Source organism: Schistocerca americana, chromosome 3, assembly GCF_021461395.2.
Source record: "Schistocerca americana isolate TAMUIC-IGC-003095 chromosome 3, iqSchAmer2.1, whole genome shotgun sequence".
Classification (NCBI taxonomy): domain Eukaryota; kingdom Metazoa; phylum Arthropoda; class Insecta; order Orthoptera; family Acrididae; genus Schistocerca; species Schistocerca americana.
Window position 1 is genome coordinate 690,860,451 of NC_060121.1, and position 144,179 is coordinate 691,004,629.

Sequence of the window (144,179 nt, forward strand, 5' to 3'; positions counted from 1 at the left end):
CTAATTTGTCATGGTAAAAAAAGAAATGTATTTGTTACAACTTTGAATTTGAGGAAGGGCTCTATGGACCACATTGACAGAAAATATACCAAATAAGATGTCTAAAAGGAAGCTAAAAATAGAATCTGAGTACTGCAAACGAAATTACAATATTTTGAGCACGTAAGAGGTACCTAAAGCATTATTGATTTATTTACACTTCACGTTCCATAGGACTAAATTGAGGAGCAAATCTCCAAGGTCATGGAACGTGTCAGTACATGAAATTACAACATAAAAGTAATAACAGATAAAAATAAAATGTTTATGAACCCGAAACACTCAGTCCATAGGTTTAAGCAAACGCAATCAACAATACATTTAATTTTTCAGCTATCTCCTCGACAGAAGAGAAGGAGCAATTGTCCGAACCGCCTGTTTCTGAGCCAAAAATATCCTTTTAGAATGGGAAGAGTTAACCCAGAATATAATACCATACGACATAAGCGAATGAAAATAATCAAAGTAGACTAATTTTCATGTTGAATGATCACTCACTTCAGATACCATTCGAATAGTAGAAATGGCAGCATTGATTCTGTGAACAGGATCCTAATGTGGGATTTCCATGACAGTTTACTATCTATCTGAACACCTAGAAATTTGAACTGGTCAGTTTCACTAATCATATGCCCATTCACTGAAAGTAAAATGTCAGGTTTTGTTGAATTGTGTGTTAGAAACTGTCAAAATTGAGTCTGATTGTGATTTAGCGTTAGTTTATTTTCTGCAAGCCATGAACTTAGGTCATGAACTGCACCGTTTGAAACGGAGCCAAAGTTACACACAACATCCTTTACTACCACGCTTGTGTCATCAGCAAAGAGAAATATTTTAGAGTTATCCGTAACACTAGAGGGCACATCATTCAAATAAATACGGAACAGAAGTGGCCCCAACACTGATCCCTGGAGCAACCCCCACTTGACCGTACGCCACTCAGACCCCAGATCACAGCCATTCTCAACATTGTGATTAATGACCTTTTTATGTCTGATGCTAATGTAAGAGGTGAACCAATTGTGAGCTAATCCACGTATTACGTAATGGCCCAACTTCTGGAGCAATATTTTGTGATTAAGACAATCAAATGCCTTAGTTAAATCAAAAAATATGCCAAACGGTCGAAATCTTTTGTTTAACCCAACCAGTTCTTCACAGAGAAAAGAGAATGTTGCATTTTCAGTTGTTGAACGACTTCTAAGGCCGAACTGTATATTTGATAGCAAATCGTGTGATATAAAATGATCAATTATCCTTACATACACAGTCTTTTCAATAACTTTTGCAAACACTGATGGCATACAAATAGGTCTAAAATTGTCTGCGTTATCGCTTTCTCCCTTTTTATAAAGCGGCTTTAATACTGAGTACTTTAATCGTTCAGGAAACTGACCATTCCTAAAGGAAAAATTACAAATGTAGCTAAATACAGCGTTAACATATGCAGCACTGTTCTCTAATATTCTGATAGGCACTATATCATAACCATGACAGTCCTTTGTTTTCAGTGACTTAATTATTGACTCAGTCTCCCTCTTGCCTGTATCACAGAGTATTTCAGACATCAATCTCGGAAAAGCATTTGTCATGAAAGTTATTCGCTGTAGAAACTAAAATTTTATTTAATTCACCAGCAATGTTCAGCAAATGATTGTTAAATACTGTACATATAACTGATTTATCAGTAACAGAAATGTTTTTACTGCAAACTAATTTTATATTGTCGACCTCGTGCTCCTGACCAGACACTTCCTTCACAACTTAACATATGGTTTTAATTTTATCCTGTGAATTATGTACTGTTTCTACTGGGTGGACTTGGTTTAAAAAATGCGAACTAAATATTACTACAAATTTTATAAAAAATCGCAAATTTTATAAAAAATCGACAAGTATGTCAAAGAAGAAGAGTTAGAACTACAATGGCCATCTCATTCCATCGACTCTTGTGCTGATATGCATGAACTATCTTTCCTTTGTCTTTCACTTATCTGCTTGGATTCGGACCTAAGAGGATGTTTTTGTGTAAAGTTCATCTTGCTGTACCAGCTGATAATGTAAGTTGTACGTAAAACCCAAAAAATATAATGGTTATTTTGTCAAATTGGTAGTCTGATACCAGGATTGTCTTAAGTAGATATGAGCCTTAGCAAAGAATTTTCATTGTTTGGCGCCATCTCAGAAAAATCTTTAACATTTTTCTTTTAGCTCATCTACGGGACGTGCCGTCAGTTGGGACAATTAACCTTATTGCAGATCCCACGAGACCGGAGGCAGCTACTAATAATTTAACAATTTTACTTACAGATTATCTTTATATAACGAGATAACATACCAGGCAGAAAAGGTCTGGTCACAGGATTCCAGTTCCATTATAGGATTCCATTTGTGGATGCTACTCTTGTTACCTTATATTGGGGAATCGAGACGAAACCACGCTGTTAAGTTACGTATTGCAGTAGTGTACATCACACAGACTTGGAAAATATCCTCTAGTGCAATAAGCACACGACTTCTCACGAGCCTGGAATAATACCTGCAGTGTTGGGTAAATAAGAAAAGGACATTTAATTATCGACGATTATGTAACTACCCTGAGAACTGAGCTAGTTTACTGAGTGCCTATACACGTCGGGCTGAATTAAACAACATACTACACTGTTAATATTCCTACATTAGTTATTTCTCTTTTAAGCTGAGCCATTGCATTAATGTGTGTTTCTTTTTTATGTAAGTCACGGCTCATATTCATTCTATTACATTACACTGATAGCAAAGAAAAAGAGTCACAAAATAATTATTATTTTATTACATTAAACTTGGCGCCGGTAGTAAGTGTTCTGCAGCATGTATAATTGAACATCTAAAGAATTCTTATCAGTACATTTTTGTGTTTAAACAGCCCGGTGCATATCCACCAATAACTGAATTCACAGAACAGTTACTAGTGGGACCAAAATCGAAACAAGAATCCTACGACCTATCTCCATTGTTGTAATTGATTTCCTGTATTTATACCAGAAATAGTGAATTGTAATTAATGCATAAAACGTTTCCGTTTCATGTACCATACGCACGGGAACTACGGCAAGCTGATAGAAAACTGAATGAGGGATTGCAGACCGACGCTGTTTCTTACATCTGACGTAGACCCTAATGCACTCGACCAGATTTCTAATTATAACTAGTCAGTAGCACCTGGGCGCATGCAATTAAAACAATCTGTGCACATAGCTTTCATCTCGTTTTTCAATTGTGACTATTCGTGTAGGGAGTGTTGGGTATTTCCAGTCTGAATTTTTGTGTGAACTGATTAGTATCAGCTAGCAACATGGGTAGGCCAAAAACTAGACGTAACCGTGTGGAGGTTGAGAATTATGAAAGTGATGACCAATTAGAGAATACTCCTAGATCACTGGCAGTAAGGTCGAGAGCTAATGAAAATGAGCAAGCTGCGATCCCACATGATAGTGTAGTATCGCAGATTGATATCTCTCAACCGAGTATACAATCGCTGGGTGGACAAGAGAATGTCGAGACCGCGAGAGAAATCAACTGCGAGAAAGCGGACGAAAGTGTACGCGCGCAGATCGACTTTGTAAATTCAAGTGATATGCTTGCACAGCTATTCCGGAAATTAGAATTAATGGAACAGCAAAGAAAGAAAGAACAGGAATTAATGGAACTGTAGAGGAAAAGAGCGCGAGGATATTCAACGCCAGAATGGGGTTTTCGAAAATGTTGAGACTAGCCTAATCGCCACAGTGGACGAGCGGTTAGTCAAACGCGAACAAGCGTTGATGCAAAAACTGAATCGTGCTCTTAACGATAGGGATCAACGCATATTAGAACATGTTAACAGCGCGATAGAAAAGGTTGAGTCTGAGGTATCGGAAGTGAAGAAAAATTTACAGGAATTACCCGATAAAGTAAATACTTAGGCCGGAGAGGTATCAGAGGTCAAAGAGGTGCAGGAATCCCTCGATGCCAAAGTTAAGCAATTAACCAAAGGCATCGAGGAAATCTCTCTATTGAGCGAAAGGTAGAAACTGAAGTGAAGCTTGTAATGCTTGACCAGGTTCAATACATGAGTCAGAAAGGTACCTCCATGAACCACGAAGCCGTAAGACCCGAGATTACAGAAAAGCCAGTGAATGACTGTGATAATAGAATCATGAACTGTGCCGCATCTAGTTCCTGTTGCAGTCGTTCATGTAATGAACAGCAGGGCGAAAATTACGCTTCAAATCGAGGTGCGCGCGGAAACCCACTAGCAAACAGTGTAACTGTCAGTCCATATGCATCGAATACAGGTAAAAATAACCCGATAATTGTCCGCAATGAAGCACACACTCTGATCACAATGAAACAGGAAGAGTCAATACTGAAACATACACAATTTAAGGTATTTTCTGAAGACAAAAAATCCTGTTAGCCAGTAATATTCATAAAAAGTTATAAGAATGTGTTACCTGCATCGTGGCAGGAAAGGCAAAAGATACAGTTTGTTATATCATATTACCGGAGATGCCGCACTATGGGCATCTGAAGTTGCAGAGAACTGTCATTCTTTTTGTGAGTTCCAGCAACAATTTTTGGCCAAATTTTGGTCGGCTAGTATACAAGAGAGATTGCGGAAACAGGTATACAATCCGGAGATGTACAATTTCAAGCAAGGGACACTTAGAAAATACTTTAAAAGTATATTAACAAAACAAGGTACTGGTCGGAGCCGATCGCTCCACCCCACGTGCTTAGGATATTGAAATCTAAGTTGCCGATCTCAATAAGGAGAGCATTGGTACACGTACCTGATATCGATTTAGAGACATTCATGTCGGCTGTGGATTCTCTACATTTGATACAAGAGGATGCACGACAACAAATCAATAACGGTGAGGGGGTGAATAATAACCATAAACCTAGAAATAACGGTTATGGAAATCAAAACAGAAATAATAATTGGGGACATGAATGTGGCGGCAGTAGTTATGAGAGAGCGAATGGGCAAAAAGGAGGTAATGGGATTAGAGGAAGCGATATGTCGAGCGGTAACTGCTCGCCTAATAAGGACAGAAATGACACGATGAATCGAAAAAGGAGAAACGATGAGAATTACGAAAGTAATTTTCAACCTGAGAATATGATACAAGGTGGCCAGTGGCGTCAGAATGTGACTGCTAACTGGTTGGCGCAGTCAAATAGACCGGAGCAGGGAGTCCCGATTAATAGTGTCGTGGCTATTCCCAAGCCGGGGAATACTGCGACGCCAACATGGGTTAATAAACCAAGTACTTCACAAAATAGTGCGAATAGACAGCACAATGTGCAAGTAGTAGAAGTTACCGAGGAGAACCAGCCAACAAACCACAGGCGGTCGATGTAAGCCTTCGGCACTCGATCACCAGGAATAGAAGCGAAGGCACACTCAAAAATAACAATAATCGGATTGTTATGCTGCGCTATAATGACGGCCAGGATTTGCGCGAGGAGTTAATCACCGAACGGCATAAATGTTCTGAGCAGCAAACAGAGGTTGTGCACGCGCAGTACACGTTAAAGTCAACGGTGTACTTGCTAAGGTTTTGACTGACACAGAAGCGGCTCTGTCAGCATGTCTAAAGATTTATTTAAAGTTATTAACGACAATAAAAGACTGCCTACGTTACCGGTTCAACATTGTAAAATTACGGGGGCGCTAAGGGGAAAGGCAGAAAGTGTCAAGGCCCTGGTGCAGACAGATATAGAAATAGGAAATGATGCGATATTATGCACATTCCTCATTGTTAAAAATTTAAGTGCAACTTGCATCCTGGGATGGGACTCCTGAGGATAAGGAGTGCTATAATCGGCATCCCTCAGGACTTCTGCTTCCTGCGAACGCCTACCAAGGATTTGCAATTACCATTGATTAAAACAATAGCAAGGCACAATAGGTATCGTCGGTGGTTCGAAGAGATAGAAGTAGAACCCTTCATACTCAATATTCAGGATAATGTACCACTAAAGGCGTATCCTGAAACAAATGAGAAGTCATTCAGATACGACAGGAGATTCAATCCAAGGTTAAGGAGTCAGGATACTTAACCGATTAGCAGCAGCATTACCGCTCTAAATTATTGAGTGATAATTCAAGGCTATGTATATGATATGCAGGTGTATCAGCATCAGACGTTTTGTCATGCTTCTTATTCCGTGCCGTGGAGTAAACGTGAAGCTGTGTGGAAGGAAATAAAGAAAATGTTGGATTGGGGAATCATCGAACCGTCCATTTCTCCCTATAGTAGTGACTTACTAGCTGTGGGAAAAGCGGATGGGAGTATCAGATTGGTACTTGATGCTAGAGACATCAACAAAATTATAATACCAGTAAGGACAAGGCCAGAAAACCTGGACGAACAAATACAGAAATCTCATGGAGTAAAGTTTCTATCAAGTATCGATTTGAAAATGTCGTATTGGCAGCTCCCTTTAACAGAACAATGCAGGAAATATACTGCCTTTATTTTTGGTGGGAGGACGTACCAATTTCGCGTGCGTGCATTCGGCATGAATGTCAGCGCATGTATATTTATTTCTGCTTTAGACACTGTGCTAGGACCAGAATTGTTGGATCTAGTAACACTCTATGTGGACGATTTTTTGATCGCCACAACTACGTGGGAGGAGCACGTGGAACTCATAAAGCGAATGTTAGGTAAATTCTCACGGGATTGTGTTACAGTTAATTTAAAGAAATCGAAATTTGGGTGGCACCAGTTGAAGTACCTGGGAAACATTATATAAAACAAAATGGTTCAAATGGCTCTGAGCACTATGGGACTTAACTGCTGTGGTCATCAGTCCCCTAGAACTTAGAACTACTTAAACCTAACTAACCTAAGGACATCACACACATCCATGCCCGAGGCAGGATTCGAACCTGGGACCGTAGCGGTCGCGCGGTTCCAGACTGTAGCGCCTAGAACCGCTCGGCCACTCCGGCCGGCACATAATATCACTCTAGGGTATTTCTCCAGAACCAGGAAAACTAGTAGCAATAAAGAATATGCCGTACCCTATTAATCGTAAACAACTAAAAGCATATCTGGGGTTAGCTTCCTAACTGAGACGGTTCATACCAGCACAGTTGTTGAACAGAACAGCGTTATTGTCACTATTAAAAAATAATAGTCAGTGGATGTTTACTGATCAATGCAAGCACGACTTTGATCAAATTAGAAAGGCCTTGTTAAATTCTATAGTACTTCACCATCCTGATATGTCGAGGGATTTTAGTATTGCGACGGATGCTTCCACTACAAGCCTGGGGGCGTGCTTTTTCCAAGTCGATGATACCTCAGGGACCACCGAGATTGAGATTATTGGTTTCGCTCATCGTGATTTGTCACCCTGTGAACGAGCCTACTCCGCCACGGGGCTAGAAGCTATAGCTGTGGTCTGGGCTTTCCGTAAGTACAACTACTATATATACGCAAATGAGATAATAGTGTTTTGTGATCACCAAGCACTTAGTTTCTTACTATCATGTAAGTTACTACTTGCTCGATTAGCTCGGTGGATTTTGACCGTATAGGAATATTTATTTGAAATAAGACTTGTAAAGGGAAGTCAAAATGTGGTGGCGGATGCATTAGCGCGTTTACCACAGGGCTTAGGCGAATTCGCTGAATTAGTACAACAATCATCCGAGTATAAAGCACTGGTGTTGCAGGATGGAGCTCGACGACAGAAATATTTGTCTATGTTTAAGAACATACCGAATTTGCAAGAGGCAGATCCGCTGTGGCGAACTGTGCGGGAAACAATTAACAGTGGGGAGGATAATGAATTACAGAGGCACTATAAAATCAAGGACAATGTTTTGTTCTACGGAAAGCAATCTAATTGTGAACACGGTAAATGATGACAGCCAATGTGGTGTCACCGCCAGACGCCACACTTGCTAGGTGGTAGTTTTAAATCGGCCGCGGTCCATTAGTACATGTCGGACCCGCGTGTCGCCACTGTGTGATCGCAGACCGAGCGCCACCACAAGGCAGGTCTCGAGATACGGACTACCACTCGCCCCAGTTGTACGGACGACGTAGCTAGCGATGCACACTGTCGAAGCCTCGCTCATTAGCCGAGCCAATTGTTAGAATAGCCTTCAGCTAAGTCAATGGCTACGACCTAGCAAGGCTCCATTATTAACATTGCATGTATCTAAAGAGTCTCACTTGTATCGCCACAATCTCCAGATGTACCAAAAGGATAGATTAAAGTTAAGTATTTCAGAAGCTACGTACTTTTCTTTATAGCATTCATTACGTATCCTGTTTCAGACCTCACGCCCGTCTGCGTGAGCGTAGCGCGTGCCTTTCGGCTTCCTCTCATTGTGTCTAGGCTGTCTTGTCTAGACACAACAGCCAAAACAGTTGCAGGATAAAGATTTATTAAAATCCATGACGACGGTCTCGGTATATCTATATATACCTTCACCAGAAGTAAAATACACCTGAACAGGAAGACACCATTAGCAAAAACTTAGCATTGGAACTGAGAAAGAACAAAAAAAAAAAAAAAAAAAAAAAAAAACACTATAGCTTAGGTAATTGTAAAATTACCAGAGTATTACCGGCACAAAAATTTTAGTCACTTACTAAAATCACATCCTGCAATGGAGATTCATAAAATGATTGTGCCAAAGGCGTCGTCAGTAGTCAAAACATCATCTCCATTTACACACCATGATTACGGACACAGGGTCGATGCGCACACAGCTTAGCATTAGTATTTCGTCTATGAACTATCGTGAAGAGGGTATGAAAGCCCTAGGGCAGACAGTTTCACCGAGAGAGGGCACTTGGGGCATGCGCGAGACACTCGCGCACATTAAAATGCTTGGATACATACGCAAGCGCATCAAAATTATTAAAAGTTGTGCTGATTCAACCCTTCTGTCTTAATAATGAAAACATATCAGAACCAATTAAACACATCTACGTAAAATAGAAAATATGAAACCAATTTACCTGCGTCCTAGCTTGCGCTAAGGAACACATCTAACGAGAGATGGCACTAGTCTTATGTGCGAGAATCTCGCGTAACTTAAACGGTGAAATACATACTAGCAAAAACAACCAAAATGTTAAAATAAAACGAAACCATCTGTCGTTGTGAATAAAAACATAGCAGTCAATTAAGCACACATACACATAATAAACCACAAACAGCAAACATAAAAAATACGTAAAATCCCAACAAGACAGGAAAAGGGCAACTCACCGGCATCAACAGGCAAGAAACTAACTTCTAGTCAGCCAGACTATGTTACATTAAAGCATGGAGGGGTCTGAAACTGTCTAAAAAAATTTTGTTTCTATGTTACATCTGTTCATTAAGAATAAAACCATCTTTTTGAGACAGACGCTTGAAAATCTCTAATTCTTCGAGCAGGTCCAGTTTATAACCCTTAGTCGCTTCGTGAAGCAATTCTACGTCATCCAATTTACGTGGCGTATCCTGTAAGAGCCATAGATGTTCGGCAAACGTGGAATTACATACGTTTTCCCCATTTTTACCTAGCATGTGTTCTGTATACCTTACTTTAATGGGTCTACCTGTCTGTCCAATGTAGTAGTTTGGACAATCGTTACAAGTATTTTTGTAAACACCGGATTTAGTGCCAAGATGTTCCCGTGCTCCAATAGTATGAATCACTCTTTGTTTCAGGCTGTTATTTGCGGAAAAGGTAACTCTGTAACCGTATTGATTCTGTAGGCGTCTTCTTATCTTATATGATATGTTCCCCAAAAATTAGAAAGAAATAAAGATCTTTTTTTCTTTTTTTTCTTTCTCAGTTACGGTGCTAAGTTTTTGCTAATGGTGTCTTCCTGTTCAGGTGTGGTTTACTTCTGATGAAGGTATATTCAGATATACCGAAACCGTGGTCAAGAATTTTAATAAGTCTTTATCCTGCAACTGTTTTGGCTGTCATCATTTACCGTGAAGAATTTCAACAGTTGCTGTTTCAGCCATGTTTAAAATCTTGAAATATATACCTGCCCAGGTTTCAGAGGCTGTTTCGAAATACATGGACATCTCATTTAAAATCCTGAAAACAGGTATGGCTATCGACTTCACTAAACAGTGTGAAAGACGCCATTTGACACCGAATTACGTGAAGGCTTTTATCAATGTGAAACAGTGTAACAGGGTTCTGTCTACTAAAGCAAAACTGGTGAAATAAATTATTAGTGACAGGATCAATGACCTTTATAAGAGGAAAGAGAAACTAAATGAGGAAGCTTACTCTTTGTATCTCTTGATTACTAGAACTTTTAAAGATTATTTTAACGTAGATCATTAAAGATTATTAAATTATTAAAGATTATTTCACGTAGATAGTTTTTGGCATGGTGTTAATGAGTGGTTGCAGAGTCGTAGAAGTGAAATTCAGCTTAGGCGCGATTTCAAACTTCAGAAGCTAGAAAATGCTATGCCTAAATCTAATGTTGTTCCTGCGCAAAGAACTGTTGATAGTGAACACAAATTTTTTGACAGTATACTAAATAAAACTTTCATAAGCTTTACTCCTCAAGAAAGCGCCATGCTAGCAAGAGGTTTTAAATACAATTTCATGCCTAGTTCTGATGACCCTGAAGTGGTAGATAATTTTATTGTTGACCTTTAAGTTGGTCTTCACTCTGTAAAAACCGAAAAATCCCAACAAACTAGGATTGCTTATGAATGCAGCGCAATTTTGGAAAGAGACTTCAGTTCTGTTAAAAAAACAATGACTTAAAAAAGAGAGAGGGGAACATTATCACTAGCATTAACCGTAAACTAAAAAATAATGAGCTCTTATCACTGAATCTGATAAAGGAAATTCGCTTGTTGTAGCCCATAAAAGCGAATATATTGCTAAAACTTTGGCTTTTTTTGAGGAAAATGGGATATTCGAAATTGAGCAGGATCCTAGCCTTATATTACAAAAGCAAATTAGGGATATTTTAGGCAAAACTAAACATCTTATGAAAGAGTTTCAAAAGAAAACATTAATTAACATGAACCCCAGAGCACCTACCCTTAGAAGTCAGTTTAAGGTACACAAAAGTCAACACACAATTCGTCCGATCGTTAACGGAATGGGGCTTAAAGAGTCCACATCATAAATTAGCGAGATTCTTACACACTAAAATTAAAGAAAACTTCGTTTTTGAAAAGAAATATTCTGTTAAAAATAGCGCTGAGGTACTAAACAAGCTAAAAGCGGTGGAATCACTTCCTCCTCTCGTCTAGTTTCTTTCGACGTTGTAAGTTTATACACTAATGTTCCCGTGGATATCACTCTTAAAATTATTGAAGATAACATTCGACAACATAGAACTTTAAGTGAGTTGCAATTGTCGGAACTAATGTCGCCATTGCAGGTTGTACTAGGTTATAATTACTTTCAGTTTAATGGCAAAATGTATGAGCAAGCGTTCGGCTTAGCCATGGGATGCCCGTTAGCTGGTATCTTGGCCGACGTCTTTATGAATGCGTTATAAGAAAATTTTTCAAAAATAATACTGTGTTGGGTAATATGATTTCTTTCTATGCTCTTTATGTTGATGATATACTCATAATAATTCAAGGGAGTGACCAAGATCTACAAAACATGTTTCATGTTTTTAACAGTTTTCACGAGAAAATGAATTTCACAAAAGAGATGCAAAACAATGAGAGAGAACTCCATTTTCTTGATTTGAAACTCAAGTTATTTGACAACACAATTAGCTTCGACATGTTTCGTAAAAAAACTTTTTCTGATAATATTATACCAGCAGATTCTTTTCATCCTCAACTCACAAAATCGCCTTCTTTCATTCTGCAGTTCATCGTGCTGTCAGCACACCTTTACAACAGAATTGTTTAGAAAAAGAAATATCTTTATTAAAATCAATAGCTACTAACAAAGGATATGACCCCGAGTTAATTGATCAAATTGGTAGGAAAAAAACAGCTGTAAAATGTTCAGCCTTAGGAGATAACAGGGCGAAAAAGAATGAAGGTAATAACTTTATTCCTATTCCATTTTTGGGGAACATATCACATAAGATAAGAAGACTTCTATACGGTTACAGAGTTACCTTTTTCGTAAATATTAGCCTGAAACAAAGAGTGATTCATACTGTTGGAGCACGAGAAGATCTTGGCACTAAATCCTGTGTTTACAAAATTACTTGTAACGATTTTCCTAACTATGACATTGGACAGACAGGTAGACCCATTAAAGTAAGGTATAAAGAACACATGATAGGTAAAAATGGGGAAAACGTATCTAATTCCACGTTTGCCGAACATCTATGGCTCTCACAGCATACGCCACGTAAACTGGATGACGTAGAATTGCTTCACGAAGCGACTAAGGGTTACAAACTGGACCTGCTCGAAGAACCAGAGATTTTCAAACATCTGTCTCAAAAAGATGGTTTTATTCTTAATGAACAGATGCAACTTAGAATCAAAAATTTTTTAGACTTTTTCAGACCTCTCCGTGCTTTAATGTAATATAGTCTGGCTGACTAGAAGTTAGTTTTCATGCCTGTTGATGCCGGTGAGTTGCGCTTTTCCTGTCTTGTTGGGATTTTACGTATTTTTGATGTTTGCTGTTTGTGGTTTATTATGTGCATGTGTGGTTAATTGACTTATGTTTTTATTCACAACGACAAATGGTTTCGTTTTATTTTAACATTTTGGTTGATTTTGCTAGTATGTATTTCACCGATTAAGTTACGCGAGATTCTCGCGCATAAGACTAGTGCCCTCTCTCGTTGGATGTGTTCCGTAGCGCAAGCTTCATCTGCTTGACACGGGGACACAGGTAAATTGGTTTCATATTTTCTATTTTACGTAGATGTATTTAATTGGTTCTGATATGTTTTGTTTATTAAGATAGAACGTGTGAATCAGCACAACTTCTAATAGTTTTGATGCGCATGTTTATGTATCCAAGCATTTTAATGCGCGCGAGTGTCTCGCGCATGCCACAAGTGCCCTCTCTCGGTGAAACTGTCTGCCCTAGGGCTTTCACACCCTCTTCACGATAGTTCATAGACGTAATACTGATGCTAAGCTGTGTGCGCATCGACCCTGTATCCATAATTGTGTTGTATAAATGGAGATGATGTTTTGACTACTGACGACGCCTTTGGCAGAACTGTTTTATGAATCTCCATTGCAGGATGTGATTTTAGTAAGAGACTAAAAGTTTTTGTGCCGGTAATACTCTCGTAATTTTACAGTTACTTAAGCTGTAGCGATTATTATTTTTTTTATTTTATTTTATTTTATTTTTTTCCTTCTTCCTCAGTTCCGATGCTACGTTTTTGCTAATGGTGTCTTCCTGTTCAGGTGTATTTTACTTCTGATGAAGGTATGTTTAGATATACCGAAACTGTGATCAAGAATAGTAATAAATCTTTATCCTGCAACTATTTTGGCTGTCATCATTTACCGTGAAGACTTTCAACAGTTGCTGTTTCAGCCATGTTTAAAATGTTGGTAATTGTGAAAAATGGGTTGTTTGCATTCCAGAAAATCTAATCTGGTATACACACCATTGCTGGGGACATTTCGGTATAAAAAAGTGTACAAGAACGATCTATTCATATTACTATTATCTAAACCTACAGAAACATGTACAGAGGTTAATAACAATCTGTACCACGTGTCAATTAATAAAACCACTAATATATGTACAAGAGGGGAATTGCACCCTATTAAACCGAATGGACCACTAAGCCTGGTATCAGTCGATATCGCAGGACTTTCACCCACTGCTCACAGAGGTGTAAAGTATATCTTGGCTATATATATGACTTGTTCACAAAGTAAGTGAAGTTACAAGCTATAGGACGTGCCAAATCTATCCCTATTATTAAGCAGATAGCAATGGAATTTGTTCCGCAAGTGGGCAAGCCTGTTACTATCTAGTCACATAATGCTTCATATTTTGAGAGTACGAAGTGGAAAGAATTCTTAAGTGATCAAGGATCAGGCACATATTGATATCCTGCTTTAACCTACAAGCAAGCCCTGAGGAAAGAATTTTTCGGGCGTACAATAGATTCATGAGGACATATGCTGCAACTAAGCATACGAAGTGGAGTGAGAACCTCAACATCTTTGAATAAATATATAACAACTTGCCTCATGATGCCACAGGTCTTACATCAGCGGAATTAATGTTTGACCATCCGGAGAGAAATGAATGGTTTGAACCTATACCTCAGCTACCCAGAATAGAAAGTCTCGAGGGAAAAATAAAAGAGGCGCTGCGGGCTTTGAGTCAGCAGGCGGCTCTAAGGAAACGACGATATGACCGATAGTTAAAAAAGATGCAACAATACTGTGAAGGAGACCTCGTATTGTTAAAGGCGCACACAAAAGCATCAGCAATAAGGAAAGTAAACCGAAAATGGCAAATAATTTACACAAGCCTGTACAAAATAATTAGAATTCCAAATGAAAGATGCTATATCCTGGGGTATCCCGACTAAGGAAAAATACACGGGTTACACCCACAACATACAGACAAAGATAGACACTAGAAAAGGAGAACACTTATTGTTGACTTGTAATGTACATAGTAAAATACTTTAGTAAATAAGAAATTTTATGTTCATGTGTCAATATCATTGATATTTTTGTATTTTTAGGATAAGATATGTTGGTAATAAGACCTTCAGTCTGAAGGATGAACTTGAAACAAAAAGAAGTAGCAAGGAATAATAAGGTTTTTAACACGGCTGTCAACCAGCGACTGTTGTATAATACAAAGTTTTGAAAAACAGGTCCCACAGTCACGAACACAATTAATTTGTACCCTAGGTTTCGGTGTCACAGGGGACACCTTCTTTGGACAAAATTAAAAGTAAATGTTACAGCATAACGTACCAGAAAATACGGATGCTGCGGTCGTACCTGACAGCGTCAGATAGTCGGAATTAAAATAAAGTGCAACAGTGGTGCAAGCCACTGCTGCTATGTGACCTCTGCTACAGTCAACACAAAACTGAAACATCATGTGATTTGTGCACCACGGCAACTTCAAGACAATACCGTCATCTAGTGGTTAACTGGTAAAACAAGCTATTTTGTACACGTCTCTCGTAATTGCAGAGAGGGAAATAAACACCTTAACGGTCTACATGAAGTAATTACAATAGAGGGATACTGCATGTTATAAAATACAACTAATGAATGACTGGCTGTAGAAGAAAAATTCCAGAATAATGCATAAAGAAGACATATACTAAATAATCCATTGAATGACATTACTGCTTGCTATAATAGATACTCTATAAAAACGAAAAAAGTTTTTTTTTAATTTATGAGTTGTTGTTGTTGTTGTGGTCTTCAGTCCTGAGACTGGTTTGATGCAGCTCTCCATGCTACTCTATCCTGTGCAAGCTTCTTCATCTCCCAGTACCTACTGCAACCTACATCCTTCTGAATCTGCTTAGTGTATTGATCACTTGGTCTCCCTCTACGATTTTTACCCTCTACGCTGCCCTCCAACGATAAATTGGTGATCCCTTGATGCCTCATAACATGTCCTACCAACCGATCCCTTCTTCTAGTCAAGTTGTGCCACAAACTCCTCTTCTCCCCAATTCTATTCAATACCTCCTCATTAGTTATGTGACCTACCCACCTAATGTTCAGCATTCATCTGTAGCACCACATTTTGAAAGCTTCTATTCTCTTCTTGTCTAAACTATTTATCGTCCATGGTTCACTTTCATACATGGCTACGCTCCATACAAATACTTTCAGAAACGACTTCCTCACACTTAAATCTATACTCGATGTTAACAAATTTCTCTTCTTCAGAAACGATTTCCTTGCCATTGCCAGTCTACATTTTATATCCTCTCTACTTCGACCATCATCAGTTATTTTACTCCCTAAATAGCAAAACTCCGTTACTACTTTAAGTGTCTCATTTCCTAATCTAATCCCCTCAGCATCACCCAATTTAATTTGACTACATTCCATTATCCTCGTTTTGCATTTGTTGACGTTCATCTTATATCCTCCTTTCAAGACACTGTCCATTCCGTTCAACTGCTCTTCCACGTCCTTTGCTGTCTCTGACAGAATTACAATGTCATCGGCGAACCTCAAAGTTTTTACTTCTTCTCCATGAATTTTAATACCTACTCCGAATTTTTCTTTTGTTTCCTTTACTGCTTGCTCAATATACAGATTGAATAACATCGGGGAGAGGCTACAACCCTGTCTCACTCCTTTCCCAACCACTGCTTCCCTTTCATGCCCCGCGACTCTTATAACTGCCATCTGCTTTCTGTACAAATTGTAAATAGCCTTTCGCTCCCTGTATTTTACCCCCGCCACCTTCAGCATTTGAGAGAGAGTATTCCAACCAACATTGTCAAAAGCTTTCTCTAAGTCTACAAATGCTAGGAACGTAGGTTTGCCTTTTCTTATTCTTTCTTCTAAGATAAGTCGTAAGGTTAGTATTGCCGCACGTGTTCCAACATTTCTACGGAATCCAAACTGATCTTCCCCGAGGTCCGCTTCTACCAGTTTTTCCATTCGTCTGTAAAGAATTCGCGTTAATATTTTGCAGCTGTGACTTATTAAACTGATAGTTCGGTAATTTTCACATCTGTCAACACCTGCTTTCTTTGGGATTGGAATTATTATATTCTTCTTGAAGTCTGTTGGTATTTCGCCTGTCTCATACATCTTGCTCACCAGATGGTAGAGTTTTGTCAGGACTGGCTCTCCCAAGGCCATCAATAGTTCTAATGGAATGTTGTCTACTCCCGGGGCCTTGTTTCGACTCAGGTCTTTCAGTGCTCTGTCAAACTCTTCACGCAGTATCTTATCTCCCATTTCATCTTCATCTACATCCTCTTCCATTTCCATAATATTGTCCTCAAGTACATCGCCCTTGTATAAACCCTCTATATACTCCTTCCACCTTTCTGCCTTCCCTTCCTTGCTTAGAACTGGGTTGCCAATTGAGCTCTTGATATTCATACAAGTGGTTCTCTTCTCTCCAAAGGTCTCTTTAATTTACCTGTAGACAGTATGTATCTTACTCCTAGTGAGACAAGCCTCTACATCCTTACATTTGTCCTCTAGCCATCCCTGCTTAGCCATTTTGCACTTCCTGTCGATCTCATTTTTGAGACGTTTGTATTCCTTTTTGCCTGCTTCATTTACTGCATTTTTATATTTTCTCCTTTCATCAATTAAATTCAATATTTCTGCTGATACCCAAGGATTTCTTTTAGCCCTCGTCTTTTTACCTACTTGATCCTCTGCTGCCTTCACTACTTCATCCCTCAGAGCTACCATTCTTCTTCTACTGTATTTCTTTCCCCCATTCCTGTCAATTGTTCCCTTATGCTCTCCCTGAAACTCTGTACAACCTCTGGTTCTTTCAGTTTATCCAGGTCCCATCTCCTTAAATTCCCGCCTTTTTGCAGTTTCTTCAGTTTCAATCTGCAGCTCATAACCAATAGATTGTCGTCAGAATCCACATCTGCCCCTGGAAATGTCTTACAATTTGAAACCTGGTTCCTAAATCTCTGTAATGATTTACGAGTATGAGCCGTAAAAATTAGAAAGAAAAGGTATCTCTGAGACTGCAAGAAGTAGTTGGGACATCAAAGTGTTAGATCTCGTCAAGCGGCGTCTTTAGACCATTGAAATAACTTCTTCTGCACAACTGCACCTGCTCGTTGAGAAAAAGTCCGTTGTTCGAAAGTAAATGGTTGAAAATTTCCAACTCTTCCAAAATATCAAGTCTACGACCGTTTTTATCAATATGAGAAATTTCCAACTTCTCAACCCCTTTAGGAGAGTGCCCTGTGATGAACAGGTGATCTGCAAAATAAGAATTTGGGGCACACGAACCGTTTTTCCTCAGAAAATGTTCTTTACAGCGAATTTTAAAGGCACGTACTGTTCGACCAGTGTAATAGGCACCGCAAGTGTCACATGAAATCTTGCAGACACCAGAATTCTGCAGAAGGCTAGTAATTGACTTTAAATTATGGATGACATTTTTTCTCAAGTTGTTATTTGTAGAAAAGGCAATATTACATTTGTATTTAATCCGAAGCAACCTTTGAATCTGGTATGACACTGGACCTAAAAATGGAATTGAGAAGAATTTTTTCTCCGATTCTTCTGGGACGCTCATGAAAGAGCGAAGTGTAGTACGCTTCTTGCCAATCTTCGTAACCATTATTGACCGCCACAGTTTTTATAAGATTAATCTAATTATTAAGGTTTTCTTTCGAGAGCGGAATGGAAGGTGCTCTATGAATAGCCGAGAAAAATAAAGCATTTTTATGAGAGGCTGGATGCGTAGAAGAAGCTGGAACGATTTGATCAGTTTGCGTCTCTTTACGGAAAATGTTGAAGGAAATTCTGTTTTCAATAAACGACAACGTAAGATCGAGGATTTTCAATTGACGATTTTCATTTTCTAGTTCACAAGTGAACTTAATATTATCATGAAGATCATTAAACAGATTGAAAATGTGGTTGATCCCATCAGGAGGACCTTTCTAGACTACTAATATACCGTCAACGTATCTACAGTAGAACAAAATGCCCAGATCTGCAATGAGTGAAGACAAAAGACTTTTTCAGCCGATCATGTAAAAATCTAGAAAGTTCATAATAAGCACTGTTCTGACTGTTCGAAATCGGATGAACGGGATGGCCAAGCCTTAGGGAACCCGACAGCCGGAAATCTAGCCGATATTTTTATCAATTCGTTAGAAGTGAAATTCTTTACGTTGTTTTCAGCTACAGATCTGGGCATTTTGTCCTACTTTACATACGTTGACGATATATTAGTAGTCTACGAAGGTCCTCCTGATGGGATCAACCACATTTTCAATCTGTTTAATGATTTTCATGATAATATTGACTTCACTTGTGAACCAGAAAATGAAAATCGTCAATTAAATTTCCTCGATCTTACGTTGTCGTTAAGTGAAAACAGAATTTCTTTCAACATTTTCCGTAAAGAGACACAAACTGATCAAATCGTTCCAACTTCTTCTACGCATCCAACCTCTCACAAAAATGCTTTCTTTTTCTCGGCTATTCACAGAGTGCTTTCCATTCCCCTCTCGAAAGAAAACCTTAATAATGAGATTAATCTTATTAAAACTGTGGCCGTCAATAATGGTTACGAGGCTCGGTTGGTAGAAGATATCCTCAGAAAGAAGATTGGCAAGAAGGTTACTACACTTGGTCCTTTCATCAGCGTCCCAGAAGAATCGGAGAAAAAATTCTTCTCAATTCCCTTTTTAGGTCCAGTGTCATACCAGGATCAAAGGTTGCTTCGGATTAAATACAAATGTAATATTGCCTTATCTACAAATAACAACTTGAGAAAAAATGTCATCAATAATTTAAAGTCAACTACTAGCCTTCTGCAGAATTCTGGTGTCTACAAGATTTCATGTGACACTTGCGGTGCCTATTACACTGGTCGAACAGGGCGTGCCTTTTCAATTCGCTGTAAAGAACATTTTCTGAGGAAAAAAGGTTCGTGTGCCCCAAATTCTTATTTTGGAGATCACCTGTTAATCATAGGGCACGCTCCTAAATGGGTAGAGAAATTAAAAATTTTTGATATTGAAAAAAATGGTCGTAAACTTGATATTTTGGAGGAGTTGGAAATTTTCAACCATTTACTTTCGAATGACGGACTTCTCTCTCTGCTGTTACGAGAGATGTGTACAAAATAGCTTGTTTTTCCAATTAACCACTAGATGGCGGTATTCTCTTGAAGTTGCCGTGGCGCACAAGTCACATGATGTTTCAGTTGTAGTGTTGACTGTAGCAGAGCACACATGGCAGCCCCTAGTGGCTTAGATTAGATAAGTTTTTCGTTCCTTAGATCCGTGTTGAGGAGATCCTCGTGGATGTGGAACATGTCACTATATATATATATATATATATATATATATATATATATATATATATATATATATATATACTATTAATCTGAAATAACAATACTAATAGTACGAATATATACAATACATCATTTGTTTCTATTAAAAAATTCGTCAATGGAATAGAAGGAGTTGGCCACTAGTAAGTCTTTCAGGCTCCTTTTAAACTGATCTTTATTTGTAACTAAATTTTTTTATGTTTGCTGGCAAATTATTGAAGATGAGTGTTCCTGAGTAGTGGACCCCTTTTTGAACTAAAGTAAGTGCTTTTAAGTCCTTGTGCAGATCGTTTTTGTTCCTGGTATTGTATGTATGAACTGAGCTGTTTGTTGGAAAAAGAGATATATTATTTAGGGCAAATTTCATTAAGGAGTAAATATACTGAGAGGCAGTGGTTAGTATACCCAGTTCTTTAAAGAGGTTTCTACAAGACATCCGTGAATTTAGTCCACAAATAATAAGTATTACACGCTTTTGGACTCTGAAAACTTTTTTTTTACTTGAAGAGCTACCCCAAAATATTATACCATATGACATTATGGAATGAAAGTAGGCAAAGTATGCAAGCTTCTTCACTTTTATGTCGCCTATGTCTGCTAACACTCGAATTGCAAATATAGACTTGTTTAGGCGTTTCTGCAGTTCTGTGGTGTGCTCCTCCCAACTGAATTTTTTATCAAGTTGTAATCCCAGGAATTTAAGACTGTCAACCTATCTGCTCTTCTTCGTACATTATGCATATGTTGGGTGGAAACCTCTGACAGGTTCTGAATTGCATATAGTGAGTCTTTTCGAAGTTTAATGTCAGTGAGTTGGCTTTAAACCATTTATTAATATCCATGAAAATGTCATTAGCAGATCTTTCTAGAACTACACTCGACATACTATTTACTGCAATACTTGTGTCATCTGCAAACAAAACGAACTCTGCTTCTGGCAGTCTAACTGATGAGAGATCATTAATGTACACAAGAAAAAGCAATGGCCATAAGATGGATCCTTGTGGGACACGACATGTAATTTCTTCCCATTCTGATGATGACTGATGACTTAATTCACTAGTCCCTTGCACTGACACCCTTTGTTTTCTGTTAGCGAGGTATGGCTTGAACCATTCTTCTTCAACTCTGTGGGTATTTCGCCTGTCTCATACATCTTGCTCACCAGATGGTAGAGTTTTGTCATGACTGGCTCTCCCAAGGCCATCAGTAGTTCTAATGGAATGTTGTCTACTCCCGGGGCCTTGTTTCGACTCAGGTCTTTCAGTGCTCTGTCAAACTCTTCACGCAGTATCTTATCTCCCATTTCATCTTCATCTACATCCTCTTCCATTTCCATAATATTGTCCTCAAGTACATCGCCCTTGTATAAACCCTCTATATACTCCTTCCACCTTTCTGCCTTCCCTTCCTTGCTTAGAACTGGGTTGCCAATTGAGCTCTTGATATTCATACAAGTGGTTCTCTTCTCTCCAAAGGTCTCTTTAATTTTCCTGTAGGCAGTATGTATCTTACCCCTAGTGGGACAAGCCTCTACATCCTTACATTTGTCCTCTAGCCATCCCTGCTTAGCCATTTTGCACTTCCTGTCGATCTCATTTTTGAGACGTTTGTATTCCTTTTTGCCTGCTTCATTTACTGCATTTTTATATTTTCTCCTTTCATCAATTAAATTCAATATTTCTGCTGATACCCAAGGATTTCTATTAGCCCTCGTCTTTTTACCTACTTGATCCTCTGCTGCCTTCACTACTTCATCCGTCAGAGCTACCCATTCTTCTTCTACTGTATTTCTTTCCCCCCCTTCCTGTCAATTGTTCTCTTATGCTCTCCCTGAAACTGTGTACAACCTCTGGTTCTTTCAGTTTATCCAGGTCCCCTCTCCATAAATTCCCGCCTTTTTGCAGTTTCTTCAGTTTCAATCTGCAGCTCATAACCAATAGATTGTCGTCAGAATCCACATCTGCCCCTGGAAATGTCTTACAATTTGAAACCTGGTTCCTAAATCTCTGTCTTACGATTATGTAATCTATCTGATACCTTTTAGTATCTCCAGGATTCTTTCAGGTATACAACCTTCTTTCATGATTCTTGAACCAAGTGTTAGCTATGATTAAGTTATGCTCTGTGCAAAATTCTACAAGGCGGCTTCCTCTTTCATTTCTTCCCCCCCAATCCATATTCACCTACTATGTTTCCTTCTCTCCCTTTTCCTACTGACGAATTCCAGTCACCCATGACTATTAAATTTCCGTCTCCCTTCACTACCTGAATAATTTCTTTTATCTCGTCATACATTTCATCAATTTCTTCATCATCTGCAGAGCTAGTTGGCATATAAACTTGTACTACTGTAGTAGGCATAGGCTTTGTGCCTATCTTGGCCACAATAATGCGTTCACTATGCTGTTTGTAGTAGCTAACCCGCACTCCTATTTTTTTATTCATTATTAAACCTACTCCTGCATTACTCCTATTTGATTTTGTATTTATAACCCTGTAATCACCTGACCAAAAGTCTTGTTCCTCCTGCCACCGAACTTCACTAATTCCCACTATATCTAACTTTAACCTATCCATTTCCCTTTTTAAATTTTCTAACCTACCTACCCGATTAAGGGATCTGACATTCCAAACTCCGATCCATAGAATGCCAGTTTTCTTTCTCCTGATAACGACGTCCTCTTGAGTAGTCCCCGCCCGGAGATCCGAATGGGGGACTATTTTACCTCCGGAATATTTTACCCAAGAGGACGCCATCATCATTTAATCATACAGTAAAGCTGCATGTCCTCGGGAGAAATTACGGCTGTAGTTTCCCCTTGCTTTCAGCCATTCGCAGTACCAGCACAGCAACGCCGTTTTGGTTAATGTTACAAGGCCAGATCAGTCAATCATCCAGACTGTTGCCCCTGCAACTACTGAAAAGGCTGCTGCCCCTCTTCAGGAACCACATGTTTGTCTGGCCTCTCAACAGATACCCCTCCATTGTGGTTGCACCTACGGTATGGCCATCTGTATCGCTGAGGCACGCAAGCCTCCCCACCAATGGCAAGGTCCATGGTTCATGGGGGGAAGATTTTATTATGGAAGTTATTTCTTTTGGTGAAGTGAGTGACATATTCATGTACCTGAAGCTATTTGTAAAGGCTACTTTCAGATATTCAAGGGCATTATTTACTGATCCTGACAATCCCATTCTATCAGTAATGGATATAAAGTACTTGTTAAATAGATTTGCCACACTATGCTCATCAGTTACTAATGTGTCATCTACCCTTAGTGCTATTTGCTCCTGTTCATTTCTGGTTCTACCAGTCTCCTCTTTCACTACATCCCATATTGTTTTTATTTTCTTCCTTGACATTGCTATCTTCTTCTCGTAGTGCATTTTTTTAGATATCTCAATTAATTTTTTAATATTTTACAGTATTCCTTGTATTTAGCTAAATCATCAGCATTGAAGCTATTCTTGGTCGACAGATACATTTTCCTTTTTGTCTTACAGGAAATCTTTATTCCTTGTGTGATCCATGGTTTTATTATAGACTTCTATTTAATTTGAGTAGCTTTTAGAGGAAAAGTTTTTAAACGTGGTACTGACATTGTTCATAAATGTGTTATATTTTTCATTCATGTCATGAGCACTATAAACATTTTTCCAGTTCATATCTTTGAGCAGTTTTCTAAAACACTCAATTTTTGGTTGATTGAATACTCTCCTGTACTCAGATTTAGCAGTCTTGTTAATCTGCTTAGAATTTACATCTAAAACAAGGAGCTGCATGTCATGATCTGATAGTCCATTTATTACAGGTTTTATGATATGATTGTGTTCCTTTGATTTGTCTACAAAAATGTTATCAGTGGCTGTCCTTGAGGATTTACTGATTCTAGTTGGAAAGTTTACAGTGTGAGTTAGATTGAAAGACAACATTACTAACTGCAGTAAATGTTTACTGGAAGATTGCATTAGAAAATCTGTATTAAAGTCACCAGCAATCAAAATTTCTTTCTTTCTTCCTGTTAAATAATCCAAAAGAGCTTCTAGATGATTTATGAATAGATTATAATTTCCTGCAGGTCCTCGGTAAATAGTTACTACTATATAGCATCTGTTATGGAACTCTACTTCTGTTGCACATGCTTCTAGATGCTGCTCTAAACAGAATTTATTAATGTCAATGTTCTTGTATTTATGGCAGTTTTTAATAAATGTAGCAACTCCTCCTTCATCCATATCTACTCTGCAGAAGTAGGAAGCTATCTTAAATCCTGAAATGTCTAACATATCTATACCAGTGGTCACTTGATGTTCAGAGAGGCAGATTATGTCAATTTGGTTAGATGAATTCATTTCATCGATACAAATGGGTAGTTCATCAACTTTATTTCTGGGTCCCGAAATGTTCTGGTGTAATAAAGATAACTGATATTGCATACTAATGGGATTATAACTGCTTTGGTGAAGATGAACTGGCAGTTTCTGATTGCTTTCTGTTAAACATTGTTTAAATGGAGGCTGTATGCTAAAACCTGACTCCTGTTCATCTGTTTTCTCAAACTGAGTGTGTTTGCCAATCTCTCTTAAAACTCGTTCTCTATCCCCCTTCCTTATCCTAAAAAAGGCATCCCTCTGACACCTGTGACCACTGGTATTTTACCACTTGTGACGGTGTCCCCCCTTAAGTTTTCTGCAATCAACCCAGACAGTTTTCCCTTCCCTTTCCTACTGAGGTGAAGGCCATGCCTAGTGTAGTCCCACCTATCAATAGCATCCACAGGAATCAAACCAATATGGGACCCTATATCCGTCCTAAGCAGCCACTCCAACTCCAAGTTCACCCTCCCTACAGAAGAGTTCAAATGAGGCCGATGATGGCGTCTCAACACAGACACAAATCCCATACTCGTATGCTTCGTTCCTGATGCTATCTTCACCAGGTCACTCTCTATTGGATATTCAGAGTCTCTGTCAATGCTATTTCCCGGACCACCCACTATAACCACGGCATCCTCCTTCGTGAAATCCTTGCATAAAGAACCTATATCCTCTGATACCTGACCCAGATCTGCACTAGGTTTGAAAAAGTTTTTGACCTGGTACTCTGGACCTAGATTTTCCTGCAGTAGTTGGCCAACACCTCTACCATGGAAACTACCTAACAAACGACCTTTCTTTCTGTTTACAAATTTCCCTACCTTTTTCAAGTCCTTGAAAGCTTGTTGTGCCCTTTCTACAGCTTCAGCTACATGAGGCTCATCCGATTTTGACTGAGGCAACAGGTCAAATCTATTTTCAAGATTTATCACAAAGCTGTCTGATGCTCTCCTTTTCCTGTTCCCCCTATTACCTGTTGCCACTTCCCACCTCTGTTCACCCTTTTCCCTCTTTAACCTGTCCAGATCCTCCCTTGCCTTGTCTAGGTCAGCTTGAAGAGCTGCAATTTTCCCTTCCTATTCCAGTATTTTCCTATCTCTACTGCAGATCCTACAATACCACTGGTGAGCCTCATTTATGTCCCTATTTCCCACGCCACTACATTCGCCCCAATGAAAAAACCTACAATAACCATCACACCATACCCCGGAACTAACGATCATACGGCATGTCACACACTTCTCACTCATGGCAAAAGCAGAAATCGTATAAACTGATTTAAGTACTGACTAATACGTAAACAAAGGACCCCAGAAACTATTCAGACAGATACAAATAAATTGAAAGAGTAATGAATAAAAAAAACTGGTGATTACATATAAGTTTAAGTCACTGTTTACTTACGATACGCGCGCGTGAAATTAAGCCGAAAATCTGTGCTGTAGGCGCGAGAAGGAAAATAAACTTCTTACCCTGTTTAATCTTATTTAACACTTCACTAACACTTCCACTAAAGTAACAACACTTATAATATATTTATACCACCTGGAAACGTTTACCTATAAGTTTAATTCACTGCTTACTTACGATTCGCGCGCGTGAAATTAGGCCTAGGATTCGTGCTACAAGCGCGAGAAGAAAAATACGCTCCTTACACCGTTTAATCTTATTTTATACTTCACTAACACTTCCACTAATTTAACAACACTTATATTATATTTATAACACCTGTAGACGTTTAAAAATAGATTAATAACAACGCTTTTTATAATTATTTAGTGCAGCAAATACTCGAGGAGTCGGCGTCGGCGCAGTGTTGAACCTCTGTTGCATTTTATTTTAATTCCGACTATCTGACACTGTCAGGTACGACCGTAGCTTTCCTATTTTCTGGTACGTTATGCTGTAACATTTAGTTCTAATTTTGTCCAAACAAGGTGTCCCTTGTGACTCCGAAACCTAGGTTACAAATCAATAGTGTTCGCGACTGGGAGCTGTGTTTTTCAAAATTTTGTGTTATACAACAGCCGCTGATTGACTGCTATGTTAAAAACCTTATTATTCCTTGCTACTTCTTTTTGTTTCAAGTTCATCCTTCAGACTGAAGGTCTTATTACCAACATATCTTATCCTAAAAATACAAAAATATCAATGACATTGACACACGAACATAAAATTTGTTAGGTAATAAAGTATTTTACTGTGTACATTACAAGTCAAGAACAAATGTTCTCCTTTTCTAGTGTCTATCTTTGTTGTATGTACTATTTTAAGTCATGTTGTGGGTATAACCCGTGTATTTTTCCTTAGTCGGGATACCCCAGGATATAGCAACTTTCCTTTGGAATTCTTAATATATTGTAAGGTCCTGTGTAAATGTTTTGCTATTTTCGGTTTACTTTCTTTACAGCTGATGCTTTTGGGTGAGCCAATAACAATAGGATGTCTCCTTCGCGGTATTGTTGCACGTTTTTTAATTGTCTATCGTATCGCCGTTTCCTGAGAGCCGCCTGCTGACTCAAAGCCCGCAGCGCCTCTTTTATTTTTTCCTCATGACCTTCTATTCTGGGTAGCTGAGGTATGGGTTCAAGCCACTCAATTCTCTCCGGATGGTCAAACATTAATTCCGCTGATGCAAGACCTCTGGCATCATGAGGCAAGTTGTTATATATTTATTCAAAGATGTTGAGGTACTCACTCTACTTCGTATGCTTAGTTGCAGCATATGTCCTCATGAATCTTTTGTACTCCCGAAAAATTCTTTCCTCAGGGCTTGCTTGTAGGATAAAGCAGGATATCAATATGTGCCTGATCGTTGATAACTTAAGAATCCTTTCCACATCGTACTATTAAAATACCAAGCATTATGTGACAAGATAGTAACAGGCTTGCCCACTTGCAGAACAAATTCCATTGCTATCCGCTTAATAGTAGGGATAGATGTGGCACGTTCTATAGCATGCAACTTCACATATTCTGTGAACAAGTCATTTATACCGCCAAGATATACTTTACACCTCTGCGAGCAGTGGGTAAGGGTCCTGCGATATCGTCTGATACCAGGCTTAGTGGTCTATTTCGTATAATAGTGTGCAATTCCCCTCTTTTACCTATATTAGTGGCTTTAACATTTGACACGTGATACAGCTTCTTATTAACCTCTGTACATGTTTCTGTAGGTTTGGATAGTATCAGTATGTATCGATCTTTCCTGTATGCTTTTTTATACTGAAATGTCCCCAACAATGGTATATATAACAGTTTAGATTTTCTAAACCACCTTCTGGAATGCAAACAACCCACTGTTCACAATTACCAAGATTTTAAACGCAGCTGAATCAGCAACTTTTGAAATTCTTCACGGTAAATGATGACAGCCAAAACAGTTGCAGGATAAAGATTTATTAAAATTCTTGACCACGGTTTCGGTATATCTGAATATACCTTCATCAGAAGTAAAATACACCTGAACAGGAAGACACCATTAGCAAAAACTTTGCATCGCAACTGAGAAAGAAAAAAAAAAAAAAAAGGAAAAAAAAATTTCTGTCCCATTTTTGGCGAACATATGGTATAATATAAGAAGACTTCTACAGAAACAATACTATTGCAGAGTTACCTTTCCCGGAAATTATAGCCTGAAATAAAGAGTGATTCATACTATTGGAGCACGGGAATAACTTGGCACTAAATCCGGAGTTTACAAAATTACTTCTAATGACTGCCCAAACAATTACATTGGACAGACAGGTAGAGCCATTAAAGTAAGATATAAAGAACACATGCTAGCTAAAAATTGGGAATACGTATATAATTCCACGCCTGCCGAACATCTATGGCTCTTACAGCATACGCCACGTAAACTGGATGACGTAGGATAGCTTCACGAAGCGAGTGAGGGTTTGAAACTGGGCCTGCCTCGAAGAATTAGAGATTTTCAGGCATCTGTCTCAAAAAGATGGTTATATTCTTAATGAACAAGTGCAGCTTAGAAACAAAATTTTTTAAGACAGTTTCCGACTCCTCCTTGCTTTAATGTAATATAGTCTGGCTCACTAGAAGTTAGTTTTCTTGCCTGTTGATGCCGGTGAGATGCGCTTTTCCTGTCTTGTTGGGATTTGACGTAGTTTTGATGTTTGCTGTTTGTGGTTTTGATGTGTATGTATGTTTAATTGTTATTATTTATTCACAACGACAAATGGTTTCGTTTTTTTAAAAAATTTTATTTGTTTTCGCTAGTATGTATTTTACCGTTTAAGTTACGCGAGATGCTCGCGCATAATACTAGTGCCCCCTCTCGTTAGATGTCTTCCGTAGCGCTAGCTTCAACTGCCTGACACAAGGACACAGGTAAACTGGTTTCATATTTTCTATTTTACGTAGATATTTTAAATTGTTCTGATACGTTGTATTTATTAAGACTGAAGGTTTGAATCAGTACAACTTTTGACGATATATTAGTAGTCTGCAAATGTCCTCCTAATCTGATCAACGACATTTTCAATCTGTTCAATGATCTTCATGATAATATTAAGTTCACTTGTGAGCCAGAAAATGAAAATCGTCAGTTACATTTCCTCTATCTTACGTTGTCGTTAATTGAAAACAGATTTTCCTTCAACATTTACCGTAAAGAGACGCTTCTTCTACGCATCCAGCCTCTCACAAAAATGCTTTCATTTCTCGGCTATTCTCAGAACACTTTCCATTCCCCTCTCGAAAGAAGACCTTAATGATGAGATTAATCTTATTAAAACTGTGGCGGTTAATAAGGGTTACGAAGCTCGGTTGGTAGATGATATCCTCAGAAAGAAGATTGGCAAGAAGCGTACTACACTACACAGCGTCCCAGAAGAATCGGAGAAAGAATTCTTCTCAATTCCATTTTTAGGTCCAGTGTCATATCAGATTCAAAGGTTGCTTCGGATTAAATACAAATGTAATATTGCCTTTTCTGCAGATAACAACTTGTGAAAAAGTCAACTATTGGTCCTCTGCAGAATTCTGGTGTCTACAAGATTTCATGTGACACTTGCGGTGGCTATTAAATTGGTCAAACTGGACGTGCCTTTTCAATTCGCTGTAAAGAACATTTTCAGTGAAAAAACGGTTCGTGTGCCCCAAATTCTTCTTTTGCAGATCTCCTGTTAAACACAGGGCACTCTCCTAAAGGGGTTGATAAGTTGGAAATTTTGCATATTGAAAAAAATAGCATAATATTGATATTTTGGAGGAGTTGGAATGTTTCAAGTATGTACTTTCGAAAGACAGACTTTTTCTCAACTAGCAGGTGCAGTTGCGCGGAAGATGTTATTTCAATGGAATAAAGCCACTGCTTGACGAGATCTAACACTTTGATGTACCAACTGCTTCTTGCAGATTGCGAGATACCTTTTCTTTCTACTTTTTACGGTTCAGACACCTAAATAAAAAAAAAAAACGTTTTTGGTTTTTATAGAGTATCTACTATAGCAAGAAGTAATGTCATGCAGTGGATTATTTCGTATATTTCTTCTTTATGCATTATTCTGGAATTTTTGTACCACAGCCAGTCATTCATTAGTTGTATTTTATATCATGCAGTATCCCGCTATTGTAATTACTTCATGTACATCGTTCAGGTGTTTGTTTATTTCCCTCTCAGCTGTTACGGGAGATGTGTACAAAATAGCTTGTTTTTCCAATTAACCACTACATGCCGGTATTGTCTTGAAGTTGCCGTGGCGCACAAATCACATGATGTTTCAGTTTTGTGTTAACTGTAGCAGAGGACACATGGCTGCCCCTTAGTGGCCTGCGCCACTGTTGCACTTTATTTTAATTCCGACTATCTGACGCTGTCAGGTGTGACCGCAGCTTCCGTATTTTCTGGTACGTTATGCTGTAACATTTAGTTTTAATTTTGTCCGAAGAACGTGTCCCTTGTGACACCGAAACCTAGGTTACAAATTAATTGTGTTCGCTACTGAGGGCTGTTTTTCAAAATTTTGAGCAAGGAATAAATTGAATTGAAGCTAGAATTAAAAGACAGTTGTCAATTATGTGTGTATATACTAAGATAAGAATTTATTGTGAATAGCCAATTTTAGTAAATAAAACGAGATTTAATATTATGTGATCGAGAAGTCGCCAGAGTACATGAGAAATAATAATATGGAATAGTGACTAATAATTGATTTCTCGATTTGTGAATATAAACAAGCATGTTATGATACTTAAGAACACTATTGAGACCACATGATAGTTTGTTTCTTCCAGAAGTGGCCTTCAGCCATGTAATTGCATGCGTCCGAGGGGCACTATTGAGAACTAAAGAGAGCGTTTCATGTAGAGAAAGTAACTTCATGACACCAAGTTTAAGGTTGAGGTCTATCAGGAAATGACGCGTACGAAAACATGGATTGTATCCATGAAGTTGAGACCTGGTCTTACGGCAAACGGTTCCTCAGTTAAAATTGAGAATATTTAAGGATGTGGATCTGTGATGAATGACTCATAACACACATGTAACTGCCTGAGGATCAGTAGTCCAGATGGCCCAAGGTCTACTTTTAGCACGAAAGGTTGAGGTCAGTTGGTGACAAAATGTTATAAATAACACCAAATCCTAATGTGGACAAACTGTTAATGTCATGGCTTGTCAAACTGAAAATTTAATGTCAGTCTTAACAGGATAAATAATGTTTCAGTAGGACTGTGTCAATGTGCATTTTGTTTATTAGTTAACAATTTGAGGAGAAAAAGACTCTAGAATTGGAGTTTGACGACTGACATAGTAATTTATTTTGTTCTGATACAAAATAGTTGGTTTAAATAGTTAATATTTGAAGACTATAGCTGTGCAGCAAAGATGATTTCACGGTATAATATGAATGGTAATATCGTGTGAAGCTATATGCTTTACACGGGGAACTCGGTAGTCGGTAGTAAGTATGAACCAAAGTGAATCTACCTTTGGACACCAACCACAGTGACAAGGTACAAAACTCAGTGTGTGTTATACAACTGTGTACGTGCGTGTTGCGGACGACGGTACAGAGTTGACGTTTATGTAAAGTGACTACAATAGTTCACAGGAGATTCTAAAAGTGCCAAACTTAGCTAGTCACGGAGTAATAAACTGTATAATTTTCTAACGAATTTGACAGAAGACACATCGTGTCCCGAAAACTGGACTAAAGGTTACTCGGAAACTTGAATACGTTACAGAACACTGAAACAAACACCCGTGAATGAATATTGAATGAATGAACTTCTAATAACTATCTTTTCCCCCTAGCCGGTAACATCTGTTACGGAATTAGTTAACACTAATGGTAGTATGGGTTATTTCATGTTCACGCGCATTCAGCTGACACGATGCTGAGACGGCTCGCAAGCAGAGGCGAAACAGCTGACCAGGGGGCCAACGGCCGCCGCTCAACACTGGCCTGTCCGCGCGCGCTGGGGGGCGCCTCGCAGCTTCGCCACGTGCAGCATCGCCGCGCCACCATCTTCGTTACACCGGCGCCGCCACTGCGGAGAATCGACTATCGTCGACGTGTATTGCGTGTGGTGAGTGCGTGTGTTGTGGTAGCAAGCTCCAATTATGTGAGTCAAAGTGTGTCTGCCACGAAAAGTAAACAGTGTGCTCCGATTATCACATGTGAGAAATTTATGTAATATATATTCAAATGTAACTACTGTCACTGTATTTTCTTTGATTGCACCTTTTCTCTGACGTAATTCACTTGATAAACATTCAATTAATATGTCCTTAAACAATAACAATATTCAGATTGTGATTTTATTTTTATTTATTTATTTTATTTATTTATTTATTTATTTATTTATTTTTTTGAGACACTGGATAAATGTTGTAATAGTCCGAAGACGCTGGGCTGGATTTTGACTCCCGGTTTTCCCATGCCCGTGAACCCGAAGGGGTGGGGGTGGGGGGGTTAACGTAAGTTGGTTTCTGGTGAGATTAGTCAACTTTTTCCGGACTGAAACTTCTGTCACAAAAATAAGGAGGTTATACTTGCTCTCCCTTACCATTTGAGAAAAGACGCATTTCAAATGATAATATGCGCAAACTAATTTTAGAAACTAACTGAATAAACATGCATGTACAATCGTGTGGAAGAACTGAACAGTACTGTGGTATGTCTGGTTCAAATACATCATTCTGTCCCAGCCATACCAGGGGGTCATTGTACTGTTTCTACTGGGTAGACTTAAGTTTAAAAAAAGTAAACTAAATATTACGATAAATTTTATAAATAATCGACAACTACGCCAAATAAGAAGCGAGATAACTACAATGGACATGTTATTCCATCGACTCTTGCGTTTATATGCATGAACTATCTTCCCTTTGTCTTTCACTTATTGTATATGCATGGATTCGGACCTAAGAGAACGTTCTTGTGTAAAGCTCATCTTGCTGTACCAGCTGATAATCTGAGTTGTACTTAAAACTCGAAAAATATAATGGTTATCTTTTCAAAAGAATTTTTGTATGTGGTCAATCAATTGGTAGTCTGATACCTGGATTGTCTTAAGTAGATATGGGCCTTAACAAGGAAATTTCATTGTTAGGCTCCATCTTAGAAAAATCTTTAACATTTTTCTTTTAGCTCATCTATGAGACGTGGCGTCGGTTGGGACAATTAACCTTATTGCAGATCCCACGAGACCGGAGGCAGCTACTAATAATTTAACAATTTTACTTACAGATTTTCTTTGTATAACGAGATAAAATCCCATGCAGAAAAGGTCTGGTCACAGGATTCCAGTTCCATAATAGGATTTCATTTGCAGATGCTACTCTCGTTGTCTTATATTGGGGAATCGAGACGATAACACGATGTTAAGTAACGTATTACAGTAGTGTACATCAAACGGACTTGGCAAATATTCTCTAGTGCAATAAGCACGCGACTTCTCACGAGCCTGGAATAATATCTGTAGCGTTGAGTAAATAAGAAAAGGACAGTTAATTATCGACGATTACGTAACTACCCTGAGAACTGAGCTAGTTTACTGAGTGCTTATACACGTCTGGCTAAATTAAACAACATATTACACTGTTCATAATATTCCTAAATTAGTTATTTCTCTTTTATGCTGAGCCATTGCATTACTCTCTGTTGCTATTGGATTAACTTTCCTTCATAGTTTGTAACTACATTTGACATTTGAGTACAAAAGCCTTTTAGGGTAAAAATTTCAGCATCATGATCTGAAAGGCCATTCACCCTTTTGCTAACAGAATGCTCATCTAGTAACGCAGAATGAATATAAATATTGTATATGGATGTGCTACTGTTACCCTGCACCCTAGCTGGAAAAAACACAGTCCGCATCTACCAAGATCCTTTTTCTTGCACCATCATGCAAAAAATTTATAATGAAGTCACCACATATAACTAATTTCTGGTACTTGCTACAAAGTGAATCAAGAGCCCTCTCTAGCTTGAGCAGAAATAATCTGAAGTCAGAGTTAGGGGACCTACAATCAACAATAATTGGAAGCTCCAGGTAAAGGAAGCCTCTGAATTGTCAAATTATTTAAGTGATGCTCAGACATACCAATAATTTCAGAGTCAACATCTATAAGCAGTTCACTATCTCTAATACCTCTTATATTTTGATGAAATATTCTAATTCCTTCTCTTGGAAGCCGGCCGGTGTGGCCGCGCAGGTTCGAATCCTGCCTCGGGCATGGATATGTGTGATGTCCTTAGGTTAGTTAGGTTTAAGTGCTTCTAAGTTCTAGGGGCCTGATGACTTCAGATGTTAAGTCCCATGGTGCTCAGAGCCATTTTTTTCCCTTGGAAACATGGCATGAAGGTGAGCCCTTAGTCAGAGGGACTTTCTTTAAGCAGGTATAGCTATTAGCTGACTTCAATCTAGAAAAGGTGCACCTCTAACACCAACTACTACAGGAATTTTTCCATGAGTGATCCCACCACCACCCACTACACTGTCACCTACAAGCTTTGCCAGCCTCCCCTTCCCACACCTTTTGAGGTGCAGGCCATGTCTAGTGAAACCTGATCTACTGATAGACCCAAATGGCATCACTGAAATGTGACCCATGCTCTCTGCCATCAACGCTCTCCCCAGCTCCATATTAAAGCGCCAAACAGCCGCTGCTAGAGGAAACTACAATGCTCGGAAGAAGCTAGGTCAATGAGCAACATTAGATGACACCAGAGGGAATGCTAGGCGGTTCTAGTGACGAATGACTGACAGCATCACCTAACATATGACCTGAATACAAAATCTGTAGACTTTGCTGTGGAAAGCGGAGAGGCATTAGGAGACCTGATAAAAGCAAGTAATTTCTTTACACCAGCAGACCATGACAGATTGCTGGTCGGTAAAAATCGATACTCTAAATATTTATTCGCAACTCATTTTCAGACAACGCTGAAGGCGTGGTTCATTTTCACCCTGTCTCCCCTGCGATATATTTATTTGAAGCAAAAGACGAATTCCTTTGCTCCTTTGCAATTTCCTTAATAGAGAAACCTCACTATTCGATGTATGAGGGTGGACGATTCAGTCAAGATGTATATACCGGAAGGCAATTTTCACTCTGTAGCGGAGTGTGTGCTGAAGGAAACTTCCTGGCACAGTAAAACTGTGTGCTGGACCGTGATTCTAACTCGCGATCTATGCCTTTCACGGGCAAGTGCGCTACCAACTGAGTTACCCAAGCACAATTCACGATCCGTCTCCACAACTTTACTACCCGAGTTGGAGTCTCGGTCCCGAACACAGTTTTAATCTGCCAGGAAGTTTCAAGATTATAAATTATCATTTAATCTCAATTTTATTTTATAAGCGTTGATTCTGACTGTTGGGAAGGAAGCTTCCAATCGATGGAAAGAAGATAACTGGCGGTGACTACCACTGAAGAAGAAAGCCTTATAGCCTCTGCATCACACTGGCGAGAGCGATTACAGAGATGTGTGTTCGGAGATGGTACACTGAATCGTGTACACGATTGCCTCAACGGAAAGCTGTTGCCGCATCGTCCAGTGTCAGACGCGTCCCAGCGGATGATGTTTATTGACCAGGACAGTCTCAGAACGGAACCGTATGGGGAAACAACTTTCAGTGGTCTCAGATGTATTAGCTTAGGAAGGAGTAGCGACTGTGATGAACCAAAAAATTAGAGAATTTTCATGATAACGGTAATAGTGCAGTAGTACAGACACCAGTAGTACTTGCTCAATGGAGGTCTACGTAAATCAGTAGCAGTACTGACTCGTTAATAGGTTAATGGGACATTAGTAGTTTCGAGGAAATGGTAAGTACTTTTTCCTTTTCTAGTTCTTTCCCTGTCGTTTTTTTTTCTTCTTGCGTTTGTAATTTTATTCTTCACTATCGTATTTTCTCCTAGTATGTGTATGTAGTGAGTACTAAGACTTACCTACATCAGAGATTATATGTACGAGGGTTGGTACTTAAACAGTGGCAACTATTCATTCGCGACCGATACAATGGAGTTACATGTTTGCACCTGTTACTGTCTTCAAAGTAGTCACCAGCGTTGTGTAGAACCCGTTTCCAGCGATGTGGAAGGAGTAGTATACCGTTAGAAGAGTCTGTTCTGTTGATGGTGCGAATGGAGCGGTCTAGTGCCCGTCTAATCTCTAGAACAGTTCTGAAGCGAATGCCACGAAGTGGTTCCTTCATCTTCAGATTGAACTCAAAGTCGCAAGGACTTATGTCCGGGGAGTATGGTGAATGGTACAGTACTTCCCAGTCTCATCGAGCGAACAGAGCAGCCACAGCTTGCGCTGTATTTGCCCGCGGATTGCCGTGCAAAATGATGGGTGGGTTGCGTAGAAAGTGTCGCCGCTTCTTTCGCAAGGCTGGTCGCAGGTGATACTCCAAAAACGAACAGTAATACTGTGCATCGACGGTATGAAGTGGAGGAACTAATGTGTTAGGATAACATCATCACAGTCGTAAACGACAATCACCATAACTTTCTCCATACTGGGGCTCTGACGCACTCCCGACTTTCGCGACGACCCATAATGACGCCATTCGATGGATTGGCGTTTCAGTCTTGGCTCGTACGATGTGGCCCATGTCTCATCCAGTGTTACCATACGGCATAATAAAGCCTCTCATTTCCCCTCATAGCGTTCCAAGTGCGTCTGACCAGCGTCGTGACGCATCCATTTTTTGCATATCCGTCAAGTCATGCGGAACCCATCGTGATGCAATTTTTCGTATGCGCAGGCGTTCCCTCAGGATGCGAAGCACAGTCGCATGGGCTAACCCGGTTTCGTGGGCGAGCTCACAAATCGTATGTCGTCGATCACTGTCCCGTAACGCGGCAACAGCATGCACTTCTTCTTCAGAGACTCTAGGACGACTTCCCCTATGCATGTCTGCCACAGTCTGCCGACCTTGTACCCAAACTGCCACTGTTCTGTACGGCAATGCCGATTCCCCGCACGCCTCTTGACGATCTTGGTGACACTGTCGCGCTGTACGACCTCTGGCACATTCAATCTTGATCCAACTCCGTTGTTCCTGTTTCGAAAACATATCGAAACACCGTTACGTTAGACCGCTCGCTCACAAGTGACTGTGTTTCTCTCTATTGTGCGCACGCCGGTGACGTGAGACGGGCGAGTCCATTTGCTCGGAGGTAAGGTACGTATGTCAAGAACGTGTGCTATCAGCGACAGTAGTAGATTCCATTGCATAGTGTTGCCACTATTTAAGTTCCAACCTACATACATTAAAATGTGGATAATATGGCGTATTTTAGGTATACATAAATACAAATAACCGGCCGGATTGGCCGTGTGGTTGTAGGCGCTACAGTCTGGAACCGAGCGACCGCTACGGTCTCAGGTTCGAATCCTGCCTCGGGCATGGATGTGTGTGATGGCCTTAGGTTAGTTAGGTTTAATTAGTTCTAAGTTCTAGGCGACTGATGACCTCAGAAGTTAAGTCGCATAGTGCTCAGGGCCATTTGAATCAAGCCAAATACAAATAAATAAAAATTAAATTTGGTTCCATACCTAGCAAAAACTTTTTTTACTCACAATTCTGCAAACATCATGGTGTCTTTCACATGCGTGATATGAGGATAAATCTTTATCCCAAAATATGAGCTTTCTATTTTATAAATAATAACAGATATAAATCAGCAAAACAAAATTTATTTGAGAATATGAAAAATATTTAAATACTTATACACTACTATTTACATGTTCTTAAAATGACAAAGTGGCACTGAACAGACATACAGACACACACAAGTGTAGCAAATAGTGTAATGTCAGTTAATCTGATGATGGAGTAATGCGAGAGTCACACCGCTTTGTACGTGCTTATTACGCTTATTACATAGGTATCTGACTAGACAAGAAAGTTTCATCACACGGAATTACCTTCATAATAAACAAGAAGCTACGAACATTTGTGCCCTGTGTCAATCTTATTTTAGAAAATAATAAAGTATACAGCAAGACAAAAGTTCTTTAGAGAGCCCATAGAACGGGCATTGTGTCCAACACGCTAAGATGAACGTGCCAAAATAAATAACAGTGTGAATATAAATTTCACACTAACTAATGACACGGTACTGACGTTCCGACGCACTTGTTAAGCACACAGTGTTCCGGAGACCCCGATATCACCGACAGTCTCCCGTCAGAACGCACATCACCGATGTAGTCACAGCTTGCACGTAGTGCCTTTCACTGAACAACTGGCGTTCTACCCCGAGTAGGTGCGGATGATCTCCAGTACCGCAACGTAGGAGCCGGTGACGAGTCCGAAGATAGAGAAGGCAGCGATGAAGATGTTCTTCCAGAGTCGCCAGTTGAGGCGCCCCATACCGTCTTCCCAGAAGACGACCGTCTCCAGCACAGCGGGGCAGAAGAGGCCCAGGGTCGACACGAACACCGAGCCCACAAGCGAAATAATCGGCTCCAGTTTGGGGATCGCTACTGCCACCGCAACTGCAACATCAAACAATTTGGATATCAGCTTCAGCAAAACAGTGAGATAAACTGTGGCATTACACTCACTTCACACTTGATTGCTACGCTACGTGTACATAACCGAAGTACGAAAAGCTGTACGGCGGCTTAAACTTCTGCTCCCCCCCCCCCCCCCCCCCCCCCACATGGATCGACACCGTCCAAATTGCGCACGGGAGCCGTGAAGCTGCCATGGACGGCTGCCGAGCCGTTAACACAGTGTCGCGTGCGATAGTACGAGCTTAGTAAATACTGGCGTCATTTCATTTTTCAGGTACGGAAAAGCAGTTTTTAACGAATATAAAAGATTGTGGCTTAACGTCACGTCGACGACGACGTGGTTATAGAAGGTACAAGCAGATATTGGGGTAAGTTAGGTACGTAAACTGACCTCTCACATTCTTTAAGGCACGCCGTGTAGCCGCGTGGTGTAGGGCGCCTTGCCACGGTTCGCGAGGCTCCCCTTCCACCCCCCCCCCCACCTCCACCACCTCGGCTGACGTTCGAGTCCTCCCTCGCGAATGGCTGTGTGTGTTATCTTTAGCGTACGTTAGTTTAAGTTAGATTAAGTAGTGTGTAAGCCTAGGCACCGATGACCCCAGCACTTTGGTCCCGTGGGAACGTACCACAAAATGGTTCAAATGGCTCTGAGCACTATGGGACTTAACATCTGTGGTCATCAATCCCCTAGAACTTAGAACTACTTAAACCTAACTAACCTAAGGACATCACACACATCCATGCCCGAGGCAGGATTCGAACCTGCGACCGTAGCAGTCGCGCGGTTCCGGACTGAGCGCCTAGAACCGCTAGACCACCGCGGCCGGCGAACGTACCACAAATTTCCACCACTTTCTATAACCGATTTAGAGAAACAATGGACAATCTAAATCTGGGTAGTAAGGTGGGGACTGCGAATGCGAGTCCATTGTCTCACTAGTGCCGCACCTCATTTGGTGACAGTCTTCGAGACAAACACAGCATGTAGTTCCGTAAGGGGACTGATGACCTCCGCTGTTAAGTCCCATAGTGCTCAGAGCCATTTTTGTAGTTCCGTATGATCCATTTATCTTTGTATTTCTTGAAGTGTTTTTAATTTCTTGTCATTGTTCTGCACATAGCTTGGGAATTTTATATTGAGCCATTCACTTCTTTATTAGAAGATTTGTGAGTTTTCTAGGAAAAACTCAAAACCCTTGAAACAGAAATAAAACGCCGCCCATTTGTTTCTTTTTAAGTTAAGTAAATCCATTCTATAGTATTTTATACTTTTCGTAAGGACGAAAAACTAAAACCCACGCCAGCGTTTGTACATGAGCCATTGCGCTATTACTGTGCCGAGTCACTGGCAAGGAATGTAATGTAGGCAACTATGGCATACTTTGCCTAACCAAGCACTCCAATAACTGATTATACGAGCGTGAATTCGCCGCAGCACTTTAGCGTGAACATATTATCGTTCCACATGTTTAATCAGCATCCTATTTCCTCATATAAATAAGCCACTTACCGTAAGTAAACGATATACCGCAGCAAGGATATTATGTTAATTTTTCCCTTGCTCCTCTTATGGAGAGTTTCTGAGGGGAGGTTCAATGTGAAATTACCGACGGTGGATTGCACTCCACTTCTAATTTTATTAGAAGTTGTTGTATGACTAATATGTCTAAACTATGGTGTGTAGCACCCTTTTGAACGAAATTTAGTAAAAATATGATATATAATTATGTGAACATGTGGAGGTCATAATACATAACGTAGTTTATTTGCTTTCGTGGGCTGGGGCGCTGTGCATCCGTGCATTATTATATACGTTCTCCGTGATCCATGTGAGTGGATGCCAGATGAAAATGAAAATAAGGAAAAAATTGAGTGGAAAAAATGTTGAGCTTAAAAAGCAGAACGGACAGGGGACGAAGTGAAAAATATATTAATTAATATTCAGTACAGAAAACGCTATGCCTACAGAAGACTGGAAGTGTTTTGTTCCTGTATGGATCGGACTGTTTAAGACACTTATACTGTTTTAATTATTATACACGCATTTTATTTTATTTCGCCACGAAAATATGAAGTTTTTGTTGTCACCTAATGTGTTATTTTAACTATTTGTGTTTAGTTGTTTGCTTGTATTTTTATTTGACAGTGACGCGCGACTTCCGAATGTTATTGACATTTCGACTGTTAATGCTGTGTGCGTGCGCGAGGGCGGGATGGGGAGCGAGAGTGAGATAAACAGGCTGACAGTGTGAGTAATAGAGATTGGAGGGAGATGATAACCTTACGATATTTGGGAACGGGGAATGGAGTTGTCTGAGAGTACAGTACGAATCGATGAGTTTATTTTGCGGTTAAGTTCATTTGTACAATGGTTTTGTTCAGACAAATTGTGTTATATTATAGAGTGATGAGTCGTAAAATAATGTGTTCCTTCCCCCGCCGATCAATTTTTGTGTGTAGTAAGACTCTTGTATTACTAATTTCTGCCTCCAGCTATTGCTCACTTAAGAATTTTGAAAACTATGTCTGTGTTTGTTGGGGGACGATTTTGTGCTGTTAGGTGTTCAGGAAATGTTGAGTTGGAGCTATTACCTTTAAATGCACTGAGACTTTCTGCATATATGGTCCTAAAAGCTCTTACATTCTTTGTCCAACATACTATTTGACGGCAGCTATAAATAAATTGGTAGAAATGGAACCGGCTAATTTAGCAGTGCTAGTTTTTTATCTTCCGCCTTGTAACTCCAGTAAGTTTAGTGTCTGCATGTAGCTTTGTTTTGTATGTGACTGTGCGCCATCTGTTGCTTATCATGTGTTGATCTGGTCTCTCCTGTGTTGAGAGTGTCTGGATTAGGGGGAGATAAAAAACACGCACATGCAAATGCACGCGCACGCACACGCACGCACGCGCGAGAGCACATTTTATAATATGTATGTGTTGTCTGTTGTTTATTTTATGAATTTTGTAAGTATCACGTCCATATTTCAGTGGTGTTCGCTTCGTTGTGTTCAGTTCTTCGATACAGTCATGTTTGTTCATAAGCAGAATGGTAAGAAAAATAACACTGAAGTTGACACAAAATGCTGAACGATGTCTGAATGATATAAAAATAAAGAAATTGCGCAAGGCAGCAATGCTATCTAATCTTATTTATCAAGTATGGATATCAAGATGGGCTGCAATATTTTGAACTTGGCTACACTACAGCAACAGTTACGGAACAGCAGGAATAGAAACCAGTTGCAAAAATGGTGGTTTTCAAATAACTTTGACCACGGTTTCGACGCATCTAAACCCGTCTTCTTCGGAAGGACAGACAAAGTTCACATTAGCAGTTCACTCAGTAAAAGCTCTCTTCACATGACACAAATCGGCAGCGGTCTGTACGTCCATAAGCAAAAATTAAGACCTCTAGAATCAAGGGCTTGTCGCATCAGTAAAAACAATCACTTAGGATGACGGACCTTGCTAGTAGCTACACGCCGGCATGTGGACATGCACAATGCTGCTGATTAATATCATGTGGAGACAGCTTTTACCAAGTGAATATCTAATGTGATGTTTTGTCTCTTCTACCGAAGAGGGGTTTAGATCCCTTGAAACCGGGGTCAAGGTTATTTCAAAACCATTTTTGCAACTGGTTTGCAGCCCAGCAGGAACAAAGGACAGCCATGTCCAGCATATGACTGTTACGCTAAAATACTGTTGAATGTGTAACTTTCAGGGATTCAGGTCCCCGTATTATGCGAATATTTTTTGTTTATAAACGCTCCGACATGTTTTAGCACCTTTGTGAGACTGTCAGCGGGTACTTCTATGCAGTTATTATTTTCTGCATTACTGAATAAGAGAAACACCTGATGGCGGCACAAAGATGCTGAAATATGTCTGGACGTTTATGAGCAACAATCGTATGCGTAATACAAACGCCGTGCGAACAGGCCTCTGAAGGTCCGACCGACCGCCGTGTCATCCTCATCCGATAAGCGTCACTGGATGCGGATATGGAGGGGCATGTGGTCAGCACACAGCTCTCCCGACCGTTGTCAGTGTACAAGACAGGAGGCGCTACTTCGCAGTCCAGGAGCTCCTCAATTGGCCTCACAAGGGCTGAGTGCATACCGCTCGCCAACAGCGTTCGGCAGACCTGGGCTGTCACCCATCCAACCGTTGTTACCTCTGCTGCAAGACCGTTGGTCTTGATAATGGGTCGCCTTCTGATTTGGTCTGCTAACATGACTGCTGCTGCTGCTACTACTACTACTACTACTATTACTACTACTACTACTATTATTATTATTATTATTATTAGAGCTTCAAAACCGAGATGAATGTGTGAGTCTTTGACCGAAAGGCTACAGCCTAAGTGAATTGGAATCCACGGTATTCTGAAACATTTAATTCCATAATGAAACAGTCACTGAGAGCCCAGGAGCTGCAGCTAGGCGCAGAAAGCGTCAACTCACCGGTAGCGAGGCAGGTCCCGACGCGGTAGCAGTACTGGACCGGCTCTGCGCGGTGTGGCGGCACCTTCTCCATGACCAGCGCCAGGCTGATGTCGTTAGGCACGAACATCTGCAGTCCGTACGTCAGCACAATGGCCAAGGCGATCAGGATGTTCACGGACTGCGCCAGTCTACAAGAACAAGTCGTGATCTTCAGGATCACATGAAAATATTTTGAAATACACATGTGGTCAATAGCAGCACTCTAGCAAGTTATAAAGGCCGAACATAGCTTATTTAAAAAAGAATAAAACGAATATACCACAGAGAGACCAAATAGTCTGTAGACATACGACAGCGCTGACTGCTAATCTTTCTGTTTAAAACCGGTTACCAGTGATCAAGGAGACCTTTCATTACTTTTCTAATCTATCTTGGTTGTACTTTGCGGGAAACTGTCTCTGTGGTGTCAATCATGATTAAATAATCACTTGTCTCATCAGGATAGCTTTATGTTATTATAAAATTCAGTAATCGTAACACACTTTTATATACACAGACTATACATAGTGCCTTTGGGAAGCACAATGACCGTATTAAAAAAAAATTATGTAAAGTGTAACAGGTATAAGTGCAGTATTTCTGTTGGTGATTGAGGACGGTGTACTGAACCACATTACATCACCGTTTAATTTATTTTCAGATTAATAATTATAGCTATTAGGATTATTATGTTTTTAGGTTGGTTAGTGGCTCTAAGTGCAAGAACAAGCCATTAATACTTAATTTCTCCTGGGCAGCAGGTCAGGTATAGAAATGTGACTTGCGGGCACAACACGGCTTGTCTGTACCAACAGGTGTAGTCCACTTAACGATGGATTACGAGCGTGCAGAAAACATCACAATAAATGATGTGATATGTTTGCGGGAACATTGTCAGAAGCAGAAAAAAACAACGAACGCTCTGACGTGCGTACAAACTAAGGTACTAGTCACAAATCTACCTGTGCTTACAGGATGTGGCACTTGGATCCGGACGAATTTCAATTTGAATTTCCCGACATGTCGTACTTCCGCCAGAGGTTACGATTGGCATTCTAGAAAACAGTTAGAACCTAAAATAGCCGAAATGTTTCGGATTAGTGAGTTGTACAACCGAACAGCCGCGATTATGTCTTCGCTCTGGGCGTTCGCCCACTGAAATAGTTCGATTCTTCGGGTACCCGATGTCAACTGTTAACGATGTCGGGGCTTCGGAGAAGTATAATGCTTCGGAGAAGTCTGGGGAAGATTCCGCTAACCCAGGGAGGAAATGTCATTCTAGGAAGCGCGTGTCACGAACTGCGACAGGTTCAGCTCTGATTTCGGAAAACCTGGGACAATTTCTGAGGAAATTGGCGTCAGTATTCAATGTCAGAGAGCGAACAATGCGTCGGATGACTGAGGAGGAACTACTACGAGCCATTTAGCCCAAAACTGGCTCTCAGATAATGTTGATATGTTCTGGTCAAAGGAGATCTGGCCCCCGAATAGCCCGGATTTGAACCACCGGCCATTATGTTTGGAGCGAAATCGAAAGAGTTACCAATAAGACGAGACACCCTAATGTTGCATCTCTACGCACCGCTATCGAAGAAGCGTTCGCGAATATGGACAGCGCTGTTTTAAAGAGTGCGTGCGATCACTTCAGGACAGCATTGGAGGCAGTCATTGCGGCTGAAGGGGTTACATCGAGTAACGTTACTCTTGAAAGATATCACTACTTATAGGTAACGGGATTTTCATTTTCATTTGTATTTCGTTTTAATAGATTTGCTTTTAAAAAAGATTTCATTTGTCCAGATTTAAGCGTCGCCTCCTGTATACCCGTTACACGCTGCATATTTTAGGTTCATGTCCAAGTAGCAGGTGTTTATAATCAAAGAGCAGCTGCTCACGGAGATCTAGTATGGGCTGTAATCATCATGTGGCAAAGAAACTTGATAAATATGTTAAAGCGCTAATGTGGAACCGATTTACGCTGGGAATCAGTTAGTTCCATTTTTGGCCACCAGGTGTAAATCTGGCGCTATACAGCATTTCGTCGGCGTCTCTAATACTTATATTGAACAAATTGTGTAAGTGGCGGTTACTAATAAAAACAAAATTATGCCTTTTTCGCTGGTTTCACCTTTTATGCCCACGTACCATTCCTAATCCATTACACGTGGAAACATTTCTATACATCTTTCTTACATTCACAGCGCCAGATTTACACCTGATTGCGAAAACAGGAAAAAAGGTTTTCTGGTCTAAATAGGTTCCAAACTAACGCATTAAAAAATCTATCACGTTTCGCTGCCGTACGATAAATATATCCCACTCTGGACCTCTTTGAGTAGCTGCACATTAATTATGTATTATCAAGTATTATCATTACTTTATTCCACTTTTTACGAAGACATCATTAGATCATCTATTTAAGAGTTTCTTAGAGAAGTTATTTTGATTTGTAATTTAATTTCCTACAAGTTTATAATCGCCATTCTTCTTTCTTTCTAAACAAATCGCCTGATGATAACATGACTATGTCGAAAACGGCAATAATACAACTGCTACCTACCATCTTCAGACTTTTCATGCAGTAGGATGTGTGGTAAAGAGTTCTTTCAGACAGGTAATTTTTTGCTCGGTGTCGCAGTCATGATAATTTGTTACGATCAGAGGCGACCGTATTTCATCATAAAACCTATAACACCGAGGAAAAAAGTAGCGCTACATAGTGCATACCACATAGCATAACGTACAAAAGAAATATGCCCTTACTTCTACATCTATACTCCGAGAGCAATCTTGCGGTGTTTGGGGGAGAGTACTTCTGAAATCACTATCGTTCCCTCCTTCCCTGTTCCATTCACGAATGGTGCCTGGAAACAATGATTTCGGTACAGCTCCCTGTACATATAATTTCTCTAATTTTCTCGTAGCGTCATTTTTCCAGGCATAGGTGGCAAGACACAGTATGTTGTCTCACTCTTGTTGGTACGTAAGCTGTCGAATTTTCAGCATTAAACTCTACGGTATGCACAATGCCTCTCCTGCAGCGTCTGACACTGTAGTTTGTAAAGCATTATCTGAGTAAACGATCCGCGACGAAACACGCCGTTCTTCGTTGGATCTTCCCCATCTCTTCTATTAATTCTGTGTGGTGGACATGTGCTACTGAATGGCTTCATGTTAATTTTTTTAAAATAAGAAGACACTGAAATGGAAAACCTTTTAGTTTATAAAATATGTAATTGGGACGAAGACTCTATGAAGTGGTCCTTCGGGGCCAGAAATGGAAGCGAAACGAGGCGGAGGGTGAGATGGACTTTGTTAAGGATTAGATCGTTATCTGTTAGTGGATGGGAAAGGATTCGCGTCCCGTTGGGTGCCTGTCAACGACAGGGAAACAGAGTTCTTAATTTTTTGTTTTTATTTTATTTTATTTAGTTATTTTTTTTTTTTTTTTTTTTTTTTTTTTTTTTTTTTTTTTTTTTTTTTTTTTGTGGGAGTGGGAACGATTGACAACCCAGACTTGGTTCTCGCAGCTCTCTGTAGGCACCGCCCAGATGGAAGAGGTAGTCGTACGTCTAGACTATACGCCCGCTTCCGCTTTTACTCCTTAGGCCTTCTTCCACATGACGCATTAAAAATCTACTTGCTTTTAATTTATTAAAATCAGTGTGAAATCTACGCCTAAACAAAAAACTCATATATTTACTCCAAACTGAGGCAGCTGCTGTTGGAGACTTCTTTGATTGACACAGGAAAATTCCAGTTCATTACATTTTAAGTAAGAGCTACAGTCCGAAATTTTTCTCTTGATGCAACAGCTAAATACTGTACCAGTTGCAGTACTCAGTGGATTTCGGACATTGCCATCAGCAGCCCGGTTTATTAAACTCGGGTAAACCAAAACACAAATGTAAGCCTTCTATCAGCTTTTAAAACACCTTTGTGTCACAAGACACTGACATAACCCATTCCAATTAGGTTCAGCAGGACCAGGGGCTAAATGTAATCTGAAGAGCTAGCGTGGCGGCAAACATTTTACTCTCGGTCTCGCTAGGGGAGAGCGACAGTTATGTTTCGGATTTTGATGTAAATCATGACATAGTCTACAATAAAAAACAAAGAGACCTACTTCTGTCACTAGGCCGACGGTCCCAATTTTTGAAAAATTCCGTAAATGTTTCCTTCGTAGCCTTACTCCTAGGGACTAGCGCTTATATGTCTACCCAGTGTGGCCGATATGTGATAAAAGACGGATTTGCGGACTTATGTTCTTGTCCGCATTCCGATTAAGAGGAACCTCATCATTCGTCTCGCACTCTGTCTTAACGAGTCACTTGAAATACTCAGACATCGTCGACGTCCAGTTTATCGGAAACTACGGATTATTCAGCAAAAAACCTATGTAGCTGTAGACTTTTTTTCCGAATGAGGAACATCTGAGCAACACCTCATCGAAATTCGGCTGTCCCTTGCTAGATGCATGGGACTGGCACTGTTAGTCAGTAGTCTTGAATGTTACTCGGGGAGAGTGGTTGAGACCCTGGCCTCGTGGCAGGAAGGACAAGTCTTCCGTTCGGTCATCGAGATTAGTGTTCAACGTGGGTTCCCTATACAGAATAACGCGAATGCTGGCATGGTTTCAGTAGAGGAAGACTGTGATCACAATAGGTGCTCAGGTGCATATCTGGTCATGTTTTCCCATACCATTCAACTACAGCAGGAATTCCTAATCTGTGTTCCTGATGGTCTCCCGGTGTAACACGTGCCCCGGCTGCTAGTGTCGACGTTCGATTCAAGGAGGATATTGTTCTTAACCACACGTCTGCTTTTGTTTATTCGCCCAAACGCAGAAGATAACAGAAAAGAAGAAGAGGAAGGCAGAAGCAATAGTAACTTTAAATGTGGGGTTAAGAAACACTGTTAGGAAACGAAATACAGATATACAGTATCTACATCTACATTTATACTCCGCAAGCCACCCAACGGTGTGTGGCGGAGGGCACTTTACGTGCCACTGTCATTACCTCCCTTTCCTGTTCCAGTCGCGTATGGTTCGCGGGAAGAACGACTGTCTGAAAGCCTCCGTGCGCGCTCGAATCTCTCTAATTTTACATTCGTGATCTCCTCTGGAGGTATAAGTAGGGGGAAGCAATATATTCGATACCTCATCCAGAAACGCACCCTCTCGAAACCTGGAGAGCAAGCTACACCGCGATGCAGAGCGCCTCTCTTGCAGAGTCTGCCACTTGAGTTTGTTAAACATCTCCGTAACGCTATCACGGTTACCAAATAACCTTGTGACGAAATGAAGAATATGGTTTCGATGTATGATTTCTTCATACGTCTTCTGTGACTTTTAAGAAGAAAAACATAGTTTATGTTCGTGATATGTAGTCTTACAAACTAATAAAAGAACATTAAATATCAACTTACGGCTCGTCGCTTGGCAGGTTGAGTGTCACGCTGCCTTCAGTGTCTGGTCCATACTTCAGGTAACCACAAAATCCAATGATGGCGTACAGGCCCACGACAATGGACATGGTGATGTTGAGCACACCTGGGCAGCCCAGAAAGCGCTGCGGGTTCTTCATGCTGTTCTCCACAGGCATCACCTGTAAATAAAGCCGTTGTCATAACAACGATCAACTGAGGCATCTCCCTAATACAAAGTAAACACGATGATCGCACATAAGAGCTAGATAGTAGAACTTCCTTCTGAAGTGCCTTCACAATAGTCCCGTAAACATTTTTTAGCTACTCTTGCTTCAGTGTTCGCTTTAATACACTGTAATACCCCAGTAAATTTTCTCATCAGTTCACAGGTAAGAGTGACTAATAGTCTACCGTCGATTATAGGGTTGTCGCTGTATACAGAATGCACCAGGAGATATGGTCAGTATTCAGCGATCTCACAGAAACTATCATTGTAGTCGAAAAAGTCCGGTAAATATGGGCTCTAAAGTGCGTACCTTAACAGCTAGGAGCACTTTTTCATCTCCGCTACAGTGAAAAACATCTCTTCTACTGAACAACTGCTCGTAACCAGTGAGATGTGCATTTTAGATGCCATATTTAGTGGAGAATTTTTCTTGTTTTGGTACTTACTACCTCCCCCCAAAATACAGAAAGCAAGGAGCTTGCAGTACACGAGATTTATTTCACAATATCGAAGATGAAGAAGCGCTCGTAACTCATCAGGTATGCATTTCAGATCCCAGATTTACTGGACATTTTTGCTTCGGAGGTTCGTTCATGCTATACTCCTGAATATTAATCATTCCTCCAGGGATACTCTGAATATGACAACAGATGTGCAAAAGGAAACGCTGCGTTGTACGTTACTCCAAAAGCACACACAGACTGGCCAGTGTCTTTCGGATTAGTGAAGCTAACTAAGGCAAGTAACTTACAGACCCCAGTTAGGAATAGGCGAAAGAATGAATCTGTTATTTGCCACGTTGCACTCCATATTTCAGCTAAGCAGAACGAACTGTTGATGAAGTTCGTCTTTGATTCACCCAGGGTCCTTTAAGTTAGAGGGAAAACATTAGGTCAGTGGTAGTCCCAGTTGCGAATATGTAGCAAAATATTTTCGCTTACTCTCTCTTCAAACTTACCAAATGTTTCTGACTGTAAAAGAAGATCTAATACATGATATGTACGTCGTGATCCAGTACCGTAACAGTTAGACAAAAGTGAATGTGTGTATCTGTGTGTAACGAAAAATAATTTCGATTTCTGTCCCGACAAATTCTGAGCTATATAAAGGTACATCTGTTTAAGCGAGATCAACGCTACAAGAAAAGGATAGAGTCCCCCAGATTCGTCTTCCAACGTCCAACTCCGACATGAAGGTCCACTTCGTCTCGTGAGATAAGACGAGAATGTGCATCAGTAAATATAATCAGGGCCACTAAGTTGTTGGTGTCAGAAGTGTCGTGAGATCCAAATGATTGGAGGATGTTGAGTGTTACGTGATGGTTTTTAGAATTTTGGTGTTCAACTTTGTAGCAAAGCGGTCAGCTTTTCTGACTGAAGCAGAGTACTTTGCTGAACTGCTTCCGATTTTTCTTGTTGCGATAACTGAAGCAAGTACAGCAGCCTAGTGTAGAGAATTGAGAAGAGGCACTTGGGAAAGTTGCGGCACCAGTTAATGGCTGGACAGTCCTGTATTAACCACGTGCCTCTCCATCCTGACGTCCTACATCGCCCTAGACAAAGTATACCACACCGATACTTTGGCACCACATGTCTGCTTCTGGTCGAAAGTTCCAGTCTCAGTTTCGTTTCACGTGAATGAGCAACGCACTTTTCTGGCTTGTGTGAGCTATTGCAACCAGACGATGTAAAACTGTGATAAAATTCGACAGTGTAAAGAAAATTTTCTGCATGATTTTTAGAAACAGGAAAGCGGGCTTATCATCACAGACCCACCGCTTATTTTTGAGATGTACCGTTTTTTCTTTCATGTTTGGGAGTGAAGGACAATGTGAATGACTAAGCATGAGTACGTCGTCAGAACAGAAACTAGCATTGCAATTTGTTTCACTATGAAATCCGTGAACCTGGTATTCACTACGTTGTACCATGTATCTGCGGCGAGGACCTGTCGATGAATCTGCAGACCCAATTGTACCGCTCTGGGTAGGAGTTGTGAAGCGATATTTAGCACAAATTATGTCTAAGAGGAAACAGTTGCAGTACTGTGGAGATAACTTCAAGTATTTCGGAAGATCAGTGGATTAGGCGTCATCAGAAACTATGGTGCTAACGAAATGATAATGGGAAAGATGAATGTTTCGATGAAGAAACTGAGGTTCGGTCAAGACTGTAATTAATAACAAATTAATCGAAAAGGTGTCAGTTCACATACGAGGGCTATTCGGAAAGTAAGGAAAGAGTTTTATTTACGACGATTAGCTACACCTTCCATCTACTTCTCTACACATCGCAGCTCTCAGACAACTGTCTTAGCGTTGTACTGCTGGTGACATTCCCGAAGGAAAGTGAGACTCAAGCAGACAAGATACCAAGGGTCATAGAGTAAACACTTTTAACTATTACAGGTTCGTAGGCTTGCAGAGTCGGTGTCATTTTAAATAAAGTAATTTTGGACATTAGACAGTTTCATCAAAAACTACTAAAACAATTAAACTGCCGACGTTTCGACCGACTTGCTGCGGTTCTCTTCAGGGCGGTTCACTGCTGGATACTGGTGAATCTCTTGTCTTATGTACTATCTGTTTAGGTTATCTGGTGGCTACCGGCATCACGTATCTGAGATGTCATTGGACAATATGAAGAGAGGTTGTTATGGAGGGGGTGGCAGTATGAGAGGCTATTGCGTGTGCTGCCCCAGTTCACTGACGGCCCTCTATAAGGGAAGACATTCATCAGTTTCCAGCAGTGAACCGCCCTGAAGACAACCGCACTAAGACTGTCGAAACGTTGGAAATTTAGTTGCTCAGTTTATACTGATACGGTCCAGTACCCAAAATTATTTCATTCAAAACCGTCCGCCCTGTTACATGGCTGTGAGTGGTACGCCAATCTTCGTAGGACGCGAGTCCTCGCTGATATACCAAAAATTGAGCAAATTCATGTGCAGTGTGATAATAGCCACGATAGCTCCTTCTGCCATCCTGTCACTTTTCCACATCGATCCATCCAACGGCGCCGATTCCAGACAACGGGCTGGCATACATACACTTCTTCATTGCCATGACTTAAATCACTTTTGGGTGCATATGACCTTCTGGTACTAGTTCTGCACCATGTAGAGCACTTCAAAGCACAACTACACTCTTTTAAGGGGTGTCTAATAAACTAAAAAAAAACGCACCACGAGGGAATTATATAAATTGGATGTATATACAGACAAAAAAATTATTACAGTTTCAGAGAGGTTAGATGATTTATTCAAGAGAAAGAGCTTCACAAATTGAGCTAGTCAATAATGCGTTAATCCACCTCTGTGCCTTACGTCCATAGTTATACGGCTTGGACGGAGGCGAGCAGCAGAGACTGTTGCTGAAATGTAACCACAGGATGGCTTGCCATGAAGGGCAACAAATCGGGGTGTACAGTATTGTCGATGTACCTCAGTGGTGTAAGTGTGCCGTAGATGACAACCAAAGAGGTCACGCTATGAAAGGAAATTGCACTGCAGACCATTAATCGTAGTTTTTGGGTCGTTTGGGGCTGACAGTCAGGTCTGGGCATTTTCAGAGACTTCTTCGGCCTGGAATCTCATTGAATGGAGTAGAACTGTCTTCAGTGAAGAGTCCTGTTTCGAACTGTGCCCCGACAACTGGCGTAGACGTATCTGGATACGCCCCAATCAGGATTAGCGTACCATCCTGACAATCGCCCATCATATGGCCCTTCAATCATGAGTGATGGTCTGGGGTACCATTTCTTTTCATAGCCAGACCAGTTTGGTTGTCCCTGCGGCACCTTTACAACACAACGGTAGGTTAACGATATTTTACGCCCCGTTTTGTTGCCCTTCATGGCATGGCGAGAGTTTCTATTGCTCGTCTTAGCCGAACTCTGCCTTGGCCAACAAGGTCACTGAATCTCTCCCCAACTGACAACGTTTGGGGCATTATGGGCAGGGCGCTCCAACCGGATTGGGATTTTGACCATCTAACGCGCCAATTGGGCAGAATTTGGCACGACATGCAGGAGGACATCCAACAGCTCCACCAATAAATTCCAAGCCGAATAACTGCTTACATAAGGGCCAGAGGTGGAACTACGGTTATTGACTTGCTCAATTTGTGAAACAGTTTATACTGAACGAACCATCCAATTCTTTCTGAAATTATAATAAGTTATTTGTCTGTACATGTACATCAGAGCTACCGATTTATTTCTCACTCGGACTATTCCTTCGTGGTGTGTCTTTTTTGTGGTGGTAGGAGGGGGGGAGGGGGTGTATTTTATCTGGTGAGCTTATAGTTACAATAACTCTGCGGAAGGGTGGCGGACATGTTAAAAGGCTATCACGGTCCAAGTAACAGTCAATTCCTACGTGGTATCGAGACTCACCACGCCGATGCCCTCCATGGCGAAGATGACGGTGCTGAAGAAGAGCGGCAGCTGAGAGACGGGCGCGATGAGGTCTCGCTCGCTGGCGCTGGGCACGCCGGACAGCGTGTAGTAGAGCGTGATCACCAGACTGACCAGCAGCGCCACGTCGGCCGCCACGGACACCGGCACCATGTGCTTCAGCTGGCGCACCAGCACCAGGCCCAGGAACACCGGCAGCATCACCACCATGTACACGCGCACGTCCAGGTCGTTCATCCACGGCACGTAGTAGCCGCACACCTGACAACCACATGTACAAAGTTACTCTCCACCAGCGGGTCCCGTGTGTAATAGTTACGTAACTGATGCTGCGTCCAGTGACCAAGTGACACCGGTAATCTGTGACGATGTATGAAGGAAAAAATATAGAAAGGTGTGACTCATTGTAGCCAAAAGATAAAACTGCAGCCTGTGGAAACTATCCTGCTACGAGTCAAGTACATTTCGCTTCCTCCAATGTTTTGGCTGTTCTGTTACTTCTTCAATTATCTATGAGATCTGCAACGCAATACAAGAACTGTTGCTTCTAAATACAGCACCCCTAGATAAATAAACTGCAAACTTGTGTATAGAACTCTTGTGTGTCTCAGGGACTAAGACGGTTAGTGTAGCACTGCAAAAGCTTGCAGTTCAATTCTCAATAGGCCCAATAACTTTTTTTGTATTACTGTGAATGTTTTGTATATGTGAGAAAATAAAATTTTCAGTATGGTTCGGAGTCCACATTAAACCTTACACTGAGGTGACAAAGGTCATGCGGTACCTCCTAACATCATGTCGGACCTCCTTTTCCAAAACGTAGTGCAGCACCTCGACGTGGCATGGACTCAACAATTCCTAGGATGTCACCTGCAGGAGTACTGAGCCCTGCTGCCTCTATGGTCACCAAAAATTGGGAAATTATTGCCAGTGCAGGTTTGGAGTCCAAGTTAAACTTTAGATCCCCATATAGCTAGTTAGCTATGCCACTTACTGATCAGCGAAGGGCAAGAACGTATGACATTTAATACAATCATGTTAGAACGCTTATGTGGTGTACAAAACAAATTTGGGTTAAAGATAGCTTCAGTTTTCGGTACTAATTACAGAGTACAAGAAAAGGTTAAGACTGACTATCAACTACACGCTGATGTGGAACGTTTCTAGTGGAATGAATGTATTGCAATGAACAGAAGCAGTCACTAAATGTGCCTGGTACTACCGAGCGACAACGTTTGTGCACATTAATAGCACAATATTTAATTGCAAAACATAGCATTTATTTATAAGAGTTATACATAGACGGTAACTGACCAATCAGATCACAGGTGAGAGAAGACACACACGCAGCGGAAGAGGCTCAATTTTTCGTCATGCAGGGTTTCTGTGTTTCCCCTTTTGTTACCCACAACATCGAGACTATCTATAGTTAGTTATCTGCTCGGAATCCTGAAAGTACTGATGTAGTGTTACAAAGAACGAATTTTATACGCCAAGTCCAGGACTCTATGACTTTCAGGAAGGAATAATAAGCACGGACGTTAGAGCTATTAATAAAGTGCAGTTCGGGGCTAAAATGTTTCCTGTGATCTTTGTACACTTTGCAGTTAACGTAATCAAGATCTGACTTTCGGTACGTGGCTATGCACTGGATCAAAACATCAAAGAATCACTTCCGCATACCAGATTAAATGTTCTTACCTTGTGAAGAGATTCCCCAATGAATACGACGTAGACACAGCATGATCCATAGTAAGTGGACAAGATGGCTAGCACGACAAAATTCCTGTAACAGAGGGCAAGAATATCGTAAGTCTTTGGACAATAAAAGTAATTTCATGATACGATTATTATGCAGTACAGTTATCATAGAGCGTCTTCTGGCTGAAGAACGTGTAAAAGTGAACGAGATGTTCTAAAATTTTGACTCATAATATTTGTGCCGTTCTCTGATAAAAATAAATTCAACGAAACGGCAAAGAAACCAGGAAAACAATCCAGCAAGAACTGAAGATGCATTGTCAGCTGTTAATTGTAACCCTTACGAACTCAAATTCTGGTCTCTCTTTTTGACACGTATGAAACTTTATATGAAATTTGAGAACCCAAGTAGACGAAAGGTAAACCCTTCTGTCACTCTCTGAATGCATGTTGATGAGTTATGGCAGTCTACGTTAAAAACTAGAAAATCAATTTTCTGTGACTTATTAAGGTCCGATCGCATAAAAAATGCTTTTCTAGGACATTTTAGTATATGTCAGAAAAAGATAAAATCATACAACGAAATGGTGAAGTAAGGCAAAAATTTGTAAATTTTCTGTTTTCAAGCCTGCATGTACATGTATTAATACACTTGTTATAAGACTAAAAAAAAACGATGACGAGGGTACAAATACATTGAAACATGTATGGGAAAACGAAAATGTTTTTTACTCTACGGGTAAACCTGAAATTATTTTCACTTTCTAACAAGTCCTTTTTACAGTTAGGTGTGCATCTCAATAAGTGAAGAAAAATGATAAGTGGAAAAAGTAGCTTGTGCATACAGACTGCAGGTAGGTGACTAATCTCCCATTCAGGAGATGTGGAGATGTGTGGTTCCTTTTGCAGAAGTTTCCAGTCTATGAGATATTGCACAGGTAGACATATTCTAACAGTACATTGCAGAAAGCCGTGCGGCTACTCCGAGCGAGTACCGTTTCCCGTTGCATCTCTTGCTCATTTCGTGCAAAACAGGCATCTATTTGTCAACGAGGACGTAACCGATATCTTCCCGCCATCCTTGTTCAATTCGAGCTGCAACTCCATCTGTAATGATATCGATGTCTATACCTGTGAAGTTTCTTTCCTATTGAAGTCCTCCTTTCTGACTATTTCGATATGTCAAGATGTACCAGGCATAGATTAATATCAATACATTAGCATACACGCCACTGAAGCAACTGATGGTTGTTGTGCGATTTTGTACACATGTGCAAATTCTAAGCTGGATTTTCTTTTACACCTCATATAGACAACAAACCAATTGGTTAAATAGAAAAATAGTGCTCATGTAATCCGCAAATTCGTGGTGCGCACGGTTTTTACCCCGACATACATTGGTGTATTGATGTGATAACCTGATGAGCCATAGGAATATACACCATTGCTGGACATAGTACGTGCCCTAGATTCAATGTTTTAACGACAGTTGTCTATATATTCAATTATTTTTAAAAAGAAAAAGAAGCGTGTCTGACATAATGAAAAAGGCAGAGAGATTGTACAAGAGGTGTTTGTTAACTGCATTTGACTAATCTGAAATCGTTCGACGCATGCGGTTAACTGATGACGTGAATCTCGGAATGTAAATCTTGTGATGTTTACCACGACGGGAAAACACGACGCATGAGTCACTTACGGAAGACTGAAGGACGGCAAGGCGTAGATCTCTTCTCGGAACTATGAGCGGAAATCTGTTCTTCAGAAATGGCACGTTGTGATGTTGTGGCCTGACTCACGGTAGTGCAAACGGAGGTGTGAGATCAGCTCACACTATTGGTCAATGTGAGCAAACGACGAGGGAGGAGGAACGAGGAGCCCAGTAAAATGGTTTAATAGTTTCTGTTTTATTTTGCCTAACAGGTTAGTGACATAATATTGTGCAATATATTTCAGCAAAGTCAGGACTCAGTTGGAAACGAAACCCTGAGAAATTAGAAATGAGGAAAGCAGTCCTACAATCTACATTAAATATTAGGAAATGAGCACTAGAGTCGTTGACAAGTATCTAGTGAAGGCCACTTTCCATTGTCTTACTCCAAACACACATGACATATCATTCGTATGTCTACACCACATGTATCACTGTGAGTGTTTATGTAGGGTGGTGTGTAATAATCGTCGAATTTAACTTCAGAATCCGTGATTATCATCAACGGTATCACATATCTCCTTGCGTAGTGGCTTGGCAATAGCCCAGGGTATGCGTTCACAGCCTGGCGAATATTAATTGTGAGTTTGTGAACTCTCTTCGAAATGTCGGTGAAATTTTCACGCCTGCTGTGAGTTCACCACAACAAGATTCCTTTACTCCCAAGAAAAGTAGAGGGCACAGTAAACTTAGCATTGTTCTTGCTGGTGTCATTGAAGTCGAAAATGTGTAGGTAATATCTCCAGATTCGAAGTAGTAGCTTAATAGAGATTTACGTAAGAGATTATATGAAATCACTCGAAGCAAATTGAGAAAGGCCGTCAGTTTCCGTAGCATTTATTTTTTATTTTTTGCGGGTTGAAATTGCAAACAAACCTCTTGCATAAGACACCTGACAAGCAACTCCTTTCTGAATCTTTCCGTACCAGACATGAGACACCATTCCAGAATCAACGCAATTTTTACTAATGGATTATTTTCCTTTATTAATACGCGATAGTATAAAATGAACATTATGTAATCTTATGAGAATAAATATCAAGGACAGTAATATCTACGGGTTGTATAAACGACATTTAAGTGTACAGAACAGCATTGTAGACATTTAAGTGTACAGAATAGTAGTGTAGTATCCCACACAAGACCTGTTTCGTTATAGTTACCACCAGCAGCCTTGTAAATAAAACTGTTGTGATGAAATTTTCTTCCTGCACCAAAAATGTAACGCCTATTAGCAGGTGCCAGATGTGTTATTGAAACTCACCTGGCGAACTTGGAGTAAGAGCGAAGCCGCTCGAAGCAGGAGGTCTTGAACGCAGCCTCGGCAGTCTCCCCAAAACCTAGGAAGGGCACTTTGGTCCTCCGGCACAGCTCCTGCGAGCACTTCACCTGCAAGCAGAGTGATGACGTAAGCCCCCATACACTGTGGTAGTTAAATAGTGTAGGTCAAAAATAGGAGACGTTAATGACTTCTAGATTCTGTAGAGGGGGCGATATTGTGCGTCTAAGTGATTCAGATGTCTCTGAGCACTATGGGACTTAGCATCTGAGTCATCTGTCCGCTAGAACTTAAAACTACTTAAACCTAACTAACCTAAGGACATCGCACACATCCATGCCCGAGGCAGAATTCGAACCTGCGACCGTAGCAGCCACGTGATTCCGGACTGAAGCGCCTAGAACCGCTCGGCCACCATGGCCGGCTATTGTGAGTCTCTCGAATCTGAAATAGTATCAACCTAGTAATCAGTTCGAGTAAGGAATCAGTGTCCAGCTGTGGAGGAAGAATTACCACCGTGCTATTTGGTTCGACACTATGCCAATCCTCAATCTTATTGTACATTATTTATATCTGTTACTGATGAAACGGTACTGATCATATTTGGCGAATATGACGGTATCTTCTCTGATATTTAATGCATGAAACATGTGATAGGAAGTGCCCCGAGTTGCAAATATACAGCCCAAATGAACGTAATAATTAATTTGTCTCACAATAAATACATAAAATAAATATTTAAAAACACGTACCTGTAATCGTTAGTGATTATAAGGAACACAAACATACCATGCCTCGGGCATGGATGTGTGTGATGTCCTTAGGTTAGTTAGGTTTAAGTAGTTCTAAGTTCTAGGTAATTGATGACCACAGCAGCTAAGTCCCATAGTGCTCAGAGCCATTTGAACCAACCCAGCGTAAGAGGCGTATCGCGACTTCCGCTGTTTCCCACCGAAGGGACTGCCCTTAATTATCACATTGCGAACGTTACAACAATAACTGGAGCATATTATGCAAGTCTTCTGGAACAACAGTACTAAATAATGCGCAAGAAGAGGCCTGGATAGTTAGAGGAAAAATATAAACCTATACAATTAAAGGTGCTTTCACAAGGGAAAGTGACGGATTTTAAGAACGAATTTTTGGCAAATACACCTCATTCAACAGATTTCGCCCTTTTTTACTTCCACCGACCAACCAATATGGCGGACCTTCTAGAATCGTACGCGAAAGATAGAAGCTTATTCTGGAGAAAGGAGAACTGAGGTCTACGTCGAAAATTAGATGTATTTACGCGAAAATGGTAAAGTCTTTTGCAGACAAGCTTAGAATCTTTTACCTACATGTACATCTACAAACATACTTCCCAGGCAATTGTGTTCTAAATTTATCCAACGGGATTCACTAGAACACATCGCCCTTTCTTCCAAGGAGGCCGTTTAAATTCGTTGGAGAAATCTTTTTACTTTCGAATGGGTCATATCGATCTCTTATGGTTCTACCAGTGCGCCTCTTTTGATGTCTGTTACCATGCACGTTCGGTAAGGACTCCAAACACTGCAACTACATTCGAGAATTGGTCGCACTGGTATCTTGTATACACTTTGGTTTACAGAAACCTTCCAAATAATCTAAGTCTTACTTTCGACTTTCCTAATACTAACTTCTCTTCGCTTTTCAGTATTACACCTAAGTACGAAGTGTCGAGCTTAAGATGTTCACTTGTAAGTTTGTAATTGCGATTCTTTTTCTTCCTTGTAGGCATTATACGATACTTTTTTTTTTATTATCGTGTCAGAAGTACAGAAACATAATCATCCAAAGGAAATCGATCGCTCGCATCATTTTATACATTGGTTGATGAGAAACTGGCCCCGTCGAGTGTATTCGTTATCGCCTTCATCTGGTCTCTCATGGTGCATACGGCTGTAGATGAAGAACACTGCAATATGTGGCGCGGGATTAGCCGAGCGGTCTTAGGCGCTGCAGTCATGGACCGTGCGGCTGGTCCCGGCGGAGGTTCGAGTCCTCCCTCGGGCATGGGTGTGTGTGTGTGTGTTTGTCCTTAGGATAATTTAGGTTAAGTAGTGTGTAGGCTTAGGGACTGATGACCTTAGCAGTTAAGTCCCATAAGATTTCACACACCTTTTTTTGCAATATATGGTTGTTAGTCTGCACAGCACCACACTTGCAAAAAACAAGAAAGACGCCATTTCTGCAGGTTGATCTCATGTTACTAGATAGTGGTCTGTTGAGGGCCTACCACGTTGCTGCACTGCTCTGAATGACCATCCAGTTCACCAAATGGTGTCATTTCCCCCGCCACTGTGAGATCTTTGTTCGTTGTGGTCTTTCTGTAAGAACTTCTGTAACTGCCAAGGAGCTTTTTCTTGATTTCGGCCAAGGACGTGCTGGCTGACGGCCATATAAAGGGTGGATTTCAGGAGGGGCTACACCAGCAAGACAGTGCAGTTTATCTACGGATGTAGGTGTTGAACAACCCACGATAATGCGACAGGTCTCATTAGGCATCATAGGCCTATGTATTTCTCTGGCATGCCGAACATGCTTATTCAGCACTGGAGTAACACAAAGCTAGCGATCAAGAAATCGTCAATTTGGTAACAGAAGAACTGCAGAGGGAGACGAAAAACTGACTACAGTAAGCAAGATTAAATGAATGTAAGCAGCAATAGTAATGTAGAGATGAAACGGTTTAGAAGGCGTGGAGAGCTGCATCAGATCAGTCTTCGGACTGAAGACCACAACAACCACCACCGTATTATCTTAAGTGTATCCTCTTTTATAGAGAGCTGCCATTCATTACACAAAGCGGAAATTTTATCCAAGCGTTTCTGCATTTATTTACTATCGTCCACAGACGGTACGCTCATAAGAGAAACACATATCAATTCTTTTGGCAATGCACTGTACCTCAAGTGACCTATGCACACTGCCCTACCGTTATACCGCTGCTGGTCATCCTTTTTCAATGAACCGTAACTTATGGCGTCATGGCAGGTAAGAGAACGTTAAGCGAAGATGGCGCAGGCAAGGACTAAATGCCAAGGCTGCGGCTCGCGAGCGGACGTCGAGGTGCATCCTTTGTCTGTGCTCAACGCGCAGAACGCCGTCACACACCTCGGCCTCGGGCCTCCAACCGCGTTCTTTTCCAGGAAATGTGGAGGATATCCTCAGCAACGTCAGTTCCTCCTTCTGGCAAAAGGCACTTCACGACCTACAAATCATTTTAAAACATTCATAGCAAACCGTCTGTCCATTTCCTTCGGGAACATTTCTTTTTTTTTCATTAACTTTCTCCGTACATTCATCTAAAAGTATCTTAAGATTACCTACTACTACCTGTACACGTGTCGTTAGACTACGACAACTGAATCATGACAGCAGATTCTTTGACAGCTGCTACATGAAAGTGGCACTAACGGAAAACTGCATTAAAAATGGATGAGACAATTTCGAAACTTTAAAGGATTGGATTGGAGTTCTTTTGCAGACGTCATCCTCACCTTCCTAACGTCGTCACCAAAAATATTCTAACCGAAACTAAAACACCACATACAGTAGCCACTAATATCTGACGGGCACTAACACTACCACGAAATTTTCATCGTCTGTTCTTGAATGTTTGCAGTGTAGCGAAAAGAACACGTCGTGCCCAGCGGTGCCTTAACGAATAATTATATCCTTAACTTTGTTGCCGAACTGTCTTTATTTTTATGCGGAGTGTGAGTCTGCTTCAAATATAAACGTCACTGTTGAGCTTGTCACATTCCACCTGGATCTAGATATTCAGCAACGGTGGTTCTACTTCGATATCGTCTTTGATCACTGCGCCCGACGCTGACTATAGTATTAGAGAGTGTGCTGCTGTCGATGACCATAATAGCAACAGTTTAAACATGAAATCTAAGGAATCAGCTTTTTACATCGATAAGAGGATACACAACGGTATCGGTACCGAAACAAACTGAATTCTTTCCTACTAGTGTGTAGCAAAGCCTTTTTGCATGACGATGGTAGAGACGTGTCATGCCACGAACCCCATTACACACTAAACAGACTGGTGATGAGCCATGATATTATGGCTCTTGCCCATAACTCGGATGTCTGAATCGCGTACAAAGTGTGTATGTATCCCCACATGGCGGCTCAGACGTATTGTGTGTGGTTAATGGTGTAAGGGGACATGGGGGCCACACAAAAATCATATTCCCCAAACCGATCTGACAAAACTGGGAAACAAAACGAAGTGTGAAACTTCCTGGCAGATTAAAACTGTGTGCCGGACCGAGACTCGAACTCGGGACCTTTGCCTTTCGCGGGCAAGTGCTCTACCGCTCTCGCAGGAGAGCTTCTGTGAAGTTTGGAAGGTAGGAGACGAGGTACTGGCGGAATTAAAGCTGTGAGGACGGGGCGTGAGTCGTGCTTGGGTAGCTCAGTCGGTAGAGCATTTGCCCGCGAAAAGCAAAGGTCCCGAGTTCGAGTCTCGGTCGGGCACACAGTTTTAATGTGCTAGGAAGTTTCATATCAGCGCACACTCCGCTGTAGAGTGAAAATTTCATTCTAAAAACGAAGTGTGTTGTCTTACCGAAGGTATAAGGTGCTTGTGGGCTTCATCCCATTTCCGTCCGATGTAAACATCCTCCAAATGAAAGTAGTTTTGCCATCTGCCGGAAAGATGCCACTTTAATCGGCGGGACATATCGCATTACGACGGTTTTCAGGTGTTCGTACCCTGCCATTGGTGTGCACCAACCAGTATTGCGACGCATCTCTATCGACAGTTCTTTTTTTCATGTTTCGGGCATGTACTGGTGCTGTTGCGCCCATGCTAAAATCTGTGCCGACTGAAGTGTAGTGAGTATAGGTTCAGGTGTGGGGCAGTGGATCTTGTAGAGTTATAGAAGTAGCTAAGACGTGTTTGTATGACAGATCATCTGATGCAGATGTGCAGCAGTGGCCTAATGACTGGTCTGCCGCACTGTAGCCTTCTTATTGGTTCTTACTATCCTCGAATATTCACTGCGACTCTGGCGTCATAGCGTTGCTGTACTCAGGATTTCACTCTTGTTCTGGCGGTGTTCCACGAACCGATGTAATCGCTCTACACACTTGACAGTGTGGTAGTGAGGAAACCAGTGCCTGCACTGTTTTGGAGATGAACTATTCCATGCATCGTTAATGACCAGTGTGACATCGATTAAATGGAAATATTCCATGCATATTGTCCATTTTTTGGTCAGCTGTCACAATGACAGCGAGTATATTGTCTGTCACGTGGCTCACCAAACTATTCCTCATGTCGTATCGAAAGGATCCCTCTTTCTTCATCACAGCTGCCATCTCTGATTCAACTGCTCATGAGTTTACACCTTTACTCCTAAGGACTGTTGCAGTATTCGTCTAATCTCCTCTCACTTTGCGTGGGGTGAGTACAAGACCAAATCCAGGGTTTTAACAGTGGGTGGCTCTGGATACTGCAGAGGCACGGAGAGACTTTAGATTTAGCGCAATACGGGAGAGGCTGCATTTCTGCATCTGTTTGCAGGCGTTTTAACTGAGCACCACACCTATTTGGCTGTGTTTACAGTTCGATGTAAATATGGATTGCTCTGTTATTTTCCCGTATCGTGTCGTCAAGATCCGAGTACCTCAAGACTTAACTATTTTCGCCATGGAATTATACGCAATCGTGTGGGCATCGGAACGGAAGTTGTGCGAGTGCTAAATTCCTCGTCTTTTCCGATTCAATAAGTGCCCATCTTCTCTCCAACGCTTGTGCCCAGCAGATAAATCCATAATATCCAGGAAGCCCTCCTCCATCTACAAAGGTAGGGGAAGGAGTTGTTCCTTCGCTGGAAGCCAGAGCACGTGGGCATTAAGGGGAACTGAATGCCGGATGCAGCAGCCTAGAAGGCATGCGTGATCCTCGGATACTGGAGTGTGCCATCCCCCTGCAAGCTATTGCTATTGAGGTTCAGGTTAATGTGCATATTGGAAGAGGAGTGGCGGAAGTGTCAGACAATAAGCTACGTGTAGTGAAGTCCACAACCTGGCCGTGGCGTATCTCCTAGCCACGCAGGGGGCAGGAGCTCCTTCTCACTCGCCTTCTCATAGTATGCCTTCTTGCTCCGTCTTCCTTGTAACTTGCAGATCACGGTACGCCGCATTGTAGTAGACTGTATTTTGTATTCAGGCAAGAAGGCATCAGCTCGTTTGTCCACCACTTTGTCCTCTATTTAAATGACAATGACATAAATGTGGTATGTATTTCAAATTTTTGTGCAATGCCCGACTTGTTTCCTAAAATTTAGGGCTACACTTTTAATGTGTTATCAGGATGGCTGGCTCAATCGTTTCTTTGTAATTGAACAGCCAGCCATATAATCTCGTGAATCCATTTTACTTTCCTCTTGTCCTATTTGATTTTAATTAACAGTTTTAGAAAATCTGACCATTTTTAATGTGAACTGGTGTGAGTGTTCGAGGGATCATAGGTGAGATTGAGAGGGAGTGCGATTTTATCTCAGATCGCTTTTGATTCCGGTTACCGCATTCCTATCTACTAATATTCGTAATGGCGCTATTAAGTTGTCGAGCGTCCCTAACACCGCCTCCTTCTATCCCCACCACCCAGCCCCCTCCCAGCCAACCCTGCTCACCGTAAAACACGCCCCCCGGCATCCCCCTACCCCCACCTCACACACACACACACACACACACTCTCTCACACACACACACACACACACACACACACACACACACACTTATGCACATTGTATCGTTAAAAGCCGGCCGAAGTGGCCGTGCGGTTAAAGGCGCTGCAGTCTGGAACCGCAAGACCGCTACGGTCGCAGCTTCGAATACTGCCTCGGGCATGGATGTTTGTGATGTCCTTAGGTTAGTTAGGTTTAACTAGTTCTATGTTCTAGGGGACTAATGACCTCAGCAGTTGAGTCCCATAGTGCTCAGAGCCATTTGAACCATTTTGTATCGTTAAAACTTAAAGAGGTTTGGTTGATTTCACTTGGTATATCGAAATATGTCTATCACACTCCAAGAGACGTAACATGGCCCACAATTCCCAGATTACTTAACGCTAGTGGCTATATAGGCGCCTCATACCAAAGCACTAAAAATACATCACCTGATAATCTCTGAAATCTTGCCTTTAGTGTTTATATTCACCCTGTAGATAAACTGTATGTAGGTCCTGTGTCTGAAGAAATGCATCTGTTTATGTCGTCTGGGTAAAAAATGTATGAAATATCTACCAATTCTATATTTGCCTGCTTCGTCGGTTATTTATGACAGGACAGATTTTTTTTCCTATTCTTATCATCTTTCTGCAACATATCAATTATAGGACGTTCAACAACAAACTTCGGCATTTTCAGAGTAATGACACTAGCACAATAACTACTAATTAATGTCGAATTTAAAAAAAAGATTAATAATTACGAAGGTTTCTTCCAATGTTTCACTAGCAGCATTATTTTTCATAGAGTTTGAATAGTCATTTTCACCCCTTTGACTGTTTCTTGGGCTTGTCTTTGTTAATTTTGATTTCGTTGTGTACTAAAATGATCTGGATGTATTGTGTGAAATATTTATTAAAGGACTATTTCCTTGGGGCTTCATACAGTTTAATGTTTTGGGTGATAAACGCAGCCTGTCAAGTGTTCTTTTGTGCTCTAGTTAAGTAGAGTTTTGAAGAAAATTACGTGTGCCGCCTTGTATTCGTTGTAGTCCAAATTTCTGCAGCTAGCTCTAAATTTAAGGAAATATCACTCGGCTATGAGCACAAGGTTGTACAGATGGTGTCTCGCTGCATGACTTAACAGGAACCCTCTGTTGCACTTAGTGTAAGGACGTGTTCTACATTTGGCTGACAATATGAACACAGGTCTAATGGAAAAAATGCCCTCTTAATTCCGTTAAAAAACTATCACGGTTGTGGAAGTTTGTAAAACTAAATAAGAGCGTTATGACTTCATAAATGATAATAAAACTGTGCAATGTGGTAACATTAGTAACACCAGATCAACAACTTCAAGCAAGTGATCGACCTTTGTTGGTGCTCTGGTATTTTACGGAACATAAGGCAACAATAATGTACTGGAAAAAGGACTAGTCACACCTTAATTCAGAATCATAATATGTTGCAGATGTTTCCTTACTGGGTGAGTTGTTTGTCTTGTTGTAAGTCCTTAAGAATGCACTGTAATGTTTAAGCCAAACTCATCAATATGACTTGATGACAGACAGCACTGTTTTATTTATGCGATGTGTTAAAAGGTGCCGGCTGAAGTGGCCGTGCGGTTCTAGGCGCTGCAGTCTGGAACCGCGAGACCGCTACGGTCGCAGGTTCGAAACCTGCCTCGGGCATGGATGTGTGTGATGTCCTTAGGTTAGTTAGGTTTGACTAGTTCTAAGCTCTATGGGACTAATGACCTCAGGAGTCCCATAGTGCTCAGAGCCATTTTTTTGTTAAAAGGTAATATACGACTGAGACTCCAAAAGAAAGCTATTCGCGACTGAGCTATCGTAAACATCACAACAAAATCTGTACCAATAAAGTAGGTAACAAGAGAAAGAAAAGTTCAAGTTTAACATCCCAGAGTGTGGAGGCCAGGTGTACTTCGGTCCAGAAGAAAATCGGCTGTGGCCTAGGATAATTCCAGGATTAGCCTTGCTCAGAAAAACCATGAAAACCAACCAAAATTCCAGACGTACATCTGAACTCCACTCATCTCAAATACCTCCTCTTAAGAATCAGGTCACTTCGCATTGTACGGCAGAAAAGAAAGTAAAATGGTGGGACTGCCAACTAAAATGACTGAGAAAAATCTTGTCAAGATTTCAGGGCAACCACACAGGAATGGCAAGATAGTTTGGTATAGTTGCAGAGAAGTATACGTAGAAAATCAAAGACAGCATGGCGAAAAGACGAACGTGTGTAGTGAGGGTGCAAGAATTTGATGGATTCGAGCTGTTTGCCAGACACTGAAATGGGGCAGCATACTAAGCCTGAGAGCAGAGAAGAGCAGCAAAAAGACTGGTGCCATTTACGTAATGGTCGTACAAATTTGGGTAGTGATTTTCGTTTGAAGGACATTTAAACTACGCTTCTTCAGCTTCAGACAGATGATCATGTACATAAGGTATAATTTTACGTTACTATGGCCATTTGCCTCGCTACTATTCCAACAAGCAGTTTAAACAAGTAGAGCTCAAAGTTTGCAGTTATTCCATTAATTCACGAATTTAGGTTGACAAACCGCACTTGAATGGAGGGATGAATAACAACTGAATATCCCTTCGAAAGGAACTTCAGAACAGAGCGGCCCATAGTGAACAAGGCTGAGGTATGTATCGGCTGTGGCCTAATTGAAGGAGCTGTGCAGCCTTTGCCTGAATAATTCAGGAAAATCACTGGATGGGTGGACCCTGCTCCTGATGAACAACTGGCTAATATGCAAAACGGCGCGTGTACTCAGTGCAGCAAAGGCACAGCTCAGGAACCAGCGGTCTTGTTTAGGGAGGCATTCTAGCATTAACATGAAGTAACGTAGCTTAAAAATTTTCCAAAACAAGTGTTTCAGAGGCTAGACCCCTTATAAAAGCGTAATAACTCCACATTTGGTGCCACCGACGTCCAGTTCCTACCAGACGACGCATGGACGCCTCCTGTGACGTCGTGTTCGAAAGACTTACCAGTATCTGGACGGTATGCGTGCAGATGAGCCCGACGAAGAGGGTCGCGACCATCCCGAAGGCGAGCCCCGCATTCCGGAAGGCGTTCGGCATGGCCAGGATGCCGCTGCCCAGGCTGCTCTTGAGCAGGTGCGCCAGCGCGCCCACGTCGCTGCAACACAGGAAGACAAGGACGATGACGCCAGCTGGCCAACTCACGTTTCGTCATGTGCCCCGCGCGAGAGCTGCTTCGGAGAATCCCTTAGTACCGGTTTCATGACGGCTCTGGTAAAAATTCACCACTTTGACCTTTCATTACTATTTCACGTCTGCAGCGCGCTTACTCCGTGCTGTAAGAAAAGCTATTGCTCAGACATTGCTGAGCTAGTTAAATATAATCAGAATGACCATTCGGATTTCTGGGGGAACAAAATAAAATCCTGGAAAAGAAGCCCTGGGAGTTTATTTACCAATTCTCCATGTATAACATCCTTTTGCATCTACAGTACCATTTCAGCAATTTAGTTGGGAGGTATGTGATCGAGTATTTTAGGTACACCTTGAAAGGTTGGGGGAAGATGAGATAAGTTTTAAGGAAAGCAAGGATGTCATGCGGTGGAGAAGTAATGCGATACCGTAACATAAAAAAGGAGGACAACGAGAGTTTAACGTCACGTCTAAATAAAGGTCTTTATAGGTGGAGAATAAACTCTAATGTTTCAAGTATGGGAAAGGAAAATGGCCATCCCTGCATTTTCCCGGAGAGATTTACGGTAATGGGAGAAAATCTATATCAGGATGGTCGGACGCGAACCATCGTCCACCAGAATCGAATCCCTTGTGCTAACCACTGCACCACCTTGCTCGGTATTAGCAGCTATACTTTTTGTTAGTATGTCTTCCCGACGTCTACAGCTGACGAAACGTTCTTGTGTCTCCTGCCGTGTGGCAGTGTTGGGAAGTAGCGACGATTCAACGAGTGTCATACTACTATCTTCTGGTGACTTCGCCACGATACGACGAGTACGGCAGTCACTGAAATTTCGAGACCGTTAAGCACTTTCACTCGAATGGAGACCGGAGAGGTTTCCATCAGTCTTAAAATTTGTTGAGGACATTAACGGGTATTTAAGGAGGTCTATGTTTGGTCATTTTATGGTGACAGAAACCAGTCATTAATCGACTAGGAAGGGTGACCGCCTTCGAACATTGGGTGCGGTTTGGCTCAGGGGAACGCGAGTCGCCGGAGACCAATTGAAAGATTTACACCAGACTCTCGAGCAATACAAAATTATTATTAGCGATTTCATGTCGCCAAACCTTTGAAACCGATCTTCTGGCTCTTACAAAGTTTTTCTTTCCCTTTTTTTTCTTTTTTACGTTTGTGAAAACTGTTAAACGTACAACAACGGTCTGAAATGTCTAGTAAAATGGGTGCGATCAAAATGTTTCTGTTCGAAGGCCGTACAGTGCAGAATCGGTAGGCCAATCAGGCAAAATAGCCGTAAGCATTGAGGCAATCATAACACCGACTCACCAATACCCGTTTGGTAAAAAACCGTGTGCAGCTGCGTGGAGAGGTTTGTAACTGCCTGCTGCACATCCTCGTCCAACAGCCCTTCAAGGGACAGATGGCGTGATAGTCGCATGGGGAGAGACCAGGATTATAGAGCGCGTGCTAAGAGTGTCTCTGCATTACGACATTTGCGACACGGGAGCGTAGTAGATCATGAAGCAGCAGCACCCCTTGGCACACCATTCCGCAACGGCGGATTCTGGCAGATATGCTGCCCCACACACATTCTTCATTCTCCGATGGATGTCTACCAGTGTCTATCTTTCGGCAGCCAAGAAAAGACTATCAGATCGTTGGTAATAACTTCGCCATAGTTCACGTTCCCGCATTTATAACACGCACATCGGGAAGACACGAATGCCATACTAATCCCTAGCCTACACGTCGATACTTGTACACGCGCAGCGGAGTCGCGCTGCGTTGCATCTACGCTGCAGAACTACCCTCAAACAGGAACTCTTTGATACCCCCTATAAAACTAGCAATGTAAGGCAATGAACATGAGCAGCAAACCTGAAAGCGGTTTCCGAAATCAATTTTGTTATTATAACTGCGTTGCCGGTTCCTGTTAGGGTTCTATCCATTTATTATAGCTAACATGTAGACTTGACTTTTTTTTTGTTCAAAAAGTGAGTTTGTATTGTATATACGCGAACGGCCTACAATCTTACAAATAGATGAAAATATTGTCTACTTACGAGTAGGCATTGTCGAGGTTTCTTTCGGCGAAAGGATCGTACTCGTCGCCGGTGATCTTTTCCTTCTTCTTGTCTTCTGCGAGTTTGGCTCTGAAAAATATAAAGGCCTCGTAAGTAATATGGTTCAATGCGTGAAATCGCTAGTAACTACATTCAGTGAATACATATGTTTCACTTCCTAGAACAGCTATGCTTAATTTCACTTAAATTATAAGACTGCAGTGAAAACGAAAATGATTGTAGCTTACGTAGAAGAAACGGTGCTGATTGTGATAATGGAATCACCCAGGGGTACTTTCCTTTCCACTGTCATCTGCAAAAATAAAACATAATTTGGTAAGTAATTCTAAAGCATAATTGTGGAAGTAGAACAAATGTATCAGCCGACAGGTTTATTTCATTAGTCATTAAAATCTGAGCCTCGCACAGTACTGCAGCACTCCAAGACAAGAGTACAGTAAATCGTACAAAATTCATAATGGAACGTTAAATATCATTCACACCATCTGTAACGCGGTCTTCTGGTCCAAGTACACCTGAAAATGCCAAAACTGTATCTGTTTGATCGCAACTTTTCCGAGATGTAGCACGACATTCCACATTGCTAATCGTGTAGAGTGTGGGGTTTTCGGGTCTCCATCTCTCGGCATCACCGAATTATCTCGATCTATTCATACGTCATAATAATTAGATCGTTAACTTTTGGGTACAGTACAGCACATAGGCCGTTAGCTTCTGACGTATGGGACCAAATTAGGTACCACTCCAATCTGCGAGTTAGACTGACACCCGTCTAGTTGGTTCTCTGGCCAGACTAGCAATAATTGGATTCGTTCTGTGGTTTACGTTATTTCCCCAACATGGAAAATGAGATTAGACATTTAAGATATTTCCAGTTAAGATGCTGAATCACAAAGTATATAAGCGCGCCATGTACATAAATGTCCAAATCGAGGATGACTGAATGTCCATCATGTACGAATCCTGCAACACGAAGAACAAGTAAAAAAAAAGAAGTAAGGTCTTAAGTTAGGAGATATTTTTCTGGCTTATAGTAAACAGCATATTTCCCACGGTAGAAGGGCATACCAACGCCTTGTTACGTCTTAGAAAGGAGTTCACACCTTCCCACTAAGATAGGACAGCGTCATATCCGAGTACATATTTCTTTTGGGCCGACTTTTGTGCGTGTTCTTAATATTTGACATTGTTAGGGGGGTATCCTTCTTCTCTCCTGAACAATAGTCTCTCTTGAGCAATATCACAATGAGTGCCTGTCCTGTGTTGTCGTACATTATTATTGACGAACTCCCGAACGAAAGAGTGTTAAGGAATAGCACCCTGTTCACACTGACAGTTTACTCCCCTATAATAGCGCCAAGACGCCATCCGAGTTTTACAGTGTCATCAAGAGTAAGAATCATTATCAGCAATGTCATTGGTCTCATTCCATTTTATCTCTTGGTACACGCTAACAATGTAGTAATCAGGAGTTGTAGTTAGTAGTGTCTCTCACTGTCGGAGAACTTCTGATGATAGAAATTTCTTCATCTTTCTGGATCCATCCTACTAGTGACTCTAAATTTGTCACTTCGTTAGTTACAAAAACTGCCAGGAAGTTTTACAAAAACTGTGTGTTGTTCCATTGCCAGATGAATGGGGAAGGGGCCGGATATAGAAGTTGTTTTCTAAACAGTGTAATTATTAATCCAAAATTTTGTAGTGCTTGTGGTAACCGTAATGGTCTAAATCAATAAGTGGGACACTGAATGGAGGTGATCCGAAGAATGACACAGTCTGTTCAACCTTCCTCGCTTTATACGTTTTCTGGCTGGCAACGTGGAATAAAGAAGGGAGAAAGAAAGTAAACTGAAAAGGGAAGTTTAATTTACCCTGAAATAACAGAATACGTACCTACATCCATTTGTTAGAAATTCCTGTGATTTGAGACGAAAGCATTTAGTTTGAGCTTTCAGAACTGTAGGGAAACAACTACGTCCGTATTTTTCCTATGAATTGTTCCTATACATATCATATTGCTACCCCTTGTTCCTCTTCATTCACTCAGTAAGGTAAGGGAGATAATCTCGCAATTACTGATAGCCTGTCCAGAATACCAGAATTCGTCTGCTAATCGAGAGAACGAATTAGATAGCTATAGCTCATTTCCCGGTCACGCAAGTTTTGGCTTTGACCATTTCGTTCTGCTTCTTATATCGATTGTCTTGTGAAAGTGTAGTTCTGTCGTATGTGTAATGTGATCTGCAGAAATGAAAACCAATTGATTTGATTAGATTTGTAACTACAACTGTGTGACAATCGGCTCAGTTTGTAGAAGTAGGATACCTATTTTGCTATCAGTGGAATGTGTATTACCTACAAGGAAATCTGGTGACAAACTCTCTACGTTACTCAGCATTCTTACTTTAATTGCATTATCAACGTTCCGATATTGTTCGTCTCCCTCCAGTGTCCTCCACATTTCACTCGTCGATCACAGCTGTGTGCACAAATGTCGAAGTGTACGTTATCTGCCTTGTTTGGTCAACACTCTGGACTTTATCGGCAGCCTGCTACGAGTTCTGTTGGGTTCTTTGACAGCAGTCCTTTGAACACAGTAGTAAATATGACCTGACAGAGATTCAGGGAACTGTATATAACCAGCTTCTTAAATATTTCCGAATATTCTCGACAGAGACGACGTTTAAGAGTTACAGGAAGGAAATTCATAATAAAATTTTAACCAGACCACACACGCGATGAGTTATTTTTCGGAGACTTAGCTCCCTTGTTTTAATGAAACCACAAGAAACCTTTTTTAGTAACAATAATATGTTAAATGAATATTGTTTCGTTCCACTAAATGATGAACATTTTGTGACAATACGTTTGCAACCTCGCTTCGTACCCCTTTCTGGTCTTTCTGTTTCACTTCCTGGTGATCATTCCCAGAAATTCACTTTCTTCTGGCTGAAGATGCAAGAATGAGTTCTCTGACATACACATTGTTATCTAACGTGACTAGGTATACACTGTTTAACAGTCTCGTGGTTCACATATAATCAAGAAATGAAAATTACTAGCAGCTTACATAGACAAATCAAACCATTTGTATCTTCTGACACGTTTAACGTGATACGACATGAGCGCCTCCAGCCTATAATACCATTGTGTCCCGACGTTTATAAGACCAAAGGTACACACTTTTTGATTAGGATGAAGGAAGCTATCTCCTGTGAGAACTTTGTACGCGAATATCATGATAATTACCTGGGGGTTGGTCTCGTGAAAACCAGAAAAACCGACCACCGCGTGCGAAGGAGGTTTGAAATCTAGGTAACGTGTGTTAGCTGCCTATCTATGAACGATGTCTTTTGGAAAACAAATAAGGCACTGGCTTTCAATGAGGTGGCGAGAAAAGTAAATAACGAAATCAGACAGTGGTCGCATACGCAAGTGACATCACCTCATTTGGTCTGTGTAGAGCTTCTAAGGAAATGACTGCTAATTATGAAATTCGCGCAGTGGAGGCAACATTCTCTAATATTGTGGAATGCATAAAAAATTATCTACTGACAGTGTTGATTTAATTATCAGATAGATGTATCATGATTTTGCTGATACAATGAGGGTATTATCGCATCGTACACCACCTTAGTTTGATATGACTGTTCGTATCTTCCATCATAACAGACAGCTTCTTAGGAACATGAGGAAATTATTTTTTCTCTGTGTTTTTTTTTTTCTTATCATTTGTAGGTTCTCTCTCCTGTTCATGATTGTCAAGTTTCGTTAGCATTATCAACTTCCCCATCTGTACACGTTTGCGTCGTCTTCCGGCGTATTTACTTCTGCACAACAAGTGTTTAAGGTAACAGCTTATGACGCATTCTGTTCTGTTGTTTCTTCAAACAACTTCAAATATTGGTACGCCAGCAACCCCACAACCGTTCACATTCCACATCTCTTACGCTCCTCATCTCACGCTCCGTCTGTAATAACCTCGGTATTGACGAAACATTGATGTCCAATTTTTCCGTACTGGAATTCCCAACATCGCGCTTCTATGCGTTCAGGACTATTAGATCTAGCCCAAACTGTCGCAATCGGAGGCACGTCGATGTCATAAATAAATAGCTATATAGTTGTGACGCATTTACTCTGTCGCCAGCGATTAAACAGCTGGTAGTAGGTCACCTACAACTGAGGGAAAGCAATGACGGAAGGCCTATCCTAGTATTAACAGAACAAATTAACGTTTTCCATTTTCATCGAAAACATTTTGTGTATTTCCACTCAAAGGTTCAATTGTCTGTTTATTTGCTTCGCGAAGAGACGTAACTATCCCACCAGCTTAAGACTTTGTTGCCCACACTGCCTAAATGCACATCAAGACGCTGTGCTGAAAAGAGATCAGTGTGCAGCCACAATTGTAGAGGAATCTCATCAGAACACTTGGAACCGAGAACAGCTACAAGAAGTCATCAGCTCTTCCGCGTTGCGTCACTGCGAAAACCTGTTCCAACAGCCGGATGCCACTGAACTTGTCCGACGCTCAATGCTGTGCTCGCTTCATAACAGCCGACACGTGATCGGCATACGGTACATGTCGGCACCAGTTCCTTGTTGTTAACGAACTCAGCGCTCAGTTGTAATGCTGAAGGCAAAACACTATTGCCAGTGCACGAAGAAAGACGACATTTGTCTGAATGCAGGACTAATTTATTTTTGAGTTATATTTTTGATTTATAAGAGCTGCACTTAGTCTTCTTTTTTTCGAGAGCTGTAAGGATCAGTAGTAGGAGCAGATAAAATTATAGACACAAGAAATGAAGCGGGATGCTAATAACTGGGTAAGAGGAGCGATCCTTTCAGGGGACTGGTGAACCTTGCAAAGCGGGAACGTGTTGTCTACGTGTACACGGTGAATGTTCGGTTACCCGGGACAACATATGACAAATTATATGGAGACAATATCACAACGTACCTACAGTGTGGAGGCAGTAGCGGCTGTTAGAATGGTAAGAGGAAAGTTTGCGGTACTATCAAAATATTACAACTCTTTCTCTCTGTCTCTCTCTTTCGTGCATTTCAGTGGTAGTGTACCTTTGGATTGTTTACCCTACTGGCTATGTGCTGTATCAAATAGTAGTTACTACAATCCGAAAGAGAGGTAGGCAAAATATGCCATTTCCACAGTCCTTCCTTTTAACCGGAAAACATACTACTCGCTTAAAGTACGAGACGCATGAACCGAATGATCATTCTATGAAACAGAACCTGGTCGCATCCCCAGACTCCATAAATTTATGTAGGAAGGCGATTGGATCTTTTTTTCATCAATGCTGGCTTTCTCTATGCGGAGGGTAGGAAGATTATGTATTAAAAGGGAGAAGGCGCTCAGAGTAGGGGAGGAAATCGACCGCTTCGCTTTCAGAGGAATCTCTACATTTGCCTCGAGTGATTCAGAGAAACGAGGAGAAAGCTACATCTGAATCGCTGGACGGGGATTTGAACTGGCCTTTTCCCGAATGCGAGTCCAGCTTCTTACAAACCGCCTCATGTCGCTCCGTCGCTTAGCTAAGGTCGTAGTTACGACTCAACTGAACGAGAAAGGGACAAAAAAGTGAACGTGATATTTTTAAGAATCCATCCAGCCATTAGGTTGACGTGATGTAGGGAACCCACAGAAAACTAGAACTGTAGTTTCTAGATGGGCATTTCTGGTAAGGGCCTGTTCTGTAGGCAGCTATTCGGATTAGTACAGATATCTGGTAAGTTGGTCTGTAAGCATTTAATGACAGTGCATATTAGATTTCAGTGAAACAAAGTTGAGAGCTGTTTCACCCTTTGTAATGTTTCGTTGGCGCTTTCATTCAGACAGCACAACGTTTTCCAGTTGTTAATAGAGTACTTCTTTAACGACAGCCTATTCGACTATGACCAACATTCCAGATACGTATTTTTGAGGGGTGAGCTTCATATTTTGTTTCGTTTAGCTTCATTACCTCAGGTTCTCTGTATGCAATCGGGGTGGGCCTCCAGCGAGATCATCTCGTCATCTCTGAGACGTGATGGTAATCTGTTCATTATAGCCGGAGATTAAACACCTATAAATAATACTGCAGTACCAAATACTGTCTCTCTTATCATTAATTGAGTCATCCGTCTTCTGACTGGTTCCATACGCCCGCCACGAATTCGTCTCCTGTGCCAACTTTTTCATCTCAGAGTAGCAATTACATCTGACGACATCCATACAATATTTATTGTTCCACGGATGAATAAATAAATAAATAAAAATAAATAAACTGACGTCCTCAATTATTCGCTGGATGTAACCCAATAACTGTCTTCCTCTACAGTTTATACCCTCTACAGCTCCCTCTAGTACCTCGGAAGTTATTCCCTGATGTATTAACAAAGTAACATAATCCCGTCCCTTCTTCTTGTCAGTTTTGTTTTCCATATATTCCTTTCCTCGCCGATTCTGCGCAGAACCTCCTCATTCCTTACTTCATCAGTCCACCTAATTTTGAACATTCATCCGTAGCATCACACCTGAATTGCTTCGATTCTCTTCTGTGCCAGTTTTCCCACAGTCCGCGTTTCACTACCGTATAGTTCTGTGCTCCAAACGTACATTCTCAAAATTTCTTTCCCTAATTAAGACAAATATCTGATAACAGTAGACATCTCTTGGCCAGGAATGCCATTCTTGCCCGTGATAGTTTGCTTTTGAAGTTCTCTTTACTCCACCAGTCATGGGTTATTTTGCGGCCTAAGTAGCAGAGTTCCTGAACTTCATCTACTTCGTGACCATCAATCTTGATGTCAAATTTCTCACAGTTTTCATTTCTTCTGCTTCTCATTAGTTGCGTCTTCTTCTGTTTAATCTCAAGCCATATTCTATACTCATTAGACTGTTCACTCCATTCAGCAGATTTTGTAATTCTTCTTCACTTTCTCTGAGAATAGCAATATCATCAGCTAATCTTATCACTAATATAATTTCACCTTGAATCTTAATTCCACACTTTATCCTTGCTTTTATTTTCGTCATTACTTCTTCGTTGTGTAAATTGAACAATAGGGCCTTACACCCTTTTTAATCCGAGCACTTCGGTCTTTGTCTTCCAATCTTGCTATTTCTTCCTGTTTCTCGTACAAGTTCTATATCACCGAGTGAACAACGAAGCAGTGCTATCTAAAACTAACTGCAACAGTATTTCAGCTATCTTGAAGCAGAGACGACTCCGCTGGCTGGGACACGTCCACCGGATGGATCCTGACAGATTACCACGTGAGAGATCTCTATAGCCAAACGACATGTAGGACGTCCTGTATTGAGCTTCAAGGACTGCTGTAAACGAGATATGGAGAGCTTTGGAATCGGCACAAACAGATGGGAGGCACGGGCTAGCATGAGACCAGAGTGGCGTGATGATATATCATCTGGAATGTCGAAGCATGATGAGGGCTTGATAGACAGATTAAGGCAGAAAAAGCTTCGCAATGCTACCACTGCTCCTGCCTCAGCAGTCAGATACACTTGTGACAATTGCGGCAAGAGATGCCGTGCTGCCATTGGCTTGACAAGTCATATGAAAAAATGCAACCCATAAACACACAGACACTGCAACAATCATCTACCAAGATGTCGTGGCCAATATATATATTTTCCTCAGAATTTCGAACAACTTGCCCCATTTGACATTGTCGAATGCTTTTTGCAGGTCGACAAATCCTATCAAGGTGTTCTGATTTTTCTATAGCGGTAAAATTTGTAAATTTGTCGTACGTTTCTAGGGGACCAAACTGCTGAAATCATTGGACCCTAGGCTTACACACTACTTAATCTAACTTAAACTAATTTAGGTTAAGGACAACACACACACCCACGCCCACCTTCGACTGGGGCAACTGCGCGAACGGTGGCAAGGCCCCCTAGACCACGCGGCTACCCTTCGTGGCGATTATTCTTTAGTCCTGCCTCCATTATCGGTGTCAGAACTGCCTCTCTGTTGCATTTACCTGTCCTAAAGCCAAACTGATCGCATCTAACACATCTTCAATTTTCTCTCCCATTCTTCTGTACATTATTCTTGTCAGCAACTTGGGTGCATGAGCTGTTAAGCTGATTGTACGATAATTATCGCACTTACCAGCTCTTGCAGTCTTCGAAATTGTGATGATATTGTTTCGAAAGTCAGATGGTATATCGCCATACTCATACATTCTACATACCATCGCGAACAGTCGTCATGTATCCACTTCCCCTAATGATTTTAGACATTCAGATGGAATGTTATCTGTCCCTTCTGCCTTAAGTCCTCCAAAGCTCTCTTAAATTCTGATTTTAATACTGGATCCTCTATCTCTTCTGTATCGACTCCTGTTTCTTCTTCTATCACACGAGACAGACAATTCTTCCCACTCATAGAGGCCTTCAGTGTACTCTTTCCACCTATCCGCTCTCTCCTCTGCATTTAACAGCAGAATTCCGGTTGCACTCTTAATGTTACCACCCTTGCTTTTAATTTCAGCGGAGGTCGTTTTGACTTTTCTATATGCTGAGTCAGACCTGCCGACAGTAATTTCTTTTTCGATTTCTTCACATTTTCGTTGCAGCCATTTCTCGTTACCTTCTCCGCACTTCCTATTTACTTCGTTCCTAAGCGACTTCTATTTGTGAATTCCTGAATTTGTATGAAAATTTTTGTACTTCTTTCTTTCATCGACGAGCTGAACTGTTTCTTCTGTTACCCATGATTTGTTTGCAGGTTCCTTCTTTGTATTTATTTATTTATTTCCAAGCTTCGTGATTTCTCTTTTTAGAGATGTCTATTCCTCTTCAACTGAACTTCCTAGTGAGCAATTCATTATCGCAGACTCCGTAGTTTTAGAGAACTTCAAGCATATTTCTTCATTCCGTAGTACTTCCGCATTCCTCTTTTTGCGTATTCATTCTTCCTGACTAGTCTCTTAAACTTCAACCCACTCTTTGTCACTTCCACATTGTGATCTGAGTCTATATCTGCTCCTGGGTACGGCTTACAATCAAACATCTGATTTTGGTATCTCTGACTACGGCGTAATCTAACTGAAATCTTGTCGTATCTCCCGACCTACTCCAAGTTTAGACCCTCCTTTTATGATTCATGGTCCCGGCAGAGGTTCGAGTCCTCCCTTGGGGATGGGTGTGTGTGTTTGTCCATAGGATAATTTAGGTTAAGTAGTGTGTAAGCTTAGGGACTGATGACCTTAGCAGTTAAGTCCCATAAGATTTCACACACATTTGAACATTTTTTTTATGATTCATGAAGGGAGTATTGTCTGTTACTAGCTGAAGTTTATTACAGAACTCATTCCTACTACCAAGTCCATATTCTCCTGTAATCGTTTCTTCTGCTCCTTGCCCTACAACCACATCGCAGTCCCCCATGACTTAGATTTTCATCTTCCTTTACGTATTGAATTAACCTTTCAATATCCACACACACTTTCTCTTTCTTTTCATGTTCTTCTTGCGACGTCGGCATGTATAACTGAACTATCGTCGTCGGTGTTGGTTTGCTGTCGATTCTGATAAGAACAGCCCTGTTACTCAACTGTGCACAGTAACACACTCTCTGCCCTACCTTCTTATTCATGACGAATCCTACTGCCATTATACCATTTTCTGCTGCTGTTGATATTACCCTATGCTCATCTAACTATAAATCCTGCTTCATACTGCGTTATTCAACAAGTCCCTTGATTGTCAGAGGAGCACCGTGGCTGTCTGTGGTCACGCTGGAAGGCTCATTGTCGTTTGACAATGTAACACATGTATTACGTCATGCTTTAAAATGTGCATTTATGCAAAACAACTGACATACATACTGGGTGATCAAAAAGTCAGTATAAATTTGAAAACTTAATAAACCACCGAATAATGTGGATGGAGAGGTAAAAATTGACACACATGCTTGGAATGACATGGGGTTTTATTAGAACAAAAAAAAGTATTGATAGGCGCGTGAAAGATCTCTTGCGCGCGTCGCTTGGCGATGATCGTGTGCTCAGCCGCCACTTTCGTCATGCTTAGCCTCCCAGGTCCCCAGACGTCAGTCCGTGCGATTATTGGCTTTGGGGTTACCTGAAGTCGCAAGAGTGTCGTGATCGACCGACATCTCTAGGGATGCTGAAAGACAACATCCGACGCCAGTGCCTCACCATAACTCCGGACATGCTTTACAGTGCTGTTCACAACATTATTCCCCGACTACAGCTATTGTTGAGGAATGATGGTGGACATATTGAGCATTTCCTGTAAAGAACATCATCTTTGCTTTGTCTTAATTTTGTTATGCTATTTATTGCTATTCTGATCAGATGAAGCGCCATCTGTCGGACATTTTTTGAACGTTTGTATTTTTTTGGTTCTAATAAAACCCCATGTCATTCAAAGCATGTGTGTCAATTTGTACCTCTCTATCTACATTATTCCGTGATTTATTCAGTTTTCAAATTTATACTGACTTTTCGATCACCTGGTATTACAATTTCATCAGTGACTGTGTGCTGGATTAATTCATTTCGCTCTAGTGATTTTGTCGTCGTTGGGTTGTTAAATAATTAATTTCCTTATTTTCGATCACTGCAACAAAAACCGTGCAGTAACACTACTGACACATAGTCATTTATGTGGATAAGCTATTTGGCCCTAAAAAGCATAATATCTTCATTTAAAGTAAACACTTGAGTATTAAGTGTATGCTGTCTAGTAATATATCACAAATGAAGAGGTACTTACAGGTTTCCTTATTGTTAAATGATTACAGTTATACAACAGTGGTAGAAGTACACAGTGTTTCAAAAAGAAGGTGCGTATTGTAAAGTATTATGTTGCCAAGCTACCGATCGCTGCGCCATGGCTCGATTATATTAAAGGAATGGATACATAGTGTAGTCTATACTCATTACCGCTGGATGGTGGTTACCTTCTGTTTTCTTGTTTAGCATCACATATCACAAAGTGGCTACTCCACAGCCAAAATTTGTGTTCTGGAGTTTGTGAACTGTTATTTCCTGATCACAGTGCAAAGACGTTTCAGACTGAGGTCGAAACTGATTCTTCGAATGGTTGGAGCATTCGCAGATGGTATCGACAGCTTGTAAACACACGATGTGTATGTGAAATAAGGAGTCCTGACCGCACTCATGTTTCCGACGAAAATGTCGCACGAATTCTAACCACTTTCAGGGTAGTCCCACAAAATCAACTCGTCGTGCCAATCTGGAGTTACAACTGCCTACAACAACGGTTTGGCGTGTTTTGACTGTTACAGACTCTACGCCATGACGACAAACGCAAACGTGTGGCATTTTTTGACGTGCTTCAGAAAATTATTGACAGCACTTTCGCACAACACATCGTGTTCAGTGATGAAGCGACCTTCAACATGAGTGGGTAAGTACACAAACACAAAGTTCGAATTTGGGGCGTAGGGAACCCACATGCACACACTGAAGATGCACGAGATAAACCCAAAGGTCAATTCTTTTTGGTAATATCCCACTCATTTATTTATGGCCCATTCTTCTTTCATGGAAACACGGTTAACCGTCAGTAGTATTTTGCTGTGTTAGAAAACTGGTTGTTCCCGAGGCTAAACGGGAACGACTTTATTTTTCAACAATATGGGGCACTCCCTCGCCAGAGTCGCCCAGTGCTTGAATATCTGATTGAAACTCTACCCAACCGTTGGACTGGTCGTCAAACAGCCAGTGATTTGGCACTTCTCACAAGGGAACCTCCCCATCGCAACCCCCTCAGATTTAGTTATAAGTTGGCACAGTGGATAGGCCTTGAAAAACTCAGCACAGATCAATCGAGAAAACACTGGACCACGGCACTCCTGAGCTCACATTATCTTTGATGTTGCTATCTTGCGCATGAAGGTGCGTATATTTTGTATATTTTGCTTATTTTTTTCATAGTTTCTCACAACTTCTTCCTGTTCTCTCGATTGATCTGTGTTCAGTTTTTCAAGGCCCATCCAGTGTGCCAACTTATAACTAAATCTGAGGGGGGTGCGATTGGGAGGTTCGCTTGTCAGTTGGTTTTCACGGTCAATGGATTTGACGTCTGTGATCTCTTCTTGTGGAGTTTTATTAAGGATAACATTTATGCACCAACACTACCGTAGAAACTACAAGATATGAAATACCGGATCTACTGCCATAGCGTCAGTAACGGTGGACATGCGTACCCGAGTATGGCAGGAATTCGATTATCGATTTCATATGACTCGTGTCGCTTGTGTAGGATATATTGAATATCTGTAATCTAAACTTGATATATTCCTAAACATGTGCCCCAAGTTACATAATTTTATGTCCTAGAGTTTATTAAATGTATGTGTTCGAAGTACTTTTTATGAAACGCCCTGTACTTCAACACAAATTTCTATTGCAGTGCTGAGTATAGGTACTGCAAGAGTTCTACGACTCTTAAATCCACTTCGGCTGTGTATTAAAAATATATGAGAGAGAGTGGCTCTACATTCTCTTTCGACAGTGACGTTTAGTTCTGCTGAGCGTTTCCTACCTCCAGAGGTAAGGGACTATCGGCGTGCCGGGACGACGAGCCAGCGGAGGGCGACATGTGGACGTTGTCTCCTGCAGGCGCCAGCAGGTGTGCAGAAGAACCGTCGCTCGCGATGCCTGGGGACTGACTGCCGAGCGGTGAAAGTCACTGGCGGGTTATTACCGGAGGACGACCAGTCCAACAGCCGGTTCTGCGCGCATCCTCCTCCCTCTCCCCACCACGTCATCGGTGACGCACTCCGTCCGTCATTATGAATTCTACGGAATTCACTGGATTGCTTAGCGAAGAATGTTATGTGGTATCTGTTCTCGGATGGAAAAACCCCAAAGTGGACACATTTCCGACCTGAAAGGTGCCTCTAAGAGATTCTATGAATGGTTCGATCGTAAATCACAACAAATGGTAGAGATACTTCAAACACATAGCACTGAACCACATTTGGTACGTACTAGGTGTAAAGGGTTCTATCGTACTGTTAACGGTGACTGAGAGTACTGCTTTTAAGTGTAAGCGTATGGAACTCAGCACGTGAGTGGAAAAATATGTTTATGATGAGTCCAAGAGGTTTTCTCAAGGAAATGATTTATAAAGATCGGCGGTGTCGAGATAACTGCAACAGACATTGATTTAAAATCGGAGTATGTCCCTGTTGTTGATATAGAAGGGATTGACGATAGTGAAGGATATTGCTGACGCTATCATTTAAACGTAGGCCTAATTTGGTATAATATAGTTCTATTCTCGATTTGTATCACACAACGATAGATAGGAGATGATAATTAAGGACGTTGGAAATAATTTAATTGATATATGACACCGAAATCCACTTTTCCTGCAAACCGTCACGTTAGGGAATGATGCCTATTGCTTCCATGTCGATCCGCCAAAGGACAAAGAAACCAAAGTAAACCGGAAGTGAAAAGATGTATCAAATGTGTGCTCATGCACGTGTGGCATCGGTGTCACGATGGATAGTAAAATAAGTCACTGCTGACATTACAGCGAGTTTATAGGTTTCCCAAAAGAATAGTCAGAAATGTAGAGTACTTTGGCGTTGAATAAAGGCATTTTGTTTGTATCTTGTTTCCTTTGTCTTTTCATTCCATTTACTACACTAGTAAAAACATAGTAAGCAGTACAAAATTGTTAAGGCTTTCGCGGCCACATGTTGACAAACTGCCTATTGGCTTCTGTCTCGGATTCTTTGGGCGACGTTCATCTGATGATTTTAATGACGTTTCGCCAGCGCGAGTGACTGGCATTGTCAAAGCTTCACCCTCCATTGCCGGTGGTGAACTGGAGCCGAGCTCGCGGCCGCAGACTATATGTACCTGGCGTGCCAACGTCCGAAGGCTTCTCCGCGGTCATTTACGGTGCGGTTCTCCTCTTGCTACCTGCGACGGTCGTTCGCTGCAGTGCAGGAAGCCAGGATCCGTTTACCTTAAGGCTTTCCTCTTTCTTGTAGAAGCTGTTCGCGTGTTTTTGTATTTCTACAGCTTCTCTGAACAAGCTGGTGTGATAGTGCCAAGTGAGAAGCGTCTCAGCGACCGCCGACGCGCGGCCGCGGGCCCGCACCGCGGAGAGAACGCCTCCCAGGGGAGGAGGGGATTTAAGACGGCAGCCCGCCCTCAGGAGCTCAGTTCGTCAGCGCATCTGACGATGGCGACATGTCTGATCGCCCAAAATATTGTGCCCGATGGACACTATGGACCAGCAGTACACCCGTGGACTGTTCGAACAAGAAATACGCCAGGAGAAACTGAAGAATCATATGCCTGGGATAGAATGAAAAGGGCTGTTTATGGACGACGTGACCCACCAACCACTCTGAGGGATCTAAGCTGAATCGCCGTTGAGGAGTGGGACAATCTGGATCAACAGTGCCTTGATGAACTTGTGGATAGTACGCATGCAAGAGGACGTGCTACTGCGTTTTAGAGGTACCAGTGTCTGCAGCACCACCACCTCGCATGGTCTCGCTGTATGGTGGTACAACATGCAATATGTGGTTTTCAAGAGCAATAAAAATGGCGGAAATGATGTTTATGTTGATCCCTATTCCAATTTTCTGTACAAGTTCCGGAACTCTCGGAACCGAGGTGATCGAAAATTTCTTTTGAAGTGTGTTTAAAAACAGCCATGTCTCCCTGATTCAGTGACATAAACTACAACTTATTCTTTAGGATATACTTCCGAATAAGTGTATAACTGCAGATTATTTCGCTGAAGACAAGAGCATGTAAACACATATTTCATGCAAGAGAAGCATTTAGTTCCGTTGTTGTCTGTTCTGTTGTGATAAGCAGTTTCCTTGACATGTAACGAATTGTATGGAGTGTAATGGTTCCTTCATTCTTACGCTTCATTCGACTTCCCAATACACGACTGTTTTTGTAAATGTAATTACTTTTACTTCAAAAGCGAATGTGTTAAGGAATCTTGTCGTTTCCGGCTCCAATGTAGGGACAATTGTGTAATTGATTTCTTCTGTGTTGGGAAATAGTTTTGCTGATTTCGATGTATTACATCACATCTGCGTGGTTTTCCCAACAGCTGCAGTTGTAGTGGCTTGTTTGGTACTTCAAAATTGTAGGTATCGCGCCCCACACAAGTTTCCTACGTACCACATTCACTTCACGTTGCAGATAAGACGACGTCTTCCTGCAACAGGCCAGGTCTTCTGCTGTTTACTAGCTTTTTTTGTTCTTAAAAGGAAACGACATTCTTCAGCAAATATCTGTAGGTTACAAGAGAATCGTAAATAAACTATACTGTAATTTACTGTTTCATACCTCTCATAATTCTTAGGAAATTAAAGAGAGAGAAATGTGGTGTCATTATTTTGGTCAGTGTGCTATAAATCAACATAGATAGTACTACTCGCGCTCATCCGATATCGTGTTCAGAAAAGTAGCTTTATATCCGCTTGGAGCGCTGTTATCGCAGTAAAGTATAACAAAAATACACCAGGAGTCTCGTGACTGTACGTATTATATTATAGTTGAGCGGTAATATCATTTTTCAAGTGCAGTCAGTCAGAGCAGTCTATATTGTTTTACAGAACGCACTTTATAATAAATCCTCGGTAAGATCTTGGTTGTATTTGATACCTATAGTATGAGTTTTACTTTACTTCCTGATTTTTAAGTGCCCAGTAGTTATCGTAATAATTTCAAGAGGATTAATATGCTTTGATATGAATATTTGATTACAGTAATTTTACAAAAGATATTCATAGACGACAGACAGTGGTGAGAATGAATTTCATCTTAAGACTTTTTATTGTGTTATTAATGTACTTATAAAACGAAGAAACATTTGAGTTGTTAGTGTCCATTAGCACCATAATAAAAACATTATACATCTCATTCCTCCAAAGCCGCATGCTTCAGTGTTGCTAGTCTGTTAGGCATAGAGCTACATAAAAAATGCAATTGTTGTGACATAGCAATGCATTTGTCTTGTGGTTAAAAACAATGGAGATGTATAAGGGTTGTGAAATGAAATGAAGTGGTTTCATAACTCTAAATATGGTTTGCTCATTATAGCATAGGTAAAAATAAGTGAGGTAGAAAAGAGCGGCAATAACAAAAAGCTGTTATTTCAGTTTGCTAAAGAGGAGTGATTGCAGCTGACAAGTTAGCGAATACTTGCAGAAATAACAGTAACAGGATCAATAGCTGAAAATCAGGTGAGACATGTTACACAATATGGCAAGTCTTCAAAGTAAGGGAACAAAGTGTGATAAAAACGAGGATATATCAACCTGTCTTCCAAACCTTCGGTTTTTATTTAAAGACAGTTACTAAAGCGTATGTAGACTGTTCAAGAAAGAATCACAAAGCAAAATAAAAGTATGTTATTACCATTAACTACGGTTAATCAGGATCATTTTAATTTCAGATGCTTATTAAACGCGAAAATAATTCTTCGAAATATGAAGTGTTCCCGTAAACCTCTGATCAACGAATGAATAGGTGGTCGACAAATTATCCTGTCTTAAAGGCACACATGTTCTACGTCACTGAAAACGGTGCACTCTCTTACAAACATTCATTATCGTGTGAAAGATTTATGACACAAAGCCATTGTCAGACGTCTGTGCACATGCGCTTTCTTTCTCTCGAAAGCCGAGGCAAAATGCGAGACGTGCAGGGATAATAATGTAAGAATGTTTACATGTGCATCAGAGGCTAGTCTGCAGACAATGGGCTCTGATACGAAGCTCACCGTCGCACAGACAGGCACCAGGAGCTGTGGGGTTATCCGTCATGATTTAATGCAGAGGCATACTACTGGATTTCTTTAGATACTATTGTGAGCGCTTGGAAACTACTAGAGTTTTAATTTGTTTTCCATAAAACGGCTGGCTTGACATCGTTCATGAATATGGGTGTCGCACCACAGAAATAAATCAGGACGAGCATGTGAGCCTTTCATCACAGTTAGTGCTCTAGCTTCCTCGGTAAAGGAATACCTGCATGCTCCACATTCCTATTATCTGCTTATTCAAATGAAGTCCTGAAAGCTACGTGGCTATATGATTTCTTCAAAAATGAATTCTAATAGTAAGGAAGATTCGTCATGCTAAATAGGTAACTTTGGACAAGAAAATTCCTCCGCCACAAAATGCTAATATATTACTATAATATGACCAAATCTCTCAAGCATATTCCACTATCTTACAGTAATAGTTCATCTAGCTTTATGAGCGGGCGTATTTACCTCGTTAAAATGCCTAATCCAAGGTTTTTCATGACACCTAAGAGCTTTCTACTATTCTCTGTGGGCACTGACTATTTAAAGGTGCGGCACATATTCTTGACTAAATTACGAAGCTAAAGTTCAAATATTGTGTGTCTCGGAAGTTACAGTAACATAATTTGTTTTATATCTTCATTTGTGTCATGGTAAATACGCAATGTTACCTCGTGTGATAGAGTCGTGAGGTAAAATGGCGGCTAGACTTGTGAGGCGCATGGCAGACAAGAGAGGCAGTACAAGCATCCTTTTCTGGGCAAGTTAAATTACTTCGGCTAAGTCGTTACTGTAGGGTGAAACAGTCCAGCAACCGCCACACAAGCGTTCTGTAAACATTTCCGTCACACAGAAACAGGTGTTTTCGTGTTTCTAACAAGTAAACCAGGATTGGAAACTACCTTCATCGGCATATGCATCAACTTCAGTATCTTTTACTATTAATTTGATTTGCGTGCATGTTTTTATCTAGAATTTTCTAAGATGTTGCTGAATTCAATAGCAATCATGCAGTCAAAAGTTACTCCTATGACTTCCCGAGATAAATCACAGGTCTTCTTAAATGGTTTATATACTTAGTAGCTGATTTTTGCAAGTGAACGAGCACTGGAGTACGACTGCAGCCTGGTGTAGGTAGCAAACCAGGGTATTAACTGCGTCATATTAGAAAAGTAACTACGACTCATCCTGAGAATTTTTCATGGTAATTTATGACAGTAAACAGATCCAAGTACAGTACCCTCTTTATAAGTTGTGGTTGCGGCTAATGTTATGGATAAATTATTGTTGTAGAACATGACCTATGCAGATCTGTAAAATCATGCATTTAGAATCACGGTACGTATTTTACTTCTGGTCAACCTATCTGCTGTTTTCACGTGGTATTGTGAAAATCTCTCCATATTTTCAACTTCCTTGTAGTCCTATTTTACTAATTAATTAATATACTATGAAACTTCCTGGCAGATCAAAACTGTGTGCCCGACCGAGACTCGAACTCGGGACCTTTGCCTTTCGCGGGCAAGTGCTCTACCAACTGAGCTACCGAAGCACGACTCACGCCCGGTACTCACAGCTTTACTTCTGCCAGTACCTCGTCTCCTACCTTCCAAACTTTACAGAAGCTCTCCTGCGAACCATGCAGAACTAGCACTCCTGAAAGAAAGGATATTGCGGAGACATGGCTTAGCCACAGCCTGGGGGATGTTTCCAGAATGAGATTTTCACTCTGCAGCGGAGTGTGCGCTGACATGAAACTTCCTGGCAGATTAAAACTGTGTGCCCGACCGAGACTCGAACTCGGGACCTTTGCCTTTCGCGGGCAAGTGCTCTACCACCTGAGCAGAGTGAAAATCTCATTCTGGAAACATCCCCCAGGCTGTGGCTAAGCCATGTCTCCGCAATATCCTTTCTTTCAGGAGTGCTAGTTCTGCATGGTTCGCAGGAGTGCTTCTGTAAAGTTTGGAAGGTAGGAGACGAGGTACTGGCAGAAGTAAAGCTGTGAGTACCGGGCGTGAGTCGTGCTTCGGTAGCTCAGTTGGTAGAGCACTTGCCCGCGAAAGGCAAAGGTCCCGAGTTCGAGTCTCGGTCGGGCACACAGTTTTAATCTGCCAGGAAGTTTCATGTCAGCGCACACTCCGCTGCAGAGTGAAAATCTCATTCTGGAATTAATATACTGTCCGTATTTCCGTTAATCTCATTCGCGGTTCTTTCCTTCCATAAAGACGTCAAAGAGGCTTATACTTTTAAAATCAATTAAGAAATCAGTGAATAAAATGTCGTCGAGTTTCCAGCCGCGTCATGTGATTAAAATTACACGAGATTTCGGCCAAACACACCTTGGACATTATAAAGTTGTATGACTGCCAGAGGGCTGCTGGTACGCCCCCTATGCAAACTAGCTGTCGGCTGTGACTTCAATGATGCTCGCGGCATCGCCGTATAGTAAGGAAGATTCGTCATCCTAAATAGGCAACTTTGGACAAGAGAGTTCCTCCGGCACAAAATGCTAATATATTACTATAATATGACCAAGTCTCTCAAGCATATTCCACTATCTTACAGTACTAGTACCTGCGTTCGAAATACGTGCTTTAACTTTGCGATCGCTAGATCCCATGCCGCGTTGAGATGCAGGCCGCCGTCTCCATTAACGGTGTTATCTATTATTTCTATTTCAATGGCTTTTTTTTTTTTAAATTACACAGTCCCAGAAGCCATTAGTGCGAAACACGACTCAGGTTTCGTCAAATTTTACTGGCAGCTGTTTTCTAAAGGACGCCAAGTGAAAGCCGATTCTCAAGTAAGCGTATGCGACAAAACATCTCATGCTCCTTCCTGTGTTGTTCCAAGTGAGAACTGTTTGCCAACCTAAGACCTGCGACAGTTCTCGAAGTGCTTCGTAGAACGCAGGTGTCCTGAGGCCTGCTGCGTCTTTAACTGGTCTCAGTAGTTGGCGAATTTTTGTCGAAGGCCTGAAAATCGATTTGATCTTTTGTCTTTTCAGCAGGCTGCTACCTTGCCCGATACGGAGCCACAGAACGACAAGAAGGCGAGTTTCTTTTGTTGCTGTTCGTCGGTGGTCTTGTGATTCTAGCTTGAAATCTCTCAATTTGTTTGATGAACGTTATTGCCGTTGTTGCTGAAGACCTTGCTTAGATAGTTTGTCTCGCGGATCAGATTGTCAGCGTCTGATATCATTCATGCACGATCCACCAGTGTTTGTAACACAGTACGCTACTGTGCCGTTTACGATGGCCGATTACGAAATAGCTCTGAGCACTATGGGACTTAACATCTATGGTCATCAGTCCCCTAGAACTTAGAACTAATTAAACCTAACTAACCTAAGGACAGCACACAACACCCAGCCATCACGAGGCAGAGAAAATCCCTGACCCCGCCGGGAATCGAACCCGGGAACCCGGGCGTGGGAAGCGAGAACGCTACCGCACGACCACGACATGCGGGCACCGATTACGTACACGTACAGATTGGTGTGGGTACGTTTTCTATAGACGCTGTGGCTAAGACATCCATTTCGTTTGCCGTGCATGAAGACGCCGAGGAAGGGCAATTCATTGTCTTTTCAGGAAGAAACAGGTATAACGTTCATCAAATAAATGAAGCGATTTGAGTCAAGAATCATAATAGGGGGCGATCACCAGTGGCGTCACAGTGAGAACTTGGCAAAGGCCGAGGAGTGCTTGACCGAAAGATCGTGTAGTTTTCATCACTTGACGCAGCTCGAAAACAAAGAACTTTCTATTCATTGTTACAATTATGAAATCAATTACATAAAAATATAAATGGAAAGTAAAAGCAAATAACTATTTTACGCATCGGAAAGACGTTAAACACGGGTAGAAAGACTCTCTGCCAGACGAATAGCAAGCAGTAAGATATCTGAAAGTAGACAGGTTCACAGGGACTCGGGCTACCATAAAGAAAATAGTTCGATTACTCGGCCCGTTATTGGTATGGAACTAGCAAACATTAGATGGTCAACGACCCGTCCTACTGGGTCCTTTCGCGATTGTGTGAGCAGCTACGGTGACAGTGCTGCGTCCCACGCAGAGAGAAAGCGGCCTACTTCACGAGTAATGCGCCGAACCGGCCGCTGCCCTCCCCGCTCTACACTCTGTTACTCGATGCCAGCTGTTCGCTGTGAAAACACTCACCGCACCGATCCTCTTTCACTGTGGAGGATACGTGTCCCCAATTACTGTCGTGATCCTCCACTATGCGTCTTCTAACGTCACTATCACTCGGCAAGTGCACAATCAGCACCCTCATATCCATCTCTGAAGGATACATGGGATTAATGCGATACCGTTTACTCTTCGGGACAGGAAAGATATTCTAGTCCTCTGTTGCGTAACATTTCACTTCACGTAAACATGTAATTTGCCAAGCACTAACGTCTAATCAAGATCTGGATCTGGTTTTAATCTTTCAATCATCTTCGGAAAATTTTACACGAATCTCCACTTCTTTAAGGTGAAATTTCTTCCCCTCGCTTGGACACCACCTCGAGAAATTCTGTTGTGCGATCTATACTTTGTTGAGAACCTCGGCTAGCTCTTTGCCGTTTGAATGATCCAATTTCTTTCCACAGTAATGAAATTCTTGTAACTATAGTGACTGCTACTGTGAATCTCTGTTATGGGCATTACTTCGGCGTTCTGGCCACTACTCCCTATTATATCATACATTGAAATAGCGTCTGGATGTTCCTGTAACGAATAGTGCTAACCAGGCACGAACCAGAAACAATGGTAAATTCCACCCTGAAACAGCAGAGACGATTGTATTTCTGCTCAAAATAGCGCCACTGTTTTCGACGCAACAGTCAGTAATATGTCAACGAACACGAGTAATCAGTGTCTCGCATTGCATGAAACATTCATTTCCAGCTATTGGTTTCTAAGCCCGAAACAGTCATTCAAGGATCTTCTACCGTGTGTTTACTCGTATTTTTAACCCTAAATGTTTGGTGTACCATGTATCCTTCTTCTAATCCCACGGAATGAAACTGAAGATTTAAATTTCAAGTGATTAACGCTGTGCTGCAATAAGAAGCAATGGTTTGGTAAAATTTCTTGTATAGTGAGCGATCAAAAAGTTTCCGTTCGAAGACCGTGCAGTGGGGAATTAGTATGCCAATCAGGCAAAATCCCCGTGGGCTTTGAGGCAATAATCCCACCGGCGCTCTACGTTGAAGATACCCGCTTGGTAAAGCACCGTGTCCTGTTGCGTGACCGAGCGAGGTGGCGCAGTGGTTAGACACTGGACTCGCATTCGGGAGGACGACGGTTCAATCCCGCGTCCGGCCATCCTGATTTAGGTTTTCCGTGATTTCCCTAAATCACTCCAGGCAAATGCCGGGATGGTTCCTCTGAAAGGGCACGGCCGACTTCCTTCCCCATCCTTCCCTAATCCGATGAGACCGATGACCACGCTGTCTGGTCTCCTTCCCCAAAACAACCAACCAACCTGTTGCGTGAAGAATTCCGTAACTGCCTGCTGCGACTTCTCGTCCGACAAGCATTTTTCAGGGACCGGAGGCATGATAACAGCACGGGGTAAGATCAGAACTAAAGAGCGGCTGCTTGAGTTGGGGTAACTTCTGCGTTACGGACGTTTGCCACATGGGGACGTGCGCTATCATGAAGCAACAGTACCCCTTGTGCGCAGCGTTCCACATTCACGATTTTCGACAGACAGGCAGCCCCATACACATTCTTCGTTCCCCGCTGTTTGTCCTTCGGCAGCCAAGAAACGAATAACAGCGCGTTGGTCCTGTTTGGACGTTTTCGATACAACGTTATCATAGTTCACGTTTCCGTATTTACCGCACGCGCGTCAGAAAGACACGAACGCCAATGAAATTAGTGTGTAGCATTGTTGACCGGGAGGCCCCATCCGCGGAAGTTCGGCCGCCGAGTGCAAGTATTATTTCAGTCGGTGCCACATTGGTCGACTTGCGTGCCAGTGATGGAATGGAAAGATGATGAGGACAACAAAACACCCAGTCCACGAGCGGAGAAAACCCCCGAACCGGCCGGGAATCGAACCCGGGCCCGCTGCATGGGAGGCAATTATGTTACCAGTCAGCTACGCAGGTGGACACTACACAAATTTTTTGCCTACATGTGGTGCGTCGGAATCGCGCTACGTTGCATACACGCCGCAGCAACGCCCTCAGACGGAAACTTTTTGATCGCTCCTTGAAGCATAAAGCGCCTGCAATTTATGTTGAACGGTTGGCTTCATGTCAGGGCGAATACATTTTCAGTAGTGCGCTATAATAAATGAGGCATGTAAGTAAATAACGGGTCAAGCCAAAGAAAGAAAATTTGTTATAGGTGAAATTCCGCTGTAACCACCAACTCTAACATACATAACGGTCCAAGGGCCAGAACAGCGCGAAACAGTATTTGCAGCTGTCACAAGATGGCACTCTCAAATTACAAGATCGATGTTCAATTAACGAGCGATGCCCCTCTGTTATTTGTTATTGTCTTGGCGGTACTTGTCTGAATTGTTGACAATTTAAGTAGCTCTATGCTTTGTTTGCAACAATACGACACTGCTGAAGTAATTATTACAGACACATAATACACGATATTGAAAAATGGAAAGGAAAACTGCACCAAAACGGAGGAAGAGAGGTGAAGGTAGTGCTCAAAGTGAAAGAAAGAAATTACACAGGGAAGGATAGGAATTCCCGAAAAGACAGCACTATGGTTCCAGCTAAAGAGGATCCCAAGCACCAGGTAGGCCTTGACTGCCGTTTTAATTTTTATTACAAGGGTTGGAATCTGCATAAGTTATGTTCTAGTACCTTAATGCGTTTAATTTGTTATTGAAACGAATTCCGTGACGACAGAAATCATCGTTCTGATTATGAGGTTACAGCTAACTACTTCAATGAAATCATTTACTTACCTGCAAATACCTAGGCATGTTGATTTAAGCTTATTACATATACCGCTTCACTCTTTCAGGTATCCTGTGAATGTCAGTTTAAATGCAGGCATCTTTCATATGACCACAAAGTTAAGTTGTTTAAGGAATTCTACTCACTAAACGATACAGCGAAGCAAAATAACTGTGCACTGTCTCACATGTTTGCAAAGTGAAGAGGCGAAGGTCAAAAATATATGATGATAGTATCGAAATTGCTCAGCTGTCTACTGAGGAAGGTGCAGAACAACTGGTCATACCCAAGAAGGAAAACGAAACTATGTTTTACACATTTCCTGATGATGAGAGGGAGATGTAATAAGAGTATGTAAAGGAACATATATTGAGGTTCTCGCTTTGACCAAAACAAGAGTTCAGGCATTAGCACAGTTGAAGCAGAGTGGTGAGATTTTACATGAAGAAAAGCGAGGAAATAAGACAAAACACCTGAAATATATAGAAGGAGATGAAGCGCTGGTTGTTGCTCATATTAAGGCCATACCATGACAAAAAAGCCACTATTCAAGGGAAAAATCGGGTGACAATATTTAGGAGAAGACCTGACTGTTTATCGTTTATTTAAGGAATTTCAAAGGCAACATGAAGACAACAATATCACATACAGATTCTATGCAAAAGTCTTTACAGACAAATTCCCCAAGCTAAAATATCATCTTTTGTCAAGTGACACTTGATCTACATGTGACCTTCTTAAAGCCAAATTGAGGTGTGATCCCAATAATAAAGGCAATAAACTGCAGCTAGAAACACATCACCGAAAAGCAAGGAAAGCTATGGATTCCATGAAAGCTTACACAATCAAGAGTCAAGGGCCCAACTCGGAATTATGTACAGCGGCAATGGATTTGTAAAAAGTGACTACTCTTCCTTCATTGACAGCTCTCAAATTACAACTTTTACATTGATGTTGGTGATAATCACATGTTTCTCTGGCATGAGACCGTATGTGGCAGGAGTGGCAATGAAATTACTTCCCGTGTGCACAAAGCTTTTATTTCTACACTTATGTGACAACTGCTGTGGGAGGAACAAAAACAAGATGACGATGTTTCCGTGGGCTTACTTTACAGCAAAGGATTACTTTACGGAAACAGAACACAAATTTTTGGTGAAAGGACACCCTTTTATGTCTTACGATCGTGATTTTCCTCGTATTCAGAAACGAAAGAGGCTAACTGTGTGTGAAGTTCCAAAAGATTTAGTTCGCCGCATCACTGAAGCTACGCACACAACACCATTCATAGTGACTATTATGCAAGAAACAGATTTTTACGATTTTCAGTCAGCTGCTGAAAAATACATGACTCGCAGCAATGTGCATATTTCAAAAGCACAGTGGATCACAATGACTACTGAACGGCCTGGGGTACGGCATGTTCGGTCAACTCTTAGTGAAATTGAAGCGTACAAGGAATATTACCTCATGAAGAAAAACGTGAAGCCTTCTGATCTTCAACAAGTGAAGCTGGAAACACTACACTGAGTCTGAAGAAAAGAGAAGGGATTTAGCTAAAGTGATACCACTCGTAAAAGAGGAGAATAAGTGACTTTACGAGAAACTTGTGAAATGAGTGAAAATGGACATGATGGCACTTGTATCGTTATTTATATTAAACCCACTGCAAACAAACGTTTCGTTTTCTTCAAATTTTGTATCATTTTGTTCTTAAATCCATTACAACAGAAACACATATGTGACATGAAACCTGTATAGTTTTTGTGTTTGCATAGTGATCCCCAACTTTTACACTGATTTTGTTGAAGTGCTATACACATTTTGTTGATTATCTTTAAATAAGTATTTTGGCGCTCGGCCCATTATTTGGTTACATGTCACAAACATTCAGTTAAATTACTAATTTGAGTTCGAAATAAATTTCTATTAAGATCACATGAACTAGCAAAAATTCCTTATTTATCAGAGTAAAATTCAATTTTCGTGGTGGACAAGAGTCATGTCGCTGGCAGGACTACGATAGTGCATTACGCTAGCCATATTTTAATAAATGATCCATCTTAGGGCATCTGAAGGTCCGTTCGAAGTTTTCAGCGTGTAACGACCTGACATCCACTGTTGGAATAACTATTTGCAGAAAAGAGAATGACTTAATCATAGAATTAGTCTTGTTTCCTCAGTTAAGAGAAGGTGTGTTGCTACTGATTCTTCCCAAAAGAGACATTTTAAATGATGTGACTGTAGTGACTTTGACATATTTCCCAACGAAGTTCTGCACTCAGGTAACAACAAGCTCCCACTATCGCTTTAAAGTACACATGGCAGCGTCACCACTGCACTTCCACGAATGAGTCAGTAACGCGCACAACCGTTACGGTAACTGTTCGCTGCGCGTGAACTGTGGGGCTGTTGCACGTGGCTCTCAGGAATTTGCCACGCGGCGTGTAAGTTTGGAACGCCTGGCAGCTTCCGTTATGCCAGAAGCCGGCCCGAAATACCTTTGTCACTTCGTGTGTATTGGCTAAGTGGTCTTGTGTGCTAATCAAGTCTGACGCACCCACACACACTGTATCCTTTCGGTTTCAGCGTTTGGGTGCGTATTCTCCTGCGCTCCGAAACACTTTCATTGCTGCACTCATTCGAGCAGCCTAGTTTCCTCTTTCAAACAATGTCAATAATACGTTCACTTCTTGAGCGGAACAAACCTATCTTCGTTGTTGCGAAGAAAAATCCATTTTTCTTCCCCTGTATAATGTCTAAACTGACTCGGTGAATTTTCGTTACATGTAGAGATAGTCAACAGCGACTTCTTTAGCTATTTAGAATTAATCCACTCTTGGAAGATGTAGGGGAACAAAACAGCTATTACCTTAATGAAGAAATCACCTGATTTCCTCCCATGTCATTTCAGAGAATCGAGAAATTTTTCGTGTGTTATACTGTTCCTGACAGCTAGACGCAAGTCGAGCTCTAGTTTGCATTCTGTTAATAACGAAAAAGTCGTCGTCAACCTGATGCTTGGTTAGAATACCACAGTTTTATTAAGTATTGTCTTGAGGCGGAATTAGGCTCTTGGCTTCCTCCAACCTTTTGCACCCAGTTGTATGGGGACCTACAAATTAGCGTGCACTCCGAACCACGCCTGAACTTGATGTTTCCATATATATATATGTAAAATTACTAGAAGTGAAACAGGCACCAAATGACAGACAAAATCCTAGGACCGAATGGGGCTTGAATCCGGACTTTGAACCTAGTAGTCCATCACTTACCCAGTGACCCAAGGAACTACACAGAGTTCTTTTACCATTTTAAAAGCATAACGATTTTCAGAATGTTGTCTGTTGGTATGGAGAATATTGTCTGTGACTCACCAGGTTTAACATCCTGCTGTAAACCTTAATTACATGTCAATATCGCTTTTCGCCTTGTTTAAGGTATCTTCAGATTGGCTTGCACAACAGTTGTTAAACACATAGGCTGCCGTCTATGCAAATGTCTTAGCAGGCAAACATCGCTATCAGTATTTTAAGTACATTGCGTGGTGCCCTGATGTAAAATAGTGTTGAGTACACCGGAAGTCACGTATCGAATGCACTAAAGACCTCAGTAGATAGCTGCCCATAGCGAGTTTTAAGAGACTTCGCGCAGTGCCCTTGTAGAGTATATAACGCAGTCCAAAAGACACCAAAAACGGAATCAGCCCTGTACAAGGGCATCACAAAATGTAAACATGTAAGAAGTGTCGTTGTACATGTCTGCCCCTGCCTGCTAAGGCATTCGCTTGTACGGCAGCCTATGCGTTTAATATCTGTTGTAGAAATCAATCTAAAGATGCGAAAAGTGTTACTGGCAAATTATAAAATAATTAAGCTCGCTCTTCAGCCAAGATTGTTTACCTCTTCAAATCATTAATTGCATTTGTTAATGATTCCTGAAGTACAGAAGCTTTTAGTCTTCAATCATCTACAGAAGCATATCTTACTAACCAGATTGTTAAGGGTTGTGCAATATATCTATGTGAATAGCTACTAGAGTTTTACAAACAGGAAGACAGTTATGTTACGCACAGTTATGTTACGTTGATGGGAAACGACGTTTTCCAATGATACCTGCAAACTTAATTTAAGGCCAACACACTGTTTCTGGTCGCTACGCTATGACCTACTTAAACCTAACTAAGCTAAGGACCTCACACACATCCATGCCCGAGGCAGGATTCGAACTTGCGACCGTAGCGGTCGCGAGGTTCCAGACTGTAGCGCCTAGAACCGTTCGGTCACACCCGCCGGCTTTGTAGAGTAAACACAAGATAATTCATTTCTGAAAGAGGGTTGAAAAACAGTTGCAAAAGATAGATTTCCTAGCGCTTGACCTAGGTTTCGATGTTTCTAAAAACATCTTCTTCAGAAGGAGTGCCCCTTGTTACATCACCTTTTAGTACATTAGGATAGCTGACGCCGAGCGGCTCTTGTCCTACATAAATTTCTGAAATTGAATATTTTGTTCAAGAAAGGGAAATCAAATAAAGAGTTGAGGTTATCAGTTATCTCCGACTTCTTCGGTCTTCAGTATCTGTGAACAGTCTGAAAGCCATCGACGAGGAGCAGCGCAACCTGTTTTGGCTTAAGTCTGTTCACACATTCGTAGAAAACGAGTTTATTTTTATTTATTTGCCATACTGCAGCTTACGTCCATTTCGCTAGCTAAGGTGAACGAGACTGCAGCAGTAGTTTTGAGGCGGTCACTGTGACAAGGCCGCTTCGCGAAAAACGGGTTTCGCATATGAAGTCACCTCACTTACGTCGGTACACCTTACGAAAGAAGGCTGGCACATGGCCCGTGAGGGCTGTACGCCGGCTCACATAGCAAACAGGTGTCTGAATATGAATGGAGAAGTATTATGGTTACCATCAGTTGACTGCTCTCTCTCTGTCTGAATTCTGAAATTCCCAGGGTATTTTTTTTTTCTTCTTCCTTTTTTCAACGACCACTAGCCTCCGTTCCTTATACAAATGCTTGCACAGTACTCTAAAGGAAAAATATATTTTGCGGGACATTAAAGACGGCACTGTTGCTAGGCACAGCTTAAAATACAGGTAGACACTTGGTGAGTAGTTATGTTAAAAAAATTCAGTGGTTTGGAAAGGATTTCTAGCTCAAAACAGGTATAGATATCGCCAAAACGAGAAGAATGGAAGAACTGCAGTCTGAGTACTGTCAATCAGTAAAGAACTCAGGGGGAAAGAAGAAAGCACATTTCTGTAGAGCAGAGACCGACACTGGTAAAACATCACTTAGTGGATCGCGATAGAATGTGCACAATACTATGAACAAATAAAATAACATCTCGAGTGCAGTGAAGTTAGAGTGTCAACAGACATACGTAATGGAGAAATGGCCCGAGTTCTCTTCTCTGCCTAAACATGGTTTAGTGTTTCTAACATTAATGCAGTTTATAGAATTCTTAGAGTGGTTTTCAGTTAATCCTATTAAGTTCCACTCGGCCCTTCGCATCTGTGTACAGGACCATCAACTGAAATTTATGATCGTAGCTAACAAGAGGTTTTCTCGATTATCACCTCAGTTTAAAACTGTGGTATGAACAGTAACGTTGGTTTACTAATAATTATACCTTACATAGTTCTAAATGTCTAATACAAGAAAACTGTAAAGTAACGCATCAGACTCAGTCAATAAAGAAAAACTCCAATATTCTGAAAGTGGATACTTCTCGAGATGTAGTGAACAGAACAGTCGCTGTCACTAGCACCATTCATCTGGGGTCACAACAAAACTCACGACAACTGGTCAACCGTCTTGGAATCATTAGATCCTTCAGAACCTCGGAAAATCCACTTGTGACTAAAATTCCTCATTACTAACAATTCGTTGCCTTACTAACGAATACAGTGATTAGATGAAAATATCTCTCTTTGTAGTGCGTTTTAATCCTCTTAAACCGACTACGATAAGTTTACGTCGGAACTGTCGAATTGACATATTAATACAGTTTGCCATGACGAGATGACGTCTGTTACACTCTTAAGATACCGCGTGCGATAGCAACACTTCAGAAACCCGTTTCTCCCACGCTTTGTAGTTCACTATGATGACCAGTTGCCTATAATCTGATTGGGATTTTGTGGTTTTCCAACTGAGGTAATGTCCAAGGTTCACAATTAAATGGCAGTTATACATTGGAGATCTCAAAATAGCGCTAATGTGCTTGCACGTCTTATTCGAACCATCCGATGAGGCATTTAGCTGATTTCAATACAACGTATGCGACTACAAACGTGGAAATTACTTGGGAATCGCCTCGTGAATTTCCAAATGAATCTTCACACTGTGTTCATTTTCAGTTGGTTTTATAATAGTAAAATAATGACTTGATGCTGATCATTTGATGCAAATTTATTGGCATAATGTAATCGGTGTGGCTTTCTTAGCGCAGTAATAACGATAATGACAACAGATGCAAGTAGCCAATTTAAGTACTAACAGTACTTGATAATTAAAATTAAATGATTAAATTGATGCACTTCATTCTTACATGTGGTTGGTTGCTATGGCTTTCCTGGTCGTCACGAATTCTAACACGAGTTGGGAAACTCTGAATGAGTTATTCAGAAAAAAATCTGCATTGTTTAATTTAAAAAAGGAAAGAACAAAAAAATCACGTTTCGTCGGTTTTTCTGTTGTGGAGAACAACTACAACAATAAACTGGAAGCAGCGGCATATTTCAGTTTACTGTGTCATCCTTCTTCGGAAGATATGTACAAAAAAAGAAAATACAATGAGAGCATTGTACATTGTAGCCCATAGGACTGCAGACTGTCACATTTCGGGAACAGTCAAGGGCTTACGCACTCTCCTCTGCATTCCCTCTCCCAGAGGAGCACATGATATAGCCAGAAGCATTATTAACTGACTCAGATAGAGGATATAAGCTACAATCTGGGAACAAACTCTACGCTGTAGGTAAAAGCATTTATCTGTCACACTTTGTCTTCCAAGAGCGCTAGTCCACAAACAAGCGCAAGGTAGGTTTTGTGCAGTATCGTAAAAGTGGGAGAGAGGTATGGGCATGCAGTATGATCGACTCGGACAATGACGCGTGCTCTATTAGCTCTTAATAATAAAAGCGATCGGCGCGGAGTACAAAGATATTTGTTCGAGTCCTGGTCCGACAAATAGATCTAATCTCCATCAAAATCCTCATTTCGTTTGCAATCACAAGGTGTGTGGCAGAGGATACTTATGACTACAACTATAATAATACCACCTTCCTTGATGCAGTCGCGAATGGTTTACTAGGACAATGAATGTCGATACCTCCGTGCCGGCACTAGTCTCTTTGAATTTACCGTCGTAATAATTTCACGTGACGTATGTGGGAGCAAGTAAATGTTATTTCACTCTTCTTGGAACGTGCGCTCTCGCATTTCAGCAGTACACCTGTCCGTGACGCACAACTCCTCTCTTGCAGCGTCTGCGGTTCGATTTCGTTCAGCGTCTCCGTAATGCTCTCGCACTTACTGAACGAGCCCACAACGAACCTTAGGCTTCTCCATTGGATCTTCTTTCGTTAATTCAACCTGGTAAGGGTACCAAGGTTGAATGACATACTGTTTTGCACCTTAGGACATGTCCTGTAAATGGTGACTCAAGAGGAGAGGCACATGCTTTGAGGGGTGATAATATTGGCGATTCAGAAAAAAAAAAACCTTTAAATGAACACATGTCCCTTTCTTAACCGTATTAAATAAACAGCTGTTTGATAATCATTGGTGCGATTGCATGTCCTCCTTCAACAAATGGTTCAAATGGCTCTGAGCACTATGGGACTCAACATCTTATGTCATAAGTCCCCTAGAACTTAGAACTACTTAAACCTAACTAACCTAAGGACATCACACACACCCATGCCCGAGGCAGGATTCGAACCTGCGACCGTAGCAGTCCCGCGGTTCCGGATTGCAGCGCCAGAACCGCACGGCCACCGCGGCCGGCTTCTCCTTCAACAGCACTCACATCCGAATACAACTAAAGCGACGTTAGAATCTCTAGTGGTGTCTTAGCTGACCATTTCAATGCACACTTGAGTTTGGTGGGGCGACGGATCCTGCAACTGTACTCTTTCCATATCTCACGTCTCACTACTACAGTGAGGCCTTGGTTTATATGGAATGGGGTTGACCTGATCTTCGCCTACGGGTTTTGCAGTGGGAATACCGGAGCCGCTATTCGATAACAAAGATTTCCTAATTGCAGAGTTCCGGATAACGGGGTATCTAAAAGGTGTTTGACAGATGCTTGGGTGCGATACGCTTCACAGTGCATATGTTGTATCTGAATGTTCCGTCCAGTAAAGACCTTAGAGAAATTGAGAACATTCCTGAAACGGTAGAATGCAACCCAATTAAACATCTCCAGAAGAACTGCTGCACAGCTTGGTATTCCACAAACACGAGTGATGCTCACAGTACAGAGCAGGGTCTGCACCCCTATCGTCGGCAGGGTGTGCAACACCTGCTCATAGGAGATGATGCCAAAGGAAAGGAATTCTGTCAATGAGTCATTGCCAATGAACGCTGTATTCCACGTGTTCTGTTCACTGATGAGTCAACATTTACCTTCATCCGCATCAATAACACGCTCAACTCTGAACTGTGTGGACACGAAACTCCATGCGCTACCTTGGACACAAATTTTCAACGACGTTTCTCAGCGAACGTGTGGTGCGGTATTACTGATGACCACCTCATAGGTTCAGTTGTTTTAGATAACCGTCTTAATGGAGTACGTTATCTCGATTTCCTTCAAAATGTGTTAATAGAATACTTGGAGGACATTCCTTTGGCAACAAAATGTCTTATGTACATTCAGCACGACTGAGGTCAAAGCGCATTCCGTATGGCCAATGACACACTAACTCACTGAAACGTACCCTGGGTGTGGGATCAGTCGCATTGGAGTCATTTCTTCGCCACCGAAGCAACCTGATTATATTTCATTAGATTACTGTTCGTAGACTTGGGTTAAGAGCGAAGCCTACAAGCGCAAAGTGGACACAATGGAGCAACTTCCCGCCCGTATTTTACAAGCGAGTCCTCAGGTAATAGACCGTACGAATGAGCTCAGATCAGCAACAGATGCACACAAACTGTGCAGAATGTACTGAAGTTGATGGTAGTCTTTCCGAAAATCTTTTGTGAGGAAATGTACACAATTAAACAAAAAATAAGGTCGCAAGGTTTTATTTACTATCAAGTGCATTTGTCCTGTTCTCCACTGTTTTCATTAGTTTCATCGGAAATTGTTAAGAACAGGACATACTTTCATGTAGCGTTTTCTGCTCAGCACCTCTCTCACAACACAACACTAGTGCACAACTTCACAGGACGATAGAATGTGCTACTTTTACCTGGATATCTGCATGTGTGCCGTCAATCGCAGTGATGACGTCAGTAATCAGTATTTCGGGACTACAGTGGTTTCTTGTCCCTGGGAATCCCAGTACGGTGTTTGCAGTTTCCGCTGCTACTAGCATATACACAGAGAGCAGGAAAATCGTGTGTGCCATTTTCGCGAAAGGACGCAGTCAAAATGACGTGTCGATGTGGCCGCGAAACTCTATACCAGTCCATAAAGGAAGAACTTTCGAGACGTCCTATTCAATTTCATCGTTTTCATTTACGCCCTATGAATACATGCTGCCTCAAAAACGTCACTCTTGTCACGATTTGTTATAATTAAATGGTAGTTAATGACACATTGGTAGTAAAAGTATTAGGAGATCCTACGATTAAAGTGTAAGATCAAAGAAGAAATTCGAAAGTTCCACGAGTATACTGTAATGAACTGGATAGAAATGTGCCGTTATGAAGGAGAATGTTCGTGTCCTACTGTATTCTTTAGAATTCTTCGCGTTTGCTAAAGATGCTGCTACTTTCTTATTTCTTTAATAGAACTATGTTCTGTAATATCCTATACTACATACGTGAAAGAGCCCTGTCAGGAATGAGTTTCACGTGCTGATACAAGTAATGTCATATATTTACTTGCCAATTTACACATTACGAAAAAAAAGACTTACGACAAAGGAATTATCGGAATGGGACGGAAGTCGGTAGATTTCAGAAAAACTGGATGATTCATTCAAGAGAAAGGTTTTCACAAACTGAACAAGTCAATAATGCGTTGGTCCACCTCTGGTCCTTACCCGAACAGTAATTCGGCTTGGAGATGACTAACAGTTGTTTTGTGTCCTCCAGACGGGTATCATCCCAAATTCTGCCCAATTGGCGCGTCAAAATCCCGAGCTGGCTGGGAGACGTTGTCTATAAGGAGCAAAAACTCGTCTCCGTGTGCGGGTGGGGCATTATCTTGTTGAAATGTAAGCGCAGGGTGCCCTACCATGAAGGGCAACAAAACGGAGCGTAGAAATCGTAGAATATAGTCGACGTGCCACTGTCCTGCAAGGTGCCGAGTATGACTATTAAACTGGTGCTGCCATGAAAACAAATGGCACCGACGACCATCACTGCTGGTTGTCGACCCGTATGACGGGCTACAGTCAGGTTGGTATCCCTTAGCTGTTCGGGCGCCCCCAGACATGTCTTTGTTGGTCATCGGGGCTTAGTTCGAAGCGGATCTCGTTACTAAAGACAATTCTACACCAGTCAATGAGACTCCAGGCCGAAGACGTGTCTGGAGATGGCCCGGCAGCTGTGGGACAAGACGCTTGTCCAACATAGAACCCGAAGACCAGGAGTGATGGCCTGGGGTGCCATTTCATCTCGTAGCAGGGCCCTTTTATTTATCGTCCGCTACGCCTTTGCGGTACAGTGGTACGTCGACTATGTTCTTGGCCCAGTTTTATTGCCCTTCGTGGCGAGCCATCCCGGGCTTCCGTTTCAACAAGATAATGTCCGCCCACACACTGCCAGACTTTTAACTACTTAATTTTGCGCTTTCCAGAGCCTCTCTCAGCCAACAAGGTCTCCAGATCTCTCCCCAGCTGAGAAAGTTTGTGGTGTTATGGGCAGGATCCTGTCACCAGTTCGCGATTTTTACGATTTAACGCGGCGATCGTACAGAATTTGACACAATAACCCTAAGGAAGACACCCAACAACTCTATCAATCTACGCCAAGCCGAAGCCACCAGAGGAGGGCCAACGCATTATTGACTTCCTCAGTCGTGGAGCGCTTTCACCTGAAAGAAGCATCCAATTTTTCTGGAACTGTAATCATTCCTTTGCCTGTACATGAACATCTCATCTCCCAATTTCCGTTACATTCGGGTAATTCCTTCACGGTGGGTCGTTTTTCTCACAGTGCACATAAAGTACTACAGATATGTGGTTGGTAGGGTCCGTTTACCTAGTGGAAATGTCTAACATCTTAGATTTCTTAATCAGATTGAAGATTATTTTTTGTAACAAATTGCCTTGTTTCTTTTTTCTACCAAAGCAATTACATGCGTTTCTGGATTCTGTATGCACTGCATCTAGAGTACGTGTACTAATAGCACTTTTCTCAGGTATGGAGGGCGCGTAATATTCTGTGAAGACATTCATAAAATTGATTTTGTACCACGAATGAATCAGAAAAAGTGTAATTAATACGGATACGATAAGAGTAAATTTTCCATCCACGTATTAACTAGACGGTTTCCTTTCGGATTCAACTTAAAAGTGAAGCATGTGTATTCATACAACTTATGACCATTGTCATTCGTCTTAAGATCTCGTCACGGATTTTGCACCCGATTTGTCATGAACTGTCAATTTAGGTGGGACTAACTGATACGAGGAGCTTTCCATAAATAATGCAACGCATCTTTTTTTCTGAAAGAAGATTTGTTTTATTCAGAATTCCAGTACACCATATTATCCCCCACTCTTCTGGGTAGAAAACCCTGTATTTCAACACAGTCTCCGTTCTATGCGACAGCCTTGTACCAACTTACTGGGTCTGTATGCCCATATTGCACCATTCTACAAGTCTACATTGGAGCCAACGTCTTGTTGCATGAGTAACCTCCCCATCATCCACGTACTGCTTGCCATGGGATGCATCCTTCATTGGTCTAAACAGGTAGAAATCGAAAGGTGGATGAGGAAGAAAAGTGTAATGAAGTCTTGTGAGCTTCTCTCGGATGCGCAGACTTGTTGGGTTGTGTTGGTGGAAGAGATCAAACTGCGAGGTTATCGGTCTCAACGGATTAGGGAAGGACGAGGATGGAAGCCGGCCGTGCCCTTTCAAAGGGACCATCCTGGCATTTGCCTGGAGCGATTTAGGAAAATCACGGAAAACCTAAATCAAGATGGCCGGACGCGGGACTGAACCGTGGTCCTCCCGAATGCGAGTCCAGTGTGCTAACCACTGTGCCACCTCGCTCGGTCGCGGACTTGTGTGAGGCCTTGCGTTGTCATGGAGAATGAAAAGTTTACAATTCTGTGATGACGAACATGCTGAAGTCGTTTCTTCAGTTTCCTGAGAGAAACACTGTGCACTTCAGGGATGATCGTTGCAGCATGAGGGAGGACATCAAACAGATTAACCCCTTCAGAGTCCCAAAGTCCGTCTCATGACTTTACCGGCTGTGAGTGCGGCTTTGAACTTTTTCTTATGAGGAAAGGTCGTGTGGCGCCATTATATGGATTACCGTTTTGTTTCCGGTTCGAAGTGATGAACCCACGTTTTAACGCCTTTGACGATGTAAGACAAAAAAATTGTCAGGATCACTCTTGTAACGCGCAAGCGATTTCGCGCAGACGGTCCTTCGTTGCTGTTTGTAGTCTTCTCTTAGGCGGCGAGGAGTCCAGCAGGCACGCACCTTTGAGTACCACAGCTGGTGAACGAGTGTGTCAGCACCGCCAACAGACGTCCAGTTGAGCAGCGAGGTGTTTGTGATCCGTCGATCACCTCGGAAGAGAGTGCCTGTACGTTCCAAAATTGTAGGAGTCGCAGCTGTGTGCCGCAGGCCAGCAGAGGGGAGATCGGACAAGTTTAGGCGAGCTTGTTGCGATGGTGACAAACGCCTCGCCCTTCGACTCACCGTGCTTTTTGTTCACTGCCACGTCTCCGTAGGTATTCTGCAAGTGCCTATGAATATCTGTGATGCGCTGGTTTACCGAAAAAACTCAATGACAACTGTCTGCTTGGAACTCATATCAGACACCACTTTGTAGGAAACATACAGCGCCGCTACTTCATGAAAGTATAGGGGCCAAAGCCGGAATATTCAACGATATCCCCCACAACAAATTTCGAATTTTTCAACCGAGATAGGGAGAGAAAAAATATTGCATTACTTACTGATGCGCCCTTCGTACTTCGGAAGGAAGTTCGCTGCGTGCTGGAGCTGTATCGACACGATCACAATACCAACCTCGTCATTACTGAGTATACTTAGAGGAAGGCCCCCACACTCAACCAACTTTACTTCCGTCCCTCGCACACCTTGTATTGTATTGTATGGCCCCGTCCCCGCCGCAGCCGCAGTGGTCCACAACCCCACGACGACTACCACAGTCCACTTCACCCCTCCGCCGCCCCACACCGAACACAGGGTAATTGTGCGGTTCGGTCCCCGTTCCTCTCACACTAGACGAGTGTAACCCCTATGTTTGCGTGGTAGAGTAATGGTAGTGCGCGCGTACGTGGAGAACTTGTTTGCGCAGTAATCGCCGACATAGTGTAACTGAGGCGGAATAAGGGGAACCAGTCCGCATTCGCCGAAGCAGATGAAAAACCGCCTAAAACCATCCACAGACTCGCCGTTTCACCGGACCTCGACACAAATACGCCGGGCGGATTCGTGGCCGGGACCAGGCGCTCGTTCCCGTCCGGAAAGCCGTGCGTTAGACAGCACGGCCAACCGGGCGGGCTTCTCACACCTTCCAATCACGAAACTCGATAGCAGTGGACATACGTGCTGGACGAGCACACACGTTATTCTGACGTCACTTTCTCGTTAGCTTCGACTGAAGCTGGCTTCCCGCGGCAGCAGTTCCGGCGACGGGTGCAAGGCGTGGCGGCGAGCGCCGCCGCCTCCCCGCGGCTGATGCAACTCCGGCGCTCGGCCGCTGAGCCCGGCGGCGCCGTGTCGTAACAGCCGCCCGTGGCAGGCAGCCTGTGGCGGCGCCCGGCCGGACAGGGCCCTGGCACTTGGGCGCGCCGCCCGCTGCCAACTATTCGCGGCGCCGATCTTTAAGAGCGGCGCTCCGAGGTAACCCGACGCCGGGCGTGCGCACACCGGCGCGGAGGCGGAGGCGTTCTGCGATAGACAATTACTGGGGGCGCACCGGTGGAAAGAAAGCGTCCATCCACTCGCGGCGAGCTTTCATCTCGTGGCCAGAATTGTTACCGATTTATTTTAAACAGTGAAAATCTATTCTGAGGCTTCAGGCATACTGCACCTACGCTCGTACTTCGCAAACTAGACTTCGATGAATGGCAGCGTTTCTGCAGTGAACCATGGTTTTTTTCTTTCCCTGCTGTTGCATTTGTGGAGTACATCGGTATCTGACAGCTCGAATCTAATTACGCTGTCACGATCATTTGGTGAGGTACACACTCTGCTTATCAGAGTGGTAACGTATTTGCCTGCCATTAAGCGGGCCCGGGTGGATTCCCGGTCGGGTTGGAGATTTTCTCCGCTCGTGGACTGCGTGTTGTGTTGTCCCCATTATCATTTCATCGTCATCGACGCGCAAGTCGCCAATATGGCGTCATCTCCAATAAAACCTGCCGTTCGAACTTCCCCGGTTGGTGCCTCCCGGCCATCAATGTCACACGCTCATTTCATTTCACTTTTTACAGGATGTATCACAATTAATAGCAAAGTCTGACTCCAGTGAAAGCATCCTGTACTAGAATTAGAAGTGTTTCAAAAACATGGATCCTTAAAAGAGCCGTCTGCGGGACACTTTCTGGAGTATGGTTGAAAGGCGTCTACTGGGGCATACTTGTATGTGGCACCAGAATAAGATAAGAATATGAATAAATTAAAATGAAACTAGGATACTACAAACGATGAATGTCTCGGATCGCTGATTGTGTGCGACCGCAGAGCCAAAGATACTGCTTTGTTGGAGTAAGAGAGCATTGGGCTCACAGTCGTAAGTACCTGCCTGTGAGGGAAAGACGATGGAGTAGGCAGTATTTGTGGTGTACTGTTGCAGCTACCAGTAATTATATGAACTTAGGTATGTCAATATTGTTGAACAGGCAAGCAGAAGTCTTCATGTAAGCTAGGTAAAAATATTAAATAATTATAATTTATGTTTTTTTTTCAGCGCGTTACTATAGATTAGTTGGCTCATAATTTGTAATTGTTGAGTAACCCCAGAATGTACGCGAGGTAGAATGTTTGCGACCAGTACCGATTAACAATCTTTCGTTCAGTAATCAACTGATAAGTTGAGCTGTGTTTTCATGAAACTGTCACTTCTTCTTGGCCAAGCGCAGATATTTAAGCTAAAGGAAACCTACACATTTGTTAGTTCTTTTGTAGCATAATACAGTTTCAGAATTAAACTCTCCACGAAGATTCTTGTAACCACAAATTACTGACTAACATACGATATATCGTCATATATCGTATGTTACGACTGTACTGTACTGTACTGTACTGTACTGGAGTAACTCAAAGCGTTGTATCCGTTTGGGCCTCTTGTATTTTGTATTATTATTATGATGTCACTGCCCTCAGCCACGTACCTGCGAGAATTTTTTTCGTTAATAAGAATTATTATTTTGTTGACATTGTAGTCACTCGCGACCTGGCTGTAGTGCAGCTATCATTCTTGGCGGTAACTCGATAGAAACGTTTAGTGAAGTAATGGGCGATGAAATCTAACATCGAACAATGGGGTATGAAGAACCAAATTTATTTTCAGATATTCGAATTTTGCTGATATTGAGTATCGTCCTGTTTGAGTAAGGTTCGAATTTACACGACAGCTGAATGCAAATTTCATTTATACACTTGCTACATTTTACATTCGGATTAATGCACTTCGTGACTCACCTCCTTCATTTAGTTACGTTGGCAACGAGGTACAAGGAATACCCAGTTTTCGACGAGTTTGAGTACTACGAAGTTCAGAGAAATATTAGTGTCCTTATTCCAGATAACAGAAAAGGAAAGCTGGTTAACACTGTTACACGCATATGTAACTGGAATGAAGAAAAGTTAGAATTTAATGTATCGTTGACAAGGAGATCTTTAGAAACAAACACCAGCTTAGTTGAAGCAGTTCGTGGTTTTATGGAGAGAGCCAACCCAGTAACCATCTTTGAGGAATTGGGGATAAAACGGAAGCAGAATGGGTGGAAGCTAGACAGGGATTCAAAAATCCACTTCCTTGGAACAGTGCAGCCGGTGCATCAACCACCGCCGCCAGTGGATTGGTTTATGGTTCAAATGGCTCTGAGCAGTATGGGACTTAACATCTGAGGTCATCAGTCCCCTAGAACGTAGAACTACTTAAACCTAACTAACCTAAGGACATCACACACATCCATGCCCGAGGCAGGATTCGAACCTGCGTCCGTAGCAGTCGTGCGGTTCCTGACTGAGCGCCTAGAACCGCTAGACCACCGCGGCCGGCGATTGGTTTATGTCAGTCGCTGTTCGTTTCCTGTTAATTTACCTGCTCCACTCTCTTTCGAGATTGTTTCGGTACATTTTCCCAGTTATTTTGTATTTATTTTTTATTTGTTGCGCGGGTCGAAGCAAGGACACGGCTGTTGTGTGCTTTAGGTACTCATTCGCCAAATTTTGGCGAAAGAAATTGCGATGGACATGAATAAAACGACGAATTAGGTTGAAATTGATTTCCCCTGAATGTGAAAACAGTATCTCAACAGTAGCCCATGTAACTATAGGAAAGGCATAGCAAAATAACCGAGCAAGTAAACAGGCGTCACTGCGCTACCTCTCGTCCGTTAGGAGGGCACCTGCTGTCGTATCTGTTGTTCAAGAGCCACGTACTGGGTGCCAAAATTATGAATGCAACACTACGTTGGCTTTTATTTTGCCTGCTTATAAACGCAGTCTTATTGGATTTATTAGTGTAATTACACCAACTGACACGACATGGGAATCTCGAGGCTATCAGCGGCTGTCGAGCTTTGTTATCGCTGGAATTCTGCACTAATATCGGCGAATGTTTGCCAGCTTATCTTCGATACGACAGTGAGCTAACAGCAGGATATTGTTCAGCTAATCGCAGTATGGCAGCTCTAGTGGTTTATCGTACAATAAATCTCTAGTGCATAAGTAATTCTAATATGGCGAATTTTCCCTATTGCCGTTACCGCCCAGATTTCATGCCAGAATTTTGACATTTGCATCAAGAAGAAGACGTGAGGCATTTGCCTGTCTGCACAACGTCTCAGATTTTTACATCGTATTAATGCAGTCAGGGAAATTTTCAGCATTTTTTGTAGTTTGTTTTTGCATTTTTCAAACGATGGTATGACCAGTTTACAAGCTTAACTAACTACTTATGGTAGATTTTAGTTTTTGGAAGACAGCATATCCCTGCCAATCTCTCGATCCTGAAATCAAGTTTGAACATTTGCAGCAACCTTGAAAAAAATTGTTCAAATGGCTCTGAGCACTATGGGACTCAAATGCCGTGGACATCATAAGTCCCCTAGAACTTAGAACTACTTAAACCTAACTAACCTAAGGACATCACTCACATCCATGCCCGAGGCAGGATTCGAACCTGCGATCGTAGAGGTTGTGCGGTTCCAGACTGTAGCGCCTTTAACCGCTCGGCCACTCCGGCCGGCAGCAACCTTGAAATTGATACCTTTATCACCAAACAAATGTGTTTTACGTGGAATTATTTCTACAGGAATTCGGGTAAGTAAGGTGCAAACGCAACGTAAAAGGCACATGACAATATTAATCAATGCCCTTTTCACTTTAAACAAGACAAACGACTATAAATACTCTAATATTTCGACAGTCGTTCACGTCCCGTAAATGCCGGCCGTGGTGGCAGAGCGGTTCTAGGCGCTTTGGTCCGGAACCGCGTGACTGCTACGGTCGTAGGTTGGAATCCTGCCTCGGGCATGGCTGTGTGTGATGTCCTTAGTTTAGTTTAAGTAGTTCTAGGGGACTGATGACCTCAGATGGTAAGTCCCATAGTGCTCAGAGTCATTTGAACCATTTTGAACGTTCCGTAAATGAAACACAGGATTACAGCGTAGTGGATATTTTCTTCTAGCTTTCGTATAATGATTGACACCAAATTTTTAGTATTCACCTTAAGGGATAAAATCATTTTTATTTACGGTACACCTTAGTAATTCATACCCCTTTTGGGATTGTGGTACGTCTAGCTATTGATTTCTTCAGTTACGTCAGTTTCTTGCACTGTCTATCACTGGACAGAGTAGAACTTCTATTTCGTTTCCTTTGCTGGAAAATCCATCAGAAAGGTCATACCTGTGTCAAGAGCCGAGTAGATTATCAGGCTTGTCAACAGTTGTGTCTCGTACGGTCGTTATTCAACGTGCAGCTCTCAACTTCGTATAATATGCCCCACTTTGAGGACGCTGCCTTTGGATGTCAGATATATACGCACAGTGACAGGAAAGAAGCATCTACAGAGGAAAACATTGTGTTTATACTTCCACCACGGGAACTGATAATCGGTATCTACAGCGTGAACACGACAGCTGTTGCCTGTGGGTTGACAGAGATTAGATTCTGATATATAGTTCATATCAATGGGCATTTATTTTGGACTCAAGCGAAGTAAATTATGCTACTGATATGATGCACTATCAGCCGAAGTATTTATGCGTAATTTACATGTAAAATTATGCAGTCGTAATTATAGGTTATTTACTGCAGACTATTTTCTCAAAATCACTCTGAGGCAAGCGACTGAGAAGAACTATGAAGAAAACAGATGGCAGACCATGCCATTACAAGAGAGCAGCGTACGTAATGGTAACAATCCGTTCTTCGTAGTTCTTCGATTCCAATAATTTTGAAATTTTATTACGTTTTACCTTCAACTGTAATTTCCAAGACTAAGGATTTCAACATATTCGGCCATTTCATGCTATCGAGCCAACGATTATTATTATACAGTGCGCCTCGACAAAATCTGTCCTCACGCTACGTCTTTACAAAGGAACAGGCAAGAAGATTTGTTAATGAAGTCAGTGTGGACGTTCAGTGAAAGAAATAATTTTGGAGCACATAAGCACAAGTTATGCGAACGCTAAGAAATTTATTCGTGCAGTTTTGCTGGCAGGTCCTACCTTTGCTTTCGCTGATGTCTTCCACAGACTAAAGCAGCAGATGGACAGATGAAGCTCCTTGAAGCACGGCGGCTACTGTGTGTCACTTTAGCGTGCTGAAATTGGCACGGTTTCTCTGCTGTGTTGGCCCAAGTCACCCATCAACCAATTCCAGTAGCACAGAACGCCAGCCTTTCCCACTGCTGAGTCTGTGGTAACAATAACGAAAACCTCACAGAGCGCGCGCTTTATAGCAAACTTCCTCCCACCACCGGTGTGCACGCAGGTTTGCAGGCGAGACTGTGACGTAGGTCACGGAGGAGTGGGGAGCCTTCGGATAGTAAGTTGTAGAGGGGGTAGGGCGGGGGAGGGGGGGCGGAGGGGAGAGTGGCTACGCACGGCGCGTCGTCTGCCCGTGACGCCGCACAGCTACAAGCGAAAGCAGGCGGCGCTCGCAGGCCATTGGCCGGGGACAGGTGACAGTTCAACGGTGTCAGGGGCACGGTGACTCCCCGCAGCTGCTCAGCGCTGTGCGCTCCCATTCACACCGCGTTACAGGAGTTTCCGCAAACAAAGTCTCTGGCGAGTCGCGTGATATGCTCCCGGGAAGATAAGCGTGTCCCGGAAGGAATTGTAGAACCATACTTTCTGTATTAAAGCTGTCGGTTCATTGTTTCCCTCTTCTGTAAGGTCTCTCTCGGCACGCATTGCCTTTGTTCGAAGTGCTTCACCGTTGGATTTTGTTAGAACAAATGATGCTGACGTAATATTAAGGGTACTTGCGGGAAATGGGTATTTGCTGCAGACATGTTCATATTAGTACGCCACGCAAGTTAAGATGATCTTCCGAGGTGTGTAAAGTATTTTTACGGCTCCCGGGATCATCTGTGAGGTCTGCAGGCTTCATAGATGAAAGTAGCGATATCAGCTCAACATTTCATCGGTTTTGAAACCCTTGTTATTGTCTCTTACTTCGCAGGCATTAGGTGACATTCGAGGTCTCTCTGCTTCGTGCGTTTTGTGTGCTTTTGTGTTGATATCGTGTTCAAAATGTGAAGCGAAGAGGGAAACGTTTGGGGAAAATGATTTACAAAGCCCTTGACAATTCTACAGGGAATAAAACTAAGTATTTGATGAAGTTTAAGATTACGCATTTATCGTATTAATTTCACAGGTTGTGTTGTTATGGAGGATTCTTCTTCAGATATATCAGGAAATGAAAGAGAGCATAACAGTCCAGTGAACGTGAAGTTGGACTGTGTACCACTCCAAGTTTCAGTTTGCATCACATTGTATTCCATTGTGAATGCAAAATTTTGCTTTGATCTTGTGTTTTGTGTGTTTCTTTAGATTTAGACTGCCTGTAAAAGAAATATAAACTGAAATATAATTTGTTTCTGCTAGAACTGCTTCTCAATTTTTTTTTTTTTTTTTTTTGGTGATGGTTACTGTTAAATTGAAGTTTCATCTGCATATTCAAGATGTAACACCAGCAATACGAAAGTATGTGCTTTTAAAGTAGAAAGTCTAATAAACCCAACAATGTTTTCAAATGCCAGCCACCTCTTTGTGCACACGAATTACAGCCTAAAGAAGAAAAAAAAAAAACATTTCAGGTAGTCTACAATTAATGACAGCTGTATACGAGACCAGCACAGTAAAATGTTAATTATCAAATCTGTCCATGAAATAGCCTAGTCACTATTTCTCGCAAGTTTCAGAATTCGAGAGGCGAAATTTTACTTACCATGACTATCGTTGTTCCAAGTTGTTTTTTATGCTACCTGACTGTATTTGTAGTATTTTTCCTTTTTTCTCTACACCTTTGTTCATGATTGTCTGAATCTGAATAATAACTACAAATATTAAAATACTTTATTAGAATATTTCGTGATTTTCATCACCGGTTTTGAATCGTCTTAGGATCGTCAGCTTTACATCATGAATACAAAAAGTTTACGTATAGTTTCTCAAAGTGTAGTGACCGTTGCTTTACCGCGACAAATGTTTCACCCTGAGTGGTTGTTACTGTGAAAAGTTTGACAAATATTTAAGTTAAATACTTACTGAGAAAGACAGTTATGCTAATATCTGACTAACAGCTTTCATTGGCATGGCCTCTTCGTCAAAGAGCTAGGCATCATGTATTTCGTCGAAAATTACATTTACTGTTTTATAAAACAATGTCGCGTCGGGGAAGCGTGGAACATGTCCTGTACACTTACGTGAACTAAAAAGAACTACCTTTAAATACAACGTTTTGACTGAATATAGAGCGTGTAATAGCTGTGAGGGTTAAAATGTTGAAAGAACGTACATTATACGTGATAGGATCAGAATATGTGATGTATACGTGTGTATTACGATTGAATGTTAAGACCACTTATGTAAACAAGAGGCTTCATTATTTGAAATCTTGTTAGCTAAGAGCGCCAGACAAATTCTTCCAAGTTTTAATTATGTTATTCGTGTATTTAAGAAAAAGAGCGGGAGAAATAATTAGGTGGTTTGATTGCTTATTCACGGAAGTTCAGCAGGAAAAGCTGTTTGCCATTTCGATCTTATCATTAAGAACATAATATGGTGATCATCGTTTGTGTGTGTGTGTGTGTGTGTGTGTGTGTGTGTGTGTGTGTGTGTAAACTCAGCTGAATTATTAATGTGACGTGTCACCCGTTATCATCTACGATCATTGTCTGCTTTCGGACTTTGTATCCAAGGAAGACTGATAACAGACTGGAGCTGTTATCAACGGACAGTAGTTCAACTTCAAAAATGGTTCAAATGGCTCTGAGCACTATGGGACTTAACTTCTGTGGTCATCAGTCCCCTAGAACTTAGAACTACTTAAACCTAACTAACCTAAGGACATCACACACATCCATGCCCGAGGCAGGATTCGAACCTGCGACCGTAGCAGTCGCGCGGTTCCGGACTGCGCACCTAGAACCGGTAGACCACCGCGGCCGGCTAGTTGAACTTCAAGTGCATACACTCTGAGGGCGAATACATATCTGGTCAATTATTGCTTAGACCAAGTCTTCGCCGGCCGCGGTGGTCTTGCGGTTCTAGGCGCGCAGTCCGGAACCGTGCGACTGCTACGGTCGCAGGTTCGAATCCTGCCTCGGGCATGGATGTGTGTGATGTCCTTAGGTTACTTAGGTTTAAGTAGTTCTAAGTTCTAGGGGACTGATAACCACAGCAGTTGAGTCCCATAGTGCTCAGAGCCATTTGAACCAAGTCTTCGCGTGTTGCGACCAACAGTCTGTTTTAAACTCTTCCACCATCAACAGGCGCCTCGTTTGAGGACTATGTTTGCTGTCAGCTAGGTTTGAATGCCCTAAATCAAAGGTAATACAGGGGAGAAATGTGTCCCACCCTTAGATAAGCATTCCACAACAAAAAAGGAGATGAAGTCATGTGTTGAGCTACAGACTTCTGAATTCAGTTATAACCAACGGTACGTTAAGTTATATTGCCAACAAACACGTTGAAGCAATGGCTGAGGCATTAGACTCGAATCAGGTAGGAACTGAGCTCAAATTCGCATCCAGGTCTTTATTTTCCGTGCTTTTCTGACATCACGTAAATCAAATGGAGGATTAATCCCCTCAATACAGCATTACGTTTTCCGTTCGTCTTACCTCTCCTTCCATCCTCTGAGCAACATAAATACCAGCCTGTTTTTTAATTCACTGTTTTCTTTATGGTTTCTTTTCTAGAAAAATCACCATGGCATTAGTTTCGATGATGTTTGTCATTTCCCAGTCTTACAGTAATCATAAAGACATAACTATTTAGAAGGTAGGGAGATATCATCAACAACATAGATGTCTTCTTTTTGTATTTACGTTTCAGTCCGTTAAATATTTAAGCCTTAACTTGCTTCCTTCAGACAATATCACACTATCCGATAGGGCATTTGCATCACGCAGGGGCAGTCAAACGAAAATCGAATACCCGCCACAGTGGGCCCATGCAATGGCTGCATTCAAAAGTAATCATCACATCTGTTCAGACATTTATCCGACTGGGGGACGAGGTGATCAATTCCTGTTTCGTAGAATGCCGTCGGCAGCTAACGGATCCACAACTGCACCCATTCTTGCAGTTCCTCGTCCGACTGGAGCCGACCCCCACGCATGTATTTCTTCAGGTGAAAATCACACCTTGAATGATCCAGGCTATACGGATGCTGTTGCAGTATAATCCAACCAAATCGCTGAAGCGTAGCCTTCGTCCGATTGGCAGTGTAGCGGCAGGCGTTAAAGTGCAACAGGATGATTCCATCCGACTGCATTCTCTGGCGTTTTGATTTTATGGCGTGTCGTGACTTGTACATAGTGTCTTCATAGATCTCAGCATTGATTGTGGTTTCGTGCTCGAGAAACTATGTGCAGAGCGCCTCTGCAGTCAAAGAAGAAGGTTATCACGACGTTACCGGGACTCGTGTGAACAGCTTTGGCTGGGAGATGTGGAATGTTTACCCTGTCGGCTCTGCCGTCAGCCCTAGCGCTGCCTGAATGCTGTCGGACAGAATCGCCCTGTTGCCCGCTGACGAAGGCTAAGCTTCAGCGATTTGGATGGGAAACACTGCAGCTCGTATACTTCATGTGGTTCCCAAGTCTTCGGCGATCTAAAGAAAGACATGCGTGAACGTCACTTCCAATCGAGCAAGGAAGTGCAAGAGTGAGTGCGGTTGTCGATCGTCAGATGTCGATAGCGTTCTGCAAACAGGAATTTATCGTCTCGTCTCCCAGTGGGGTGATTACTTTTGAATGGAACCATTCCATGGTACCGATGCGGTGGGTGTTCGGTTTTCATTTGACTGCCGCTCATATGGACCACCGTAGAAAGATTCGGAGTTCCCTCAGGAAGTTGAATCAAAATACTGTGATTAGTAGACATTGCAGACTAATGCTGGCGGTGAGGAGTTCCTGAAATTCCAGGAATCGAGCCGGCTACTGCCAAGTCGAGCGACGTCGCTTTCGGACGGCCTCGGTCACGCAGCTGGTCGAAAGGAGGGCTGCTGAACACTAATTAGGGCCAGAGCTCTAAGAATAAACGTCCGATTCCAGACGACACACAACGCGTGTACGCAGCCTGCTCTCCCGCTACTCCCTAATTACACGAGGAGACAATTTCCTTGAGAGCGCGCTGACAGTTGCGGTCCGTCTCGGAAGCGGTTTTCCGCCACATCACGTGAGCCGCCGGGGGCCGCCCACACCGGCGCGCACGTGCGGCCTGGTGCTGCCTGCCCTTGTAAAGAAGCGCTTTGGCACAGTGCCACGCGGCCGCTGACTCACGGCGCCGGACAACCCGCTCCGCCGGCGACCGGTCAGTTCCTTTCCTCCTACCCGGCTGGCGCTCAGCCACAATGTTTAGCGCGAGCCACGCGGGGAACACTGGGCGTCTTACGCAGAGAGTGATGTAAGTGTCAGTACAGCGCCCACACTGCCGAAAAAAGAAAACCACGAATAGCGAGCTGGTTACTTATGTGCTTCACTGAGCATGTTTATCTGTTGGGAGAAAGGGGAATTTCATGAGCTTACAACGCTCTATCTTTGAAGTTGTGACTGCGGCAGCATTAACTCTCACTCGAGCAACGGGTTTCTTTGAAAACCCACAGTGCTTTACTAGCCATGATCATTGTAAGCGCTAAGGACTGCAGAGAACTCTTATCAGTGTAGTTTTCTACAGTAAACACTGGATTATGATATTTTTTTGTGTCTAACGATTTCTATTTGACAGTCCTAAGTAGCCCAAAGAGTGAACTTTGTCCTAATGGTGCATCTTAATAAATCGAGTACCACGATACATGAGACGCTCGTAGACTACTAGTGGTATAGGTCTACTCTGCTGGTAGGAGCCTCACATTTCCGATGACAAAAACTCAGTGGACAGTAACAGGGAGTGCGCCCAAACTTAGCGTTTATGAAGGCTTGAACTACCCTGAGAACATATTCAATGATGTGTCTGAATGTGTGGAGGACATGTTACTTCAAAAACCGAAAGCAGGGAAGGTATTTAAGTTTGATACTGATATCAGGAGCGCAGTCGACGCTCTTCAGCCTAAAGTTTTTCCATTGGGTTCAGGCCAGTTCATTTCAGGATGTTACCGTAAAAGAATCGTTGCTTCACAGATTATGTTTCATAACAGGATGCACTGTCGAGCTGATACAAACGAACATCGCCTCCGAACCGTTGCCAATCTACACCCAGGTCACAGTGATGTAAAACATTTTCCCATATTTCCACATTTACTTAGAATGTCCGCCTAGTTAGCTGATTGGTTACGTGTTTGCTTTCCATGCAGTGGGCCCGGGTTCGATTCCCAACCGGGCAGCAGATTGTCTCCGTTCGTGGACCGGATGTTGTGTTGTCCTCATCATCATGTGGCATCATCTGAAATAAGACTTGCACTCGGCGGCCGAACTTTCCCGAATGGGGCCTCCCGGCCTTCAATGACATACAATAATTTCATTTACTAACTTAGAAGTAGGTATCATAGGTGCAGTGGAGCAGCTTAAACTACTTATAAAGGCAAGGCCACCGGTCCAGGTGGTATATCAGTTAGGTTCCTTTGCAAATATGCTGATAAATAGCTCCATACTTAGCAATCATATACTACCACTCTCTCGTCGAATGATCCGGACTACTATAAGCTCCCGTCTCCTTGGAGATTATATGGGTTAATTAATGATTATTATGTTGCAATCCTCTTGTTGAAGTTGACCTTGTATATCGAGACTTCATTGTTAAATGCAATGGTGTGGTACTAACTGATGGAGACTTTATCACACTGCACAAACATAAACACACTATTATTCATACTGTGTGCCACTACTACTCCTATTAAACATAGAGATAAATCCTTCGCGACGCAACCGCCTTTGGCTTACGCAGCCTACGTCTTCCACAGCCTCTCAACAACTGCCTCTGCTTGTGACTCTGCGTGCCACTGGGCATTGTCGCCCTCCAAAGAGCAACCACTTACAGATACTACACGCCAGTACCCTCACGCTACCAATACCTAAGAAAGGAAATAGTAACAATCCACTGAATTACAGACCGATATCACCAACGCTGATTCTCAGTAGGATTCGGGGTGATACAGTGTGTTAGAACACGACGAATAACCTCGAAGAAAACGATGTATTGAGAGGTAGCCAAAGCGGATTCAAAAAATATCGTTTTTGTGAAACACAACTAGCTCTTTATTTTCATTAAGTAATGAATGTTTTAGACAGTAAATACCAAATTGATTACATACTTTCAGATTTCTTGAATGTTTGTGACACCTTTACTCAAAGGCGACTTTTAATCGGACAGCGTTCATATGGACTATCTTCGGAGTTGTGTGACTGGATTAGTGATTTCCTGTCACTGTAAACTTATCGAGTAAGAACAGAAGTAATATCTGGCATTCCCCTGAAGGCGTGTTATAGGAGCTCTGCTGTTTCTGATACATATAAATCATTTAAGACATAACCTGAGCAGTCCTATTATAGTGTTTCCAGATGCTGTTGTCGTTTAACGTCTTGTAAAACTATCAGATGATCAAAGCAAACTGCAAAATTATTTAGACATGATATCAGTATGGTGCAAAATGTGGCAATTGACTGTAAATAATGAAAAGTGTGAAGTCGTCAACTGAGTACCGAAAAGAATCCGCTAAATTTCGGGCATACGATTAATCATACAAATCTAAATGCTGTGAATTCAACTAAATAGTTAATGATTACAGCTACGAGTAACTTAAATTGGAAAGATCACATGGATTATATTTTTGGAAAACGAGCCAAAGAGTGCGAATTATTGGCAGAACACTTACAAAATGCGATAGGTCAACTGAGGAGACAACATTCACTACGCTTGTCCATCCTCTTCTGGAGTACTGCTGCGTGGTGTGGAATCAGTATCAGGTAGGATTCATGGAAGAGATCGAAAAAGTTCAAGGAAGGGCAGCTAGTTTTCTATTATCGGGTAACAGGGGAGAGATAGAGGAATTGGGGTGACACTCATGAGAACAAAGGCTTTTTCGTTGCCACAAGATCTTATCATGAAATTTCAGTCTCCTACTTTCTCCTCCACATGCGAAAATATTTTGTTGGAAGAAAATGAAACGTCTACAGCCATCCTTATGATATTATTTACTTTGTTGTAACCAGTTTCGGTGCTTCAGTGCGCTTTCTTCAGGCTGTAGTTGATGCGGAAGGGGTTCACAGGATCTCTATATATATATATCGCATCAGTGGCCAGCGTAACTGGTTATGCAGACGGTCTGAAAACTTTGGTGTCAGCACTCTAACCATCAACTCATCTTGATGGTTAGACGGCATGCATGCAATGGCAAGAGCAGTACTTGTGGGCTCTCTTTAGCAGGTTTCCTACATCTTGTTCTAAGTGTTCTGGTGATACTGTGACATGACAATACATACAGTAGTTTACATGATACTTCGGACACTGGGGAGGAATTTAAAATAGCTCGCAAAGGAAAAGAAAATATTCAAATACTCTGATACACATCTTCCTGACTAAAGAGTACGTATTAAGCTCTGTTAAGTCACGTCTACTCCCAAAGGATCTTAATAATGATAACATACATGATGGAATTAGGCATATATTCCAACTTGCTCACTCGAAAGAGAAAAATGAAGAAAAAAACATTGGCCTGCATTAAAGAACCATGAATTAAGTGTCAGTTATTGAAGTGACGTATCATGCCGCCGTTTTTGAACGTAGACATTCTTCGACAGAATTAAAACATCATATTATCCCGCAGCAGAGTACTACATCTGTACGTTAACGGGTCTGACGAAACTAGCATTTGGTGCAGGGACCTAGGTGCATGTAAATGTAGCTGTTGCATATAAACAGCTGAAAATGTCCATTATAAAACTTCCTGGCAGATTAAAACTGTGCGCCCGACCGAGACTCGAACTCGGGACCTTTGCCTTTCGCGGGCAAGGTCCCGAGTTCGAGTCTCGGTCGGGCACACAGTTTTAATCTGCCAGGAAGTTTCATATCAGCGCGCACTCCGCTGCAGAGTGAAAATCTCATTCTGGAACATCCCCTAGGCTGTGGCTAAGCCATGTCTCCGCAATATCCTTTCTTTCAGGAGTGCTAGTTCTGCAAGGTTCGCAGGAGAGCTTCTGTAAAGTTTGGAAGGTAGGAGACGCGGTACTGGCAGAAGTGAGGCTGTGAGTACCGGGCGTGAGTCGTGCTTCGGTAGCTCAGATGGTAGAGCACTTGCCCGCGAAAGGCAAAGGTCCCGAGTTCGAGTCTCGGTCGGGCACACAGTTTTAATCTGCCAGGAAGTTTCATATCAGCGCACACTCCGCTGCAGAGTGAAAATCTCATTCTGGATGTCCATTATAGTTCGATTATGCTTTTGGTGGAGCAGTAAACACCATATAATATCTACGGGGTAGTCTTTCAGACCGATCTAATGTAGAATGACTGTATGTGGAAGCGTAATTCACCCACAAAAGATTAAATGGCTTTTTAGGTGTTTGTTGTCAGCCTGTGATCCTTATCGAGTTGGATTAATAGGAAATCCAAAGAGGAGCGGCATTCATGCAGTACTATAGTCGTAGCAGAATGGTAAACTGACGCCTCTGTCTTGGTTACTGCAAAAGTGTTTTACTGATGGAAATCCGAGGAATGTGTCGTGGACGATATATGTATTACTCGCGCACAAGTCTCACGAAGTTATGAGTGTTTTACCGACATTCTTTTCATGTGAATCGAATATGGAAGTGGTTTAAATGCCGAATGTACTCCCAACAACCGCAGTAGGGTAGTATGTTAGTGTGATGCGTCTCGATATACACGCTAGCGCCGTCTGTGGATATTCTAAGAACTAACAGTTCGACTTATGTGTAGCAATCTAATGGCGCAAATACCACCCGCATGTCACTTTCGGACTTCAACACATTCATTGAGGTCAACTTGTAAGTATTTAGAATAAAAATACGCTTCTGTTACTAGTAATTTTCTAGATTTATACCACGAGTCGTTTCGAAGGTTAAAGCTACAGTTTCAGGTGCCACCAACTGCAAGCAAGAGGAAGAGATTCTCATGTACAAGTACTAATGAGTTGACGTACTAAAACGAAACCTACGTTAGTGAAAACTGGTGCACTCACAAAATATGGAGAGGGTTCCGGCCAGAAATGAAATTCAATAAAACTGTAAATAAGTAAGTTCAAATGGCTCTGAGCACTATGGGACTTAACATCTGTGGTCATCAGTCCCCTAGAACTTAGAACTACTTAAACCTAACTAAACTAAGGACATCACACACATCCATGCCCGAGGCAGGATTCGAACCTGCGACCGTAGCGATCACGCGGTTCCAGACTGAAGCGCCTACAACCGCACGGACACACCGGCCGGCGTAAATAAATAAGTAACTGAACTCATGCGTAGCACCAGGAACCACAGGGCCCACGTGGACAGCGCGACACGGAAGTGACTGGTGCAGAAGGCCCAGAAGCCTGCTGACCGCGGCGGCGGAAGCGACTGACGCAGGAGCCAACGAGGTGAGGAATCGCAGTAGATAACCGCAAAAGAGCGGGAAACGGGGGTCGGCTGGTCCTTCCGCTTACTCAAGTGTAGTTCACAATGTCGATACAAACTGGAACTACAAATACACTCCTGGAAAATGAAATAAGAACACCGTGAATTCATTGTCCCAGGAAGGGGAAACTTTATTGACACATTCCTGGGGTCAGATACATCACATGATCACACTGACAGAACCACAGGCACACAGACACAGGCAACAGAGCATGCACAATGTCGGCACTAGTACAGTGTATATCCACCTTTCGCAGCAATGCAGGCTGCTATTCTCCCATGGAGACGATCGTAGAGATGCTGGATGTAGTCCTGTGGAACGGCTTGCCATGCCATTTCCACCTGGCGCCTCAGTTGGACCAGCGTTCGTGCTGGACGTGCAGACCGCGTGAGACGACGCTTCATCCAGTCCCAAACATGCTCAATGGGGAACAGATCCGGAGATCTTGCTGGCCAGGGTAGTTGACTTACACCTTCTAGAGAACGTTGGGTGGCACGGGATACATGCGGACGTGCATTGTCCTGTTGGAACAGCAAGTTCCCTTGCCGGTCTAGGAATGGTAGAACGATGGGTTCGATGACGGTTTGGACGTACCGTGCACTATTCAGCGTCCCCTCGACGATCACCAGTGGTGTACGGCCAGTGTAGGAGATCGCTCCCCACACCATGATGCCGGGTGTTGGCCCTGTGTGCCTCGGTCGTATGCAGTCCTGATTGTGGCGCTCACCTACACGGCGCCAAACACGCATACGACCATCATTGCCACCAAGGCAGAAGCGACTCTCATCGCTGAAGACGACACGTCTCCATTCGTCCCTCCATTCACGCCTGTCGCGACACCACTGGTGGCGGGCTGCACGATGTTGGGGCGTGAGCGGAAGACGGCCTAACGGTGTGCGGGACCGTAGCCCAGCTTCATGGAGACGGTTGCGAATGGTCCTCGCCGATACCCCAGGAGCAACAGTGTCCCTAATTTGCTGGGAAGTGGCGGTGCGGTCCCCTACGGCACTGTGTAGGATCCTACGGTCTTGGCGTGCATCCGTGCGTCGCTGCGGTCCGGTCCCAGGTCGACGGGCACGTGCACCTTCCGTCGACCACTGGCGACAACATCGATGTACTGTGGAGACCTCACGCCCCACGTGTTGAGCAATTCGGCGGTACGTCCACCCGGCCTCTCGCATGCCCACTATACGCCCTCGCTCAAAGTCCGTCAACTGCACATACGGTTCACGTCCACGCTGTCGCGGCATGCTACCAGTGTTAAATACTGCGATGGAGCTCCGTATGCCACGGCAAACTGGCTGGCACTGACGGCGGCGGTGCACAAATGCTGCGCAGCTAGCGCCATTCGACGGCCAACACCGCGGTTCCTGGTGTGTCCGCTGTGCCGTGCGTGTGATCATTGCTTGTACAGCCCTCTCGCAGTGTCCGGAGCAAGTATGGTGCGTCTGACACACCGGTGTCAATGTGTTCTTTTTTCCATTTCCAGGAGTATATATATATATATATATATATATATATATATATATATATATATATATATATGTGTGTGTGTGTGTGTGGTTTATTAAACAATAATTCGCTTTCATCTTGGGAGAGAAATGCTTCTAAAATAGAGAATAATAAAAGTCTCAGTTTTCTAGATCTTAAGATAACGACAGGAGATGCCTCACTGACGTCAGATATCCGTTGTAAATGAACGGCCACTGACACTGTTATCAGTAATGACTATTTATCCACTGGCACACAAGTGTACGTATTTTCAGTCAGTGTGTAATATATGAATCAAGTCATGTCTCAGCACTGAATGCTTAAATAAAGTTATGCAGATTCCTCCATGCGTGCCATTGAGAAAAAGAGATTTCGGTACAAAAGATCTACACTGTAATGTAGCCCCAGAAAAACCACTTTATGCTTCTATCTCTAATTTAGGAACACAAATTGTGGGTGCTTTTAGGAAAGTGAAACTGTAGATTACATTTCGTACTTGGAAGGAACTGAGTGTTTTGTTGGAAATGCTTTTGATGACTAACCTGTTCAATATAATAGATCAGGCGTCTATAAAATTAAATGTGGTTAATGTGACTATTTACGTATTGGCAAACTGTAACTGAACCTGAAGTGTCATGAAACAAATGGTATCACTTACGTCTGTAAGCGTATACAAGCTTTCTGGAGGGATGCAAATTTGCGCATACCGTCTGCTCGAATACTTACTGGAAAGAAAGTGGTAGAACCGTCGTTATTCATTTTTAATCATGACGACAAGCGATCTGTCCAGTAGATGGATTTCGAATTAATGTTTCCTAGCAAGTGTCGGAATACTTCTGAGCGAATAGTCTGTAGGACAATCGTGAGCGTTGTTGGACCAGCCAGCTGAACGGGAGAAGCTACAAGAAGTTTTCAATGCAGAACACTTTCGGTGCGCTTGAGAAAAACTACACTGTGTGACCAATAGGACCAGTAGGAGCACAGTGGGGGCAACGACACTAACAAGGTCTAGGGAAAACACCATTTTTTTGGTCATAGATTACCACTCTTCTCATCAGAGTTATCACTTTAAACAAAAATCATTTGACCGTCACTGACACCAGGGTAACCATTAGCGCAACTGTCCTACTCCGCCGCCATCTTGCCCAAAAATTATGGTAATTATTGTAACAGTTATAGTCCTTTAATTACGTTCTACATAAACAAGACATGGGCACAAGTGAGCGGCTTGTTTAAGTAAAGACCTTAGGGCATGTTGGTGGTTTATTTGCGTAAGAGAACAGTGGGCCTTTGTTCTGAGACATACATACCTCGAATGGTCACCAGTTCTTGTCGCAAAAATCAGGATGACTCCAGTGGCATAAACTGTTCACTGCACGTTCCATCAATTTTTCAGTAAACACATCCTGTTACACCATACGTCAAAAATATACCTGTGAGCTCCTGCTCCAGTCCCGGCAATCAGTATTTACCTGTAAAGTGTGATAAGCCCTACCATCGATATATCGCATGAGCGTGAGACATTATTCAAGGTGACACTATCAGCGTCAAGTGATTGTTTCTTACGAAATATAAGTACAGTAGTTTGCAAACATGTGCTTCAAACGCATCACTCATCCATTACTTCAGTCCTCCTGTAATATTCATGCCGACCACTATTTTTTTAACGCACTATGGATATATACAGTATCTCTACAAACTCTACATTTATAGCTGCCAGACCAATGACAATTCATTCGATTACAAAGCGTGTCACATACCGTCATATCTTGTTTAACATGTTACGACGGTTCTGAGCACTACGCTCTGTAAAAATTCACTGATAATGATGAAAATACTCGTATTTATATAGTTGTTGTTGGTGTTGTTCGCCGGTTTTTGGTAAAAAGGTTAGTTTAGACTGAATAGTTAGCTCGACCCCCCACGTGCTATGGCACGAAAATATATATATTAGTAACACTCAGTATTCAGCTTACTGGAGCAGCCCCAGAGATGTGGCAGGTCTCAATGTTTGGCTACGTTTTTCATCATATGGTGCCAGCTCACACCTGTCGTAAACTCGATTTTCAAGCTGAAATAAAAAATAAAATACAATGCAGGCAGGTATTGCGCCGAAATTTAAAATATTGAATCACGTTGATTTATAATTTGAACAAGTAGTTTATTTCTAGTTTTCCACGAATAGTCCTCAATATATTGACTAAACACATAAAATCCAGACTGAGAGGCTGTTAGCGCCGCCATTAATTAGTGATGCTACTCACTATAAAATTCATATGTCGCGATCACGGCATTCGCAATCTGTTCACAATTCACAAAATACATTGTTGTCTGCTGTCCTGAACCACTATACTGCGCTCAGCCTGATCGTTTTCGAACGTCGCTACATACATTCTTGCCTATGATCGTGGCTACCAACCAAATGCTACCGCCGGATGGGCGTCGCCCCCACTCGACTCCCAAAGGTGGCCGCCCAATACACCATCGAAACGACTGCCTAGCTCAAAACAACGTTTGACAAAAAAATTACGAATAACACAAAAACACAAATGATGCATTAAAAATATTGAATTATTCTGGGCAATAAAATTGTAGGGGTCCAATTTTTTTTGTATCTGCCAATGTTTTTTATCTAATAATGTTCTTGTGGCGTGATTTTGCTTTTCCCGGATTTCTGATACTGAACATAAATAAAGAAATAAAAATACATACTTACTTACTCACCTACCTCTTTAATATTTAGAATGTTGTCGCTAGTTTCGTCTCTTTATTTATTACCAAAATTAGTTTCACTCAATCGAATCCCATATTCCGAGCTCTCATTCAAAAATGGCACATATTCTGCTAAATCGGCTATGATTACTCGATGCAGCTCTATTATATATGATATGAAGATGATATCTGTTCTTTCGGACATGTCCTTAAGGACAGATACCATCGGTGACAGTGCAGCTCGTTAGAATGAAATTACAACTATCCTTAGCTGCATACAGGCATTGATATACATCAAAGGCGACAGTTTAAAATGTGTGCCCCGACTGGGACTCGAACCCGGAATCTCTTGCTGAAACGTCCCCTTAGAAAAATTATACATGACTGTATTTAAACTGACACACTATATTTTTTAGCGCAACGCAATCTGACTTTAAATAATCCCTACAAAAGAATGGACCTGACTAACATTAACCTATACCTTTCACAAATCACTTACCTCACCAAAAATCTTCGTTACTCGAACTACTGCAATACAGCAAGCGCCACTACTGCCAGCTAAATAAAAGATTCAAACTACGGAAGGCACTAACTACTGATAGGCATAGTTAGCAAATGAAAGATTTTAGTAGAGAAGAAACAATGTATTTATCTTAATAGTGATAATATATATAGCAGTTCATGACATCCTGTCTTACAAATTTGAAAACTCCGCCATCTCTCTCCCCACATCCACCACTGCTGGCGGCTCACCTCCAATTGCGCTACGCTACGCGCTGTTCACATCCTGCTGCCCAACACTACAATGGCAGACAACAATGCAAACTAGCCACAGACTGCACACAGCACAGCCAGTGATTTTCATACAGAGCGCTACGTAACGTTGCCAATAAGAAAACATAAACAGCCTACTTACATAACCCCCATGCTCCCCACAAAAAATTTTACAAATTGTTTTGGGCAGTGGCCAATAATGATTTCATAACATTTTTCATAATTACAATAACGAAGATACCAAATGCACACACTTATTGATACAATATTGGTCAAAAGCTAAAATTTTCTCACAGTCCATAAAGACAGTCCTGATCGTTAATCACAGTAAAGTAGTAGTGTTTTTCTCAATGTCTGAGCAGTAAAAGAAAATGCACACGGAAGTAGTGGATTTCCATGCAGTCTTGAAGAAGTAGTGTTGTCCTTCCAACGGAAAGACAGTGCTGACTCTTGACATGCAGACAGGTAATGGGCCACAACAGAGCAAATCCACCGCAGAATCAGTCGGAGTTTTGAAGAATATTGGTAGGCAGGTCATCACAGAACAGACCACTGTAGTCTTGTTAGAGATTACGGTATTGGTGGGCCATCAGAAGTGCAGACCCACTGCAGTCCTTGTAGAAATAATGATGTTGGTGAGTCATCAAAGGTGTAGACCCACTGTAGTCCTTGTAGAGATGGCCAGCAGCCATCTGCTGCCACTGTGCAGGTGCACAATCACCATCGAAGAGTCTTGCAGACAATATAGCAAGTCCATAACCACCACTTGTGCACTCCCAATGTTTTTGGAATTGTCCTTAGAACCAGCAATGCTGTTATCCAGTCCCTTGCTGAATTTTTAACACACGTGCAAACACTAACAGTCCCTATGTCTCACATATTGTCCATATTCTATGACCAACAGAAACGTGTGCAATGAAATGGAACTTACAAGTTACTTAATTTGATGAACTGGTGTCAATTACAATTTTATAACATAAGAATACAATTACAAAGGTACAAAATACATAATTAAAGAACATAACAATACAGGTAACATTTGTAGTACAGGCTTTACAAAAGAATCGAAATAACATATACATCAGTGTTACAGGAATTATGACATAAGTTCATACATAAAAGATCAGAATAACTTTTGAAACATTAACTTCACACATGAGCATTAAAACAAAACAGAATAAATAATGTCTAAACATCTTTACGAAGAAAATATATTATTAGAAAAATTCCACAACATATCTCATATCAGCTAAACACATAAAGACAGGAAAAACATAAATACACAAGGGTACACAAACACATAGAGGGATGACACAAAAGGAAAGGACAGGGTTTGTTTTACTGCAGTGTTTTGCATGGAGATCTCCCTTCGTTCATCATTATTCCCAAAAGTCCTATCTAAGCCTGCTTTCTGTATTCTGTTCACATCCTCTTTCAAAAATAGTTTTTCTCCACTGTACACTACTTTTTTTTTGGCCAGACTCACCGGAGGAGAAACACCCCTCCTGAAGATGTCCAGCACAGCTCTGGACGAAACGTTAGGAGCTGAAGAGTTTCATGGACCATGACCTTACATCCCGGAAGGTTTACCAGAAGATATGTCATCCGGTGGTGAAAGCTTTCATACTACAAACCATTTTCTTATAGCTTCTCAATGCATTTCTTCCAATTCATCATAGTTAGTTTCTTATATAGTCTCCCCCCTCTTAAGCTAACTTAAATCTACTGAGCTCAGATATATATACCAAGGGATGAGGCAATGCAGCAGCACATAACAAATTAACACAAACAGCAATGACACAAATTCAAATTGTCAAAGCAAGCAGCATAAATTAGCAAAGCAAATGCAATATTACAACTAATATAAGGCAATGTGCAGCAAACAAGAAAAATAAATCAGTAGTAAAACTAGCTTAACACAATGTAAAATTCAGTAGGACTATGCCTCGCAAACAGCAGCAGCAAATGCAATAACTTATACCTAAACATGGCATAGCTCAAGCAGAAAAAATATTACACTAAAGATAACAATGCAGATTAGGGAAATATATAATCACATCTTAATGTCTATGTAATTAAAGTGGTGCACCACAACTATTTCTACAAAAGAAATTACCAAGTACTTGAAAAGAAAATTATAAATGCAGTTACTGTTATTAGTCTCTTCTTATTGTTCTTTCCATTCCAAGAGCTCCTTTTTCGAAGAATGTGGATCATAAAATAATTATTTAATAGATCTGTTGACAGAAAGTGTTCACATTAGCAAATGCATTTAATTTTATTTTATAAAACCAATGCTGCAACACAGCTGGAAACAAGATATCAAATGAAATAAGCAATTACGCAAACCAAAGCATAAAAATATCATTCAATAGTCATGTGACATTTTATAAGTTAGTAGAAATTTTCTCAACTCTCGTAGAAAGACACTTGTCATGATCAGGTGTGCAGATGTAAGTATCTTTCCAAGTAATGAGCGTGTCGTATTTGCGATGCTTTCTACAAAGGAATGTCAATAGCGAGAATAATGGCCTTTTTTTTCCTCTCCACCTAATGGCTTTCTTTTGTCAGACGACTACCTCTCAGCTGGGCGCCCAAAACGCATTACGTTAAGGTCACTTACCTTTCTTACTGAAATATTTACGACAGCAGTTTCTGCTACAGTGGCAGTCTCATATAAAAAATTTCACACGTGAAGAATTTGCCTTACAAATCTGTAGAAACAAAATCCAATTGATATAACACGGTCCAAAAAATTTTCGTCGGCATTGTAATACATTCACACATTTACATACATTTCATAACTCTTAAAGTACGATTCTTGGTTTCCAACAACCTTTTTCACAAACCAGAGTCCCTAACCACTACTCATTATTCCTTACCTTATTTGTCAACACTTCTTCAATATTTCATCATAACAGATACGTAGCATAATCAAATAACTCATATAGCATCAGCTTATTGATCATAAACATACCGCAACAGCATAATACACATAGTCATCGTAATAATAACATCACAACACCTCAGTCAAACCTCAAAATCGTCATAGCTTTCTGCAATAATTTCAGAACCTAAAAAGAATTCTCTGCTCATTTCAATAGTGTCATCTACCTCAAACATACTTTAAAAATCATGATCTCATACCAAATACATCATTCAGAGCTCTCATAGTATCACAATGGTTCCGAAAAAATATGAACAGTTCACAAAGTACAGACGAAATACAATTTCATAAGTGTGAAGTTATCCAACTGTGTAATGGCGTAAACATCTGTCACTGATATAGTAAAATAAATGTTTGTCTCTCTCAGTTAAATGATCAGATAGCTGTGTAATTTATGTGTTAGAGAAATATGGTACCGAAGTGTGAAGTTGTATAAGCAAATACCATATTAGCTAGGGCTCCTTGTGCTTGCCAAACATGTGGTACACAAAGTAAGCTTGTACCTCCTTGAGGATTAATGTAATTATACCCTCAGGTGTTACAGATTATTGCAATGGAAAGAAATGTATCACGGAAAAACTTTGTATCATTGTACTTCAAATATCTTTAAAAATAAATGTTTTAAGTAGAAAATTAATCACTCAAATACGTGTACTGTAGCGCTAAACTGTGCGTCTTGTTGTAAGATAATCTCTGTGGAAGTGTCGTAGTTATTTTCCTCCGAAAGCTAAGTTCTGCAGAAGTCAATGTACTTACCTCATCATAAACGAAAGCGAAATTCTTTGCTTATAGATATCGTAGTTATTACGTACCTTACCGTGATCAAGAAAGTACTATAATGTAACGTATTGTTGTGCTACGGAAAAGGCTGTCTCATTGTAGCTATACCACAAAAGTTACTACTAAAACATGTTTTACTTTCCAGAATAATACAAAAAAAAAGCTGTGCAGATATAAAACAGAAACACTGAAAAAGCAACATTGTAAATTGTCACTCATTAGTAGCGTCGTGATAAAATCGTGTAGCTGTCACATAAACTAACCACTGTGTCATCTGGTACCTTACAGAAAGTACTTTAAATCCAGAATGTATTTTCAAGTAAACCAAAGTGCTGCATTAAAATCTCACTAGCAGTACTGGTAAATGTTCCAAGTATGTGAGCCTTATAGTCATTACATAATCGTGCAACTAACAAGCAAGAATGTACACACACAATAACACTGTGTCGTCTGTTCATAATAACAATGCATTCTTAATTTCTGTTTAAATAAGTTCTCTTGGTTCTTGACTGGATATTTAACTTCAAACATTGTTGCATATTAACAGATTCTAAGTCTGAGAAAGCATACTAGTAATGTATGGCAAAGACTAAGTTAAAAAGCAGATTATCTTTCAATAAACGGTTTTACATGTGAAATGTGGTGTAAACCTTTACCCTTCCTAGTACGCAGAGTTTCAGCTTCAGTGGAATTATCATGTGGTATATGGTACATCGGTAAGGAATGCTAAAATTTTTCTCAAGGTTAGCATCTATGTAATTTTTCCCTGAGCCAGCAGGCGCACGTGGCTGCCTGCGGTGCGAGTCATTGTCTGTCTCTTTGTTGGCGTGCTTCGTTACTGAGATTAGGAGACCTAACTTCTACAAATTCACCTTGTCGAGAGTGCCCTGCTCTGTTTGAATCCCGCCAGTTCTGATGGAATTCAGGTCTGTCGTTTTGTCGGTAGTTTACATAGTTTCTTGTTTGTCGGTCATGTGGTGGAGAATTTCTCCCAGAATCGTAACTGCTCGCTGAACTGTTGCGTCTGAAGTTATTCTGTCTCCCTTGATAATAATTATTTTTGTTCCCATATTGTCTGTTTCTATGGTAATCTCTGTCATATTCATTACTACGGAAATGCGATCTTTCTCTGTAACTATTATTACTCTGCCAGTGGTTGTCATATGGGTGGTGTCTGTTTTGGTCACGATTTACGTTGTAAGAATAGGCTTGTTGTGTCCAGTTATTGTTTCTGTCGTCACGGAATTGTGACGGATGTGACCTGTAGTGATTGTTTTCCTGTTTTCGCATCCCACGACTGTCTGTGTCAATTTCTGATTCTTGTAAGAGTCCCTGAAAAGCTTCAATGTCGTCTTTGCAACGTCCTGCCAAAATAATATTTCTTAAATGGTCAGGCAATTTCATTAAGCAAATGCGGATGAGTTCTGAAGGGCTGTATGGGTTTGAAAGATATTGATTCTTATGCAACATTTCTTCAAAATATTTGACAAGACTGGAAAATTCAGATTGTTCAAAGTATTTCATCATTATGATGCTATGTTTTACTCGGTCTTGTGTAGCTTGAGACCAATATGCTGAGAGGAAGGCATGATAAAATTCTCCTCCACTGTGACAATCGTGAATGACCGATCACATTCTTACAGATGGTTCATTCTCTATGTAGCCACACATAAATTATAATCTGTGCTGCAATGACCAGTTGGGAGGAAAACAATGAGAGAATTGATGAAGCCATGCTCGTGGATGAATGTCGTTGCCAGAATTCTTAAATGTTTTGAATTTACGTGTGGTAATTAACAGCTTATAGTCAAAATCATCGTGTCGGCGAGTCGCACATCGCTCGTTGTTACTTCGTTTCGGCGTTTCCATCTCAAAATTCAATGCGCCTTGCCAATTTCTTTCATAATTTCCGAAGTGTCCTGTGTTATTATTTTGTGGTTGCTCCGTATTTTTATGTCCCTCTTCCCGTACTGGAGCCCGAGTGTCCTCTGAAATATGTAATTCTTGTATTACTTCCGCCAACTGATCTTGTACTTCCTGGATTTCTCTTTTGTACTGTGTATTGATTTGATTTTGATTTTGTTTGAATTTTCTAATTTGTTCATACTTTTCAGTGTTAGTGAAAGCTACAGGTCTTGTGTCATTCAGATCATCATCTACCTTTGTAGATAAGTTAGTGAACTGATCTGAAAGTTCTGCTACTTTATCCGATAGTGAAATTATTTCCTCTGTGTGTTTTTCTGAACCAAGTTTCAGAGTGTCCATTTGTGTTGAAATCGTATCTACTGTGTCCTTTAAGTTTTCCTGAGTTTTTGCAAGTTGTGTAACCAAATCGGTAGATGCAACTGAGTCAATTTTAGCTTGTAAGGTCTCATGATTTTCATGAACAATAGTTTGCAGTTCTTTTATGGCTGCTTCGTGATTCTGCAATGCATTTTCGTGACGTGAAAAAATAGGTTGGAAATGCTCACAAATTTGTGTTTTTACATCATTACAGGATTTTTGACATTTCGATTCAATGTTATGTAACTCAGTAGTTAAATCTTCACGTGTTTGTTCAAGCATGGTGTGAAGATTTTGTTCCATTGCGTCTAACTGTTGCTGTGTTTGCCTCTGATTTTGTTCCATTGTGTCTAACTTTTGAAGCTTTTGCTGTGTTTGTCTCTGATTTTGTTCCATTTGTTGCATTAATTGCAATAATAATGTATTAGTGTCAGGAATGTGTTTCTCTATGCTTTTTGGCAGCGCATTTTCACCGGCAACATTCACGTTTTGACAAGCAGAAAATGTGTCTTGACTCATTTGAGAAAACGGTGAGGACTCAAAACCTGAGTCTACAGTATTTGCAATATTGTGGTCTGTCATTTCGGATTCCTGAGGCGAGCTGTTGCCGACCGATCGATCGATAATGCTTCCCTGTTCACTAACTGTTTCACTGCCTGCACCATTATTTGCAGCCCGCTCCATTTCCACATGCACAATTACCAAATTACTACTGTGCACATTAGTTAATGCATTACTCTGTGGCGCTAACACACTGCTTTTGTCTTCACTGTCATTTCTCAGTTTATTTTGAAGCCTAGTATTACGTTTTTCACACGCCATTATCGTCACAATATTTCACATGACAACACAGAAAAGCACAATTTGAAGAGCAAAATAAGAAAACACATTAACATAGCATTGAAAATAATATCTAGTTATTTGCAAGCGCAGCTGCGAAATACTTGGTGCAAATCAACAGGCGTGCCACAACTGTGTACGACAATGAAAAACTACAACTACAAAGGAACTTCACTCTATAATTAGGCACTAACAATAAACAAAAGGTACACTAATTACACAAACTACAAAAAAAATCAGAAGATTCCAGTGAGGTATCCTGGCAGGGTCACCATATGAAACGTCCCCTTAGAAAAATTATACATGACTGTGTTTAAACTGACATACTATATTTTTTAGCGCAACGCAATCTGACTTTCAATAATCCCTACAAAAGAATGGCCCTGACTAACATTAACCTATACCTTTCACAAATCACTTACCTCACCAAAAATCTTTGTTACTCGAACTACTGCAATACAGTGAGCGGCACTACTGCCAGCTAAATAAAAGATTCAACTACGGAAGGCACTAACTACTGATAGGCATAGTTAGCAAATGAAAGATTTTAATAGAGAACAAGCAATGTATCTACCTTAATAGTTATAATATATATAGCAGTTCATGACATCCAGTCTTACAAATTTCAAAACTCCACCATCTCTCTCCCCACATCCACCACTGCTGACGGCTCACCTCCAACTGCGCAACGCTACACGCTGTTCACATCCAGCTGCCCAACACTACAATGGCAGACAACAATGCAAACTAGCCACAGACTGCACACAGCACAGCCAAATATTTTCATACAGAGCGCTACGTAACATTGCCAATAAGAAAACATAAACAGCCTACTTACATTGCTTACATGGCAGGCGCACTATCCACCTTTCCTTTTCCGGCCGGAGCGGCCGAGCGGTTATGGCCGGCACGGTAGCTCAGCGTGTTCGGTCAGAGAGCCGGTTGGCCTCTGTAATAAAAAACTGAGTGGAAGGATCAACCACCGAACTTGAACAGGATGTCTTGCGACGTCCGCAAAGACCAAACACAACGATCAATAACGAACAAAGTGAAAAAAAAGCAGTTCTATGCGCTGCAGTATGGAACCGCGCGACCGCTACGGTCGCAGGTTCGAATCCTGCCTCGGGCATGGACGTATGTGATGTCCTTAGGTTAGTTAGCTTTAAGTAGTACTAAGTTCTAGGGGACTGATGACCTCAGAAGCTAAGTGCTCAGAGCCATTTGAACCAACCTTTCCTTTTTTTTTTTTTTGGGTGTTGTTTGTAGCGTTTGGTCTGGTTGGAGGTCACATGACATCCATTCAAGTTGATCGTTGATTCCTATACTCTTTTTTATTACAGAGGGCCATCGCCTCTCTGAATGAATACGCTGAGCTACCGTGTCGGCGTCCATTTGAGCCAGCGAGTTCACCGAGGTTAGTGCAACTTCAGGTAATTCTCTCTTGCACACCTCCCATGAGACCCACATTCACAACTTATTGTGCTACACTAACAATTCTGTCATAAGCCGACTAATAGTTACCAAGATTCTTGCGAAATTCATACACAAAGTTAAGGTTTTTAAGTCAATATCACAATGTATAAGGTTACTTACTTTATACCTTAACTATGCAATATAGTGGAGGCCCGATTACAAACAGTTAATTGATTAAATAAACCTGCGGCGGCACTCTGTCTGCGGAAGTGGCACTACAACTGTGGGCTAATCCCACAACAGGACTTGAATATGAATCCAACAAATTTAAAAATATTAAAATCCATACACCTCCATTGCAACAATAAGCTCCGGGCTTCCTCCAAGGGAAGAAATTAGACTCAAGTACCTACAATGTTGGTATACAAATTCCATTAGCCACCTCACCACTAGAAGGCTCATAATCACATTAAATTCTCCTTTTACTAACAATACTTGGAACCTCGAAGCAATGTTATTCTGCTCCCACATGCAAAAGATACGGCCAAGTTGGCCAAACGCTACTCACATGTAAAAACAGAAGCAAACAGTAGCGCTTCACTGATTGGCCACAAGCTGTTACAACTACATCAAGTTCATTACTTAAATAAACAACCGGGCTCCTAAAACACTTTTAAAATGACAGTAACAACATACTAATTCAAACAAGATTAAATAAGTCAAGGTGTACCTTTACTAGGATTTCTTAGGTACTAACTGACACAGTAATTTGGATACGCACCAGATGTCAGAGGGTCGGTTAAAATGTATACCTACAACCCGAAGGGTTCCTCAGCACAAAGTAAGAGTGCGTGCAAGTACAAACATTCACACATACATGACCCACACGTGCTTACGTTTAGGCTGAGCGTACACTAATTACAGGCCAAAACCAATGAAGGGCGGTAAGGTCTACAACAAACAGAATTACAATCAGTACTATCAAATACTCAATGATAACAAACAATGATTTCAAGTTCCTGATTAACATTGAAAAATACTAGCTTGGCTCTTACAGAAACCTCAAGATTGAGATACACAGCCTCAAAAGGGGTCACTTAAAGGTATAAAGGAAACGGATTCCTGGCCAACTCACACCGGGGAAAAATTAAAAAAGTACAGTACTTACTGTACAGTCTTCATACATAATTTCAAATAAATGCCAAGGAGACCAGTATCTTCTGGAAACAAGGCACCGAAAACAAGTTGTTCAATACATATCGGCGTATTTAGCAGACCACAATTAACTGATGCAGTTCTTAACCAGGTTGTACACGATGAGCGCTGCTCCTTGCCGGCAAACTCGCCGGCAGCAAAGGTCAGCGCTGCAGGGAAAGGCGAGCGCGCACAGCCCAACGGTCAATGTTTTTAACTCGCCGCAATCGCCAGGACGCCGAGTACTCTGGCACACCCGTCCAGCTCCGTGTCCCGGCCATCACTCACTATCACACTGCCTCAAAGGTGATACGACGAGGGTCAGAATCGATGGAACGCGCAAACAGGTGGCGCCATTTGGATCGCTCGCGCCTCTTCACAGAAGCCGCCACGGCTCAATAGCAATCAATGTTTTGGACATGTATCTGTTCTTTACGTCTGATGAAGCCTTGTTTCGCCTGAGTGATTACAGAATCACATGTTCTGGGCAACGGAGAAAACGCTTAATTTCCTAGAAACACCATTGCATGGTCAGAACGTTGGGGTTTGGTGTGCAGTGTCTGCACGCCGCATTATTGATGTCATCTTCCTTCATCGAACGCTGACTTCGGCATTTTGCGAACATTTGTAAATCATTTCTGGCAGCAGTATGGGAGGAAGAAAAGACATACAGCTTCTTCCAAAAGAATGGAACAACTGCCCATACGGCTGGCTGACCCTTTGAACACATTCACACAATCTCCGGCCCTGAAAGAGATGTTAGCAGAGGTCAGTCTGGTCGCAGCCCTAGCTGGCTCCCCACGTCACCTGACCTGTCAGTGTGCGATTACTCTATGTGGTGAGCTCTCAAGTCTAAAGAGCATCACAACAACGCTCATAGTCTTCAAGAACCACAGCAGAGTGTTTCTCATGAGATTGCAGCAATTCCAGCAGTCCAGATTTCTTCCGCCTTCAGCAACTTGCTGACCAAGGCCCAAAGATGCCAAGAGATGAGTGGTGGTCACTTTCAAGATCTGCTGCAGTCAGTTATTACTGTATTTCCCATCCTCTGCTCTTTCTTTGTGTCCTGGAAATCTGTTCTCCAGGCCACTTTTATTTGTGTCATCCTGTATTTAAACTCCGTAGCTGGACTGCAACATTCGTACTGAGTTTCTAACACTTGTAATTGTGTATCAGCATTCAATGAAGATTAGCTTGAAGCCCAAAATATGAACAAGCTTACTTTTACGAGATTGTACCGAACATTCCACCAATACCGACTCTCGGGAAGTACTTTAATCACTTAGTCACTGAGACGAGAAGTGAATTAAGCTTTATGAATTTAAGCGAACGTAAGTCAATGCATAATTTGAACTTTACCTTAACTTACACCTAGATGTACAGGACCTACAATGGTTCACTAACAATACACCACAAAGATTTTATGATAGTCGAGTGTTGTACACCTGTGCAGTAGTGTGGTACTACTGTTGAGGTGCATTGTATTGGTTTCCTGTGGTCGGAATGAGTGAGAAACCCCGCAGTGAAAAGCAGGCGCATTCGATTGCGAAATAAAGGGGGAATGGACAAATGGAGGAAGAACTCAGAAACAATAATAAAAAAAAAGATTCACCACGAAGAAATTACTGGGATGCGAAAGAAATCAGTAGATGTGATGTAGGTGTGCAAAAAATGATTACAATTACAATGGAATTGGATGATTTATACAAACTGAGTAAGTCAGTAACCCGGTGGTTCGAGAGACCTGCCTGCAATCCTCACTTTCTTAACTGGGAACAGAACCTATGACCTTGCTGGCCAAGGTACGGTTTGGCAAACACGAATACAAGCAGTAGAAACTCGCGTCGTGTGCGGGAGTGTATTATCTGGCTGAAATGGAAATCCAGAACTGCTTGCCGCGAAGGCAACAAAACGGAGTGTAGAATATCGTCGACTTACTGCTGTGCTGCCGCGGATGACTACCAAAGGGCCTTTCTATGAAAGGAAGTGGCAGGCCAGATCACGAATCCTGATCGTTGGACCACGTGGCGGGTTGTATGGCGGGCGACAGTCGGGGCGCCTCCGGATACAGCTTCGCAGGTCTTCAGGTCTCAGTGCGAAGCTGACTCACCACTGAAGACAACTGTCCGGCAGACAGGTCGCAGAAGCTCTGGTCCGTTATGCGCGCCGAGGGGATGTTGCTCTTGAGTCAGCCGTGACAGGAATCGAATCCTCACTTAGAAAAATCAAGATATTTGCTGATTCCTTACGTTCTAAGAGTGAGACACACTGGCTGAAAGCCTTTCAACTTACTGCAACTGATGAGTGCAGTAATGGAAACGATTTTCGGGTCGTGAATGACGATGGTAGGAATATCCTCTGAATGTACGTACTTAGTAAGAATGACATTTTCGCCAAAATGCAGATCTGTCTGTGACTGACTGATGCTCTTATTTGTAAAATTTTTGGACACAAAAGTCTCAGTAACAGTGAACGACCCTCTGTTCTGTCTCATTTTTGTGATCTGCATCAGAAGCTTTAAAATAGTGTCAGTTCTAGAACTTTCCTCCAACATAAAAGCTCTCTTACAGATGAGTACATCAGAGTGTTCACGTCGTAAGTGTTTTAACAGATTGGTTTCAGCAGAATCCTCGACCAGCGTTCAGAAACAGGATGTCTAGAATGGCATCGTCGAAGGAAGATCTCAACGGAGTAAATTTCTTTCTTTTCGTTCAATCTTGATCTGATAACACCTGGGGTGTATATCAACTGGCTGGCTTTGAGCACTATGGGACTTAACTTCTGCGGTCAACAGTCCCCTAGAACTCAGAATCTAACTAACCTAAAGATATCACACACATTCATTATAAGAGGTCCATGATTAAGGAATTTGTTGCTAGTGCACTCGAGCAGATGTAACTTCGATGGATTGCTCGCGCTGCCTGCGATATGTAAGCTATAAGAGAATCTCAGACTAAAGAGCAGTGTTGTATGCAATAGGAACTGTGTAGCAGTTGTAGTAGTAGTAGCTAGCAGTCGTGTTTATCAAGTTGGCTGGGCCGGTCGTGGGGAGCGATGGCGAAGCCTGAGCGATATAATATAGGGTAAAAGCAGCCTCGCGCATATGTAGTATTGTTATATCAAGTCCCATGTAAATTAAAAAAAAAAATCTCTTAATAATAATCTTTTTTATAAAACTTTACTTCTGGCAATCATTCCTCTCAATTTAAAGAATTTACTAATTTCTCCAGTCCATGGTCATCCCGATTATTGTAAAGAAAAATCAGTTGTTTCCTTTTATATATGACAAATCTATCGGCCAGCATTGCACTGGGCTGTGGTAGAAAAATTTATTATAAGAGCAGATATATATGTGTTGTCCGGCGACTTCATTGAGGCAAGAATTTTCTCTTTTTTATTCAGAATGATCTTTCAGGGCCATGACGCAGCGCTACTGACGTCCAAAATTTACCAGTTTAAATTCACAGTCAATTATTGAAAGGTTATAAGTGAGTCACATTTCTATTATTCCTAGGTTACGGAATAATAAACTGTTGGAAGGTTACGCTGACTGTGAATGAAGTAATTATATGGTTTTTACTGTTGGGAGGTTACGGAATTTTTCTGTGGGGAGGTTACACCATGCCCGAGGCAGGATTGGAACCTGCGACTGTAGCGGTCGTGCGGTTCCATACTGTAGCACCTAGAACCGCTCGGCCACCCCGGCCGGCTATATCAACTGACTCGACACCTTTACCATTTCATGCCACCAATCCTAATTTTTGTGATAAAAATTTTGCTATCAAATATACTTGATTGCAAATCGGTTTTGTAATAAGAGGCCAACTTCTTTTTTTGCTTTTTATGCGAATTCTGTCCTCATGAGTTATGAAGTGACACGTTCGGTTTGCTTGTTGAAACGCTAATAATGTATTCACTCAGAGTCATGTGACTAGGCACAGAAAAGTTCCTAATGGGGGATGTGGGCAGACTTAGTGGTTGTACCTGCACTGGTAGGACCTGCTTTTAGGACAAAGTAGTGACCTCCAAGCGGTCACTAGTACTCGTAGTTGAATCTGTCCTACAGATGGGGCATTATTGTCATCCAGTAGTCTCTGTAGGGGATAGTTAATAATTGCTCAAGAAGATTTCTCAATAGTTATATTTATTAAAACTAGTAATCAAATGACAAGTAATTACCAAATTTTTATTTTTATTTTTTCTAACATAAATTTCGCCAGGTACTTCAAATGTGTGCATTACTGCATCCATTTTCTCTGCGCTGTCGGACGATGAGGGTAATCGCAAAAGTAAGATCTCCTATTTTTTTATAATTATATAGACCTGTTTATTTCTACAATGGTTTACATCAGTTTACAGCTTGAACATTTAGCTATTATTCGACATAATCACCATTTCTGTCGATGCATTTTTGTAGACACTGTGGCAGTTTTTGTACGCCAATGTCATACCAGCTCGCCGCCATGCTCTTCTTTCACCTCGTTGTCGGAGCTGAATCGCTTTCCATTTTTGACATCCATGCACAACTCACCATACACTTCCGTCAAATGGCGATGGATTTCAGTCGGCGCAGTGCCTTTTGCGTTCAAAAACCGAATAAATGCGCGCAATTCGCACTTGGTGGTAACTTCCAACGGGAGCTCCATTCTCAACGGCTTCCATGCCAAGACTGAGCGCCTCAGCGCGGATTGCGCGTGTTTACACAGAGCGCGTGAAGCACTCTTCATAACAGTGTAAATAACTGCCATACAAACAGAGTTCTGTACTTATAAAAAAACTGGAGACCTTACTTTTGGGATTACCCTCTTACATCCTTTCTCTCCTTCGCAACTGCTTAATTCGCCTTCTCCTTTCTGTTACAGGAAGCTACTTCTCAATATTTTGATCAAACAAATAATAAGTCCCTATGTTTGTGGAAGACACTACGAATCGCATAACGATGGGCCTCTTTTGCTTAGATGCTCAGCTGTATTCGTAGCTTTCACCGAAAGAGGACACAGGATTTCATGTAAACGAAGAACATACAGGTCAGAGGGATGACACAACCCGCGATTTCTGATAACTGTCAGCTTGTTTTCGGCTCTATTCACACTGACCCGCGAACGTGAAAGTGGTCGCATAGCACAATGATCCTCTTCTTCTGTTTTGCTGGGTCTACAGCTCATCCTGAACTTTGATCGTTGCAACGATTTTCACCATTTATCTCGGTCCGTTGTTAGAGCTCTCCAATTTCTGTAACTCATTTTACAGAGATTCTCAATGAGTCCATCCTCCCAACTGATTCTCGGCCGATCGCGATCCTCCTAGATTTCCATTATTACCTTTATGGGTACATTCGCGTCGCTCATCCGTGCTATAAGCCCAGCCCACCACTTTCTGGATGATTTCTTCTGATAGGCGGATCTTTATAAATGGTATACGACTGTTGCTTACCTCCACATTCATCTTTCAAAAACTGGTCGGATGGTTCTTCGAAGAACCTTTCTTTCGACTGCGTCCGTCATTTCGACGTCTTTTGCTCTTACGGGCCATATTTAGGAGGTATATGTGAGCACTGATCTTACAAGCGTTTTGTAGATGAGTAGCTTCGCTGGCTGGTATTATCCTCTCTTCAATTTCACAGGAAATGTTGTTTGAGTTGACAACTGTCAAACGCAGCTACTTGAACTGACCAGCTCTCTTGAGCGTATCGCTTCAGCTGTTGTTGAGGCCGGTGTGACCTCCTTCCGTCCTTTTTCGGGATCTATGTATTTTGTTTTCTGCTGGTTGATGTCGGATCCCCTGTTCCTGCTACTCTGTCGAAGTGCGATAAAAGTCTCTCCCATTGCCTTTCGGTTTCTGCCACACTATGTGTGTCTTTCGCATTAGCAAGTATCTGGTTTGTGGAATGTCGCTGCTCAAAAGGCTTGAATCTCTCAACATCTTCTCCAGGGCAGCATTTAAATGCGGCACGCCAGCGCGTCTCCTTACCGTAGACCGTTTTCGGTGTCCAGCGTATCAGACCACACTATTTCCGTTCTTGTACTACTTCATGTCTCGCTCATTGTCATAGTGACTAGCCATACCAGTTTTATATGGAATCCTATTATATAACTGCTCCGTGTCTATACTAATATACGCTTATTTAAAACATATAATAGAGACATAGAGCAAATATATCATTCTTTAAAACCTACAAAGAGGTGATGCGAGCCAATTCAGAATTGGGTCATTTTCTCATTTGTCTTAGGGTACAGATTTGTCACACTTGACTTACCTGGGAAAATCCACACTGACATGCCTGTCTCTCTTTGAATTATTGGGAGGAAACGGATAATACTTTATACCCCAATACTTTATACCCCAAGTTAAGTAATCTGATTCCTATATATTTATTACGTTATAACCGATCTCTCTTTTTGTATACGAGTCATAGT

The 144,179-nt window shown here is 41.7% G+C and overlaps 1 protein-coding gene across 2 annotated transcripts; it reads right to left on the minus strand.

Annotated features, from left to right (window-relative positions):
* Positions 1 to 37,574: 37,574 nt before the first annotated feature.
* Positions 37,575 to 112,996, minus strand: LOC124605555 (proton-coupled amino acid transporter-like protein pathetic). 2 transcript variants are annotated; one of them, XM_047137314.1, is made up of 10 exons: positions 112,767 to 112,996; positions 69,906 to 69,970; positions 69,658 to 69,747; positions 67,405 to 67,555; positions 57,652 to 57,776; positions 54,677 to 54,761; positions 52,955 to 53,236; positions 48,335 to 48,513; positions 42,884 to 43,053; positions 37,575 to 38,395 (listed from the first exon to the last, which is right to left on the minus strand). In XM_047137314.1, exons 2-10 carry the CDS (start codon positions 69,968 to 69,970, stop codon positions 38,151 to 38,153), a joined length of 1,392 nt encoding a protein of 463 aa, XP_046993270.1. In that variant the 5' UTR covers positions 112,767 to 112,996; the 3' UTR covers positions 37,575 to 38,150. The 2 variants fall into 2 exon arrangements, with proteins under 2 accessions (XP_046993270.1, XP_046993269.1); XM_047137313.1 differs by lacking the exon at positions 112,767 to 112,996 and adding an exon at positions 82,253 to 82,364.
* Positions 112,997 to 144,179: the final 31,183 nt, after the last annotated feature.

What these genes read in the sequence shown, in the direction of transcription:
- LOC124605555 (XM_047137313.1), bottom strand. Translation starts at nt 82,309, where the DNA reads ATGTCGCCCTCCGCTGGCTCGTCGTCCCGGCACGCCGATAGTCCCTTA. An exon ending in AACCTCGACAATGCCTACTC is followed by an intron (nt 67,556 to 69,657) that starts GTAAGTAGACAA and finishes CCTGTGTTGCAG; the next exon opens with CGACGTGGGCGCGCTGGCGC. An exon ending in CCATGGAGGGCATCGGCGTG is followed by an intron (nt 48,514 to 52,954) that starts GTGAGTCTCGAT and finishes CTTTATTTACAG; the next exon opens with GTGATGCCTGTGGAGAACAG.